Source organism: Malus domestica, chromosome 16, assembly GCF_042453785.1.
Source record: "Malus domestica chromosome 16, GDT2T_hap1".
Lineage (NCBI taxonomy): Eukaryota > Viridiplantae > Streptophyta > Magnoliopsida > Rosales > Rosaceae > Malus > Malus domestica.
The window spans coordinates 8,107,515-8,241,562 of record NC_091676.1 but is presented as its reverse complement, the minus strand read 5'-3'; the positions used below and the strand labels follow the sequence as shown (position 1 = coordinate 8,241,562).

General features: G+C 38.8%; 9 protein-coding genes, 2 long non-coding RNA genes, 1 other non-coding gene and 5 pseudogenes across 20 annotated transcripts; 9 read left to right on the top strand and 8 right to left on the bottom strand.

The window, feature by feature from the left end:
- Nucleotides 1-7,801: 7,801 nt before the first annotated feature.
- On the bottom strand, nucleotides 7,802-12,736 carry LOC103403147 (receptor protein kinase-like protein ZAR1). The gene is made up of 2 exons (XM_008341974.4): nucleotides 10,978-12,736; nucleotides 7,802-8,985 (listed from the first exon to the last, which is right to left on the bottom strand). The coding sequence occupies exons 1-2, from the start codon at nucleotides 12,494-12,496 to the stop codon at nucleotides 8,351-8,353; spliced, it is 2,154 nt and encodes a 717-aa protein (XP_008340196.4). The 5' UTR covers nucleotides 12,497-12,736; the 3' UTR covers nucleotides 7,802-8,350.
- A 7,681-nt stretch (nucleotides 12,737-20,417) lies between these two features.
- Nucleotides 20,418-23,705, bottom strand: LOC103403145 (proteasome subunit beta type-5). Its single transcript, XM_008341972.4, has 8 exons — nucleotides 23,576-23,705; nucleotides 23,304-23,432; nucleotides 22,491-22,620; nucleotides 21,746-21,852; nucleotides 21,355-21,489; nucleotides 21,171-21,274; nucleotides 20,794-20,894; nucleotides 20,418-20,709 (listed from the first exon to the last, which is right to left on the bottom strand). Exons 2-8 carry the CDS (start codon nucleotides 23,415-23,417, stop codon nucleotides 20,582-20,584), a joined length of 819 nt encoding a protein of 272 aa, XP_008340194.3. The 5' UTR covers nucleotides 23,418-23,432; nucleotides 23,576-23,705; the 3' UTR covers nucleotides 20,418-20,581.
- Nucleotides 23,706-24,546: 841 nt separating this feature from the next.
- TRNAL-UAA (transfer RNA leucine (anticodon UAA)) lies at nucleotides 24,547-24,629 on the bottom strand. The gene has a single exon. It is a non-coding gene; the product is annotated as a tRNA-Leu (tRNA).
- Nucleotides 24,630-35,518: 10,889 nt separating this feature from the next.
- Nucleotides 35,519-40,425, top strand: LOC139193225 (U-box domain-containing protein 6-like). Its single transcript, XM_070816250.1, has 6 exons — nucleotides 35,519-36,012; nucleotides 36,591-36,683; nucleotides 36,879-37,064; nucleotides 37,261-37,368; nucleotides 37,507-38,696; nucleotides 39,453-40,425. The coding sequence occupies exons 2-6, from the start codon at nucleotides 36,633-36,635 to the stop codon at nucleotides 40,243-40,245; spliced, it is 2,328 nt and encodes a 775-aa protein (XP_070672351.1). The 5' UTR covers nucleotides 35,519-36,012; nucleotides 36,591-36,632; the 3' UTR covers nucleotides 40,246-40,425.
- Nucleotides 40,426-40,962: 537 nt separating this feature from the next.
- On the bottom strand, nucleotides 40,963-42,932 carry LOC139192816 (uncharacterized). 3 transcript variants are annotated; one of them, XR_011577234.1, is made up of 2 exons: nucleotides 42,729-42,932; nucleotides 40,963-41,410 (listed from the first exon to the last, which is right to left on the bottom strand). It is a non-coding gene; the product is annotated as an uncharacterized lncRNA (long non-coding RNA). The 3 variants fall into 3 exon arrangements; XR_011577236.1 differs by lacking the exon at nucleotides 42,729-42,932 and adding an exon at nucleotides 42,188-42,524; XR_011577235.1 differs by lacking the exon at nucleotides 42,729-42,932 and adding an exon at nucleotides 41,572-41,760.
- A 3,265-nt stretch (nucleotides 42,933-46,197) lies between these two features.
- Nucleotides 46,198-51,099, top strand: LOC103425528 (geraniol 8-hydroxylase-like). The gene is made up of 2 exons (XM_029095915.2): nucleotides 46,198-47,174; nucleotides 50,326-51,099. The coding sequence occupies exons 1-2, from the start codon at nucleotides 46,278-46,280 to the stop codon at nucleotides 50,929-50,931; spliced, it is 1,503 nt and encodes a 500-aa protein (XP_028951748.2). The 5' UTR covers nucleotides 46,198-46,277; the 3' UTR covers nucleotides 50,932-51,099.
- Nucleotides 47,547-51,099, top strand: LOC139192696 (geraniol 8-hydroxylase-like; annotated as a pseudogene).
- A 3,829-nt stretch (nucleotides 51,100-54,928) lies between these two features.
- LOC103416681 (geraniol 8-hydroxylase-like) lies at nucleotides 54,929-57,409 on the top strand. Its single transcript, XM_029095914.2, has 2 exons — nucleotides 54,929-56,118; nucleotides 56,448-57,409. Exons 1-2 carry the CDS (start codon nucleotides 55,210-55,212, stop codon nucleotides 57,045-57,047), a joined length of 1,509 nt encoding a protein of 502 aa, XP_028951747.2. The 5' UTR covers nucleotides 54,929-55,209; the 3' UTR covers nucleotides 57,048-57,409.
- Nucleotides 57,410-60,374: 2,965 nt separating this feature from the next.
- LOC139192982 (geraniol 8-hydroxylase-like) lies at nucleotides 60,375-61,600 on the top strand (annotated as a pseudogene). Its single transcript, XR_011577558.1, has 2 exons — nucleotides 60,375-60,743; nucleotides 61,064-61,600. The product of XR_011577558.1 is annotated as a geraniol 8-hydroxylase-like (transcript).
- A 1,174-nt stretch (nucleotides 61,601-62,774) lies between these two features.
- LOC108170672 (geraniol 8-hydroxylase-like) lies at nucleotides 62,775-70,633 on the top strand (annotated as a pseudogene).
- A 1,673-nt stretch (nucleotides 70,634-72,306) lies between these two features.
- LOC139192694 (geraniol 8-hydroxylase-like) lies at nucleotides 72,307-87,766 on the top strand. Its single transcript, XM_070815098.1, has 2 exons — nucleotides 72,307-73,265; nucleotides 87,071-87,766. Exons 1-2 carry the CDS (start codon nucleotides 72,369-72,371, stop codon nucleotides 87,689-87,691), a joined length of 1,518 nt encoding a protein of 505 aa, XP_070671199.1. The 5' UTR covers nucleotides 72,307-72,368; the 3' UTR covers nucleotides 87,692-87,766.
- Nucleotides 81,229-83,259, bottom strand: LOC139192695 (uncharacterized). The gene is made up of 5 exons (XR_011576976.1): nucleotides 82,317-83,259; nucleotides 82,136-82,233; nucleotides 81,955-82,052; nucleotides 81,774-81,871; nucleotides 81,229-81,598 (listed from the first exon to the last, which is right to left on the bottom strand). It is a non-coding gene; the product is annotated as an uncharacterized lncRNA (long non-coding RNA).
- A 9,829-nt stretch (nucleotides 87,767-97,595) lies between the features above and the next one.
- LOC103431923 (geraniol 8-hydroxylase-like) lies at nucleotides 97,596-108,398 on the top strand (annotated as a pseudogene).
- Nucleotides 108,399-109,106: 708 nt separating this feature from the next.
- On the bottom strand, nucleotides 109,107-110,779 carry LOC103431879 (uncharacterized). The gene is made up of 2 exons (XM_008370052.4): nucleotides 110,656-110,779; nucleotides 109,107-110,326 (listed from the first exon to the last, which is right to left on the bottom strand). Exons 1-2 carry the CDS (start codon nucleotides 110,683-110,685, stop codon nucleotides 109,448-109,450), a joined length of 909 nt encoding a protein of 302 aa, XP_008368274.3. The 5' UTR covers nucleotides 110,686-110,779; the 3' UTR covers nucleotides 109,107-109,447.
- Nucleotides 110,780-111,036: 257 nt separating this feature from the next.
- Nucleotides 111,037-112,815, top strand: LOC103403143 (OVARIAN TUMOR DOMAIN-containing deubiquitinating enzyme 4-like). 4 transcript variants are annotated; one of them, XM_070816251.1, is made up of 6 exons: nucleotides 111,037-111,266; nucleotides 111,732-111,853; nucleotides 111,949-111,989; nucleotides 112,103-112,201; nucleotides 112,301-112,449; nucleotides 112,647-112,815. In XM_070816251.1, exons 1-6 carry the CDS (start codon nucleotides 111,242-111,244, stop codon nucleotides 112,682-112,684), a joined length of 474 nt encoding a protein of 157 aa, XP_070672352.1. In that variant the 5' UTR covers nucleotides 111,037-111,241; the 3' UTR covers nucleotides 112,685-112,815. The 4 variants fall into 4 exon arrangements, with proteins under 4 accessions (XP_070672352.1, XP_008340190.3, XP_070672354.1 ...); XM_008341968.4 differs by having other exon boundaries at nucleotides 112,301-112,465; XM_070816253.1 differs by lacking the exon at nucleotides 111,037-111,266 and adding an exon at nucleotides 111,441-111,598 and having other exon boundaries at nucleotides 112,301-112,465.
- Nucleotides 112,816-112,907: 92 nt separating this feature from the next.
- Nucleotides 112,908-117,294, bottom strand: LOC103425527 (uncharacterized protein YMR317W-like; annotated as a pseudogene). Its single transcript, XR_011577638.1, has 6 exons — nucleotides 116,898-117,294; nucleotides 115,551-116,326; nucleotides 114,170-115,113; nucleotides 113,827-114,024; nucleotides 113,610-113,723; nucleotides 112,908-113,486 (listed from the first exon to the last, which is right to left on the bottom strand). The product of XR_011577638.1 is annotated as an uncharacterized protein YMR317W-like (transcript).
- Nucleotides 117,295-118,822: 1,528 nt separating this feature from the next.
- LOC103403141 (NADH dehydrogenase [ubiquinone] flavoprotein 1, mitochondrial) lies at nucleotides 118,823-121,922 on the bottom strand. 2 transcript variants are annotated; one of them, XM_008341966.4, is made up of 3 exons: nucleotides 121,761-121,915; nucleotides 119,316-120,783; nucleotides 118,823-119,082 (listed from the first exon to the last, which is right to left on the bottom strand). In XM_008341966.4, exons 1-2 carry the CDS (start codon nucleotides 121,761-121,763, stop codon nucleotides 119,329-119,331), a joined length of 1,458 nt encoding a protein of 485 aa, XP_008340188.3. In that variant the 5' UTR covers nucleotides 121,764-121,915; the 3' UTR covers nucleotides 118,823-119,082; nucleotides 119,316-119,328. The 2 variants fall into 2 exon arrangements, with proteins under 2 accessions (XP_008340188.3, XP_008340187.3); XM_008341965.4 differs by having other exon boundaries at nucleotides 118,823-120,783; nucleotides 121,761-121,922.
- Nucleotides 121,923-134,048: the final 12,126 nt, after the last annotated feature.

The following is a 134,048-nucleotide window of genomic DNA, read 5'->3' as shown; positions in this document are numbered from 1 at the left end:
CTTTCAAAAACTTCTTTCCGTAAATTAAATGATTTGTCAAAAAGTAGGGTAAATTACATAATATCTCCTCATGTTTGAGGTCTGTTGATGCATAAAACCGGAGGTCTTGGAACAACGTAAATCCGACCGTGAATCTGCAAGAAATGTAAATAACACAAGATGTATCGTGGTTAACCTCAAGGTTTGGGCTACGGCCACACTGATATTGTATTTATCTGAGGGAGAGAGAGAGAGCTCTGAGAGTGAGAGTTTTGAGAGGGGATGAAAGGGCCTAGGAATTGGCCTCCGAGGGTGAGAATGAGGCTCTCCCTAATTGTGAGGGTGAGAGGTCCTTTTATAGAATAATGGTTCCTCACTTATTACATATTTGCCCATTCCTTTATTACATAATTACATTTGAGTCCCCCGAGTATTTATACGAGATCTAAATACGGAGGCTCTAAGTATGGTATAAACAGTAGTTCCCAAGTCTTCAGTCAAGAGAGTCTTTTTGCTAGAGACTTGAAATTCAGTCCATGTGTGGGCTGAAGTAACTAGATGTCGTCTAGGACTGATACTCGATATGAGGCGGTGCTCAATCTAAAATGATGCTCATCTAGAAGTAGCACATATTGCGAGGCTGCTATGCTTGTGGCGTATGTTGCCTTGGATACCTCGGCTTGTGGCGTTGAAGTTGAATGAGTCCCTTTTATAGAATAAAGACTTACTCCTCAATACATAATTGATGGGCTAGAGTTGATGCTCGCGGTGACGAGGTTGCTCAGTAGGCGGCGATGCTCTGTAATGATGGTGAGGGAGTCCCTTTTATAGAATAAGGGCTCGTTCCTCAATACATAAGTGATAGGTTAGGAGTGATGCTCGCGGTGAGGCGGTTGCTCAGCTGGCGATGATGCTCTCTAATGAAAGTGAATGAGTTTTTTTTATAAAATAAGGGATCGCTCATCAGTACATGAGTAATGGTGCTCTCTAATGAAAGTGAGGGAGTTTCTTTTATAGAATAAGGGCTCGCTCCTTAATACATAAATGATGGGCTAAAGTCCCCCAAGTATTTTTCATGAGGCCCAGTTGAGGCCTAATATATGGTACATAATGTAGTCCCCCAAGTCTTCGGTCAATAGAGTCTGTTGGCTGGAGACTTTAGATTGAATCCATGTATGGGCCGAAGTGGCGGTTGTTCAAAGGCGGTATTTGTTTACCCTGCACTGAAGCTTTGTAGGTGAAGCTTTGCAAGTGAAGCTTTGAAGCTAGAGCTCTGTAAATGAAGCTTTCGAAGCTATAACTTTTGTAAATGAAGCTTTTGAAGTTAGAGCTTTGTAAATGAAACTTTAAAAGCTAGAGCTCTGTAAATGAAGCTTTTGAAGCTAGATTGACATGAGTGATGCTCATGAATGTTTATGTTGATTGACATGAGTGATGCTCATGGATGTTGTCATGAGTGATGCTCATGAATGTTAACATGAGTGATACTCATGAATGTTGACATGAATGATGGTCATGAATGTTTATGTATGATTGTCATGAATAATGCTCATGAATGTTTATGTATGAATGACATAAGTAATGCTCATGTATAATTTGGAGTACTGGGCGTACTTTTGATCACCTGGTTGGTGGCATGAAGGAGAGTACGGGTTGTACATTTCATCACCTGGTTGGTGGCATGAATGGCTAATTGCCAAATGATATTAGAGTACGAGTTGTACATTTCATCACCTGGTTGGTGGTAATAGTGGCAGGTTGCCGAATAATTTTGGAATACTGTACGTACTTTTGGTCACCTGGTTGGTGATAATAGAGGCAGGTTACCGAATAATATTGGATTATTGGGCGTACTTTTGGTCACCTGGTTGATGATAATAGAGGCAGGTTGCCGAATAATTTTGGAGTACTGGGGTACTTTTGATCACCTGGTTGGTGGTAATAGTGGCAGGTTGCCGAATAATTTTGGAATACTGGGCGTACTTTTGATCACCTGGTTAGTGCTATTTTGGGCTTATGGGCCTTCGCTCTCCACACAACATTCCAGCCCATTTATTTTGGGCGTTGCCATTTTTTTAATTTTTTATTAATTAACCTCTGATGGGCTTTATACAGATGTCTCCGAAAGATAAGAAAAATAAATCACATCATTCAAAAATAAATCCAACCCTCTGCTCAATAGGTCACGCCCATAATTCCCTTTTCTGCATGTCATCACCATCGTAATTATGCCTTTTTCTTTTTCTATTCTTTTCCTCCTCCTTTTTCTTTTTCTTTAACATTATGGTGTCGTCTGTAAAGAGTGGGAACATGATGAAAGTTGGTGGGCATCTTCTGTGCTGTCATCGTGCCAAGTTGATTCCCTTAATCAACTTGGAGCTTGGGTTGCTGTGCATTAGTGGGTAGCCATGCTTTCTGCTTTTTTCTTTTTTGGCAGCCTGGTCATTGCTTTTGCTTTTCTCTTTTGGCGGATTCAGCAGTGCATCTCTCAACTCATTTGCATCAATGAAACCACTTCTATCCCGGTCGAACCTCTCAAATATTCCCTTAATCAACTTGGAAGACTGTAGAACAGTGCAGTGAATTCCTTAGGCCAGATCTTCCTGGCGTTGGAGGAACCTTCGACCTCTGCTTCAGGATCCTCTTCCTCCTTTAAATCTGAACCACCTTGGGCCATTTCACGAACCGGATTGGATTATTTTCACCATGTGTGCTCTCATTTATCGCCTTTAATCGATTTGGGAACATTTGGGATGGTAACCCCATCGGGAAGAGCAATCTCGCGACTTCCATCGTGATCGATTTCAATCGATCGAGCAGTGTGAGACTCCCCTTTACAGTATTTGAGCCGTAAATCAGTGGACATATCGTATCCACGCCCAATGAATGCAATTGCAATCTCGGCAGCTTCCGGAGTCTGAGCCTTAAGCGTCATCGCTCAGCACATCGCTCTCGTTCACCAAATCAAGATTGAATGTCAAAAATTGAATTGAATTTGTGAAAGTCGATGAGGATTCAATACACTTTTTTTAGGTGAAACAGAGAGGGAATCGAGCTGCACCGTCGTTGGATTGTGCAAAAACTTGGCTCAAATAGTGGACTGACTGGGTTTTTGAAGGAGAGAGAAACCACGTGTACTTGGCTTGAATAGTGGACCTTTCCGTCAAGACCTTCCCGTCCTCCAATGTGTCCTTGAAACCACAGCATCTCTAGCAATGTAGAGAGGGCGGCCGGAGAAGATGAAGCGGTTCCTGACAAGCGTGAAGGAGTTGTTCCGGGTTGGGTGAGTTAGAACAGAGCCGAGTCCAACTGAGTTGAAGATTTCATATTTACAGGGGAGTGGGTCGGGGAAGATTAAGCCCAGGGTTTAGAACCAACACAGGAAAGTGGGATTAGGGACTCATTGGGAAAGCGTGGAAAGGTCAAGCAGATTTGTGAGGAAAAAATGGGCTCAGAGATAAAGGACGATAAAATTTCAGATTAAACCCAGAAGAGAAAGAAAACTGTTTCAGCTTAAAAAAGTGAGATTTGTAGACTGAAAAGAGGGAGATAGAGTATTTGGTTTCCTAGGTTTTTTTTTTTTTTTTTTTTTTTTTTTGGGAAAGCTTTGGGTTGTTGGGTTTTTGCAGATTCACGGCGGAGGTGAAAAATTGAGAGAGAACCGACATAACTTTTTGTATCATTTCCCACAGACGGCGCCAAATGTTGATGCACAAAATCGAAGGTCTTTGAACAACGTAAATCCGACCGTGAATCTGCAAGAAATGTAAATAACACAAGATGTATCATGGTTCACCCCAAGGTTTGGGCTACGTCCACACTGATATTGTATTTATCTGAGGGAGAGAGAGAGCTCTAAGAGTGAGAGCTTTGAGAGGGGGTGAGAAGGCCTAGGAATTGGCCTCCAAAGGTGAGAATGAGGCTCTCCCTAATTGTGAGGGTGAGAGATCCTTTTATACAATAAGGGTTCCTCACTTATTACTTATTTGCCCCTTCCTTTATTACATAATTACATTTGAGTCCCCCGAGTATTTATACGAGATCTAAATACGGTGACCCTAAGTATGGTATAAACAGTGAAGAGCCCATCATTTATGTATTAAGGAGCGAGCCTTTATTCTATAAAAGGGACTCCCTCACTTTCATTAAAGAGCACCCATTACTCATGTACTGAGGAGCGAGCCCTTATTTTATAAAAGGGACTCCCTCACTTTCATTAAAGAGCATCGCCGCCAGCTGAGCAACCGCCTCGCCGCGAGCATCACTCCTAACCCATCACTTATGTATTGAGGAGCGAGCTTTTATTCTACAAAAGGGACTTCCTCACCATCATTACAGAGCATCGCCGCCTACTGAGCAACCTCATCGCCGCGAGCATCAACTCTAACCCATCATTTATGTATTAAGGAGCGAGCTCTTATTCTATAAAAGAGACTCTCTCAACTTCAATGCCACAAGCCGAGCCAACCAAGGCAACATAAGCCACAAGCATAACAGCCTCGCAATATGTGCTACTTCTAAATGAGCATCATTTCAGATTGAGCACCGCCTCATATCGAGTATCAGTCCTAGACGACATCTAGTTACTTCGGCTCACACATGGACTGAATTTCAAGTCTCCAGCCAAAAGACTATTTTGATTGAAGACTTAGGGGACTACTGTTTATACCATACGTAGGGCCTCCGTATTTAGATCTCGTATAAATACTCGGGGGACTCAAATGTAATTATGTAATAAAGGAATGGGCAAATATGTAATAAGTGAAGAGCCCTTATTCTATAAAATGACTTATCACCCTCACAATTAGGGAGAGCCTCATTCTCACCCTCGGAGGCTAATTCCTAGACCCTCTCTTCCCCTCTCAAAGCTCTCACTCTCAGACCTCTCTCTCTCCCTCAGATAAATACAATATCAGTGTGGATGTAGCCCAAACCTTAGGGTGAACCACGATACATCTTGTGTTATTTACATTTTTGCAGATTCACGGTCGGATTTACATTGTTCCAAGACCTCCGGTTTTGTGCATCAACAAGGTCTATTACAACTCTATACAACATCTTTAAAACATTTCACTTTCATACCTCACATACTATTTTATTTCAATATAGTACCTCTATTACATTTTCCATCCATTGATCTGTTAAGAGCTGATGTGACTGCCACATGTGTGCCACGTGGCAAAAAAAATTTAATTTTTTTTTAAACCTAAATCTTCTCAACAAAAAAAAAAATGAAAAATGCAGAACCCACCCCCCTCACCTTCCCCGCAACCCCTCCCCACCCTTCTTCTCCCTCCCAAGCCGAGCCTCCCAACCACCTATATCTTCTCCACTCTCTTCACTTAATCCCTCGTTATTGTGTCCGCATCCCAACGTAATTTTGATAATCGAGCCCGAGAGCTGGTCGGGTTGAAAACCGAGTCAAATTGCTGGTAGCAATCGGAGTAGGGGCCGCACTGGAGCCAATTGACGTCTATGCCGATGTCGAGCGCCATGTATAACAATTTCGCTAGAGTACCGACGCCAATCCCAGAGAAGTACTCGTCGTTGCCCTGGCTAACGCTGGAGACGACGAAGGTGGAGAAGTCTTGGGGTTGGATCTCGGCGTGCATGGGCTAGAGATCCCTTATTTTTATCCCCTGGAGTGCCAGCTGGAGCTTAGTGTAGAGTGAGTTCACTTAGGCCGAGTCGCGGTCAAGTTTGGTAAGGGTGAGGGATTTATAGTCCTTGTGTTGGGAATTGAAGAGGGAGTCGCAAGGGTGGAGCTGGAGGGAGAAGGCGGAGGAGTTGAGGGGTTGGGATTCCTAGGATTTGGATTCCAATTGTTGGAGAGACTCAGGGTTGAATGAGGGGAGGTGAAGAGAGTGGAGGAGAATGAGATGGTTGCTCGGAAGGGAAGGAGAATAGATGTTGCGGGGAAGGTAGGGTGGGTTCTGTGTTTTTCTTTTTCTTTTTTTTTCTTTTTTTGAAAAGATTCAAGTTTTTAAAAAAAATATTTGCCACGTGGTACAAATGTGGCAGCCACGTTAGCTCTTAATGGATCAATGAATGGAAAATGTGACGGAGGAACTATATTGAAATAAAATAGTAGGTGAGGTATGAAAGTGAAATGTTTTAAAAATGTTGTATGTGGTTATAATAGACCTCAAACATAATAAGATATTATGTAATTTACCCCAAAAAGTACAACTTTCGTCCACTATATATGTCCATGTGACATGGATAAACTAGTGAATTGAAACATACTACTTAGTAGATTAGACACAAATTACTTAATTTTGACAAGCGATGGTCTAAACTTGAACATCTATATATACTATTATTAAGAAAACCCGCATTGTCAACTTTTCTCATTTTTCCCTATTTTGCCCTCACTTTTGATACACACTATTGACAAAAGGAGGGCAAAATAGTAATTTTGTACCTTTTGACAAAATGACAATCATATCCTTATTTTAACCTTTTTTTTTTATATAATGACAATCATATTTTTTCAATTTTATCCTCACTTTTGATACACAATATTTACAAAAGGAGGATAAAATAGTAATTATGTAATATTAAAAAAATATGCACTTATTAAAAGAAAGTATTCACACACACACACAAAGTGTGTGCTCTCTACTAGTAAGAAATTAAGGTTGATGCTTCTATGTAAATGGTGGTTATAAAGACTGGAGTTTGATCGAAATTATTTGCCAAACTGAGCTAAATGTGGCTTCTCCACCGGTGATGTATATAGGGGACTTACTAGTGCCTTCCACCAATCACAGGACCACTAAGAAGAGAAAGGCTCCCCACACAAATGATTGTGTCGAAGAAACGTGGTAGACCTTGATATGCGCCTTCTATCAAGCATATAATTTATGATATTTACAGAAAACACTTTAAACGCTTTTGTAGCTCAAAAATATTTCATGTATAAACGTTTTCAGTTATTTTTAAAGCACTTCCATACGAGTTTTTATTGTTTCATACACTTTGCAATAAGAAAGGGTGCCATGAATGATTTCTTGCAAACATCGACGAACTCACACCATTGAGCGCGTTCAAATCCTTCAAACACATTCTTCATCGTGTAAACCTTTCTCCGCAAGGCTAAAGATGCAGAACCGATCAGTAGTACTACTAGTACCTCTTCGTGGCCACGGTGCTTCAGCCATGGGGATTGAGGAGGCAACGCCAACGCCGCAGCTGCAGAGGTATATAACTTTGCAGGATGTACAAACTGCTTTAAAGCAATGGACATCGACGAAATTAGTTGAATCAAGGATTTTCAAAATCAACTCCGACAGTTCAGGTTGGAGCTCAGACCACTTAATACTGTTTGGTAGAGACGTTCTAGTATTACTAGTCGTCACGTTGGTGCAATGGTACTCGCTTGAAAACCCCCCTCCTTTTGGTGCAAGGATAAAGAGTTTTCTATCAGCCATTACTCCAACATATTATAGTCCACAGGTTTGGATTCAATCGGTTCGGTTTTTCACCAAAATAAAAAATCGAACCTTAAGTATTGTTTGGCTTGTTTTTTTTCAATGTTGGGTTCGATTTTAATGTATTATGAAGCAAAATTCATTTGTACATTAAAACCATAATAAATTAGGAGTTCGAGTTTTTGTAGTTTCCGTATAGAATTAGGAGGAAGTTTGTACCCACAGTGGGTTGGAAGAGGATAACCTACCCTACGAGTAGGAAAATAGTTTGAACTCAAAACACAGTGAGCTGAAAAGAAAAATTCTGGCCACTAAGACAATTCACCGCTTGCTATCTCAATCTAATATTTTAGGTTGAATCAAATCATGTGGTGAACGAGGAAAAAAAATGACGATAGGAAAAATTGAATTAAGAATTTGTGAATGTACATTATGCAACGCATAAATTGAGGGGGGGGGGGGGGGGAATGGAGAAAAGTTACATTATTATTACAAGCAAACTAGAAATTGGCAGAAACTAGACATTTCAAATTACAAAATGTAGCCAATTCTTAATTATCATTTTTACACAAAAAGAAAACAAAATAATGTGTAATAAAATTATGCTATGGGGATTTGCTTGACTTAAAAAAAAATAAATGGGGTTCTTCATCAACAAATTGATTCTTCAAAATAATCCTACCACAACCTATCAAAATCCACCATCTGACAAAACTAAATCTTCAAATTCATTAGGTGAACGTCGAACTTCGTGACTATATTCAGAGAAATGATTTCAGCACTTATGTTTTCACCCTCTGCATTCCTCTTGTTTTTGTCCTTTGATTATCCATTAACTTATATTAAAAAATATAAAAGCTCAAAAAATAGGGAGGAGTTCAGCGGAATGAAAAAGGATGTGCGGAAATTATTTCCCAACTGTGTACACGTATCGATCCTCACGTTCCAATCCTTTCAAGATTTTCAGAGACGGATTTCATCCTTGGCCTAACCTCAGGGTCCGGCTCAGTGCATGCAAGGGCTACATGGAAAGCTGCAAGTACCTCCTTTTTGGCATGCACTTCTTGTAGCAACACAGGGTCTACCATATCCGACAAAGGGTTTTCATCCTCAAATCCTTTCCTCACCCACCTCACCAGGTCTGGGACCTCGACCGAAGTTGACGTGGTCGGAGAGAGCTCCGGGGACTTCCCTGTGAGCAATTCAAGCAACACAACTCCGAATGAGTACACGTCCCATTTTTGGGTGAGTTTGCTTCCCGTGACACGGGCCTCCGGGGCACGGTAATTGTTTGATCGCTCTGTTGGTACTGGTTTCATGTAAGGCAAAGCCCCGCCCATGAAGCCACCCGAGGAGGGGTTGTTTCCTGTGATTTCGATAAGCCTGTTGAGTCCGAAATCTGAAATGTAGGCTTGAGATTCGTTGTCGAGAAGAATGTTGGAGGGTTTAATGTCACCGTGGACAAACTTTCTGGGGCTGCATTCGTGCAGGTAGGCGAGGCCTCGGGCTGTTCCCTTGGCGATCTTTAGCCTCGTTGTCCACGAGAGGCTTGATGATGACTGACCGTTTCTCCCTGCACATTTTTAATTCAAAATTTTCAGTTTCAATAGCTTTTAAGTAAAGGAATTGTATGACAATTGCAGAAAAGGGAAATGCAGAAGAATTGCATTAGAATCCACGTTATCCACTCGAATTATGACATGGTAGTTGTAGTGGTTCCATGCCACCAAGGAAACTTGAAAACAAAGGCAGAGGACAAAGGAATTAAAATCTACGCTTTACGTTTCCCCTGCACAAACAGAGGTTCACTTTTCTGCTTCCAAAGTTCCAATTTCATTAACATCGAACGAATATTTGATCAACCTAGGAAAATGGTTTTTGCACGTTCTTTTTTACTTTTTGTACACCCTGTCTTATTTCGGCCCTTGATTCTCTTTTGACGCTCAATTGAGTAGCTAGAACAGAAGAGTGTCCAGAAAGCTACAAATGGGTGCGGAAATCATTTCCCGTTGAAGTATACTTACAACTAGCGAGGCCATAAAGCTGTGATGGTGTGCACCAAATATGACATGATTATCCTGACCTACCATGTAGTGAATTGTGTTGAGCTCTCGGAAATGCGCAAGCCCCACATCACGAGAGATTTTTCAGTATGACCGACATACTAAGTGGTACATCACGTGTCATTATACAAATGGTGGAATATGTATGTTAAAAAGTTAATAACTTAAAAAATAAAATTTTCCACCACTTACATAAAAAAAAGTAGTGTATCACCCGTGTTCCCGTCACAATAAAAAAAATTTCCCTCATCACAGCCCGATCACAGTCAGAGTCATTTCCCAAACAACATAGGTACAACTATTTGCCCCACATATGAAAAACAATGTGATATCTAAGCATGTCATTTTCTTGCCAAGTTGGCAAATATCCCCACAATTTTCAACATATTTGCTCTTCCCAGAACCTCCGTCTTTATATAAAGAACGGATGTGCATCGAGAACATATGTTTTGCGATAATTTGTAACTGTAAAGAATGAATATCCGTTTCATAATTGAACAACAAATTTAATAAGAATCAGACGTCCGTTTCATAGTTGGATTACAAGTTTTAATGATAAGGGTGGACAAACATAATGCAAAATCATCATTTGTGTACCAGGCAGGATGATAATTTGCTGCCTAATAATTAAAGGGAACTTTAACGAAAAGCTTATGGTACTGTTCACTTCAACGAAAAACCACATTTTTACACTAAAAAGTCAATTATGGTATTATTCACTTTACTCTTTATTTTATCTTTATCGTTAAAACTCAAAAAATTTAAACACTTTTTATTAGTTTTCCTAAAATTTAAAACCTGCAACTTTTAAAGCCTAACCGGTCCAGGCCCCGTACCAATTAAATTAAAACTTCTAAACCACCCCTTAAGCTAATCGTGGCCCAGCTGCCTTGTATGTCCTTCACTACAACAAAGCAGAGCAAGCTTACTTGGCTTAAAGGCCAATTAAAAATAAAACATTTTTATTTTGTTCCAATTAATTATAAGGTAGTGCTATTTATACTTTCTTTTACTTCTTCCGCACTCTTACTAATTTTTATTCATTATTTATCTTTAATTCATTCGATCTGACGATAGAAAATTAAGAGGGTGTGTGAGAGTAAAAATGAGTGTGGGAATAACATCACCCTTAATTATATTGCTATATTTTGCCTAATTTCTTTCGTATGGCTTAAAGATCCCTCATATGATCAATTTCTAGTTCTGTCACTAACAACATCCAAATTATAGTATTTTTTTAAGAAACGATATTATCTACACTAAGGGAGATGAGTTGGACTTAATCTTACCAGGGCTATTAATAATGTGGTTCAAATTTACCTGTGACGATAATCGAATCTAAACTTTTCATTTGCAAGTAAAGAAAAATAACACTAATCAATGAAAAGGCGCAAACCAAAATATGACACATCCACACTCATAAAACGACATAATAACGTAATTCACAACTGCATATTAAAAAAACAAAAAACAAAAAAAAAGAAAAGGGGAAAAAAACTTACCGCGGAGTGCAGAGGCCAAGTTACCGTTAGAAATGAAGTCACTGATGAGAAGCTTCTCGTCGGCCGCCCAATAGTACGCCCTCAGCTTCACCACATTCGGATGCTTCACCCGCCCGATCGCCTGAATCTCCGCCGCGAACTCCTTATACCGCTGATCGCCGCCCTCCCCCAACCTCCTCACCGCCACCGGGATTCCATTCCCGAGCACCACTTTGTACACAATCCCCAACCCGCTCTTCCCCAGCACGTAAGCCGATGCTCTCAACAGCTCGTCGAGCTCGAACGTGAAACCCTTGTCGATCGCAACGAGATCCCCCTCCCCTTTCCCCCTCTCTCCCTTTTCCGGGTCGCCGGAATCCGAATCCTCGTTCCCGAACCCGCCATTGATGCAAGCGCAAGAACAGAGCTGGCAGAGATTACAGAGGTGGCGCTTCTCGTTGCCGCCAAAATTGCTCTTTCCCGTACAACTGCATCCATCCTCGTCGTCCTTCTTTTTCCAGTAAATGTAAACGACGACTAATCCGATAAACGCCACTCCGGCGGCGTCCGCCACCGAGATTAGGACAATCAGACCCGGACTCAATCCCTTTCCCGGATTTTTTTCCGAACCCGGTCCCGAATTCGGACTATCCGCGGAGCTCTGCCCCGGGTTTTTACAAGCTTTCTGAAGCGGAAACCCGCAGAGCAGAGGATTGTTCAGAAACGCGGTGGGACCCTGGTTCGAAAACGAACCCGTTTGAGGAATCTCGCCGCTGAAATTATTGTTTCGGAGATCAAAGCTCACCGTGGCAGGCAATTCGCCGAGGGATTTCGGAATCTTTCCCGATAAGTGATTGAACGATAAGTTGAGCGTGCCGGAGAGAGACTTCAACTTGCCGAAATCGTCCGGCACCGATCCGGTTAACTCGTTGGAGGAGAGGTCCAATTGGATTAGATTCTCCATGTCTGACCAAATTCCCGCCGGAATTTCGCCTTCGAATCGGTTTCTCGCGAGGATCAGCCGCTGCAATTGGCGGCAGTTCTTCAAGTAGTCCTTCTGGAGCGGACCGGAGAGGGAGTTGTTGGAGAGGTCGATGTTCTGGAGGCGCGGGGGGTTGCATATCGACGGCGGGAGAGGACCAGAGAGGTTGTTACCGTAGAGGAAGAGGCTGTGGAGTGAGGTGGCGTTGAAGAGTTGGGAAGGGATTGAGCCACGGAAGTTGTTGCTATGGAGGTTGAGGCGGCGAAGGTATACTAATGTTCCAAGCTCGGAGGGAATGTATCCGCGGAGGTTCTTGCCGGAGAGAGTGATTCCAACAACGCGGGGGTCGGAAAAGCCGGTGATGTTCATGCAGGAAATGCCGGTCCAGCGGCAGGGGGTGGGGTCGGTGTCGAGCCAGTCGGAGAAGGCGGAGCCGTCGGAGGACTGGTCGACGGCGGATTTGAGCGAGAGGAGGGAAAGGCCGTCGGGGGTGAGCGAGAGTGTGGTGTCGACGAGGAAGAGGAGGAAGATGAGGGCGGAGAACATGGAAGGTTCCATAATTTGGGCGGAGAAATGGGAGGAGATGGAGATTTGTGGGTTTAATTGAAGTTCATATTGTTGTTTTAGAGGGAGAGAGAGAGAGAGGGTGGTTGGAGCTGTGGGTGAGGTGGTGCTGCGGGTATTTATGAGAAAGAGACCGGAGGAAGGAGGAGATTTGATTGGCGGGGTCCACTTCCCGCCAAAAGGAGAGAGGGAGGAGGAGGGGAGTAGAAGAGAAGCAAAGGAGAAGGGGGTGGTGGCATTTTACTGTGTTTTTATAATTTTAAGGCACATGATGGTGATGTTGTGGTGTAGGTAGGTCACGTCTAATACGCTTATCATTAACATTTCCTCATTTTCTCGACTCTTATTGTTAGTGATCAAAATGATGAATTACATCAATTTTAAAAATAATTTCAATTAGAAAGCCGAACTATTATTGTTTAGTACTGGTTTAATACTGAAGTGTTTTTATAAAAAGTGGATATCAGAAAAAACTGAGGATAAACACTTAAAAACAAATTATTTTCACAGTTTTGGGTAAAAAAAAAAACTAGAAAAATGAAGCAGTAAAAATGAGCTTATTCTCGCAGTACAACAAAAACAGTTTTTTATTAAAACATAACAATATCAAACCAGACCTGTCATTTGGGAAATGTAGTCCCATTCTTAATTATTTTTTATGGTTAACTTAATAGAGTAGGTGGTGTATTGTATGCTTAATTAGCACATTTGTTTTTGGGATGATCGTCTGCGAAGAATCGTTTGTTTATAAAATCCAATCACTTTGTTTTTTTGTATGAACAACCGAATCAAATCTGTTTGATCATATTTAATATACGTATGGAAATTATTGGAACTTAACTAAATGGATAAGTAAAAATAATATTGTCACACGCAGTCAGTCACAGTCACAGACTCACAGAGTCTTCTGTTGCGGTTTCATTGGTCAAAATACACAGCAAGAGGTAGCTTCAGCAAACAACAAATGAAGCAGGCAAAGGCAGTACTTGCTGATAAGGAAAGGATCTTCAACTCAATGTCTGGTTTATGTTTGACCCAAGAAGAAAAAATCTCGTAGCCCCCTTAAATTGTCGGCTTGTCCAACGTACTACTATGCGTCATTCCAACAGAAGTAGTGTTTGCATTGCCAAAATTACGTGGCGGATATGAGTTCCGAGAATGGTTAAAGTAATGTGCTCGCTCGTGAAATAATGTTTAGCAAAAATTTGTGACTCGAATTAATAATGAATTAAGGGTAATCAAACATATGCGTTGACCACTTTTAAAAGAATCTCCTTTGCATTTCTCTTGATCAAATTAATGAACGAAATTAATCACTTCGTATATTTGAACCCTTTTAGATCAATTCTAATGGTGGGCTAAAAGCCAAATTATTCCCCAAAATTTTCCCCCAAACCCACTCTAACCCAAGGGGAAATTTTGGGCTAAATGCTAAATGCTAAACCAAGGTCAGATTCCCCTCGAAATTTAGCCCAGAAATCGGAATTTAAAATTTTCAATATTTATCGGAATTTAATTTTTTTTAGATTAAAATGTTCATAAAATTAATTTACGATAGTCTACATATTTATTTTGTTTTAATTTAATTTAACAAAAAAAACAGCCTAAGTTAATTCTTTAATAATACCGGGCTGAAATTTTAGACTAGAGCAGTTGGAGCAGAAAAACTGTTTCTGGATTAAAAGCTAAATTTTCCGGACTAAAATATTTGGTTTTTAGCCCAATCATTGAAAATGGTCTTAGGAGTAAGTACGGAGGGAGCAAATTGAATTGGTAATTGGTGAAAAGTAAAAGTAAAATTTAATTATTATTTAGTGGAATTTGCACAACGATATCTCACTAGCAATCATCAAAACATGCTTAGAAGCTAACAAAACAGAGAGAGAGAGAGAGAGAGAGAGAGAGAGAGAGAGAGAGAACGTCCGTCCTGTCTTGGGTGGAAATTGAAATAATAATTGTATTTTTTTATGGGAATAATGATGTATTTATCATATGAATCATTTTACTTTGTTTGAAATGAACAATTAATATACTTATCCACTAATTTATTGGCTATTAAAATGGTAGGATTCTTTATGAAGTTTTGAGAAAAAAATACAATATTTTACTAATTGAACACACGGAGTACTTACAAATTAAATTTAAGTTGTCGCAATAATTATGATAATTCAAGACAATAACTAGAATTCAAACATTTCGTTGAAAGCCGAGCTCACTAACAACCACAACATTACATACAAGGATGTAAAATCTCTTGTCAAGTCATGACTCAAAGCATCTCTAACGGGAGATGCAAAAATGCAATTGGATATACATTGTATATTTCTTTTCAGAAAGTAAATGAAATTTCAAATTTCATTTTTCGCATTAGAATAATACTCCTATTTATTTATTTTTCTAAAATCTAAAATGAGATGTGTTTATACCATATTTAGGGCTTCGTATTTAGACCTCGTATAAATACTCGAGGGACTTAAATGTGATTATGTAATAAAGGAAGGGGCAAATATGTAATTAGGGAAGGAGCCCTTATTCTATAAAAGGGCATCCTCACCCTCACAAACCCTAAGCCTCCTCACATCCCCTAAGCTCTCTCTCCCTCTTCAACAGAGAAATATAATACAATCAGTGTGGACGTAGCCCAAACCTTGGGGTGAACCACGATAACTCTTGTGTCATTTACATTTTATGCAGATTCACGGTCGGATTTACGTTGTACCAAGACCATCCGGTTTTGTGCATCAACATTTGGCGCCGTCTGTGGGAATCGACACAAAAAACTATGTCGGTTCTCTTTCATTTTTTCACCTCCGTCGTGGATCTGCAAAATCTGCAAAAAAAATCCAACAACCCAGAGCTTTCCCAGAAATCTAGACACCCGCAGAAACCAATTTCTCTCTCTCTGTGACAACTGACCCGTGAGGCCACTCCCATTAAACATCTCTGAACTCTGTCTAATTCCCAATACGAAAAGCTACAATATAAATAGCACGCAGAGAGAAATAACAGAGATAGCGAGAGACTTCTACAGGTCATAAAGTTTCATTTTTTATCGAAGAAAAGAGAAAAACGAGAGGAATTATAAGCATTCATATTGGGCAGGCTGGAATTCAGGTGGGCAATTCATGCTGGGAGCTCTACTGCCTCAAGCATGGAATTCAACCTGATAGGCAGATGCCCAGAAACTGAGGGTTCCATATCAGGCGATGAGGCTCTTCTCTGTGTCCGCGTCGCCATGGAGATCCAGCCACCTCTCCCCTCCAGGCCACCCGCTGCAAATCCACCATCTCCTCATCTCCAGCTTCACAGGCCTGGGCTGCGCCGCCTCCGCCTCGCAGCAAGTCTATGTGCCGGAGGAGATTCCCCCATTAGGCTTCAGAGGGAATCCACATCAGGAATTACAACAGCTCGCGCCCTGAGACTTCACCACCACTGACCACCTCTCTCTCTCTATCCAATGCTCTCGCCTCTCGGAATGGCTACCATAAGCCTTGGGTTATTTCTGGTGCTGGTTTTTGCGATTGCGATCTGCCATACTGTTGCTTCTGTCTTCCAACCGATCTCCGACTCTCATCGATCCGCGGCTTCGGAGCTGTTCGCGCCTGCCGATGGATCGTACGGGTCAGAAACCCTGGCTTTGAAGAGGCTCCCCACAGGTTATTCAATTCTTCCCATGGTGTACTCCTCCCTCAAAAACGACTAGATGCGACATCCCCGCTCCCTAGCTAGATCATCGAGTCCCTCAAGGCCATAAAGTTCATCGACGCAAAACACTAAGGCGCAGTCGAGCTTGTTGCGAGGAGAGAAAGTGCCATAGCCCAGGTTCTTAGAACCGTTTCCAACAAGCTCTACAGCCTTTCATTCACTGTCGGTGATGCAAGAAACGGCTACCATGGATCAATGATGGTTGAAGCATTTGCTGGCAAGGAAACGCTCAAAGTTCCCTTCACATTCAAAGGAAAAGACGGGTTCAAGATGGCCAGTTTCAGGTTCAAAGCGGTTTCAATCAGGACCAGAATCACGTTCTTCAGCTCTTTTTACCACACCAAGGACTATGGAGCTCTTTGTGGCCCTATCTGACAACAGATTGGTTTGGAGATTTACAAGAGGTTGGCATACTCAATCAGCCTCCAGTTCATTATCACCAACTCCTCCTTTGAGTCCGCTCTCTCTGCAACCAAATCAAACTGTCGGTGGTGAGATCGGACTGCGATGAAAAATGCCCAACAGGAGCACATAGGGGACAACAGAAAAGCAAAAAGAAAGAGGAAAAAGAGAAGTGAGAATGGATGGGCACGACCAAAGCAAGTGGGTTTGCAAGCAAAAGATACCTTACAAAACAAGGTGGACAGAGAATGAGCGGGGAGATCAAGAAAAGCATAAAAAAAAAACAAAAGCAGACAAGGAAAAGGGAAAAGAAGAAAAACAAAAGATCTTATTATTATGATTCCTTATGTCTGCCAGATAAAGAGACAGAGAGAGTGCAACAGAAAAACACTACAAAAGCAAGGAATAAACACCCCACCAGAATGATGTAATTTGTTATCTTTCGAAGACATCTGTATAAACCCCATCAGAGGGTAATATGTATAAACCCTATCAGAGGGTAAAAAAAAAAAAAAAAAAAAAAAAAAAAGGGCAAAGCCCAAAATAAATGGGTTGGAATGTTGTGTAGAGGGCGAAGGCCCATAAGCCCAAAATAGCTCTAACCAGGCGATCAACAGTACGCCCAGTACTCCACAATTATTCGACAACTTGCCGATATTACCATTAACAAGGTGAACAAAAGTACGTCCAGTACTCCAACATTATTCAGGCAACTTGGCGCTATTACCACCAACCAGGTGATGAAATGTACAACTCGTACTCTAATATCATTTGGCAACTAGCCATTCATGCCACCAACCCGGTGATGAAATGTACAACTCGTACTCTAATATCATTTGGCAACTAGCCATGTATGCCACCAACTCGGTGATGAAATGTATAACCCGTACTCTAATATCATTTGGCAATTAGCCATTCATGCCACCAACCAGGTGATGAAATGTACAACCCGTACTCTAATATCATTTGGCAACTAGCCATTCATGCCACCAATCCAGTGATGAAATGTACAACCCGTACTCTAATATCCTTTGGCACCTTGCCACTTATACCACCAACCAGGTGAAGAAGGAACTTATCTTCATGAGCATGAGCACTACTCATGTCAATCATACATAAACATTCATGAGCATCACTCATATCAATCATACATAAACATTCATGAGCATCACTCATGTCAACATTCATGAGCATCACTCATGACAACATCCATGAGCATCACTCATGTCAATCAACATAAACATTCATGAGCATCACTCATGTCAATCAGCTTCAAAAGCTTCATTTACAGAGCTCCAGCTTCAAAGCTTCACTTGCAAAGTTTCACCTACAAAGCTTCAGTGCAGGGTATACAAATACCACATCCGAACAACCGCCACTTCGGCTCATACATGGATTCAATTTGAAGTCTCCAGCCAACAGACTCTATTGACCGAAGACTTGGGGGACTACATTATGTACCATATATTGGGCCTCAACTGGGCCTCATAAAAAATACTTGGGGGACTTAACCCATTACTTATGTATTGAGGAGCGAGCCTTTATTCTATAAAAGGGACTCCCTCATTTTCATTAGAGAGCACCCATTATTCATGTACTGAGGAGCGAACCCTTATTTTATAAAAGGGACTCCCTCACCATCATTAGAGAGCAACGCCGTCAGCTGAGCAACCGTCTCACCGCGAGCATTACTCCTAACCCATCATTCATGTACTGAGGAGCGAACCCTTATTTTATAAAAGGGACTCCCTCACCATCATTAGAGAGCAACACCGCCAGCTGAGCAACCGTCTCGCCGCGAGCATCACTCCTAACCCATCATTTATGTACTGAGGAGCGAACCCTTATTTTATAAAAGGGACTCCTTCACCATCATTAGAGAGCAGCGCCGCCAGCTGAGCAACCGTCTCTCCGCAAGCATCACTCCTAACCCATCATTTATGTATTAAGGAGCGAGCCCTTATTCTATAAAATGGATTCCCTCACCTTCAAACGCCGCAAGCCGAGCCAACCAAGGCAACATAAGCCACGAGCCGAGCAGCCTCACAGCGTGTGCTACTTCTAGTTGAGCGTCATTTCAGATTGAGCACTGCCTCATATCGAGCATCAGTTCAAGACAACATCTAGTTACTTCGGCCCACACATGGACTGAATTTCAAGTCTCCAGCCAAAAGACTCTCTTGACTGAAGACTTGGGGGACTACTGTTTATACCATATTTAGGGCCTCGTATTTAGACCTCGTATAAATACTTGAGGGACTTAAATGTGATTATGTAATAAAGGAATGGGCAAATATGTAATTAGGGAATGAGCCCTTATTCTATAAAAGGGCATCCTCACCCTCACAAACCCTAAGCCTCCTCACATCCCCTAAGCTCTCTCTCCCTCTTCAATGGAGAAATATAATACAATCAGTGTGGACGTAGCCCAAACCTTGGGGTGAACCACGATAACTCTTGTGTCATTTACATTTTATGCAGATTCACGGTCGGATTTACGTTGTACCAAGACCATCCGGTTTTGTGCATCAACAAGATGTAAAAAGATGCTCAAAACCCAAAACAATAATTAACTTTACATACAAAGAAAAGAAAGCATACATTTTGTATTCGCCTTTTTCTTACTTGGATTCAGATTAGTGATGACATCGTGCAACATTAAAATATACATCCACCTACCACTTAATACTACGGTCTAGTAGTATTTATTTTCACCTGCAAGTGAGAAGTCTTAAGTTCAATTTTCACCAAAAACGAATTTAAATCACATTATTGCTAACATATTATGAGACTAATCATATCCCCCTCCCCCTTAGGGCGCTTTTACTAATCCGTAATCAAATTGAGAGGAATTGAATTGAGGAGGAATTAGATTAAGGAGGAATTGAAATGAGGTGGAATTAGAATCAGATTCTTGTTGAAGTTGTTTACTAAAACTGTCTGGAATCAGAGTATGAATGATGTTGAGTCCATATAAGTTGTTTATTAATTCACTTCAATCGGAATGAAAACTCGATTGATTACTATATTGCCCTTACACAAATAAATTATTTCCATACAAATTAATTAAATTAAATTCTTAATTAAATTTATATAATAAAATTCATCTATATAAAAATATATAAATAAGTTTTATTTATTTATTAAAATATGGCAAGAATGATGTTGAATCCATATAAATTGTTTACTAATTCACTTCAATAGGATTGAAAACTAGGTTGATTACTAAATTGCCCTTACATAAATAAATTATTTTCATACTAATTAATTGAATTAAATTTATATAATATAAAATTCATCTATATAAAAATATATAAATAAGTTTTATTTATTTATTAGAAGATGGCATAATGAGTGTCAAATGAAGGGCAATGTTGGGATAATAAGAAACAAGAAATGGCATAATTGGTAAATAAACTCCATTCCGGATTCCTCAAGTCACAAGGAATTGAAATACTTACCTTATGTAGGGAGTCCAATTCCGCCAAAATTAGGAGTTGGATTCCTTAATGCGTGTGGACCCCACATATATTTCGATTCCCCAAGATTACGTAAACAAAGGTGTATCCCATAATCGGAATCCAATTGCGTGAATTGATTCCGATTACAAGTACTTAAACGTGCCATTAGTATAGATAATATTGTTTGTTAAAAAAAAATTATAAATATATATATATACATACATCCACCCATAGGCAACAATTAAATATATATTCATAATTATTATACTTGCATGCTTTGGGCTTAAGGGATCAGATTGATTCGGCATGAAATGATCAACGTCGGTTGTTCAACATGTTCACGAGAATGGTGAGGGCCCAATCCCCGCAAATAAAATTTGTTCTCGTTGATGCGGGAGAAATTATAGAGTGATACCGTATCACCGGGTCAGGGTTTACTTGAATCCGAAACTTTAAGCATCAGTAACAGCAGATAAAATGAAAATGGAAGGAAATATATCACAAAGTTTCATCAATGTGCAGCTACTTCGACCATCTCCTGCTCCACAGCCCCTGCGACCACAGGGTAGTACGAGTAGTGAAGCTCCCCTACGTCATCTCCCGAAAGCTTCTTCCATCCATTTGCTCCCACATGATATACTGATTAATAAAAATAATTTCATAAAAAATACAAGTCATGTATGTGCAGAAAATAAAACCCTAGTGAGAGAGAGAGATTTTTACCACTCGCAACACCGCCGCTGGCTCCATCCCGGAATGTTGCATGATATATTGCTCTTCTAGCCAACTCAGCAGCTTCTTCTACAGACATATCATATCGGTACCTAACATAAGCAACTTTAGTTAGTAGAATGACGGGTGCAGAAAAAACTGTACAGTAAGATGATGCTTGCATACAAATAAAACTCCGCTACACTGAGTAGCTAGAACTCAGTATACATAATGTAAGATAATGATTGTGATTCTTATGTGTAACTAAATCCTATGCATTATTACTCTCGTGTTCAATCATTAAAGACAACTAGAGAAGACATTGCAGAAACAATGGTTCAACATTATTGCAACGATAGTCGAAAAAAAACTAGAGGGAAAGTACGCACCCATCATCCAGAACACCATAAGCATAAGGCGAGCCCGAACCAACAGAAAACCTCATTCCTTTCAAACGGCCTCCCTCACTGTCGACATAATACAATCCAGGACCCTGCACTCAAACGAGGATACACATTACATGAGTATAAATGACATCAAAAATTAATGGGACAGGATTTGTATCTCATTTACCGTTTCGTCCCAGCCTGCGATCATGGTCCCAACTGAGAGACCCATACCACGATAAGAGTAAAGAATGTTTGCCAGCAGCTTTGATGCTCCTGTAACTGAAATCCTCCGCTTATTTGCCAACTCATGCAACCGACACTGAGCCATAACAAAAGATTGGTTGTTGGTAACCAATAACCATATACTAAGTCAAAATAAATAGCACAATTGTCATTGTGAACGTCAATATGGCACCACTCCTATAAAATTTCATCAGGATAAAGATTCTTAAGCATATTTGTCATCCAAGTATACAGCACCAAAAAATTATAAATCCAGCCCTTCAATTTGAATCATAGCTGACAAGTCTAAAGTTTTTAAACTGCAAATTAACAAAACAGAATAGATGCACTACCTTAATCCCCAGATTCCTATGCCAAAACTGGCAGTCAGCAGCTCCTCCAGCCATTGTACCAAGCATGTAAGGATTGATTTCAATAATCTTCTTCACAGATTGTGATGCTGAAAAGATAAGAAACAAGATGGTAAATGTGAACCCATGTTCTGTATACAACGAAAGTAACATCAGTATGCACATAGCAGATACTCTCTAGGACACCTAAACTATTATGATTAAGAATATGTCAATTCGATGAATAGTGCACTTAATGAAAATCACTCTAAAAAGTGAACAATGTAAACCGGTATGCAGACATAACTGACACGAGGCAGGAAACCTAAACTAATAGAATATGCCAATCCGAATAATTTTCATAAGGATTCGACGTGATCATGGAGTGCCGGCTGTCGACTACCTGACGCCCTCCCCCTCCTCCTTTATCCGGGCTTGGGACCGGCAATGTAAGATAAGGAAATGTAAACGCGGTGAACAGAGCACTTAATCAAAACAACACTAAACTGTGAACAATGTACACCGGTATGTGGACGTAAGAGATACTCTCTAGCACTCCTAAACTAATAGAATATGCCAATATGCCAATACGATTAATGGAGCACTTAATCAAAATCATTCGGAAACGTAAAATAGATACATTTTCACTAAATAGTTTAAAGCATCATTACAAACAAACTTCATGGCATAAAGCATACAACTATCTCATATATGCAAGCAATAGGAAAAAAGTAACAAAACATCTTACAGATATATCCGCCCATGCTGGCCCGAGAATCAGCAGCAACCATGACTCCATCCTTGAAGATGAACGCAAGTGTGGTTGTCCCCTTCGCCGGCTTCACCATCTGAATAGCTTCCTTCTGAAATCCATCAAACTGAAACAGCAGCAAAAAAACATAAAACCATATATTCAGCCAAATTCTACCACACAGAGACTAAAAACTACGGAAAGAGAGAGTAAAATGAACATCTAAGTACCCCATAGCCATACTTAGATCCATCTCGTACTGCAAATTAACCACAAATTTAGATAGATAGACATGTGAGTACAAACATAACTTAACCACAGAGAGTAAGAAGAGGGCCTGAAAATCGAAGTATACTGCGTGAAAACGAGGCAATAACTATGAACCAGGAAGTTCTAAAAATATATTCAGCAACTAATCAACTAATCAAATACAAAAACAGTATAACTTCGATCATTGAACAACAAAAAAACAATAACATCATCGAAAGAAAACGACGGCAGCAAGAAAATGTCCACCACCCACCCAGCACAGTCGTAGAGATCATCATATCGAGTAAATTACCCTTGTCATAAAATTTGGTGAGAAATCATAAATCAAAACCTCCACCAGAAATACCATAATCCACTTCACAAATCAAAAGATCAATTAATTAAATATCAGACACCCCAGTAAATCATAATTAACAAAACAGAAGAAATTTGAACACCCAGTTCATAAAATCAGAGCAAGAAAATAAAATTCCAGATAATCAGGAGAAAAACAGGAAACTAGACAACACCCACTTTGCAAATCTCTCATAAAAAACTCACATCATTCGTCGTCGGAACCTCGAACGACGGAGGAGCCGAAACGCCGTCAAGAAACCCACTGCTCTCGCCGAACAGCGGCGCGTGTGACTCAAGACCGCTAGTGTCAAGCCTCATAGCTCTTAAAATCCTCTGAGACGCACAACATTAGACGAAAAATTAAAATCGCACATAAACCCTAGAAATCGAAAAATGGTGCAATCTGTGTCAAATTTCGAACATTCGGTAATGAACATCGAAAAAAAATTGGGAGAAATTAGGGATTGTGAAAGTACCTTGAGAGGTTGATGATCGTGCAGACGAAGACCAAAGAGGAAGAAGGGATGGTGAGATCGAGCTAAAAAGATACTGGTAGGAATGCTGCCTATTTGTATTGGGTTTTGGTTTTCTTGTGCGGGAGGAAAAGAAAACTAACGATTTGGGGTCGATGATGGGCTTTAAGTTGGGCCGATAAAATAGGCCCATGTCGAATTATTCGTCTCGCGTGACCACCTCAATAAGATTCCTCTTTTTTTTTCTTTCTTCATTTTTTACAGCCACTTAAATTATAACATCTCCAATTTATTAAGACAAAAGAAAAACGTTGAACCTGTAACCTACCATTGCCCTTCACTTATCATATTTATTTTAAATTATAAAAAAAATCTGTAAACGGGTCGAATTCGAATTAGATTAGCCTTGACCTATATCTGGCTTCGTTTATAATTGAATTAACATATTCGATACTTATCTAAATTATCGAATTTGACTTATCAATCTAGATCCAGTTAGCATCAAATTCAGATAGCCTCGTTCATTTATTTTTTTTCTATCTTTAATTAAGAAATTCATATTAAATCATAAGAAAAAAGAATACAAGTGTATTTTTATTGCATGAAGAATTAATCTACCAGCACACAAGTATAAATACTTAAAAAGTTAAATAATATATTAAATTTGGTGAAGCCCGAAAACGTATTTTAGATTAAGTTCGTAACAAGTATTTTAGATCATATGCAACAATTGAAAATGAATCTGAATCGTTTGCTTGTATTAAATAATTTAGAACATTCTAGCCAACACCTTTGTGTCCTTCATGTTGGGCTTTAATTTGGAAAGAAAGTAGAGCCACGTGTTGGGCTTTAATTTGGGTCCAAACGGTAGGCCCAATTGGTTTTTATATAATTAAATTGGGCTTTTTCTAACAAAAAAAAAGGGGATTAAAATAGGATATATCAAGAAAAAAAATTTAAAAATTAAACTTTTTTGCTGGCTATGGGGTTCGAACCCATGCGCACTTATGTGCAGAAGATCTTAAGTCTTCCCCCTTAACCTCTCGGGCAAACCAGCAGATGGGAAGTTTTGTGCACTTTTAAATATATCATTGACTTATTTTTTATGATTTTTGTTTTTCTATATGCTTGTCTAGTAGTTTTCATGCATTGAACGTGGAGAGTACCAACACTTTGAAGATCACATGTAATCTATGACCCACCAATACAACCCCATAAATACAAGTTAGTTCCATATCTAATCGAATCTAATCTAATTGACACAACCAAATGATCAAAAGAAAAATGAACAATACTTAGGTCTTCGTCAATGATATATAGATGATATACAAAGTAATATTCTCTTGTTTGTAAGCCTTAAGAAGAGTCTTTTTACGTGTTTAGTAGATGAAAACTCGAGTTTTAAAAACGCGACAACATTTGTTAAATTATTGTTGGTTCATGTCATTGAATCGTAATATGAAATCCTAAACGATTAAAACCAAGTAAACATATTCTCCTAGAAGTACATAAAAGAAGATTTGGTGCATTTTATTTAGACCTCGATAAAATCTTGTAAGAGATTTCAACATAATCGAAGAGAAACGAGTGTCCCCCACTAATTACATATCAAAAGTATACTCTAATAGAGGGTCAACTATTACATCAAAAGGTTGTTCAACGCAGACTAAATCTTCCTCAACTATATATTGAATCAATTTTTGATGAAGTAGCTCGAAAGTGCAGCACGGAGAGAAACAATATTATCCAACTCCATGGACCAAATTAATTAATGTGAGTAGTCATTTCTTATGCATGCATGTTCAAAGTTCAAGCCCGAAGATAGTCAGATTTTTTAATTAATTTGTACTAAAATAATTAATGGCAAAAATGGAAGTTCAAAACAAAAAGAAAGTGACCGAACGTGGTCAACCCGAGACAGCCAAAAATATGGTTTTAGTTAGGACCACCCCCAATGATGATGTACTACAGATATGCATCGTTGTGATGATTAATTATAATTCGGCTCTTCGTTATTGTAACCTGCATGTCATGCTTCTCAAGTGGCATTTGCCGACAGGCGACATGCATTTTCTCACTTTTCGTTTTTCCTTTTTACCTCTCAAGGTAAAACAACTTCATTTTTTTTCAAAGTTGAACAAGTTGCTCGAAATGCTATTTCAACGATAGCAACCATTCTATCTTGTTAAGTAGAGTTAGCCGTATGAATTTTAAAACGTTACTGTGCTCGATTTTTAAATCAGATTTTTCGTTAACTCTAAGTACTTCGTGTATCTAAGTACTTCGTGTATCTCCAACGTCAAAAATTGATAAGGAATTCTCTATTCAACTTTTTAAGGGAAAAAGTTTACACGTTTTTTTTTTCTTTATGAGCACCATTATTTATTTAAGTTTGTTAATTTTTTTTTTAATTTGTTCAATGAAAATGATGTTCATGTATTATTTTCCTTTCTTTTAAGTGTTGTTTGTTATCATTAGCAATGGTTTCAGGCTTCCAATTTCGGTCATAGCTCAACAGTTTTTGGTCCCACCATTTGATCTTTCTAAATCTCCCCCATACTCTTTGGTCCAATTTGCCTCAGCCTTGTGCATTATTTGACTATTATTTCAATCATTCCTCGAGTATTTTCCTCCTTTTTTTGGTTCTTTATATGATTTAATTATTAGTACAGTATTAATCACTCTACCAAAATAGTCTACATTCTTGTTTTTTTGCTCACAAGTTTGATATTCTTGTTATTATTGGACAATTTTATGGTACCTTATGGTACGTAAGTATGGGGTATCCATTTTCTATTTTAATAAAGACCGCCAATAAGAAAATATCAACAAATGGCAAATAAATCCTAGCTTAATTAATTGCTGCTTTGAAGTTCTGTAGTGTGACAATCGTGTTGTTACTTATTCGTTTGTATTAAAACAAGACGGGTACTTCATTATATTCTATTAGTATTAGTTTACGTATATTATGATATGTGCAGACACTGTCGCCAATATTAATTTATATATGAAGGATGTAGGCTATAATAGTAGTAAATAATGTGAGATGTTTAATAAGAGTGACTCGCTTGGCATGTATGTGATGATCACATTGAAAAACCTATCAACAAATAGTTTACTTTACAACTATATATTTTTGGATAATCCCTATAAAAATGACTCCTTAAACCTCTTAAACATATATGTGGTGGCTATGATATGCCTCGTGATATCGTAAGTTCTGGATTTATAATCGTATAATCTATCTTTTTTATATAGCAATTAGAATGTTCAAACCTAACTGTTTATATTTTAGACAAAACATGTATGTATGTGTATTAATTATATGGCTTCATTAATTATTTAGTTGATCTTTTAAGTGACTACATGCAATTATACAAGAAATGTGAAAACAAAGGGCTTTGAGAACTCTAACGTACTAGTCATGGCATATTTATTCTATATATGTAACCGTGTATTTACTATTTGCTACTCCAAAAAAGCATTATCTAGTTTGGTAATCCAAAATTGTGTTTCATCAATAATAATGTACAGGGGTCTCCAAGTTCATTGACTCTGACGTTGGATCTGCATTCAAATAGACAATAAAAACATGCACATGCAATCGTTTCAAATCTAAACACAATAAAACAAATACATATTTAATATAAGCAAACGCTAAAGAGACTCTCTCAAAGGTGAGACTCTTTTTGAATTTTCTGTCACTTCACAGTTTCATATCAATTCTCATGCCAACATTATGTACTGTGAAGTCTACTTTTAAGTTATTTGGTTTTCCTTGTCAATAGTTATAAATACTACCACATATGCTCTTAAATTGTCTCTGGTTTTTACAACTCAAGTATGGGTTCATCTTGCTGGATATTATGTCCGAAGGCTTTGGTCGAAGACAATTTGTCATCACAAAAGGTTTGATCATTCATATACATTCCATGCATAAACACGAGTTCCTTCTGTCTAGTCTTGTTGTTTAGTCAGAAAGTCACTGTTGTCCAACTGTCTGGACACGTTTTTTAAGTCAACCCACATGGGCTTTCTGATAGCTTTGTTCTACGTTGAAATCTCAACCTTAGATTTGCTTAGATTGAGCTCTGCAATGACAAATGTCTTTTGTCTTTGTTTGGACAAAAATTATGGCAGTTCCCATGTTAAAACCCTAGCTGCCTTCCTTGTCTCTTTGGCTATAACATTTTACAATCTTCAAAAAGTGAGTTTGAGCTTTGTGCCTTCTCGTCTAGTTGCCCAGCCACAAAATTATTCTTATGTATTTAACCTCAATGATGTATTTAACCTCAAGATCATTGTGCATCTAGGTTGCATTAGTTCTTTAGTTTTGTGTTGTGTTCTTGATCTAGTTTGTGAATTGATTTCTCAATCAGATCAAGTTTAGATTATAGTTGGTTCTTCCTTCAAATGTTTGATTGGAGAATCTGATTGGTTTTTAAATCCATCATTATCATATCATTTGCATTAATCGAGTTGGTTGTTAGTGTCACAAGGTGATGAGCTCAGGAGGAGATACCACTTCTTGAAGACCAAATGAGTTTATCTCATGTAAGGCAAGGTTGCATAAATGTAAAGCTGCTCCATAGATAGGGATCTAGGAGTTGAGCTTGTATGGTCTTTGTATGAACTTTTGTTTACACTAGTGGATTGGACACAGCGGTGAGTCCTTGATTTTTTTAACTCAAAGGTGGGTTTTTCCGACCAAAAATATCTTGTGTTGATTATTGTGTTTTTGGGTCTTATACTTCAATAATTGTATATGATATGCTATCACCATAACCTGCCCTTGCAACTAAGTTAATCAACGTTTGAATATGTACTGGAGTATATCTAAGTTAGCTGAGATCTTTTTCAGTAATTCAAGTCCTTAAATTGATTATTTCCGTTATTGTTAATCTAATCATTTCATCTTAGTTGACTGGTGTTGCTGACTAGTCAGACAAGCACACATACATAATTTTTAAGTGCAGGCTAATCCATCTGGTATCAATTTCATGTACATTTTGTAAAAATGAGCCTTGGAAAGTCCTACTTTTGAAAAAGTTCTCTTAGCATTTTCGCTTAATATAAAGCCATAATTTTGGCTTTACATGTTCAGGAATCATGCATGCATGGACGGAGTCACAACTTGAGCCCAAAGGGGGTGGATGCCCCCACTCAAAATTTTGGCTTCACACGTTCAGGAATCGTGCATGCATCCAACTACTTCGTGTATTTTCTTAAATTTGTTTCCAAGTCTTTATAGTTCTTCATCTACCCTTGTACTGAGTCTTTGTCTTTGTGGTGTGCCATTTCATAACAACAACAAAAAAAACACTTAGGTATATTGTTTAAACGTTGGAAATTTTCTTCGAACCTCTTGCTTCTTCAAATTGTTTTTAACATTGAAATTGTTTTGTTTCAATGATATTATAACCACTATTTTTTTTTCTGGACCAAATTAGTGGTGAAGCCACGACAGTCCATTATTTCGAGGCTAGAAGCCTAGAAAGACTCACCGAGACATTTTAGTCTTCCATAACCACCATCGTGTAATTCTTTAACGTCAAGAATTGATAAGGAATTCTCTATTCAACTTTTTAAGGGAAAAAAATTTAAACCTTTTTTTTTTCTTTATGAGCACCATTATTTATTTAAGTTTGTTAATTTTTTTTTTTAATTTGTTCAATGAAAATGATGTTCATGTATTATTTTCCTTTTTAATTGTTGTTCGTTATCATTAGCAATGGTTTCAGGCTTCCAATTTCGGTCATAGCTCAACAGTTTTTGGTCCCACCATTTGATCTTTCTAAATCTCCCCCATATCCTTTGGTCCAATTTGCCTCAACCTTGTGAAATTATTTGACTATTATTTCAATCATTCCTCTAGTATTTTCCTCCATTTTTTGTTCTTTATATGATTTAATTATTTCTATAATATTAAGCACTCTACCAAAATAGTCTACATTCTTGTTTTTTTGCTCACAAGTTTGATATTCTTGTTATTATTGGACAATTTTATAGTACCCTATGGTACGTTAAGTATGGGGTATCCATTTTCTATTTTAATAAAGACCGCCAATAAGAAAATATCAACAAATGGCAAATAAATCCTAACTTAATTGCTGCATTGAAATTCTGTAGTGTGAGATTGTCATGTTGTCGCTTATTCATTTGTATTAAAACAAGACGGGTACTTCATTATATTCTATTAGTATTAGTTTATGTATATTATGATATGCGCAGATGTTGTCGCCAATGTCAATTTATATAGGAAAGACGTAGACAATAATAATAATAAATAGTATGTGTGATGTTTAAGAAGAGTGAATTGCTTGACGTGATGGTCACATTGAAAAACTTATCAACAAATAGTTTACTTTACAACTATATATTTTTGGATAATCCCTATAAAAATGACTCCTTAAACCTCTTAAACATATATGGTGTGGCTATGATGTGCCTCGTGATATTATAAGTTATGGATTTATAAACGTATAATCTATCTTTTTTTATAGCAATTAGAATGGTCAAACCAAACTGTTTATATTTTAGACAAAACATGTATGTAAGTGTATTAATTATATAGCTTCATTAATTTAGTTGATCTTTTAGGTGAATACATGGAATTATACAAGAAATGTGAAAACAAAGGGCTTTGAGAACCCTAACGTACTAGTAATGGCATACTTATTCTATATATGTAACCGTGTACTTACTAATTAGCTAACTCAATAAAATCCTTTATTAGCTAGTCCAAAAAAGCATTATCTAATTTGGTAATCCAAAAATGTGTTTCATCAATTATGTATAGGGGTCTCCAAGTTCATTGACTCTGACGTTGGATCTGCATTCAAATCGACAATAGAAACATGCACATGCAATCATTTCAAATCCAAACATGACAAAACTGACCATAAATACATATTTCATATAAGCGAACGCTAAATGAACTCTCTCAAAAGTGAGACTCTTTTTTAATTCTCTGTCACTTCACAGTTTCACATCAATTGCCATGCCAACGTTATGTACTGTGAAGTCTAGTTTTAAGTTATTTAACTTTCCTTGTCAAAAGTTGCTACCACGCATGCTCTTAGATTGTCTATGGTTTTTACAACTCAAGTATGGGTTCATCTTGTTGGATATTATGTCCGAAGGCTTTGGTCAAAGACAATTTGTGATCACAAAAGGTTTGATCATTCATATACATTTCATGCATAAACCTAAGTTCCTTCTGTCTAGCCTTGTTGTCTAGTCAGAAAGTCATTAATGTTCAACTGTTTGGACACGCTTTTTAAGTCAGCCTACATGGGCTTTCTGATAGCTTTGTTCTAGGTTGAAATCTCAGCCTTATATTTGCTCAGATTGAGCTCTGCATTGATAAGTGTCTTTTGTCTCTATTTGGACAGAAAATATGGCAGTTCCTATGTTAAAACCCTAGCTGCCTTCCTTGTCTCTTTGGCCAGAACATTTTACAATCTTCAAAAAGTGAGTTTGAACTTTGTGCCTTCTCGTCTAGTTGCCTAGCCATAAAATTGTTCTCATGTATTTAACCTCAAGATCATTGTGCATCTAGGTTGCATTTCTTCAGTTTTGTGTTGTGTTCTTGATCTAGTTTGTGAATTGATTTCTTGATCAGATCAAGTTTAGATTATAGTCGATTCTTCCTTCAAATGTTTGATTGGAGAATCTGACTGGTTTTTAAATCCATCATTATCATATTATTTTGCATAAATCGAGTTGGTTGTCGGTGCCACAAGGTGATGAGCTCAGGAGGAGCTACCATTTTCGTGAAGATTGAAGAAGTTCATCTCATGTAAGGCAAGGTTGCACAAAGGTAAAGCTGCTCCATAGATAGAGATCTAAGAGTTGAGCTTGCATGACCTTTGTATGAACTTTTGTTTACACTAGTGGATTGGACACAACAGTGAGTACTTGATTTTTTTAACTCAGATGTGGGTTTTTCTGGCCAAAAATATCTTGTGTTGATTATTGTGTTTTTGAATTTTATACTTCAATAATTGTATATAATATGCTATCACCATAACCTGCCCTTGCAACTAAGTTAATCAGCGTTTGAATCTGTACTGAAGTAGATATAAGTTAGCTAGGATATTTTTAGTAATTCAAGTCCTTAAATTGATTGTTTCCGCTATTGTCAATCTAATCATTTCATCTTAGTTGACTGGTGTTGTTGACTAGTCAGACAAGCACACATACATAATTTTTAAGTGCAGGTTTATCCACCTAGTATCAATTTCATGTAAATTATGTAACAAAAATGAGTCTTGGAGAGTCATACTTTTGAAAGAGTTCTCTTAGCATTTTCGCTTAATACAAAGCCATAATTTTGGCTTTACACATTCAAGAATCATGCATGCATAGACAGAGCCACCTTGAGCCCAGAGGGGGCGGATGCCCCTCACTCAAATTTTGTTTTCCATAGTAATCTTACATGATAGAGCCTTTTCAACTATGATTTTTTTAACACTCAATCGAGAAATTAGGTTATATAGATCAATAGATGCATAATAACATGGTTATTTTCATAGAGAGATATATTTGATGCTATTGGTAATTAAGAAAATACGTTGAGTGATATTGTAATATATTGTATGAAAAACCTTATGAATTAATTTATCAATATTTTAGTAAAATCTTGAGCTTTTTAATTTACAACTTTGTTTGAGGACGCTTCCTTTCATATTGATATCTGGCTTCGTCCTTGCATGCATGCCCAAGTGACTTGGCTGGATTTGGACAAAGTTTTGCGTCGACCGTCCAAAAGATTGAAAAAAAAAAACCTTGGATTTTAGCTCAAAAATCAAACCATGGGACCATCATTGACATAAAGCATAATAGCAAGAGTGTCTAGCAAATTGTCACTACGTATAACTCGCATAAACCATTGAGATACACCTGTTTAGTACTTCTCACGACTCCGTCGATGAAATAAAAAGTAATTGTGAAAAAAAAAAACAATCTAACCCCAATAAACAATCTTACCCAGTATTGAAATTTCTTAAGGTGGTTGATATTTTCGTATGATTATTGTAACAATGGTCCCTCAACTTTAATAAAAAATTTGAGCAAAGAACCCTCAACTAAAAATCTATGGCCAATGACCCTTAACCCCTCAAAACGTGTTGATGTGGTCATTTTCGTCAACTCCGTCAGAACTTTCGTCAAAACGAGTCGTATTGGAAGAATTATTGCTACAATTGGGTTAAAGTTGATGGACCATTGCTCCAATTAGGTTGAAGTTGAGTGACCATTGCTCCAATGAGATTAAAGTTGAGTGACAATTCCTTAAATTTTTTCATTTAGTTTCCCATATTTTCCCCTTGATTGTGACCTCAGGTGCGTGGCATGAGATTCATTTTGACGGAAGTTTTAACATAGTTAATGAAAATGACCATAACTACACATTTTCATGAGTTAAAAGACCAATTGTCATGGATTTTTAGTTGAGGAACAAATGCTCTAATTAAGTTAAAGTTGTGGGATAATTGCGATAATGTTTTCTAAATATAAATATAATAATCTACTAATTAATACATATTTCTTGTTTTGGAGGGTAGTTTCGTCAGACTCGAACTGATTCCATTGGCAGCGGATGTCTCGACTCTCCAGGCAGGAGTACGGGAACTGAAATCCTCAAATCCAAGTGTTATTATTAAAGTGTGAGCTGAGCATTTGTCCACGTGGTAGTGCTCTTCACCACCAATTGTGACAGTCTCTCCACGCTGTTAACTCCTCTGGTAAATCCGTAATTCACGGATTTGTCTGTTGTCTTTCCCCAGTAAATGATTAAAAAGGTTAAAAGTATTTCCTAACTTTGATCATATGATTCACGTGCATTGCACACATTTACTGTCATATTTTTTTTTCTAGGATAGAGGGGATGGAAATTTGGGCAAAAATGTGAAAATTTAAAATAAACTTTATAAAATATAATATGGTATTTTGTAGATATTTAATTGATGAGTTGGAAATATAAATAAAATTTGTTAATATTAATTGAAATTTAAGAACTTTTTCAATATAACGTGACGTTTGAACATCACTTTTTATATATCTTTTTCTAATTTTTTTGATAATCATACGAAAATATCAACCACCTCAAGAAATTTCAATACAGGGTAAGATTGTTTTTTTTTTTTTCACAGTTACTTTTTTTTTCACCGACGGAGTCGTGAGAAGTACTAAACAAGTGTATCTCAATGGTTTATGATAGTTACACGTAGTGACAATTTGCTAGACACTCCTAGTGTACTTTTATTTCTAATTATAGAAAACTTGGAATGTAAATGAGATTTTTGGTGGGTCAATAACAATTTCATAAAAATTAAAATATACTACATAAATTTAAATAAAAAACACATCGAGTAAAAAAAAAACTAATATGTAATATAACCCGAATTTCTAGTTAGATTTCAATTTTCTTCAGCCCATCTCATTGCTAAAAACTAAAAACATTCTCCAGCCTGGAAGCCTCATTGACGAAAGAAATTAGAAGTTTGAATAATCAATCACTTGAAGTATAGAAAGAAAAGATTATCACTTGCATATGACTACACGAAATTTCATTTTGAACTCTTTATCTCAAAGCCGTGGCCGTTTTGTTTGTTTGCACTAGTTGATGCCTGTGTCTCCGCTAAATCTTAATGTTATCCATATCACCTATGTATTATTGGTCTAAAAAATTAGGTATTGCATGTGTAGGTATATATTTGGTTGAATTGAAGTATTGGATATGATTAAGCATTACATTAGATTAGATTATAAAGTGTAACTAACTTTGGTTACGAATATATGCCTAATAATCTAGATTAGATTAGATTAATAAAGTGCAACTAAATTTGATTACGAATATATGCATAATAATCTAGTAACTGGAATGTCACATAAACGCATTAGGGTAGTAGGAACCAATAGTTCCAACTCGGTGTGGCATCAGTGACTCAAGTCCCTCCCCTTTCTATTTGGCCACCAATATTTTCAACTGACCAGGCAATTTGGTCATTCCCCCACATTTACTTATGACAGATCCGAAAACCGACAAACGAGGAGGTCGGCACTGTCCGCCGGTGAACAAGGGAGGCAATGCGGCAAATTGGTAACATTAAAAGCTTATATATTAATATAAAGTTCACACAAATATTTTAAGCTTGTTTGAGAAGTACTTTTAGAATAACTAAAAGTGTTTTTAAACGAAAATAATTTTGATTTTTAAAAACACTTAAAATGTTTCGTGTAAAAAACATTAGTTATGTGTTTATAGCACAAAATACTTTTTCATTTTTCCAGCATTTCACTTGTTTTTTTTACTAACAATTGATTCAATAAATATTTTCACCAGAAACACTTTCAGTCATTTTAAAAGAACTTCTAAACAAGTTGTTAACCTCTTAAGTATTTTCTTATTTCAAGCATAATTAAATTGAATAAACTAAATAGTTTATAACATCTTTCACTAGGTTTGACAATTTTTTGCAAGAACCGCTAACTTGACACGAAATAATAACCTATTAAGGAGTCGGTTTTTTGCAAGAAACGCTTACCTGACACAAAATAAAACCTATTAATAAGTCAGTTTGTTATCGAGTCACCATTAAGAACTCAGTAAGATATTTTTGCTAGATTTGGATATTAGAGACAATTTCTTGGACCCGTTAATGTGCTACGCTATTACACGACCTGTTTACAAAATAAAGTCGTTGTCTTGTTACATGTTAAAGACTCTTTAAAATAAATCTTTAACATGATACAACTATTAAAGTAAAATTTATAACAGAAAAAAAGTACGCGAACATAACAAACACGACTTCGTTTACCATGCCAATCTCCCGCTCCCAAATCTCCACTTATTTTACTTATCCCCTAATAAAACTCCAATTAATTTTTCAAACAATTTATAATTAATTCTTATTTTAAAGTAAATATCTAATTTCTTATAGTATTAGGGAATATCATATTACCCCCGCTCAGAATAACCAAAAAAATCCAAGGAATTCGCTCCTCTATTTTTGAATCTTACAGACCTAAACTAATGAAATGGGAATGTACATATCGTCGACGAAACCCTAATTTCCCATTCGGTTGCTGCAATTTTCCCAAATGCTCGTTTATGAAGCCTCCATAGTTCCTCTCCGCTTTGTTTTTCCGGTACTCAGCTCCCTCCCACAGACCCTAGCTGCTCGAAAAGATTTCCAATTTTTCGATTCTGTCAGCGGCATTGAGCTGTAAATTCCCAATTTGGTATCCTAAATCCCGCCTTTTGGGTGCTTCTGTTCCGCATCTGAATCGTAAGCAATTGGCGCGTTGTGGTTGTAAACTCTTCAAATTTAGTGCACGGAGCTTCTATAATTGCGGGGTTCTCCTCCATTTCTCATCTCTCTCTCTGCGCATCCAAGTTTGGAGTTTTGGGATTGGCCATGGTTGTTTCTGAGAAGGTCGTTCTTCGATTCATTTCTTTATTCGGGGTCTGAAAAGAAATGGAATTTTTGGAGAAATTGGTGAAATGTCCCAATAGATTTGTGTGTTTTTACTAATCGACGTTCGTGTCTGAGATTCTGTGTCTTTTGCCATTGGATGAAATGTCCAAATCAATTCGTTTTTCTTTTGTTTTTGTTCTTCAGAGGAAGATTTATTGTCTGAACCAACTGTGAATTTTTATTTGGCTATTTGATTCTTTTTTTTTTTCCCGGGGTGTGTTGATTTTCGAATGCTCTGTTTGGTTTCCGAGAAAATAAGTGTTTCGAATACGGGTTCATTTGACAAGTATTCCAATGCCAAGGAATGAATGAGTGGGCATGATGTTATGATTGGATTTTCGGTGGAATCATTGGAAACATGGATGTTATATTCATGTGCTTATTTTTCTTTATGCTTAATCCTCAGTTTACAAAGAAACCCAACAGTGCACAAACTATTTAGTCTATATTTCTGTTTTAAGGCTCTAGATGTTTAATTGTGAGGCTTCCTTTATGCCTTGGCTAATTCTGGTTTACTATCTTTTTTAACAATGCAGATGTTTAAAGTTGCACCATAGTTTTTCAAGTGAGTTTGAATCATGGATATTACTGAGGTTGAAGAAAGCTTATTTGCGGCCAGCGATGCCAAGGTATGAATGAAATATGGGCAGCAATCAATACAATTATATTTGCTAACAAACTAGAATTGTATGTTTGCATTATTTTTGAAGTTATCTCTATTTGGATAACTGCCACCAATGGGTCCTCTGAATATCACCTTTAGATTTTGTCTTATGGTTTATCATCGTAGATCATTGGTTGACTGTCTTTGTTTTCTTCTGCAGTTGCATGGAGAGTTGTGCAAGGCACTCTCTGGAATTTATTGCAAAATAATGTCAATATTTCCTTCTTTGGAAGCAGCGCGACCTAGGAGCAAGTCTGGTATCCAAGCTTTATGTTCATTACATGTAGCACTTGAAAAATCTAAGAATGTTCTTCAGCATTGCGCAGAATGTAGTAAACTTTACTTGGTAGGTATTCCCTCAATATTGCATTTGTAGTTTATGTAGTTATTGCCACTCCAACATGTCGACTAAACAATTATTTACCCCCTTCTACTATAGAGGAATAGATTTCTCTTTTGGTGTTTAAATTTGTTTCATTCGTGGTGAGGTTGTGTGTAAATTGTGTTCTTTGTATAATGGCCAAATTGTTTTTATCATTCAGGCTATAACTGGGGATTCTGTGCTCTCAAAATTTGAAAAGGCAAGATGTGCTCTCATGGATAGTCTTAGGCGTGTTGAAGACATTGTTCCACAATCTATTGGTTGTCAGGTAATTATCCTTCAAGGCCCTTTTGCAGTATCTTTTCCTGGTTGGTGGAAATTGCATTCCTTGCCTCCTTGGTCATGATGTTTCCTGTACATCACTTAGATGTGTTCTTAACACAGTTTATTGTTGAACTTGTTTCAGATTGAAGACATTGTTAGTGAACTTGAGGGTACTGTGTTGTCACTTGATCCCTTAGAGAAGCAAGTCGGTGATGAAATAATTGCGCTACTCCAGCAAGGGAAAAAGTTCGACAACTGTAATGACAATAATGAGCTGGAATCTTTTCATCAGGCTGCCACCAAACTTGGTATTACCTCTTCCAGGGCAGCTCTTACTGAGAGAAGAGCTTTAAAGAAAATCATCCAAAGAGCCCGTGCTGAGGAAGATAAGCGGAAAGAGTCAATTGTAGCTTATATATTACATCTTATGCGAAAATATTCCAAGCTGTTTAGAAGTGAAATCTCAGATGACAATGATTCACAAGGTTCTGCACCTTGTTCTCCCACTGTACAGGGTTCTATTGAGGATGCTGGGCCCGGTGGCAATGGTCAAGCATTTGATCGACAAATGTCAAATTTTAGTTCTTTTAATTTCAAAAGTTCTTTTAGTTCCAAGCCAAACAATCGGAAATCAGGTCAGATGCCTCTTCCACCTGAAGAATTGAGGTGTCCGATATCATTGCAACTTATGTATGATCCGGTCATCATCGCTTCTGGTCAGACATATGAAAGGATTTGCATTGAGAAATGGTTCAGTGATGGGCACAATACATGCCCAAAGACTCAACAGAAGCTGTCTCATCTTTCTTTAACCCCCAATTATTGTGTAAAAGGTCTCATTGCTAATTGGTGTGAACAGAATGGAATTTCTGTTCCAGATGGTCCCCCAGAGTCTCTGGACCTCAACTATTGGAGGCTTGCATTTGAGTCTGAGTCCACTGATTCAAAATATATGGGTAGTATTGGCTCTTGCAAGTTGAAGGGTGTCAAGGTGGTTCCTTTAGAGGAGAGTCATACTATAAAGGAGGATGTTGGAAATGAAACAGAAGATGTGTCTCCATTAGAGGAAGAGTCTGAGCTTGATGTTTTTGAAAGTTATCAGGATCTTTTAACCGCCTTGAATGAAGAGGAAGACTTCAGGAAGAGGTGCAAGGTAGTGGAGCAAATAAGGCTCTTGCTGAAGAATGATGAGGAAGCCAGAATGTATATGGGTGCTAATGGATTTGTTGAAGCACTTCTACATTTTCTGAGCTCAGCTTTGCGTGAAGCAAGTTCTTTGGCTCAGGAAAGTGGAGCCATGGCTCTCTTCAATCTTGCTGTCAACAATAACAGGTATAGCTTAACAGATTTTAGAAGAATCAAATGTGATGACTAGTTTTTTGATAATATTTTATTCATTTTAAACTGAAAGTTCAGAGGTTTAAACTGAAAAGTTCAGAGGTCTATTAGTCATCAATGTGTGGCGTCTTTTATAATAAAAAAGCGCCTGGGAAAGGGTGAAGTGTATAATTGTTTACAATGTGTTGATATTCCCTTGAGTCATGGGCGTAGAGAATGATGCATTGGCTTTGAACTCTTATTCCTTGGACTAGTATTCTTCATAACATCCTTCACCAGACACAAGTTTTCTTTCTTTCATATAATCTTCTGTTGGCTGAATATAGTTATAGATTCATATAGTAGCCTGAATGCTTCTTTTATTGCGTTGAGCGTAGCAACTGGCTTGAAGGATTTAAATACAATCAGTTTAATGGTTAGTTTTTTATTTATTGGCAATAGTGAGAAGATTTAAGTCAGGGTTAGCAGTATCTGCTTAGATTTCTTTGTGGAAGAGCGAAAAATTGTAGATTTGTCCCTGCAGTAATGGGGTGCTTGGACTTTTTATTGAGATCAGGGAGATATTGGATGACTTATAATGATATGTGTTAGATGTTGATTCTTCATTTATCACTTGGAATGTGTTGAATGTTCTGCGTCTTCTGTGCCACATTTCTGAGTAACATGTCACAATTTTTGGTTCTCTTTTATGCTTCTCTAAACCTTGGAAACTTAAGAATAATTTCTATTTCGTTGATTTTTCTTTTCCAGAAACAAGGAAACGATGTTAACATCAGGGGTAATTTCGTTGCTGGAGGAAATGATCTCCAATCCCAGTTCTCAAGGACCTGCGGCAGCCCTGTATCTGAATCTCTCCTGCCTTGAAGAAGCCAAGCCTATTATTGGAACAAGTCCGGCTGTCTCTTTCTTAACCCAGCTCCTTCGAGCTGATGTTGAAACCCAATGTAAGCTTGATGCCCTCCACGCCCTGTACAATCTATCGGGTGTCCAGTCAAATATACCGAAACTTATTTCAGCTGGTATTATCAGTGGTCTCCAATCCCTTCTTGCGGACTCTGGTGACCAAATGTGGACAGAAAAATGTATAGCTGTTTTGATAAATTTGGGATCAAGTAGTTCTGCCAGAGATGAAATGATGTCGAATTCAAGTCTTATCAGTGCACTAGCAACAATTTTGGAGGCTGAACAACCCATTGAGCAGGAGCAAGCTGTCTCATGTCTGTATATGTTGTGTAACGGGAGCGAGAAATGCAGTCAGATGGTCCTCAAGGAAGGGGTGATTCCGGCATTGGTGTCTATTTCCGTCAATGGCACATCAAGAGGAAAAGAGAAGGCTCAGAAGCTGTTAATGCTGTTCCGTGAGCAGAGACAAAGAGACCAAGCACCCCCTGAGCCGGAGGTGCATCTGTCGGTCGAAAATAGTGACAAGCCCATGTCTGTTCCGGAAAGCAAGCCGCTATGCAAATCCTTCTCAAGAAGAAAGATGAGCAAACCTTTTAGGTTTTTATGGAAGAGCAAAAGCTATTCTGTTTACCAGTGTTAACTCCCACGGTGCTGTAAATTTCAGTGTTGTATCGTCGTTTTATTCTTTTTGTTTTATTACTTTTGAAAGAGCGGAATGTACAGGCCCCCTGTAATTTATGGATTTTGGTTTCGAATTTACCTTTGAGGTAGGAAATATATGTCTTATGAATATGATTAATTCAAGTGGTTAACTCCCGCATATACTTGTTAATTTTTGTTAATTAATCTTTTTTAACTCATTCGATTCGACGGTCAGAGATTAAGAGAGTCTGTGAATAATACCACTCTTTTTTATTGCATGCTATAAAGCAAGATTGCTCGCTAATTGAACTCAGAATTTGGCCTTGCACCGGTTAAATAACAATTACAATATATACCATGTAATAATACCACAATTATATATCATGTTAGGTGGCATCTGATGTGGCTGTCCACATCATTTCAATTAATCAGAACTTTTATTCAATTAAAATCAGTTTAAAAAACCAATAATTAAAAAAAAAAAAAAAACTGCTTAAATTATGACTGGAGTTTACGATGAGTTTGGTTCCACGACTCCTCTGGGTTTTACGAGGAGTTTGCTTTCAATTCTTCATCACCACAATTGAAATCAACTTGGTTTTTTAAATGATGGAAAATTTCATGTGTAATTTTTCCAGTTGCCTGCACCTCTGAAATTCAACACCAAAACTCTCAGAATTGGTCTGAAAGTTGTAACTTACTACAATCTCTAATATAACAAAATTCCACTTTGTTTCCAATTTTATATTACAATTTGACCGAATATAAGCATGGGTACACTCATATTTTAGAACTTGGGTAATGATAGCAGAAGCTAATTAAAGTAAAGTTAGGGCACGTTTGTTTGGACTCTTTAAGTCTCACTGGACTGGACTGCCTTAGATAGGAGTCCTAGCCCGTGTTTGGCGCAAACAAGGACTATCTTTAATGACGTTAAGTCGGACTCGCTCCGACTAAAACCTTCCCTAGCTGTTCTTAGCGAGGCCGGTCCAAAACTGGAGGATTGCTAATCCCGTCTCTAGCGCCTACGTCGTCTGTGGCGTCGCCCTCATCATCCAGCGAACCCAATCACCAAATCTGGCCTTCTCCTTTGTACATGAGCTGCAACCTCCTTCTCCAGCCACCAAATCAGATTAAATCCCAAATACAGAAAACACCAAAATCTGCGATAAACCCAGAAAATTATTACCTTGGGTTGTAATGCTCTTCTCCATAAATCCGTAGGCATAAACTAAATCGAATTTGGAGATGGAAATCATAAATTCTATTAGAACTTGATTTGGGATTTTTGAGTAAAAGAGATGTGAGAAACAAAAAGAAATACATGTTGATCTTTGGATCCAAATGAAATCAGGTGCAGAATTGGCTTCCTCCTTTGAAGAAGAAAACATGGAGAAATAGGGGAAAAAAAGAGAGACGGGAGAGGGACGGTTGGCCGGAGAAAAAGGGATAGAAAACAAGGGAGAGGGAATGGAAAATGATAGACCTTTCGAGAGAAAGGCAGAAATATCTTAAAAGAAAAAAATAAATTAATGATAAAATATTAATTGATATGAATAAAATAAAATAATATTATAATTTATTAATTATTCTGCTTCTTAGTCCGACACTGCACCAAACGTTTCACTAAATTAGTCCAGCTTAGTCTAGTCTAAGCCAGTCCAGCTTAGTCCCTGCAGCTAGTCCAGTCTGAGACAGTCCGGCGCAACAAACGCCCCCTTACAGTCTTTAAAGTGAAAGATTCATGATTTTTGTGCACAAAACAATTTCAGTAGATGCAGTGCAAATAACAAAATTCTCGCACATTGCAATCGAGGACGTAGAAATTAAATCGAAATAGCTTAATTCTTTCTAGCTAAACAACACTATGCAATTAAATGAACAAAAATATGAGAGAGAGAGAGAGAGAGAGAGAGAGAGAGAGAGAGAGAGAGAGAGACTGATGGAGTTTCTCGGGGCTTCTCAGGTGGATCACAAACTGAACGGAGGAGGACGAGAGGTTCAAAGATCGGAGGAGAAGCACAACCCAGATAGCCCATCGGTTGGAGCTCCAAGGAGTTTGCTTTCAAGTCTGATCCTTCCTTCCCCTTCTCTTTCACTTCCTTCCTTCTCCTTCTCTTTGATTGTTTTTTTAAATTAATCATTTAATTTTTAGTTTTTTAAATTGATTTTAATTGAATAAACTGATTAATTTAAATAATGTGAATGTCCACATCAGATGTCACTCAATAATTAAGAAAGTTGATGTTTCAATTCAAAATTAATTGACCATAAGGGAAATAATATAATCTTTTTAAGCACATATAAAGTCATTTAATTTTTTAATATAAAAAAACACATAACATTTTCACACACCAATTTACGTGATTGGAAACATATCCTTACGTGGTAAATACTTATAAACGATTGTAATTGCTTTTAGAAAAAATATCTAAAAGAAAAATTAAAGTTTAATATCTGAAAGAAAAGTCGAAGTTTTACCCGATGTCGGACAAAACTCCACCATCTGTATTACAAATAATTGTCTGTACCCCTCACCGGCCATCAAGGGCGATAACTCTCACATCTCGAACATGGTAGAAGGCAAGTACAGATACAGCATCCACTTGTTCAATAATACATGCAAATCGGTCAGTTGGCACCCGTCCATTTCTCCATTTCATAAGGAAAGAAACGCGTCTTGTACTATACTTCGATGTACGACATGTATCGAAGTAATAGAGCATTAATATATATTTTTTAATTTTTTTTAGTCAACTGTTCAAACTCTTATACATATCATGTACATAATCTAACAGAAAAACTCAAAATAAATGTGTCTTCATATTCATTATCCTATTCCTAAAATGTGTCTACGTGACTGATAATGTTATAGACATGTTTTAGGCCGGAACCTCAAACTTATTCCTTTTGGTGGCGGGATGAGAATATGTCCTGGGTTGCCATTGGCAATGCGGATGTTAAATTTGATGTTGGGGTCACTTATCAACTCATCTGATTGGAAGCTTGACGATGAAGTTATACCAGAGACCATGAACATGGAGGAGAAGTTTGGGCTCACGTTACAGATGGCTTAACCTCTCAGAGCATCAGACCGTTGAATTTTCCAGTGATTGAAGCAAAAGGAAGAAAAAGTCATTGGCCTTTCTGGTGCGCATGAGCGCTGACATCGCCCATCACCGGCAGGCTCAAGGCTTGAAAAACGTTGGCTGGGTAGTCTAAGACCATCTCCAACTGAACGGTCTAGAGGGCCAGAGGGTCGAAAATGGCCCTAAAACCGTCTCCAACCGAGGGCAGGCCAGAGGGCTCGGGAATCTGGGAGGGCCAGAGGGAAAGTTATTTGAGCAAGTGATACGATATCTTGAGTTGGTGGTCTGTCATTTCTTACATGTAGTTGTTAACTGTATATGATCTACATTATAGACTGACATTTGGTTTAAAATTTAAAAGAGGAAAGCATTGCTACAATAGCTTTGAGGTGATGCAATGCTTTTGGGTAAAAATATGGTGTATGTGAAAGTTTTCCAATTGTCAAATAAGAAATGGTTGCTTGCAACCATGACAGTTTTTTGTGTTTGAAATGACCTAGTTGTTGCAAATTGCAGGGAGTACCTGCACTTCATAATTATTTTGCATAAAAATTGTGTTGATGCCGTTTAATTTGCTATGTTTTTTTTTCTACAGTTGAGTTTGTAAATTGTCTTTGGAAGACATTACTGAAATTAGTCTTTTGAATATTTTTAAGCTGTTAAGTTTTTACGAATAATTTTTTTTTTTTGGGGTCAAAGGTGAATAAATATTTGGAACAAACAACATGGCAATTTTTATTCCTAAAGAATGTTAAACACGACCCGTAAATAAAAAAAGTTAATTGCAGATCTATGGCAGTTATGGTCTAGTGAATGGTTATTTTGTTCTAGCAAACGTGGGTCGCCAGCTTTGGAGCAAATGCTAAAATAAATTATCAAATTGGGAATAAAATTTGTCATGATATGAGTTTTCAATTGGTGGAATGACTGCAACCGTTTCACGAAAAAAAAAAAGTTGAAAATGAATTAGTTTTTGTTTTATTTGACTTTTGGGCTCGATGGCAATTTCATAAATAATATGAAGTTATATTAATAGATTTTGCTTAACATCTGTCAGGGGCAAAGCTGGAAGAAAATTTTGATGTCGCATGTTGGGCTTTGCTTCAGCCCGTGGGACTTTTGTTTTTTTGGGCATGTTGTATGTTCCTTGTGTTATTTTCATTAAACGTCAAGCTCTTTTCATTAAATAAAAGTTGTTAATGGTTTTTTTTGTTAAGAAAAAGTTACCTCAAATCTTTTTCATTAAAACTTCCTATTTTTAAACTATTGAAATTGCTTTTTGAAAAATATCTAAAAGAAAAGTTAAAGTTTAATATCTAAAAGGAAAGTCAAAGTTTTACACGAAGTCGGAGAAAACTCAAGGAAAGTCAAAGTATGACAAATAATTGTCTGTACCCCTCACAGGCCATCGGACTTGGATTGTCTGCTCTTAGTTATGGTGCCCTTCCATGCCCTCCTATTTTGTGTGGTCACGGTTAAACCACGTCAATATTTTATATTAATTTTTTAATAAGATAATAAAATAAAAAATATTAAAAATATAAAATATTAACGTGGCTTAACCGTGACCGCACAAAATAGGAGCGCATGGAAATGCACCACAACTAGGAGGGCAGAGGCCATCAAGGCAATCACTATCGCATTTCGAATATCGTAGAAGGCAAGTACAAAGATACAGCATCCACTTGTTCAATAAAGTATGCAAATTGATCACTTTTGCTTCTTCGATCTGTCAATTGGCACCTGTCCATATCTCCATATTACAAGAAAAGAGACGCACCTTGTATTGTACTTGGGTGTATAATATGTATTGAAATAATAAAACGTTAATATAAATGTTTGTCAATGCATGGGCCATAGTACCTTAGCATTTGGGACAGCCTCAACTCATTTGAGCCGGAGAGGTTTTTGGAGTCGAAAATTGATGTTTTAGGCCAGAACCTCAAGCTTATTCCTTTTGGTGGCGGGAGGAGAATATGTCCTGGTTTGCCATTGGCAATGCGGATGTTAAATTTGATGTTGGGGTCACTTATCAACTTATTTGATTGAAAGCTTGAAGATGAAGTTATACCAGAGACTATGAACATGGAGGAGAAGTTTGGGCTCACGTTACAGATGGCTTAACCTCTCAGAGCATCAGACCGTTGAATTTTCCAACGGCTGAAGCAAAAGGAAGAAAAGTCATTGGCCTCTCTGGTGCGCATGAGCGCTGACATCGCCTATCACCGGCAGGCTCAAGGCTTGAAAAACGTCGGCTGGGTAGTCCAACGGGCTTGGTAAAGCCCACAAATCGACCCTAAAAACAGTGAGCCGCTAGAGCAACATTTTGGAGTTTTGATCAATTTGTCAGCCACCAACCACCGACCTCACCTCTCTTATCTGCAGTTGCTGTTTCTAGACTATTGTACCACATGATCTCCATGTCCTTTATCTTTTGTCTACAATTATTTATTGGAGAACAGTAAGGATTTAAACTATTTTGTTTATATGCATTATTTTGTTAAATGACTTCGTTTTCTAGATGACACACAATTTATCTCTATATAAAGGAGAACGTAAATTTTAATAAATCTTTCATCTGGTAAAAAATGCTTCTCACGTCTTATAACTTTTAAAAAGAAAAAAAAATTAATTAAATAAGTGCAAAATAATAAAATAATTTTCAAATAAAATTCAAAAGAAACAACCTCACCTATGTAAAGAAGTTAGTAGGCTTTTTTATGAATTTATTACAAATTAAAAATAGTAAATAAAATTTTACTGGCGAATTAAAAAATAAAAAATAAATAAAAATACATAAAGTGGTCAGAATAATGAAGTCCACACGCGCCCTATCACAGTATCACTTCCCAATTTGGATATATACGCAAACATTCATCATCTCTTTCAACAATTGCACCAGAGTTAAAGGTTTAGGAGAACGAGGAGACAGAGCTCAGAGATGGACATCTTGAGTTGCATACTACTAGGTCTAATGGTTGCATGGATCTCAATTTATACCCTCTATTATTCACTTGGAAGAAGATCATCAGTTACCACAAGGCTCCCACCTGGACCAAACCGACTTCCCTTCATTGGCAATCTCTTAGAGCTTGGCAACAAACCCCATCTCTCTCTCACCAAGCTTTCACAACGCTACGGCCCCATAATGGCCTTGCAACTCGGCCAAATAACGACGGTGGTAATTTCTTCATCAACCTTCGCCAAAGAAGTCCTCCGAACCCACGACCAACTCTTCTGCAACCGAACCGTCCCAGATGCGCTCCGAGCTTGTCAACATTCCAAGTACGGCATGGCTTGGATACCGGTTTCACCTGCTTGGAGAAACCTTCGCAAAACATGTAACACGCAATTGTTCGCCACCAAAATTCTCGATGCCAACCAAGCCAACCGTCACCTAAAAGTGCAAGAGCTCATATCTGACGTCAATGAAAGCGCTGTAAACAGTGAGGTGGTTGATATCGGAAGGGCTGCTTTCAAAACTTCGCTCAATTTGCTGTCGCGTACAGTCTTCTCTGTGGATTTAGCGGACCCACACAGTGCGATGGCGAGAGAGTTCAAGGACTTGGTGTGGGGTATCTTTGAAGAGGCCGGGAAACCTAACTTGGCTGACTATTTTCCTGTGCTCAAAAAGATCGATCCCCTGGGAATTCGACGCCGTTTGACTGGTCACTTCCGAAAGATGCTTGACCTCTTTGACCGCTTGATGATGCAACGGTTCGAGTCAAGAAAAGTGCTTGATTATATCATGACTAATGATATGTTAGATACCCTGATAAACATTAGTGAGGAGAAAAATGAGGATATGGACATCGATGAAATTCAACATCTGCTCCTGGTTAGTTGTCTACTCTCTACCTTCATTGTTTTTGATCTTGATGAACCGATTCTTTGAATTTGATAATATGTTTATGCTCAAAATTGCTTAGAGGTAATTGATAATTACTCGCGAGTTGTTACTAGGTAATTATTAGGGTGAACAGAATGGAATTTATGTTCCAGATGTCCCCAGAGTTTTTGGACCTCAACTATTGGAGGCTTGCATTTTGAGTCTGAGTCTACTAATTCAAAATATATGGGTAGTATTGGCTCTTGCAAGTTGAAGGGTGTCAAGGTGATTCCTTTAGAGGAGAGTCGTACTATAAAGGAGGATGGTGGAAATGAAATAGAAGATGTGTCTCCATTAGAGGAAGAGTCTGAGATGTTTTCGAAAGTTATCAGAATCTTTTAACCGTCTTGAATAAACAAAAATTAACAAGAATATGCGGAAGTTAACCCCTTAAATTAATCATATTCATAAGACATATGTATTTCGTACCTCAAAGGTAAATTCGAAACCAAAATCCATAATCAACATCATCTAATAACTTTCGAAAACAACATCTTCTGATAACTTTCGAAAAGTCAAAGTCAAATTAAGTTGCTTTTTAAAAAAATATCTAAAAGAAAAGTCAAATTAAGTTTAGTATCTGAAGGAAAGGTCAAAGTTTTACACGATGTCGGACAATACTCCACCGTCCGTGTGACAAATAATTGTCTGTACTCCTCAAGGGCCATCGAGTGCAAACACTATCACATTTCGAACATGGTAGAACGCAAGTACAAAGATACAGAATCCACTTGTTCAATAATATATGCAAATTGATCACCCTTGTCTTTTGGATCAGCCAGTTGGCACCTGTCCATATCTTCTATTTCACAAGAAAACAAACGCATGTTATAATATACTTCGATGTATGACATATACTAAAATAATAGAGCGTTAATATATTTTCTTTATTTTTTTAATGAACTGTCTAAACTCTTATACATACTATGCATCAAAATCTAATAGAAAAACTCAAAATAAAATGTGTCCTCATATTCATTATCCTATTCCTAAAATGTGTCTACGTAACCGATAATGTCATTGACATGTATAGCACCACTCCAACCGGACTATATTAGTCCCATCCTTGCACTTTACGCAAACACCCACACACAGAGAGAGATGGATTTCTATTGTATGGGACTATGTCTTCTCTCTTTCTTCTGGATCACAATCCAAGCTTTCAATTCATTAGCTAAAAGAAGCAAATCCAATCCCAATTCCACAAGGCCTGTTCTTCCACCGGGGCCGAAGCCATTTCCCATCATTGGAAATCTCTTAGAGCTTGGAAACAAACCCCATCTCTCTCTCACTAAGCTCTCCCAAATCTATGGCCCCGTAATCACTTTGCAACTCGGCCAAGTAACAACCGTGGTCGTTTCTTCATCAACCGCGGCGAAAGAAGTTCTACGAACGCACGACCAACTCTTCTGAAACCGAACCGTCCCAGATGCGATCCGAGCTTGTCAACATTCCAAGTACGGCATGGCTTGGATGCCGGTTTCACCTGCTTGGAGAAACCTTCGCAAAACATGTAACACGCAATTGTTCGCCACCAAAATTCTCGATGCCAACCAAGCCAACCGTCACCTAAAAGTGCAAGAGCTCATATCTTACGTCAATGAAAGCGCTGTAAACGGTGAGGTGGTTGATATCGGAAAGGCTGCTTTCAAAACTTCACTCAATTTGCTGTCGCGTACAGTCTTCTCTGTGGATTTAGCGGACCCACACAGTGCGATGGCGAGAGAATTCAAGGACTTGGTGTGGGGTATCTTTGAAGAGGCCGGGAAACCTAACTTGGCTCACTATTTTCCTGTGCTCAAAAAGATCGATCCCCTGGGAATTCGACGCCGTTTGACTGGTCACATCCGAAAGATGCTTGACCTCTTTGACCGCTTGATGATGCAACGGTTCGAGTCAAGAAAAGCGCATGATTATATCATGACTAATGATATGTTAGATACCCTAATAAACATTAGTGAGGAGAAAAATGAGGATATGGAGATGAAATTCAACATCTGCTCCTGGTTAGTTGTCTACTCTCTACCTTCATTGTTCTTGATCTTGATGAACTGATTCTTTGAATTTGATAATATGTTTATGCTCAAAATTGCTTAGAGGTAATTGATAATTACTCGCGAGTTGTTACTAGGTAATTATTAGGGTTGTGCATAGTCTGAAATTGGTCATCTAGTGTATTAGATAGACCAACTTTTTAAATTAAATTTGCAAACGGTATGATATGCTACCAATAGGAAATAAACGCGTTAACCAACACATAAATAATAGTCCAATCCTCAATAACCACATTATATGATTTATAAAATTTAGTTTAAAAAATTGGTCTTCCTAACATTAACCTTTCTCTAATAGACACACGAATTTCATCAAGAAAGATACATGTGAGCTGATATAAGTAGTTTTTTTTAAAAATTTTTAACTTGTCTGTCGTCAACACTAGTGTATTAGATAGACCAACTTTTAAAATTAAATTTGCAAACGGTATGATATGCTACCAATAGGAAATAAACGCGTTAACCAACACATAAATAATAGTCAATGTTGTATTATAACTTTATCATTAATGCAAAAAAATAATTTAATTTTAAAGATCTAGAATTTTAAAGATTTGAGTTTTATATATGCCTAGACAAAGCTTAAGTTTTTCTTTTTCAGTGGCCAAATCTCATTATTAAAAAAATATATATATAAAATGACTTGGTTTTCTTGCGTGCAAAGCTGCAAATCAGCAACAAAAGAGTTGAACACAACATGTCCTACCCAAAGTTCATCGAGCATTTCATCAAGCAGTTGGAGGACAATGTCTTAATGGCAACTCTAAGCTTTAAAGCGGTAACACTTAGGACTTCGACAGCGATTTGTCATAGTTAAGAGGGTCTAACCCCCTCTGCCCCTTAATGGATCCACCCTGATGGAGATCTTGTGAATATCTCTATGTGCTGATCATACTGTGTACAATGTCATGATTTTGATTTTGTTACATACAAATTAAGTGATCTTTAGGCTTGTAACTTGTCACATACTCGTTTTTCTTGTAGTGCTTCTTCAATATGTATGTGGGACAAATGACGTTCCACTTCTCTTTAATCGTTCATTACAGGAATTATTTGCTGCCGGAACAGATACAACATCATCCACACTGGAATGGGCAATGGCTGAGCTACTCCGCAACCCGGAAAAACTGTCAAAAGCTCAAGCGGAGCTGAAGCAGATCATCGGAAAAGGAAAACTGGTTGAGGAATCTGACGTTGCTCGACTTCCTTACTTACAAGCAATAATAAAAGAGACATTCCGTCTGTACCCAGCAGCGCCTTTACTACTTCCCCGAAAAGCCGAAACAGACGTTGAAATCGGCGGGTACGTTATACCAAAGGGTGCACAAGTGTTTGTCAATGCATGGGCCATAGGAAGAGATCCTGGAATTTGGGACAACCCGGACTCGTTCGTGCCAGAGAGGTTTCTAGGATCGGAAATTGATGTAACCGGCCAGAACTTTGAGCTTATTCCTTTTGGTGGTGGGAGGAGAATGTGTCCTGGCTGGCCATTGGCAATGAGAATGGTGAACTTGATGTTGGGTTCGCTTATTAACTGCTTCGATAAATGGAAGCTTGAAGATGGAGTTACACCAAAGACCATGAACATGGATCAGAAGTTTGGCCTCACTTTACAAAAAGCTCAACCTCTCAGAGTTGTTCCTATGTTATAGAAATATAGAAGAACCCAGCTTGATATCTACTTTCATGTTTCTACCATATAAGTTTTGGGGCGAACTGCAAATTTCGTCCCTAATTTATCACGTCAATTAAAGTTAAGTGCCTAAACTATTTCAAAAAATTAGTCCTTGAATTATAAAAATCTGCCAACTACATCCTCATATTAGATTCAAAGTTATTATATTCAAATTTCAGGCATTTGATTGACAAATGTCAAATTTTAGTTCTTGTAACTTCAAAAGTTCTTTTAGTTCCAAGCCAAACAATCGGAGATCAGGTCAGATGCCTCTTCCACCTGAAGAATTGAGGTGTCCGATATCGTTGCAACTATTAACCATAGTCATTAGTGATGACATGGTTACTTAGTAATGAAGAATATAGTTAGTTGAAATGTGTTGGTAAGTTCTCATAAGGATAATATTGGTTAGTATAGTTAGAAGGGTATTATTGTAATTAGGTTATATAGCTATATAAGGGATTGTGTAGCTATCATTTCCTTAAGTTCTTTTGTATACATTTTCTCCATTTTTAATCAATACAATCTTTCTGGTTTTTCTCTCTATCATCTTCATCTTCCTTTTACCAATTCTCCATCTTTTACAATGTAGTTAATATGCTATCAGAGCTACCAGGCTCACGCCATGAATTCTGGTGGTTCCGCTTCTCAGTTGTTTTCATTTTTTTTCCCAGTTTAGCTTTCCTTCAAATTTTCATTAGATATTTCGATAAGTTTTTCGGTGGGCATTCTCCTCGTTGTTGTGTTCTTGGACGGCGAAGCGAGCGAGGTCTTCAACTTGGGCGCTGTTCTGGGTGCCGCGGGATTCTTGGATTCCACCGAGTGTGGTCATTAGAAGTCGCCATTGAAGACAACAAAGCTGAAATCTTGAAGAATGGAAGTGGGTTGTTTGGATTTCTGGGAAACAGGGTTTCTGCAGGCTCTGTTCAATTTGTACAACGAGCTTCTGAGATGGGTTTTGGTCTTAAACGCCGCAAGAGAGCCGCAAGCGGAGAACCAATCGAAGTGCAGACATTTTCCGGGAAATTTGGTGGTCTTCTCAGATCACTTTCTGAATTCTTTGGTGGTGTTTGATTGTTCAAGATTGCAAATCTTGGAAGTTCTTCAGTTTTTGATTCTCCCTCTGTTCTTTGGTATGGAAGAAAGATCAGACATGGGTGCAGTCCAGGTGTTTGTCGAATTACCCAACTCAAAAGTTTCATGTGAAGAGTATCGCGTTCGAAATTTGGTCTGGGTCGATGCCATGTTTTGGAATTTTGGTGTTTTTTTTCACTCGATTGGAGCTTCTTCCTCTTTGATCTTCGTGTTATTCACCCTAATGGACGACCAGGAGGTGTTCTGGGTGCAAATACGGGCGTCGTCGGTGTTGCTTATTACTGTCGTAATCGGATCTGCGTTTGGTTTCTCAGTCAAACATTCTCTTTCCTATCATTTGGAATCTTTGTTCATCTGTATGGTTGCCAAGAAATTACGGACAAGAAAAGATCAGTTGTTGTTGCTTGTGAAAGATTCGATTTTTTTTCTTTGTTAGGATTGGATTTTTTTTTTCAAATCGAAGTTGTTCGAGATGGTGGTGTTTGTCGGTGCTGGAGATTCTTTCCTCTTTGCTGGTTAACTCGGTCTCCATGAACCAATATGCCCTCGCTCGATGCAAGGTTAACAGCACACATGAATAGCCCAGATGTTGTCGATTGTGGTGTGCACTCATCGCTGCCCAACCTTTCAGCAACCATAGCAGACATTCGTGAAATCAGGTCATTTCCAGTCTCTTTAGTTGTTGAAAAGTGTTGAAGTGTTTGGAATATTTTTGAGATACAAAGCCATATGTGTTTCTTGCCTATGCAAATTGTTGATATGTGGAGTCGTTCAGTTGATATGGAGTGTCATTCTCCTTGGTTAATTTTGGTGTTCGGAAGATTTCAGGAGTGTCATTCTCCTTGGTTAATTTTGGTGTTCGGAAGATCTTGGAGTGTCATTCTCCTTCGTAGATTTCGTTTCTTGGAGTGTCATTCTTCTTGGTAGATTTAGTTTCTTGGAGTGTCATTCTCCTTGGTAGATTTAATTTCTTGGCAGTGTCAACTATGGCTTCAGTTCACAGTCGGCAGTGTTAACTATGGCTTCTCAGTTCACAGTCGAAAAGTTGGGTATGTTCAGACCAAGACCACGTAGCACAGCTCCCTATTTGTGGTACCATTAAGTGGCGTTTGAGTAACAAGAGTGCAAAAGTCAGACATCAAGCTGCAGATCTTATTTCAAGAATTGATGTTGTCATGAAGCAGTGCCAAGAGGAGCAACTAATGGGTCATCTTGGTGTTGTCTTGTATGAGTATTTGGGAGAAGAGTATCCAGAAGTTTTGGGATCAATTCTGGGAGCGCTGAAGGCAATTGTGAATGTTATTGGTATGACAAAGCTGACTCCTCCTATAAAGGATTTGCTTCCCAGGTTGACTCAAATTTTGAAGAATAGGCACGAGACAGTCCAGGAGAACTGGATTGACCTTGTTGGTCGTATTGCTGATCGCGGTGTTGAGTTTGTTCCAGCAAGGGATTGGATGAGGATTTGTTTTAAGCTTCTTGCGATGCTCAAGGCTCATAATCTTCCACCACAACATGGCCTGAGGGGAAAGGCAGTAATTGGCACCTGATGGTATTCATTTGTTTGGGGTTGTCTACAGTGTTCTTGAAGCATTGCAAACATCTTGGTCTTGCAGTTCCAGATCAGTTTCAGCGTTCTAGCTCATTCAACCTTCACTTGGCTACACTAAGTTCAGTTTGAGGGGGGAGTGTTAACCATAGTCATTAGTGATGACATGGTTACTTAGTAATGAAGAATATAGTTAGTTGAAATGTGTTGGTAAGTTGTCATAAGGATAATATTGGTTAGTATAGTTAGAAGGGTATTATTGTAATTAGGTTATATAGCTATACAAGGGATTGTGTAGCTATCATTTCCTTAAGTTCTTTTGTATACATTTTCTCCATTTTTAATCAATACAATCTTTCTGGTTTTTCTCTCTATCATCTTCATCTTCCTTTTACCAATTCTCCATCTTTTGCAATGTAGTTAATAGCAACTTATGTATGATCCGGTCATCATCGCTTCTGGTAAGACATATGAAAGGATTTGCATTGAGAAATGGTTCGGTGATGGGCACAATACCTGCCCAAAGACTCAACAGAAGATGTCTCATTATTGTTTAACCCCCAATTATTCTGTAAAATGTCTCATTGCTAATTAGTGTGAACAGAATGGAATTTATGTTCCAGATGTCCCCAGAGTTTTTGGACCTCAACTATTGGAGGCTTGCATTTTGAGTCTGAGTCTACTAATTCAAAATATATGGGTAGTATTGGCTCTTGCAAGTTGAAGGGTGTCAAGGTGGTTCCTTTAGAGGAGAGTCGTACTATAAAGGAGGATGGTGGAAATGAAACAGAAGATGTGTCTCCATTAGCGGAAGAGTCTGAGATGTTTTCGAAAGTTATCAGAATCTTTTAACCGTCTTGAATAAACAAAAATTAACAAGAATATGCGGAAGTTAACCACTTAAATTAATCATATTCATAACACATATATTTCGTACCTCAAAGGTAAATTCGAAACCAAAATCTATAATCAACATCATCTAATAACTTTCGAAAACAACATCTTCTGATAACTTTCGAAAAGTCAAAATCAAATTAAGTTGCTTTTTAAAAAAATATCTAAAAGAAAAGTCAAATTAAGTTTAGTATCTGAAGGAAAGGTCAAAGTTTTACACGATGTCGGACAATACTCCACCGTCCGTGTGACAAATAATTGTCTGTACTCCTCAAGGGCCATCAAGTGCAAACACTATCACATTTCGAACATGGTAGAACGCAAGTACAAAGATACAGAATCCACTTGTTCAATAATATATGCAAATTGATCACCCTTGTCTTTTGGATCAGCCAGTTGGCACCTGTCCATATCTTCTATTTCACAAGAAAATAAACGCAAGTTGTACTATATTTCGATGTATGACATATATTGAAATAATAGAGCGTTAATATATTTTTTTTATTTTTTTAATGAACTGTCTAAACTCTTATACATACTATGCATCAAAATCTAATAGAAAAACTCAAAATAAAATATGTCCTCATATTCATTATCCTATTCCTAAAATGTGTCTACGTAACCGATAATGTCATTGACATGTATAGCACCACTCCAACCGGACTATATTAGTCCCATCCTTGCACTTTACGCAAACACCCACACAGAGAGAGAGAGATGGATTTCTATTGTATGGGACTATGTCTTCTCTCTTTCTTCTGGATCACAATCCAAGCTTTCAATTCATTAGCTAAAAGAAGCAAATCCAATCCCAATTCCACAAGGCCTGTTCTTCCACCGGGGCCGAAGCCATTTCCCATCATTGGAAATCTCTTAGAGCTTGGAAACAAACCCCATCTCTCTCTCACTAAGCTCTCCCAAATCTATGGCCCCGTAATCACTTTGCAACTCGGCCAAGTAACAACCGTGGTCGTTTCTTCATCAACCGCGGCGAAAGAAGTTCTACGAACGCACGACCAATTCTTATGCAATCGAACGGTCCCCAGTGCAGTCCGAGCCTGCAACATGGGAGAGCACAGCTTGCCCTGGATACCAGCTTCAGCCAAATGGAGAAGCCTCCGAAAAATATGCAACTCCCAATTGTTCGCAGTAAAAGTTCTCGACGCAAGCAAAGCCATCCGGCACAAAAAAGTCCAGGAGCTCATAGCTGATGTCAATGCAAGTAAGGTAAAGGGCAATGCAATAGAGATTGGCAGGGCTGCTTTTAGTACGACACTGAATTTGTTAGCGCGTACGATGTTCTCTATGGATTTAGCAGATCCGAAGAGTGAGACAACTAAAGAGTTTAAGGAGACTGTGTGGGGTTTGATGGAGGAGGCCGGGAAGCCAAATTTGGGGGACTACTTTCCTGTGCTTGGAAAACTTGACCCCCAAGGCATTCAGCGGCGGATGACTAATCACTTCCTCAAGATGGAACAACTCTTCGACCAAATCATTGCACAAAGGTTGGAATCGAGGAAAGCTCATGATTATATCACAAGGGATGACATGTTGGATGCCCTTTTAAGCATCAGTGAAGTGAATTGTGAGGAAATGGACAAGAACAAAATGGAACACCTGTTTCTGGTTAGTCCCCCTCCCTAGCTACTCTATATTATTTACCGTAAAATGTTTTCTACTAGTGTAGTTTCTTTCATTTATTCAACATCACAACAATATTTTCGATCATGAAATTTGAACTCAGAACCATCTAATCTCACAAAATAGCTAGCTAGCATGCACTACCAAGTGTTCCAAGCCAACCCTCACTGACTAACGAGTGTCACTAGACCAAATGGTTATTGACGTTGTGAAGGAGAGTTCGTTATGACTAGTGGCATGTAAATTACGCTAGTAACCATTTGTTTTTGGTTGTTCATTACAATGATGTGTAGCTATAACTTGTGAAAATATAGGTTATATTTGCTGCGGGCACAGATACAACTTCATCTACACTGGAATGGGCAATGGCTGAGCTACTACGCAACCCAAAAAAACTATTGAAAGCTCAAGAAGAGCTGGATCAAGTCATTGGCAAAGGAAAACTTGTTGAAGAATCAGGCATTGCTGGACTCCCTTACTTGCAAGCAATAATCAAAGAAACCTTTCGGTTGCACCCACCAGTGCCGTTACTACTTCCTCGGAAGGCCGAAGAAGACGTAGAGATCTGCGGGTACATTGTACCAAAGGGTGCACAAGTGTTTGTTAATGCATGGGCCATAGGCAGAGACCCCAGCATTTGGGACAATCCCAAATCATTTGAGCCGGAGAGGTTCTTGGGGTCGGAAATTGATGTTTTAGGCCGGAACCTCGAGCTTATTCCTTTTGGTGGCGGGAGGAGAATATGTCCCGGGCTGCCGTTGGCAATGCGGATGTTACACTTGATGTTGGGGTCACTTATTAACTCATTTGATTGGAAGCTTGAAGATGAAGTTGTACCAGAGACCATGAACATGGAGGAAAAGTTTGGGCTGACCTTACAGATGGCTCAGCCTCTAAGAGCTGTTCCCAACTAAGTGATTAGTATTGTTGAAACTTATAGATATAAGTCTCACATCGAGGAAGAGTGGGTTTGTTTGTTTGTTTTTTTTTTCGGGGGGGGGGGGGGGGGGGGGGTGTTTATATAATTGAAACGTGTGGGATCCTACAAATAATTACCTTGATGGGCTGAATGAACGATCAAGAAGGCCAAACGTGTGGGATCCTACAAATAATTACCTTGATGGGCTGAATGAACGATCAAGAAGGCTCATGGCCTAGGTTAGCGACCTCCATTGCACACTAGGACGGGTGCTCACCTAAGGCCTGCCCCAGTGGTAATGTCCTAATAACGACATTGGATTGTAACGTGAGAAAATTGAGGCATCCTGTTCTTCTAGTCTCATTTGTTTCTAACATGTGTTCATTTTTTTTTTCTTAACAAACGATACTATCTACATGAAGGGGAGAGGGTGGGTTTTGCCTCATGATGAACTAGCAATAATGAGATTCAAACTTGCCTTTGGAGAGAATCGAATCTAAGACCTCTAACTTATAAGTGAAGAGGAATACCACTAGACCGTAAGTGGCTTTAACATGTGTTCGTTAAAGTCATAAAAATATGATTTCTTTCGACCTAAACCAAAAACATAGAAGTCTCTATTTTCATTTTCTGGGCTCCAGATAGCTCTATTTTCATCGTCGTACCCAGTGCACAAGGCTCCCGCTTTACGCAGGGTCTGGGAGAGGTGAATGTCGGCTAGCCTTACCCCCATTTATGGAGAGGCTGCTCCCAACAGATAGCTCTATTTTCATAATAAATAAAAAGTGAAAGAGGTTCAAGTTCGAATTTTCTTTTTTCGAATTTTCTTTTTCTTTGTTAACACAAAAGTATTTTGCTAGTTTTACATATCTTACTTATATATAGTCTATGTATTAGCCTATTCTATAAGGGATATAATATAATCTTTACAAGCACATATAAAATCACTTAATTTTTTTTATGTCGGAAAACACTTAACATTCTCACATGCCAATTAACGTGACCGGGAATGCATGCTCGTTTGACAAGTGTTTTTAAACGATTGAAAGTGATTTTTGGGAAAATATCTGAAAGAAAAATCAAAGTTTAATATCTGGAAGAAAAGTTAAAGTTTTACCCTAAATATAAATATCCCGGAGTCGGACAACACTCCACCAATAGTTGTATGTACCCCTCGCGGGCCATCAAGTTTTCTCCTCATTACGGTTGGCGCCAGCTGGGGCAATAACTCTCATATTTCGAACATGGTAGAAGGCAATTCCAAAGATACAGCATCCACTTAATAATATATGCAAATTGATCACTGTAAGTACGATAAAATGGGTGGCCCTTGCCTCTTGGATTGGTCAGTTGGCACTGTCCATATCTCCACTTCACAAGAAAAGAAATGCATCTTGTATTATACTTCAATGTATGACATGTACTAAAACAATAGAGCGTTAAAATATTTTTTTTTTTAAACAATAGAGCGTCAAGATATTTTTTTTGAGACAATAAAGCATCGAGATATTTTCTTTCTTTCTTCAATCAACCGTCTAAACTCTGATACATGTATCAAAATCTAATAGAAAGACTCAAAAATAAAATGTGACCTCATATTCATTATCTTATTCCTAAAATGTCACTACAAGACATCAACTTATCCACCACAACAATTTTACCACGAACTTTATAAGCTCGTTATAAAAAGTACAAATTTACCACAAGTATAATAAGCATGTGGTGAATAACATTTTTTACCACGAACAAATCTTAGTCTGTTATAAATTAAAAGTAATGACCACGTGCAAAGTTCCACGTTGTTAATATAATAAGCCACCACAGGCAAAGCTCGTGGTCAATATTGTTAATATCCATATCGTAATTAAAATAAAATTGGAGGGACACCAAAATGTTTCAAAATTTCAAACATATATGCAATTTGGAATTTTGACAGCACTACTCAAAATCTGTAAATATTAGTTGAAAAAAAAAATCTGTAAATATTATTAATGAAACACTACTTATCAACTAAAATCCCATAAATTTACGGTTATAACTCTCTACAAATAACAAATAAAAATATAAATTATTAAAACCCGGATAAACATGTCAAACACTAAAAAGTGAAAAACACAAATTTAAAAAAAGAAAAAAAAAGAAAGAAAAGATAAACACAAAAAAGTTGAAAAACACAAATTAAAAAAAAAAGAAAGAAAGAAAAGATAAACACAAACCCACGTTTATCCTCTTAATATTCTCTTTGCAGTAGACGTGGGATTCAAATTCAAACCTAAAATCTACACATTTCTACGGTGTTTTCCCTTGCCCAGTAACTTCCCACTCAATAAACCCAAGTCAGTTGTGATTATTTGCATATGAAAAAGAAAACTAAAATCTCCAAGCTCCAACCATTCCAAAAGTTTAAAAAGTCGACAATATGAAGTGAAGAACCGAGGTGATTTTTTCTCTAATTTCTTTTCATTTTATTGATGAATGTTCTGTATGAATTTTTTTTTGCGCTTTGTTGTTTTTTTTTCTTTTTATCATAATTTTGCACTATCATAATTTTGTGTATATTTGAGTGTATCCACTTGGTTTGTACCACATGATTATCTTTTCTTTTCGTATTTACTTCTCTTACTTGAGATCAAATTAGTATATTCCCACCCAAGAAGTACAAGATTTTATTTTATTTTTCTTTGTGCTTATGTCTATGCAGATAGAAGTAGACATATAGAAGATGCAGTTAGTGAGGTTCGAGCATTAAGGGCAGGATGTCACTCGTGAAGGACTTTCTTTTGGAGGTGTTCAAGGAAAAGTAAACTTCTAAGCTGACTATTTCCCAGTAAATGGAGGTGTACTTCATACTTGATACATAGTTTCGTGTTTCTTTTTTTCTTTCTTTTTTTGTCAAAATAGTTTCATATTTCTTACTATAGGACATTGGCTTTATACCTGATTTTGTTGTAGTTTAGTGTAATGCTTGTAATTTTTTTTAATAATTGATTAATTAATAAATTATTGTATTACAGTAAATTTGCAATTGTGTGATTATATATTTATTTTTTATTTTTTTAATTAAATATTTTTTATTTTATTTTTTGAAAATCTTATTACAACGGGCATTGATCGTGGTCAATTAGTGATCCACAATGGTCATAGCGCGTGATGCTAGATTCCAATTTACCACGGGTTAGATCTGTGATTATTATTTAATTGATAACGCGCTTTGACCGTGGTAGAAGTTCAAACTTTCCATCATGTCCAGATTACTAACGGACACAATGTCCGTGGTAATTGCAATCAACCACGAACATTTACCGTGATAGATGTTGGTTTTTCTTCTAGTGTGTGTCCACATGGCGGACTGTTATCGCATACGATGTTCTCTATGGATTTAGCAGATCCGAGGAGTGAGACAGCTAAAGAATTTAAGGACATTGTGTTGGGTTTGATGGAGGAGGCCGGGAAGCCGAATTTGGGGGACTACTTTCCTGGGCTTGGAAGACTTGACCCCCAAGGCATTCAGCGGCGGATGATTAATCATTTCCTCAAGATGGAACAACTCTTCGACCAAATCATTGCATAAAGGTTGGAATCGAGGAAAGCTCATGATTATGTCAAAGGGGATGACATGTTGTATACCCTTTTAATTAAGCATCAGTGAAGTGAGTTGTGAGGAAATGGACAAGAACAAAATGGAACACCTGTTTCTGGTTAGTCCCCATCCCTAGCTACTCTATATTATATACTGTAAAATGTTCTCTAATAGTGTAGATTCTTTCATTTATTCAACATCACAACAATATTTTTGTTCATGAAACTTAAACTCAGAACTTTCTAATCTCACAAAATACACTAAGTATTCCGAGCCAACGCTCGCTGACTTACGAATGTCACTGGAGCAAATGGTTATTGACGTCGTGTAGGAGAGTTCATTATGACTAATGGCATCCAAACTACGCCAATAAGCATTTGTGTTTGGTTGTTCATTACAATGGTGTGTTGCTACAACTTGTGAATATATAGGTTGTATTTGCTGCGCGCAGACACATATACAACTGCAGCTATACTGGAATGGGCAATCTCTGAGCTACTACGCAACCCAAAAAAAACTATCGAAAGTTCAAGAAGAGCTGGATCAAGTCATTGGCAAAGGAAAACCAGTTGAACAATCAGACATTGTTGGACTCCCTTACTTACAAGCAATAATCAAAGAAACCTTTCGGTTGCACCTAGCAATGCAGTTACTACTTCCTCGAAAGGCCGAAGAAGACATAGAGATCTGCGGGTACATTGTACCAAAGGGTGCACAAGTGTTTGTCAATGCATGGGCTATAGGCAGAGACCCTAGCATTTGGGACAGTCCCAACTCATTTGAGCTAGAGAGGTTCTTGGGGGTCGGAAATTGATGTTTTAGGCTTGAACCTCGAGCTTATTCCTTTTGGTGGCGGGAGGAGAATATGTCCCGGGCTGCCGTTGGCAATGCAGATGTTACACTTGATGTTGGGGTCACTTATCAACACTTTTGATTGGAAGCTTGAAGATGAAGTTGTTTCCAACTAAGTGATTAATATTGTTGAAATGTGTGTATTACAAATGAGATGTTTTATATTTGTATTTAGATATAATTCCCACATTGGAAAAGAGTAAGAAGGGGCATGTTTCAGTAAGTTATATAGTTCAGACATGTGGGCCCTTACAATATTGTTCAGACATGTAGGAAATTTTATTTTTTAAATTTTAGTACACACAACTTATTATTTGTATAATGACATGCGATGTTCGGTTACTCTGTGAAAAATCTCTCATGCCTCTGTGGTATAATCTACATCATAATTTGATCCTTTGAGGGCTTTCATTCGCGCTGCCCTTGTCCAAATAATAATTCGAAAATGTAACTTTCTAATAAATTTAGAAGACAATTAAAAACTTTACCAAACTTTTGTGTTAACTTTTAGTGCGCTTCTTCTTGTTAATTGTTATTGTTTTCTACTACATTATTTTTAACGACAGAAAATGAGAGAAATGTGAAAAGTAAAGTATGTGTTTATCACTCTCATGTTTGAACTTAAATGTTGTAACACTAAGTTTATGTTTAAACCTAAATGATGTCAAACAGATTTTGAGTACTGCACCAAATGTTTAGCCTAACAAAAATGTAAAACTGATCAAATGTCCTAATAACGACATTGAATTGTAAAGTGAGAAAATTGAGGTATCCTTAATTCTTCTCGTTAAAAAACAAATGTTATGACCCTTGATAGTTGGGTATTTATAGAAAAAAAAAATTAATTTTTTACCATTGGATTAATCATGACCCTTGATTTTCACATTTAGCAATCAACTGCACTAGGTTGTGCCAGGTTGTGCCAGTGGCACAACGGTCAAAGTTCATATTTTTTTACTGTTGCAAAACCAATAGTCGAGAGCATCAAACTGCAACAGCTGAAGCACGAGGAAAAAAAGTCATTGGGCTCAGTGGTGCGCATGGGGCTCCCTCCGTCTGCTCAGTGATGCCAGCGCTGACATCGCCCATATCGGCAGGCTCAAGGCCTGAAAAACGTTTGCTGGGTAGTCTAACGGGCTTGGTAAAGCCCACAAATTGGCCCTCAAAAAATGAGCCGCAACTTTCTAAAGTTTTGATCAATTTGTCGGTCCTCGCCTCTGCCTCTGCCAACTCTTATTAGCCACCACCGACCACACCTCTCTTATCTGCAATTGCTGTTTCTAGACTTTTGTGCCACATGATCTCCATGGCCTTTATCTTTTGTCCACAATTATTTAAGGGGATAAAAATATTTCGTTTATATGCGTCCTTTTCTTAAATGGCTTTGTTTTCTAGACAATGCACAATTTTTATCTATACTAAAACTCGGTTTCCCCGGTACTGTTTTTCACTGTTTGTAAACAGTGTTTGGTCGGAAATGCCCTCTGTTTTTTCATGGCTCAAAGCATTGATTCCTTTTTTGTGCAGTGGAAAGTCTCTTTTGCCCATGTTAGCCACGCGTCTTTCATCGTTGATCTATTCGCTTCGAGAGTATTCTACTCAGCTTCCGCCTTTTTTTTCTTTGTGGTGGTTTTCTGATCTGGGCATTTCCATTTCCTCTTCTTTTCTCCTCTCTCTCCATCTGTGTTTGCCTTTGTTTAGATCTCTCTATCTCTTTCGTTTCGATTCCGATCCGATCGTTTGCAGATGGGTTTTGTGTTTATGTTTTTTTTTTTGTGATTCTGTTTGTAGGCTTAGATCCTCCTCTTATTCTTCACCCAAACTAGCTACCCCACCTTCGATTGTTATCGACGGAAACACCACGAATTGAGGCGCCACACCAATACTATAATATTTATAAGAAAAAAGCTCCAAACCCGCAAAGGTACTGTTTTTTTTTTTTTTTTTGTTCTCGGCCTTTAGCTATTTGGGTACTGAAAGCTTTTCATTTTTTTAAGTGAATGTCCCGCGCATGCTTTTGCTTCAAGGAATACTCTGTAAACATTCTGATTTTTTGGTTTCATGATTTCGGCTGACTCTTTTTTTCAGGATTCGTCAGATATCAAATGGTTCGAGACGCATATGATGGTAAGATTTGTCACAAATAACTTTATGTTGTTGTGCCATTAGATACAGTTTTCATCCCCCCTGCAACTGTTGGATGACTTCATATGTTATCTGGGTTAAGTTGGTTGGAGTATAAAGTGTTTTCATTCCGTGGTATACATGTAGAGTTTTTGGAAGGTGATGTGTTAAAGTGTTGCTGATTGGGATAAACTCACTAAAGAGTTGACAACTAGGCAGTGATTTCAATTGAGCATCACTTATTTGCACCCCCTTTCCCTTCTTACATAATTGAAGTGCTTTTGACTCTCTGTGGTTATGAGTTACAAGTTCAAATTGTGGAATTTTTTCTTCCATTTGTGTTTTCTTTTTCAAAAATAAAGATAGAAAGGGAATGCTATGATAATTGGAGGTTTTTGTTTTGATATTCATATGTGTACTTTAGTAGGTACATAAAAAAGAAGATTTAGCGTTGAGTGGTCAAAATTTGGTAATTATACTGAAATTATTCAACTATTTTATTTGTTGTAGGCGTGTGAAATTAACTAGACAAAGAATGGGAAACTTAGTACTCGAGAAACCAAGTGTTAAATAGACTATGAAGTCCTAATAAAAATATAGCATTTGAACATTTTGACTCTTTGAATCCCACTTTTGAGCTTTTGGTACATAGTTTTGGAAATTTTTATTTAGCTAGAGAAAGGGGAAGAATATAGGAAGAGGAGAATTACATGCTTTAATAGAAATGCTGCATTCTTATTTGTGTAACTGGTTACAGGGTTGCAAAAACAGTTGAGTGCTGTTGTTTGTCTCTTCATGGTTTCGTCAAGCTCTAAAAAACACTGAAAAGAAATCAAACTTATGGAGGTAAAGCAAATACAATTTTGACAAAAAATGCGACTGTTTATAAACGTTGGGTTTTAGATTGTATATGCTTTGAAAAAAAAAGTTTAATCTTTTTTACAATTATGCTTTTTTCAGTTATGCATTGCTTTGAATGGAAAGAAAAATACTTTACTTTTACTGTTTTGTGTGTGTTTAATTTGTAATTTCACTTTTTGTTGCAGATTGGTATGGAAGCACTTTATATGAGCTGCAAAGTGCTCTTGGTCAAATTGAGAAAAAAAAGGGAAAAGGTGAGTCGGGCTGTTAAATAGTGCAAAATTTTTAATTTACAAATGTTTGTTAGTTGTGTTAATAATTGCTTTTACATGTGTATGCTGATATTTGTATCATTCCTTTTCCATATATATTTGTGTCAATTTCAATCCGAAAAATTTGTTTCTACCCTTTTTCAATTCTATTTGAATCCATTATTATCCACGTAACCTAATGTCTTATGGTTAGCATTCCAACTATGTCAATATACTTGGCTTTTTTTAGTGGTTTATGCATAGCTACAATTGGAAAACCTTTTGTTATATTTCTCTGCTTCAAAGATTTCTCTGACTTATCTTTGAAATTTTATTTTTTTTGCAATTAATTGTTTTAAATATGCTTACTTTATATGAAAATATTTACATAATACACTCTATATAAACTTTTTCTGGCCTAGATTAACATTTTTACAGTGTTTTTTTAGCTTTGTACACAATGAACAACATGTCATTTACAAGGGCCAAAAGGAGATCCAGTATCTTCCATATACCAAACACAGGTTATCTTGATTTCTATTACTTTTTTTAGTTTATTTCAATAAAAATTTCATAAATTTGAATCCACTTTGATAATTTCTTGGAGATTCTTCAATGACTAATTTTCTTAATCCAGATGATACCTATCACTGCTATTTAATTGTCAAATAACATAACTATTTTAACTATAGTGAGGACTAAAACCTGTTTGTTTTGTCCCTCCACTTTTTTAATGTTTGGTTGAGAGTGTGATATTGACCTCTGTCAAAATTTTTGGTAAAAAATTACAATTCATGGAATTTCAGAAAGATCAGTCATATTCTAATGAATGAAGTTTGTATGATTGGTGTCTACGTATGGAATAAGATGTTACAAGCTTTGTCTAACAATTACACACTAAAAAAAGAGAGAAGAAATCACAAAGTCAACAACCAAGCTGCAGCTTCAACAAATAGGTTTCGCAAGGATCCAATGGTATGTGAAATTTTTTAGATTTTCTTGGTTTTCTTTCGTTGGCATTTTGCGTTTAAATTCAATGTTTGCTATTGTTTCTCTTTGGGGGAGTTAACTACTACCAATATATGTACACACACACACACACACACACACATGCATACTATCCTATTTTCACCTGGTCTCAATACATGGCTAATTGCTTGCCTGCACACTAAGGGGTTAAGTTGGACATCCAAAAGTATGACTATAGATGTCCCCACCAGAGATATACCCTCTCCACAATCTTTAATTAAGCCAAAGAACACCTTAGTAATGGTGGAATTGTTAAATCTATCCATAAACCATTCCCATCACTCATTAATTAGATTTAATGGTACCCCTACTCCTAACGTGTTATTTGGCTAAAGCATGTGGAGAGGGTGCATCTTTGTTTATACTTTTGGATGTCCATCTTAAACCACTCAGTGTATCGTCAAGTGATTAATCATGCATTTAGAATAGGTCAAAAGAAGAAAGTCTGTGTATAAGTTAGTAACAGTTGAAAGATGGAAGTGATGTTATTCCTCCAAATGATGAAGACTGAAATAACTTGGAAAATTACCAAACCAACAAATCTGATCCATCTTTTTACACCCTTATATTTAATTTTTACAATGAAAATGCTAAGAAGTTAACTACTAATCAGTAATGTTAATTGTTTAGATTACTTTTCCATGCTCCTTACAGTCTCACGGTAATTTTCCTTGCATGATCATTCAGTTATAAGATAGTATATTCAATTTCTAATCCCACACAATTGTACTACACATAAATACAAACTTAATACTTATTTAAAGCATATTCTCATCTTTTTAATCCACTTTGAATGTTAGTATTCAATTTGCTCTAGTTGGGCTCATCAAATTTGATTATAATGTTAACTCTCTATCATACTTATTTAAAATGAGCGTACAATTTAGGTTGCTGATAGGTTTCCTCATTTCTTCATTGGTAATCTGTATTTTTGCTTATTTTTCATTCTTGGGAGTTTTGTGAAGACTTAATGTGTTCAACTTCTTTTTTTTTTCAATTTCTATCAACTTTTTTTTTCAATTTCTATTCGTTGTGGTTTTCTATCATGTGATTCGAGTGTCATGTAATTACAGGTTCTAATATAATTTTTCCAGTGCCTTAACAACAAATTATGTCACTGTTGATATTGCAGATGATCAACTTGCACAAATTACAAGGTTTGCCACCACTTCCCTTAATCTGCATATGTAAAATGTAGGTAATTTTAACCCATGTTGTGCTAAAAAATTAACCTGTTTTGTTTCATCATTCTGTTACAGTATTATATGTCATCGCACATTTTAAAAAAACAAAATATGTCTATTGTCTGCTAAAAAAAAAGGAAAAATGTGGGCAGACAGATCACTTACATAAACAAATTAGCATAGTTAATCCTAAAGCTATATAAGTGAGGTTATTGATTTGTTACCACATTTCATCGTTGGTGATTTTCCATTCTTGGCTAATACATTTTTGTGAACAGTAGTTGTGTTTTGTGTCATGTGATTGAAGAGTCGTGTGATTACAAGTTTTAACTTAGTTTTTCCGATGTCTTAAGAAAAAATTATGTCACTATTGATATTCCATGTGTCCAGCTTGCACAAATTCTTTGTACATCTCATTCAAATTGGTAACAGTTGTAAATAGATTTGAACATCTACAATTTTAAACCCGCAGCATCGCGTGGGCACCGTTGCTAGTTATCTCTATATAAAGGAGAACGTAAATTTTAATAATCTTTCATATTGTAAAAAATGCTTCTCACTTCTTATAACTTTTAAAAAGAAAAAAAATTAATTAAATAAGTGCAAAATAGTAAAATAATTTTCAAATAAAAAAAAAAAAAAAACAACCTCACCCATGTAAAGAAGTTAGTGGGCTTTTTTTTTTATGAATTTATTACAAATTAAAAATAGTATATAAAATTTACTTGCGAATTAAAAATAAATAAATAAACAAAAATACAAAAGGTGGTAAGAATAATGAAGTCCACATGCGCTTTGACAAAAAAAAAAGAAAAAGAAAAAAGAAGTCCGCATGCGCCCTATCACTTTTCGATTTGGATATATACGCAACTTTTATCGTCTCTTTCAACAATTGCAACAAAGTTAAAGGTTTAGGAGAACAGAGCTCAGAGATGGACATCTTGAGTTGCATACTACTAGGTCTAATGGTTGCATGGATCTCGATTTATACCTTCTATTATTCACCTGGAAGAAGATCATCAGTTACCACAAGGCTCCCACCTGGACCAAACCCACTTCCTTTCATTGGCAATCTCCTAGAGCTTGGCAACAAACCCCATCTCTCTCTCACCAAGCTTTCACAACGCTACGGCCGCATAATGGCCTTGCAACTCGGCCAAATAACGACGGTGGTAATTTCTTCATCAACCGTCGCCAAAGAAGTCCTCCGAAACCACGACCAACTCTTCTGCAACCGAAGCGTCCCAGATGCGCTCCAAGCTTGTCAACATTCCAAGTACGGCATGGGTTGGATACCGGTTTCACCAGCTTGGAGAAACCTTCGCAAAACATGTAACACGCAATTGTTCGCCACCAAAATTCTCGATGCAAACCAAGCCAACCGTCACCTAAAAGTGCAAGAGCTCATATCTGACGTAACGGTGAGGTGGTTGATATCGGAAGGGCTGCTTTCAAAACTTCGCTCAATTTGCTATCGCGTACAGTCTTCTCTGTGGATTTAGCGGACCCACACAGTGCGAGGGCGAGAGAGTTCAAGGACTTGGTGTGGAGTATCTGTGAAACATAACTTGGCTTACTATTTTCCTTTGCCCAAAAAGATTGATCCCCTGGGGATACGACGCCGTTTGACGGGTCACTTCCGAAAGATCCTTGACCTCTTTGACCGCTTGATGATGCAACGGTTTGAGTCAAGAAAAGTGCTTGATTATATCATGACTAATGATATGTTAGATACCCTGATTAACATTAGTGAGGAGAAAAATGAGGATATGGACATGGATGAAATTCAACATCTGCTTCTGTTTTGTCTACTCTCTACCTTCATTGTTCTTGATCTTGATGAACTGATTCTTTGAATTGATAATATGTTTATATTCAAAATTGCTTAGAGGTAATTGATAATTACTTGCGAGTTGTTACTAGGTAATTATTAGGGCTGTGCATCGTCTAAAATTGGTCATTGAGTAATTAGAGGGATCAATTTTTTAAATTAAATTTGCAAATTGTATGATATGTCATTAATAGGAAATAAACGCGTTAACTAGCACATAAGTAATAGTCCAATCCTCAATAATCACATTATATGATTTATAAAATTAGTTTAAAAAATTGGTCTTCCTAACATTAACCTTTCTCTAATAGACACGAATTTCATCAAGATGATACAAGTAGTTTTTTATTTTTTAACTTGTCCATCGTCAACACTACTATTCATCACATCAATTTCAGCTGAGATCAAGGGCAGATTCAAGAAAAATTGTTTGGCGGGTCACCTGTAAAAATTTACAAATACTTCTTTGGAAAATAAATAGCTTTAACAATTAAATTATAAGTTCATCATTAATAATTCATGAAATAAATAACATTACAAACTACAATTATTCATTACAAGTGATAATCGTTCACGATGCAATTCATATTTAAAAATGTTGTATTATAAGTCTATCATCAATACAAAAAAAGAAAAATTGAAATTTTAAAGATCTAGAATTTTAAAGATTTGAGTTTTATATATACCTAGACTAAAAGCTTAAGTTTTTGTTTTTCAGTGGCCAAATCTTATTAGTAAAAAATATATATAAAATGACTTGGTTTTCTTGCGTGAAAAGCTGCGAATCAGCAACAAAAGAGTTAAGCACAACATGTTCTACCCAAAGTTCATCGAGCATTTCCTCAAGCAGTTGGAGGACAATGTCTCAATGGCAACTCTAAGCTTTAAAAGGATAGCACTTAGGGCTTCAACGGCGATTTGTCATATATGTTAAGAGGGTCTAACACCCTATGCTCCTTAGTGGATCCACTCTGATGGAGATCTTGTGAATATCTCTACGTGCTAATCATACCGTGTACAATGTCACGATTTTGATTTTGTTACATACAAATTAAGTGATCTTTAGGCTTGTCACTTGTCACATGCTTGTTTTTCTTGTAGTGCTTCTTCAATATGTATGTGGGACAAATGACTTTCCACTTCTCTTTAATCGTTCATTACAGGAATTATTTACTGCCGGAACAGATACAACATCATCCACATTGGAATGGGCAATGGCTGAGTTACTCCGCAACCTGGAAAAACTGTCAAAAGCTCAAGCGGAGCTGAAGCAGATCATCGGAAAAGGAAAACCGGTTGAGGAATCCTACGTTGCTCGACTTCCTTACTTACAAGCAATAATAAAAGAGACATTCCGTCTGTACCCAGCAGCACCTTTATTACTTCCCCGAAAAGCTGAAACAGACGTTGAAATCGACGGGTACAACGTACCAAAGGGTGCACAAGTGTTTGTCAATGCATGGGCCATAGGAAGAGATCCTGAAATTTGGGACAAACCTGATTCATTCGTGCTAGAGAGATTTCTAGGATCGAAAATTTATGTAACCGGCCAGAACTTTGAGCTTATTCCGTTTGGTGGTGGGAGGAGAATGTGTCCTGGCTGGCCATTGGCAATGAGAATGGTGAACTTGATGTTGGGTTCGCTTATTAACTGCTTCGATAAATGGAAGCTTGAAGATGGAGTTACACCAAAGACCATGAACATGGATCAGAAGTTTGGCCTCACTTTACAGAAAGCTCAAACTCTCAGAGTTGTTCCCATGTTATAGAAATATAAAAGAACCCAGCTTGATATCTACCTTCATGTTTCTACCATATAATTTTGGGGTTTATTGCCAATTTAGTCCCTAATTTATCTCATGAGTAAAATTTGGTCCCTAAATTATTTTTTCAGAAAAATTAGTCCTTGAATTATAAAAATATGCCAACTACATCCCTCATATTAGATTCAAAGCTACTATATTCAAATTTCCGTCAATTTAAGTCATGTTACTTGTATGTGATACAAATTGGAAGGTAGATTGGTAATTTTTCATAAAGAAATAGTGTATGGAGTTAACTTTAGAGGGTAAATTAGACGTTAGATTCGCAACCTATATGAAATGTCAGGCAAGAAAATGACGGTATTACCCTCTACGGTGTGTCAATAAGTGACTTAAGTTTACGAAAAATTAGATAAAATATCTTTGAATACAATAGTAGGGATGAAATTAGCAATTTTTAATGAATCATGCTTGTAGAGACATGGGTGTAGTTAAATTGGTTACATAAATTTAGAATAGAGATCTTGATATTTTGCAATCAACTGATCATCTTTTAGGTATTTCTCAAATATTATCTCTACCAAAAATCAACAAAATCCGATAATTTGACCCTTAGATTAAATAATAGTCATATTAGTGTTTCTTTGAAAAACTGTATTCATCTATTTTATTCACTACAATTGAATGTCTTAATGAATTTTTATTTGTCTAATTCTATGCAAAGATGATCTTTGAAAAGGAAATATACATGTATGTATGTATGTATGTATGTATATAACCATGCTTGTGTGCTTCAACATTGATATTTTGTAAAAAAAATTTGTATGTATGTGCTCAAACACCCTACTTGTATACACCCTTGTTGTATAGGACAAGGCGCGCCGTATGCACTGTAGCCCTAGGATTCCAACCGGAGTTTAAAGCCGAGTCCACAAAAGCGATTCCTACAGGTAAGTTGACTGGCAGCTCAACAACTCCTTTAATTTGTTGACTGAAGCCTTGCCTTCCCTTCTATTACTAGTTTCTACTTAATGAGAGACTGGACATTCAGGTTTTCAACAAAAAAAACAGACAAAGTAAAAAGTTTGGTGATGGATGTTCACAGTAATTTAAATTATCTCTTTATAAAGAAAAACAAAAATTTCTCTCTTTGTCCACATTTATGACTTTTAAATGTTTTTAAAAGAATGAGGAGGTCACATTTTATACCATGTAATTTGCTTGATGTGGCTATGAAAGAATGACGTTTTACCAGTTTGTAAATTATGTGATATGTTATTAATAATAAAAAGTAAACACATTAATTAATATTTAAGTAATAATTAAATCATTAACAATTACGTTATATATAATTTATTAAATATGATTTAAAGTAATGATCATCCTTACATTAACGGCATAATAATAGTTAACATGTTTGACTTCTTAAACTATATCTTGAAGGAAATATACCAAGCAGATTTTGCGTGGGACAATCACATGAGTGCATGTGTAACTAGCGTAAATCGGGGGGACACTGCTAGGTTTATATGGAACCAGGATCCTCTCCTGAGCAATTCCCTAGGGATCCCGCAATCATGTCCGTTCATTGTATATCGTGCGGTCAAAAATTATTTAAAATTTAAATTTTAAAATTTAAATATGAATAGTATCTAACGAAAACTGACCGCACAATATAAAATGAACGGACATGATTGCGGGATCCCTAGGGAATTGCTCAGGAGAGGATCCTGGTTCGTTTATATGCACACACATCTATATTTATTTATTTTATTTTTTTGGTCAACAATCGTAACAAATTAAGATATAGGGTTTGGAGAAGAAAGAGCGAGTAAGATCAAATGGACTTTTTGAGTTGCATGGGATTGTCCCTCGTAATCATCTGGATCTCGGTTCATACTATCTATTATTCGTTTGCGGGAAGAAGATCAAGTCCCACTAGGCTTCCACCAGGACCAAACCCACTTCCCTTCATTGGCAATCTTTTGGAGCTTGGTAGCAAACCCCACATCTCTCTCACTAAGCTCTCACAACGCCATGGCCCCATTTTGTCTTTACGACTTGGACATGTTACAACGGTTGTAGTTTCTTCATCAATCGTAGCTAAAGAAGTCCTCCGGACCCGTGATCAGTTCTTTTGCAACCGGACCATCCCAGATGCCATCCAGGCCTGTGACCATGCTAAGTACGGCATGCCCTGGATACCGGTTTCAGCGGCATGGAGAAACCTTCGAAAAATATGCAACTCGCATTTGTTTGCCACCAAAGTTCTCGACGCCAACCAAGCCAACCGTCACCTAAAAGTTCAAGAGCTCATATCCGAGGTCAACGAAAGCGTTTTAAAAGGTGAAGCCGTTGATGTTGGAAGTGCAGCTTTCAAAACTACGCTCAACTTGATGTCGCGTACCGTATTCTCTGTGGATTTGGCGGACCCGAATAGTGAGACGGCTAGTGAGTATAAGGAGTTGGTGTGGGGTATTATGGAAGAGATTGGGAAGCCAAACTTGGCTGACTATTTTCCTGTACTTAAGAAGATCGATCCCATGGGAATACGGCGTCGTCTGGCCAAACACTTCCAGAAGATGATCGGCCTCTTTGACCGCATGATCACACAAAGGTTGGAGTCAAGAAAATCACGTGATTATGTCACAACTAAAGATATGTTGGATACGCTTATAAACTTCAGTGAAGAGAAAAGCGAGGACATGGACATGGCTGAAACTGAGCATTTGTTTCTGGTTAGTTCCTACTATATATTGTTCTTGATTTGATGAATTAAAAAGTAACTAGGTTTTCTTCGATCATTTAATTTTTGTGTTAATTATGAGTAGTGTCGCCATATGTACCTTCTAAACTGGCCATCATGTACATCACTTGAGGTGTACATAAACAATTGACGCTTCACGAAGGCTATCAATTATTGCCTACAATTCTTGAGGGGGTGAAGAACTATACGCTTTGTTGGGGCCTTTCGTATTCAAGGATTATTGGGAGCACTAAAATTTAGTGAATGAATTATATCTTTCAATATTATAATATGACAAGTGGATATTTTTATAGGATAACACCATCCTTGAACCCGAAACTTTATTTTTTTTTACAATTGTGCCCTCATTGACTTCGGCTTATCCGGATTTGTAAAGGTCCATGTCAAAGATAATCTAATAAAAATGGGGAAGGTGGAGGGGATTATTTTTGCTCATTACTATTTAGTGTAGTAGTGTATGCTCACCATTCTATTTATTACCGTTAGATGAGTTTAAATTTCGAGATTCATGTAATGGATATTGTTTGTACCATACTTGACCAATCCCGAAACTACCGAGCACCGGCCAACGCTATACTGTCAAGGACCCAGAAGAGTTCCCCTCCGACCAGGAGGCCAATCACTACTCGACACGTGTCAAGATTAGAAGCCAATCAGAGCGCAGCACGTGTCAACATCAAGAACCAATCATAACATGACACATGTCAATGTGACAAAGCTACAAGTTTTTCTATAAATAGGGGTCATTCCCCCACAATATTGCCTAATGCCATTTTGTGTTAAATCATTCACAAGAACTCACTAAATTGAGAGCTTGATCCTTTGTACTTGTGTAAGCCCTTCACTACTAATAAGAACTCCTCTACTCCGTGGACGTAGCCAATCTGGGTGAACCACGTACATCCTGTGTTTGCTTCTCTGTCTCTATTCATTTACGTACTTATCCTCACTAGTGACCGAAGCAACCAAGCGAAGGTCACAAAACCTGACACTTTCTGTTGTACCAAAGTCTTCGCTGATTTTGTGCATCAACATTTGGCGCCGTCTGTGGGAAACGACACTTATTCCTACTCTCTTCAGCTGTGTCAAGCTGGTTTCTATCATTCGTACACTTTCTTTTGATCAGGCATCCCTCTCCAACATGGGAAGCGAAGGAAGCCACAGCACACAGAATGACACCCCCCTTGCACATAGTGCGAAACAACGAAAGAAGGAAGGAAAACGAGTTCTTCTTCAAGCTAAAGTCGATGAGTTGGAAGCTCAGAACAACAAGATAGCAATGAGGAATGAGGTCCTCCAGGAGCAATATGAGAAGCTCTTCGAGACACTCCACGAAGCTAGGCAAGCTCAGACACGCGAGCTTGTTGCCCCCGTGGAAGTCAACCATCAACTGGGTGCCCTCCAACATGGAGGGTCACATGCATTCGACATAGATATCCCTGATAGGGAACAGATTACCCCTCGACTTGATAATCAACATGAGGCTTCTCTTAACCCAGTTGCTTCGACCCGAACCATGAGAAGTGGAGGGAGACACCTCTTTGCTGAAGGGGCAGAAGGATCGAAAGCCGTCTTTCGCGATTGTCGGGATTTCCTGAAGCAACGTCGAGAGAATTCCATCCATATAAGCTCAAAGATCAATGACCCAAGGATTTCTGAGAGACTCGGTCCCCTGCCACGGCCCGAGCCGGCCACCAATTTGGGGAAGGGGCAACAAGTCCTAGAGAGACATGAGGGTACAGGGGACTCAGAGGTGTTCCGACAGACATACCCTGGAAGCCAGTACAACGAGTCCAGGGAAAAATCACATGCCCTTGATCAAACCTTCCTAATTCCAAGAGGAGATGGAGATTTACGAAAGAAAGCTCCAGTGGCACATAACTCCGCTCAGGACCCCCTTGTCCTACAACTTATTGAGGAAGTAAACAAGTTGAAGGCTGAACGTCAGGCTGAAATACCTGACTGGAACCAACCCAGGCCTGGCCCTCTTACAAGGAGGATCCTCAACACCCCCCTTCAAGCAAAGACAAAGCAAAAGCTTGGCTTGCAACTTTATACTGGAAAAGAGGACCCGATTGAGCACCTTAACCTCTTTGAGTCCACCATGGCATACCGGATGCACACCGACGAAGAGCGATATCTTCTCTTCCCCTCCACCCTCTCTGGCGGAGCTCTAAATTGGTATTGTCGTCTTACACCTGAGACGGTAGACTCATTTGAGGAATTGAGGAAACTATTTGTTTCCCAACACATTTTCCAAACCGATCGCTTGCACTCTGCAGATGACCTGTACACTATCCGCCAGAAGCCAGACGAGTCATTACGTATGTATGCTGGCCGCTTCAGCCATGAATACTCCCGGTGTGCCGAGGCAGACGACAAGACTGCCCTCAAAGCCTTCACGGCAGGCCTACGTGATTGTTTCTTTAAATACATGATCAATGCCAATACTTGGAAGACTTACTCTGAGGTGATGGCGCATGCTTATAACCATGCCTCCGCCGAGGCAAAGACATATCAGGAGAAACCCCCTACAACCATCCTTTATCAACAAGTGGGAGGTGGAAGCCAGACTCACCTAAATGAGAAGACCTCGACTTTCCAAACAGCAGTGGCACCTCCCCATGCCTTGCATAATGCTTCGCCGAATCAACAGACATATCAATTTCAAGGCAAGAGGAAGGATTTCCATCCTCACCACTCTCATTTCAGTAAAAAGAGTAAGGGACACTATCCCGATAACCAAGGGTATCGCCACAATAACGCTCGCCCCCAGGCAGTCAATGCAGTGGGTCAAACCCGCGTCAAGATACCCCCTACCCCAAGGTATGAGACATACACGCCCTTGAATGCCACATGCGCGGCCATTTACCCCAGCATAGCTCACCTGATACCAAAGCCAAAGCCGAGGCACCCAGATTACACGCCCCCGAATAACGCGGGCATGTTTTGTTGCTACCATGAGCATAACGGCCATGATAGCGAGAAATGTATCATCCTCCGTGATCGTATTGAAGCTTTGGCACGAGAAGGAAAAATTGATCAATTCCTCCTTCACCCTCAAAGGGATAACCGTAACCAACGCCAGGTGAATGTCATATATTCCATAAGCGGCGGCACACCCATATCTGAATCTTCCAATAGGGCCATGAAAAACAGTGAACGAATTCTGAGGCCTGGTCACCAAGTGTTTCACGTGGAAGACATCAGGGGAGGGAAGTATCAAAAGCCTAACTGGGATCCGATATGTTTCTACCCTGAGGAAGAAAGAGGCATCATCTACCCTCATAACGACCCATTGATCGTGGAGGCTCACATAGCCAACTTTGATGTTCGACGAATCCTCGTAGACACAGGGGCTTCGGTCAATATCATGTTTGCCGAAGCTTTCAGGGCACTCAGTGTAGCTGAACACTTGCTCGATCGCTCGATTTCTCCTCTGATAAGCTTCTCCGGTGATATCGTGCAACCCTTAGGGAGCATACATTTACCCTTTACTATTGGTACAGGCCCTTACACGGCTACCATTACCACTAACTTCCTAGTGGTTGACTGCCCAACGGCATACAATGTCATCTTTGGGCGCACAGGCATCAATGATCTCAAGGCTATGGTATCCACGCATATGCTGTTGATGAAATTTCCAACCCCCCATGGCAACGGCTACATCAGAGGAGATCAGCTTAGTGCACGATCATGTTACAACACTTCAGTTAAGCAACAACACTTGCCCGGACCCAAGGAAACCCTGTCTGTACATGACCAAGTCACAAAGACCAGCCTAGATGAAGCGAACTTGGATCTTCCTGATAGCAACAATCAACCCGATGATCCTCGAGATGACTCTTTCACCCAGCAAGCCCAACCTGCTGAAGAGTTGGAGAAGGTACCTATCTCAAGAGATTATCCAGATCGCATGGTGAAGATTGGCACCACATTGTCACCACCCCTTCGGTTAGCATTAATATCTTTTTTGAAAGAGAACACTGAAGTCTTCGCCTGGTCATACGAGGACATGCCAGGCATCTCTCCCGATGTCATCTGTCATCGTTTGAGTATTGACCCCAAGATCAAGCCGGTGAGACAGAAGCGAAGATCTTATGACGCTGAACGATACGAGGCAATGAAAGCAGAAGTTGAAAAACTCAAAGGCATAGGCTTTGTCCGCGAAGTCAATTACCCGACATGGGTAGCAAATGTGGTCCTTGTTAAGAAAAATCCGACCAAAGAAAGTCTTTTGCTTCAAAAGGTCTTGTGGAGAATGTGTGTTGACTACACCGACCTAAACAAAGGGTGTCCGAAAGATAGCTTCCCTCTTCCTCTTATTGACAGACTTATAGACTCTACGGCCGGGTGTGAACTCCTGAGCTTCATGGATGCTTACTCAGGATACAACCAAATCCTCATGAACCCTTCGGATCAAGAACACACAGCCTTCACTACCGACAGAGGACTATACTGCTACAAAGTCATGCCTTTCGGCCTAAAGAATGCAGGAGCGACTTATCAGAGACTAGTCAACTCAATGTTCGCCGAGCAGATTGGGAAGAGCATGGAAGTTTACGTTGATGATATGTTAGTCAAGAGCAAACATGCTGACCAACACATCACCAACCTATATGAAACTTTCACTATTTTGAAGAGGTATCGAATGAGGTTAAACCCCAACAAATGTGCCTTCGGCGTAGGCTCTGGCAAATTCTTAGGTTTCATGATTAGCCAACGAGGCATTGAAGCTAATCCCGAGAAGATCAAAGCAATCCTCGACATGAAGGAACCGGTAACTTCAAAGGACATCCAGAGCCTTACTGGCAAGGTGGCAGCCTTAACCAGGTTCATTTCTAAGGCCACAGACAAATGTGCTCCCTTTTTTAAAGCACTTAAGGGAAGTAGGAAGTACATTACATGGACTGATGAATGTGCCGAGGCATTCAAAAACCTCAAGGAGTACATGAGTAAAGCCCCTCTACTCTCCAAGCCCGAGGTAGGAGACATTCTCATTATCTACCTATCGGTATCAGCTTCAGCCGTAAGTTCCGTTCTCATTCGAAAGGATGGGAATATTGAGCGACCTGTCTACTACGCTAGCAAAGCCTTACAAGATGCGGAGACACGGTACTCTAACATTGAGAAATTGGCTCTGGCATTGGTCATGTCTGCTCGAAAACTCTGCCCTTACTTCCAAGCGCACTCCATCATCGTGCTTACCAATTATCCTCTTCGACAGATACTCCAAAGTCCTGACACTTCAGGGCGAATGATCAAATGGGCAATAGCGTTGGGTGAGTTTGACATCTCCTACCAACCAAAGCCAGCTGAGAAGGGCCAAGCAGTAGCAGATTTCATCGCCGACTTCACATATCCTGTTGACATTGCTTCTACACCTGAAGCAGTAGCTTCATTACCATCGGAAGCTCAGAAAGTAGAATCAACGACCTCAGCATGGAGTCTGTATGTTGATGGCTCATCCAACCAACAGGGCTGTGGAGCGGGACTAGTCTTGACTACGCCCGACAAAGTAGCAATGGAGTATGCTCTTCGTTTCAAATTCAAGGCATCAAACAATGAGGCCGAGTATGAAGCCCTTCTAGCAGGATTACGTTTGGCCAAACACCTCGGGGTTAAACAAATTGATATTTTCAGTGACTCCCAATTAGTGGTCAACCAGGTTACCAACAACTTTGATGCTAAGGACAGCTCCATGGCATCATATCTTGCGCAAACACAACTTTTGCTCAAGCACTTCCACTACTAGATCACCCAAGTTCCTCGAGCGGCAAACAGTCATGCAGACGCCCTGGCTCGCCTTGCCTCAGCTGTGGAAGACAAGATTGGAAGAAAAATTCATGTCGAACTGTTGGCAACACCAAGCACCATGGCCGCAGAAGTATGCAACTTACAACGGGGGGATAGTTGGATCACCCCGATCTATAATTTCCTTGCTCATGGCACCCTCCCAAATGATAAAGTCCAGGCTAAGCAAATTCGATACAAGTCTACCCGCTACCTGATCATCAATGATCAACTCTATAAGCGAGGTTTTAGCCTGCCATACTTAAGGTGTCTTACGCCTGCCGAGGCGGAAATCGTCCTTCGGGAAATACATGAGGGAGTCTGTGGAGATCATGCTGGATCTCGGTCCCTAGCACACAAGACTTTTCGCCAAGGATATTACTGGCCAACACTCCACCAGGATGCCATCAAAGTATCCCGCTCATGTGACAAATGTCAACGATATGCGGCTATTCCTCATTCCCCTCCAGAGCCTCTTACTCCTATGATCAGCCCTTGGCCCTTGGCCCAGTGGGGACTTGATTTGATCGGCCCAATGCCGGCAGGGAAGGGCAAAGTCTGTTACGCAGTCGTTGCAGTGGACTACTTCACAAAGTGGGCCGAAGTAGAACCCTTGGCAACCATTACTGAGGCAAAGATAGAAGACTTCGTGTGGAAGAACATCCTTTGTAGATTCGGCATTCCCAATGCGATAGTCACTGACAATGGGCGACAGTTTGACAACAAGAAGTTCAGGTTGTTCTGCTCTAAGTTCAACATCAACTTATGCTTTGCCTCTCCAGCTCATCCCCAGTCTAATGGACAAGTTGAGGCCATCAACAAAATAATCAAGCGCACTTTGAAAACCAGCTTGGACAAAGCTAAAGGCTGTTGGCCAGAATTTGTACCCCAAGTTCTTTGGTCATATCGCACTTCATATCGGACTTCAACAGGAGAAACTCCATTCTCACTTGCCTTTGGCACAGAGGCGGTTGTCCCTGTTGAGCTCGAGCAAGCAACATTCCGAGTCCAGAACTACATTCAAAGTGAAAATGACAAACAACTCACCCTCAACTTGGATTTAGTCGAGGAACACAGAAACCAAGCTCACTTGAGGAATGTCGCCTACAAGCAGCGCATCTCCAACTATTATGACTCTAGGGTCAAGCCTCGTTCTTTCAAAATAGGAGACTGGGTCTTAAAGAAAAGATTACTCTGCGACAGAGTCCCGAGTGAAGGCACACTTAGTCCAAACTGGGATGGACCGTATGAAGTCATTGGCATCAGTCGCCTTGGCTCTTACACACTTAGAAGCTCCGATGGCAAGACCCTTGGCCATCCATGGAACGCTGATCACTTGAAGTACTACTACAAATAGACTCACGATGTACAAGTGTTGAGCTATAGCCGTTCGGCATCCTATGTAATGAAGGCCATTTGGCAATGAATTCAATAAAGAGGTAATTTAGCCAACTCAGCCCTCACTCTTTTACATTCATAGCAAGCGATGCCGGAACCCTTCTCAATCAGAAAGCAATCTGTCTTCCACAGTCACTACAAAACAAGCAAATGAAGACCGTGTCAAGCGCCAAAAAAAAAAAAAAAAAAAAAAAAAAAAAAAAAAAAACAACTTCATCCAAAAAGCTTCACCCGAAAAGCTTCACCTCCAAAGCTTCACCCACAAAGCTTCACCTAAAAAGCTTCACCCAAAAAGCTTCACCATCAAAGCTTCACCTAAAAAGCTTCACCCAAAAAGCTTCACCTAAAAAGCTTCACCCACAAAGCTTCACCATCAAAGCTTCACCTAAAAAAGCTTCACCCAAAAAGCTTCACCCGAAAAGCTTCACCTAAAAAGCTTCACCCAAAAAGCTTCACCCGAAAAGCTTCACCTAAAAAGCTTCACCCACAAAGCTTCACCTAAAAAGCTTCACCCAACAAGCTTCACCCGAAAAGCTTCACCTCCAAAGCTTCACCCACAATGCTTCAACACCAAAGCTTCACCTACAAAGCTTCAACACAAAACCTTGCTCCAAATAAACAAATTTTGTTCACAAAACCCAAGATGCCCTTGAACTTGTACAAAAACACTTGGGTAAACATAAACATTTTTTGTTTTACACCCACAAGGGCCCAAAATTTTCCTTCTTATTTATTCACTTATATATGTTCCCAAACATATTATAATAGATCCAACAACAAGCCAAAGTCCCAAATTTCATAATGGACAAAAGTACAAGCAATTCATCAATAATGAAGGTGCTACAAAAATTGGAATCTGCCCCAAAATAGAAATCCAACCCAAGAGACTTTTTCTCTCTCTCCCTCTTCCGCCTCCTTTCATCTATCAAATTTCTGCAACCTCTGCTCTTCTCCAATGGAGCTGAATTTTGGACACCCTATAGTTCTTGAGCATATGAACAACTTTCAAGAAGGAACCATTTCTGTTTGAGCGACGGAAATTAAAGTGTTGAAGCTCCAAACATGATAGTCGGCTTCTTGCAGATTTCGAAGCTGTTGTGATGTTTCGAAGATCTGGAAATATTTAACCGTTAGTTCATCCTGAATTTTTGATATGTTATGAAAGAGTCGATGAGGAACAACTTCAATGAAGAAAGCATACCGATCTGAACAAGAGAAAATGGAGTTTCGAAGCTCACAACAAATCTGACGGGTTGACAGACAAATAATAACCAGTCATTCATCATACCTGAATTTCTTGAGTTATACAGCTCCGAGGGATCTCAAATTTGGATATGTTGTAGTTCACAAGCTGAGGAACAACTTCAATGAAGAAAGCATACCGATCTGAACAAGAGAAAATGGAGTTTCGAAGCTCACAACAAATCTGACGGGTTGACAGAAAAATAATAACCAGTCATTCATCATACCTGAGTTTCTTGAGTTATACAGCTCCGAGGGATCTCAAATTTGGATATGTTGTAGTTCACAAGCTGAGGAACAACTTCAATGAAGAAAGCATACCGATCTGAACAAGAGAAAATGGAGTTTCGAAGCTCACAACAAATCTGACGGGTTGACAGAAAAATAATAACCAGTCATTCATCATACCTGAGTTTCTTGAGTTATACAGCTCCGAGGGATCTCAAATTTGGATATGTTGTAGTTCACAAGCTGAGGAACAACTTCAATGAAGAAAGCATGCTGATCTGAGCAAGAGAAAATAGAGTTTCAAAGCTCACAACAAATCTGACGGGTTGACAGACAAATGATAAACAGTCACTCATCATACCTGGATTTCTGGAGTTGTACTGCTCCGATGGCTCTCCAATTTGGATATGTTGTAGTTAAGGAATTAACGAACAACTTTCATGAAGACAACTTTGTGATTCGACCTACAGATGATGGTGTTATGTTGAAAAACAATTCCGGTTGTTAGGGGAAATGAAAAACAATTCCACCAAAGAAACATCATTATGATGTTTCATCATTATGGTGTTTTCATCATTATGATGCTTTCATCATTGTGATGCTTCCATCATTGTGATGCTTCCATTATGATGTTAATGCACCAACGGTTACACCTTCTGCAATTCCACTTATTCGGGCCTAGCAACCTTCATCAACAAAATCTATGAAGAAAAAGTCCGGGGCTACCACTTAGAAAACAAAAGAATGAAGTTTTGGTACTTACGACATGGACTATTAGCAAGACACCTCATTCGTCAACTCCCTCGACTAGAGACTTGGGGGACTCCCACCATATGCTACTACGCCTTGGTACTCAAAAGTTCGTGACTACTCAGTGACTTGGATTTTTCAAGTCTCCAACCGAGAAGTTTTCCTCACTCGGGAAATTAAGGGAACACTACCTCAAACTACATGCTTCACTCACAAAGCTTCAACAATACAGGTTTCAACAAAAGCAAAAATTCGAAGAACTTTATGAAGAAGGCTTTGGTGTATTTAACACAATATGTTGAAATGAAGCAAAGCTTATTTATTAATATTTTCGATAAGCCACAAATATGTACATATACATGAGTCAAAATAAACAAACAAAAGGGAGCCTTCACAAAGGTTGCTTAGGGGAAGTCTCAGCAGTCGGTAGAGCCCCAGAAAGAGAAAGCACCGGAGGGTGGTTATCCGGAGCCTCAGTACTTGACAAAACCCCAGAAGGAGGAGGCATTGGAGGTTCATCATTTGAAGCTTCATTACCAGGTACAACCCCAGAGGACGAAGGCAATAAATGCCTTTGGAACAAACCCACAAACCGCTGATGATCAAGTAAAACCTTACCATCAGATTCCTTCATCTGGTCAAGCTTCCTCTTCATGTTTGTAGCATAGTCATGGGCGAGCCGGTGCAACTGCTTATTCTCATGCTTGAGCCCTCTAATCTCCTGTTTGAGACTCATCACTTCAGCAGCCAATGATTCAACTTGGCGGGTTCTAGCAAATAGGCGTTGGGCCATATTAGACACAGAACCTGCACACTGAACACTAAGAGCCAGAGAGTCCTTAACAGCCAACTCATCAGACCGTTTGGAAAGTAGTCTGTTATCTTTGGGAGTGAGAAGGTTCCTGGCCACCACTGCAGCGGTCATATCATTCTTCATCACAGAATCCCCAACGGTAAGAGGACCAGTAGGGGATATGAAGGATGGGCGCCATATGTTGTCTGGAGAAGGCGTGGCTGTCTCTTCTCCAAGGTTCAAGTCAAAACGACGGTCGGAGGGTCCAGACATTTTCAAATGTGTTGAAGAAGGAAGAGGTCAGACAAATCAAGATCTTAGAAGTGCAAGAAATGAGCTTCTACTGGTAGAGATTCAAGTATGCTGTGGAACTTAATGCCAGCCTCTATAAAAATCTGCACTCGACGGAGCTTCAGAAATCGAAGAGGCGTTTGCTTTCTCAAAAGCTGGGCTGCTCAGAGACCACGAGGGCCGATCTCAGAAATCGAAGAGGCGAATGCTTTCTCAAAAGCTGGGCTGCTCAGAGACCACGAGGGCCGATCTCAGAAATCGAAGAAGCACCTGCTTTTGCAGCCTCGTCAGCACCTGTCACATGCACAATCAGCTTTGCGGAAATTACGGGCAATCTGTCGAAGATTTCTGGTGAAGTAGAAAGCACGTGAATCTTACTGATCAATCACCGCTCTCCATATGCACCATCAACTCCTCGGGTACCACATATAACTTTGTCAAAGATCTTTGACAAAGTTTAGGCACGAGAATTTCGAAGTGCCAGCTACCCTACTATTACCCATAAGGGTAAAGGAACAGCACCACTGCTTGACAACTGGAAAGTCCCTATGTGTGTCGACCTCCGTGTTTTGTGGCAAGACAGGTTGGCAAGAACGACCAACCTTTACTCACATTCGAGAAAAGACTCCCAACATAATTACTTTCTCAAAAACCGGAGTAGCACCGCTTTCCGAATCTCGAGAGTCAGATCCTCGACGGGATTGCTTGTTCGAAAACCGAAGAGGCACAACTCTCAGAACTTCGAGAGCCAGATTTCCTTAGATAAAGCTTGTCTGTAATCTCCACACGTAATATCAGCTTTCCAGATACCACATACCACTTTTTCAAAGTGCTCTGACAAAATTAAAACACGTGAAGCTGGCAGCTCCCACTACATTGCTGTGACCAAGAAGGGTAAAGGAATAGCATTACTACTTGTTATTGGGAAATCCCTATATACATTGACCTCCCTCCTCAACGGACAGGCAAACCTACAAAAATGCTCAACCCTTTCTCACATTCGAAAAGGCACCCTCAACATAACCTCTCGAAATACTCAGCTTTATTTCCCCCCGATAATACCTCAGCAAATAAGCCACACCAAGAACAAGAGTATCTCATATCATCAGGGTCGAAAGCAAGAGTATCCCATATCATGCTTTCTCCCTGTCTTTGTCTTTGTCCTTGTCCACACCTGCAGGACAAGGAGAAAGAGAGCAGTCAGTCGGAACCTGAAATCAAACCTCCAATTTGGAACTGACTGCCTGGAGCCTTTGCCTGGTTGCTTACTTAGCATTGCTCTCGAGTACTCATCCTCAACTGCTGTCAAGGTCACGAATTCCACCGGCAAATACCTCATGACAGTTGATCAGATATTGGCTCTTTACACTGAAGCTGCCAAGCGTGGATGAGTCACTATGAAGGAATGTTCTGAATGACCATTTAAATGCAAAGGTTGCACACCACTTCTGCCATGCAAAAGATTGAAGCAGAAGGTTCAACGGTGAGCTGAAACAGATCACTACAGCACGACACCTTTCCATACCACATTCATTATTCCGTCAACAGCAAAAGTATCCCATATCATCAAGGTCGAACGTACTCTAGATTTGATGGACTTGTTTTGACCCTCAAATTTTTGAGTCGGCCTTATACTCTGAAGGGCACCAGAAAACCCTCAAGCACAGTTCAAGAATAAGCCTGTGGAAAGTTACTTCTTCAAAAGCAAAAGTATCTCATATCATCTCTTATCCATTTGCTTCTCCTTATCCTGGCAGTTGAATGAGAGACAAGGAGAATGAGAACAATCAACCGGAAGCCGACGTCAAACCTCTGATCCTGGGTTGCTTACTTGGAAGTTTGACTGCTTACCTTGTCTGTCACCTCTTTCGGCAGATCTCCTAGCTCGGCGACTTGGGGGACTCCTACTATAGGGTTTGTATCACACTTGACTAAGCCCGAAACTACAACTAAGCTTCAAGTGAAATTGATACATTACCTTGTGCGTCAACATCAGCTAAGTACACCATTCCCGGATGGAGGAAAGGTACTTCCAGAGAAAGGCAGATGAAGATCAGACCACACTTCGGTACTTAGAAGTTTCGTGATTACTCAAGGGATTGGATCTTGCAAGTCCCCAACCGAGGAGTTTCCCTCACTCGGGAACTTAGGGGAGCACTGTTTGTACCATACTTGACCAATCCCGAAACTACCGAGCACCGGCCAACGCTATACTGTCAAGGACCCAGAAGAGTTCCCCTCCGACCAGGAGGCCAATCACTACTCGACACGTGTCAAGATTAGAAGCCAATCAGAGCGCAGCACGTGTCAACATCAAGAACCAATCATAACATGACACATGTCAATGTGACAAAGCTACAAGTTTTTCTATAAATAGGGGTCATTCCCCCACAATATTGCCTAATGCCATTTTGTGTTAAATCATTCACAAGAACTCACTAAATTGAGAGCTTGATCCTTTGTACTTGTGTAAGCCCTTCACTACTAATAAGAACTCCTCTACTCCGTGGACGTAGCCAATCTGGGTGAACCACGTACATCCTGTGTTTGCTTCTCTGTCTCTATTCATTTACGTACTTATCCTCACTAGTGACTGAAGCAACCAAGCGAAGGTCACAAAACCTGACACTTTCTGTTGTACCAATGTCTTCGCTGATTTTGTGCATCAACAGATATGAACAAATATAAAAATTCAAACTCATCTAACGGTGATAAATAGGATGGTGAACATACACTACACTAAATGGTGGTAAACAAAAATTCACTCAAAGTGGAGGGTGGGTGTTTAAGGGCCCCAATAAATCATATGGTCACTTGAGTTAGTATAAGTAGTTTTTTTCATTCATTATATTAGCTTCATTTATATTTTTATGGAATATAATAATGATTAAAATTGCCTTCATGTCCCGTTTGTTTCAAGATTAGATCTTTATGAATACACCTACGGTAACCTTGTGGGAATGAAGTCTTGACAAAATGTAGTCCTTTTGCTATGTAGCGTCTTATCAAATTTTTAAAATTTTCCTTTCTTTTAGTGAATAGAATAAGAATAATACTTTTTATGTAATGATATATTTATACTATGAGAAATGAGGAATAAATTAGTAATGAATTCGTTATTTCTAAAATTTAAACTTAAGACCTCTCATTTACAAATGAAGAGAATGTCACTACTAATTAATGGTGAATAAAATAATAGTTTATAATCAGTTTTTCTCCTATTCTCGTCATTTTGATATATTAAAATTTCAGACTAATTAGCCATTTGGTCTTTTAAATAGGATCTGTTTAGTGCAGCCACAGATACAACTTCAGGCACATTGGAATGGGCAGTGGCTGAGCTACTCCGCAATCCGGAAAAACTATCACAAGCACAAGCAGAGCTGAAGCAAATCATCGGCAAAGGAAAGCCAGTTGAGGAGTCACACATTGCTCGACTCCCTTACTTACAAGCCATAATCAAGGAAACCTTCAGATTGCACCCAGTCGTTCCATTTTTACTTCCCCGAAAAGCCGAAATAGATGTTGAAATCTGCGGGTATATTGTACCAAAAGGTGCACAAGTATTGGTCAATGCATGGGCCATAGGGAGAGACCCCAACATTTGGGACGATCCTAACTCGTTTATACCGGAGAGGTTTTTGGATTCGGAAATTGATGTTTTAGGAGGAAACTTTGAGCTTATTCCGTTTGGTGGTGGGAGGAGAATATGTCCTGGATTGCCATTGGCAATGAGAATGTTGAATTTGATGTTGGGCTCGCTTATTAACTCGTTTGACGATTGGAAACTTGAAGATGGAGTTGTACCAGAGACCTTGAACATGGAAGAGAAGTTTGGCATTACCTTAGCAAAAGCTCAGCCTCTCATAGCTGTGCCCATGCTATACAAAAACCTAGCATGATTTCTACTTTTCTATAATATTGTTTTAGAAACATAAATTAATATAAGATGAAATGCCGATTTAATTTCTGAATTATCACTTTAGTTTCATACATTTACTTATCATTTTATTTCAACTTCATACATGCGTTAAAAAATCCGTTAAGCAAATTGTTAAATGATAACGTGGTACATATAAGATTCACATTTGTGTTGTGGCTATCAAATTTGTGCCACGTGACAAAAGAATTAATTTTTTATGCATTCAAAATATAATAAGTTACCTATTTTTAAAATATTAAAAAAAATAAAAAAAAATCTGAAACCTATCTTCCCCGACCCACCTTCTCCCTCTCCTCCACCCTCTTCACCTCCCCTCCCATCCAAAAAACCCACACGCAACCGACCCCTTCCCCTTCCCCGCAACCCAAACCCCACCCCCCAACCCTGCATCTTCTCGAGCAACCTCGCCACCTTTCTTTCTCCAAACTCGTTTTCCTCCTCTTCATCCATTAACAACTTCAAAAGCTCCAAATTGATGAAATTGTGTTCATTGTATGAATTCCTTTTGTTTATACCATATTTAGGGCCTCGTATTTAGATCTCGTACAAATACTCAGGGGACTTAAATGTAATTATGGGATAAAAGAAGGGGCAAATATGTAATAAGTGAGGAGTCCTTATTCTATAAAAGGACCCCTCACCCTCACAATTGGAGGGACTCATTCTCACCCTCAGAGGCCATTTCTGAAGCCTCTCACCCCCTCTCAAAGCCTCCTCACATCCCCTAAGCTCTAAGCTCTCTCTCCCTCTTCAGCAGAGAAATACAATACAATCAGTGTGGACGTAGCCCAAACCTTGGGGTGAACCACGATAACTCTTGTGTCATTTACATTTCATGCAGATTCACGGTCGGATTTACGTTGTACCAAGACCATCCGGTTTTGTGCATCAACATTTGGCGCCGTCTGTGGGAATCGACACAAAAAATCATGTCGGTTCTCTATCATTTTTATCATCTTACCACCGTAGATCTGCAAAACCACAGAGACACAGACACAGAGTTCTCCCTGCTCTCTGTGCAACATCGAGAGTACCACCTCAGGTAAATTGTTGAAAAATCAAAAGCATTTTTCTCCTTTTTCTACTTGTTATGGGAATGAGGGATTGGTATTGGGGCTCTGGAAAATCCTCCAAGAGAGGTAGAGGCAGTGGAGGACCACCAGACGAAGACAACCAAATGGATCCACCGCCACTATTCCTCTGCTGCAGTTTCGTCCCTACCAAAAGAAACCTTCCAGGTCAACCGCAACAGCTCCAACAGGCTCCACCCAAGCCCAAATTTCCCCATTCGCAATTCCTAAATTTCCAGCCAGCAAAGATATGGCGTGACGATCTGGGTCATCCTTGTCAAGGTTTCTGATCTTAACCGCAACAGCTTTAACATTACGGTCATCTCCATCGATCTCATCCCTCCCTCGCACCCCGCTTCGTAATCTCCTCGGCAGCATGCCATTGCACAGCATCCTGGCTTCGGCTCGTCTCACAAGCCACATCTCCGTCGAAGCGCGCCATTGCCGCGAGCTGTCTCAGGGTACTTAAACAAGCATCTGTTGGATCAACACAGTAGCAGTTGTTGCTACATTTCTTGATCTAGGAAATTCTGCCACTGGTGAAGTTCTCGGACCGTACGCCATTCATATCAGAGAATATGCAGGGCGATTTCAATGAGAGGCTTTAGGCCGCTACTGGGATCCCTGATTTTTTTTGTGGGATGGACCTCGCTGTCATGGTCGGTGAAAAGAAAGATGAAGATGTTCCTCAAATCCCAGATTAGGGAACTGCAAATTATGTTGCTCCTGGTATTGTCGGGGCTGATCAATGGCCTCCTTGAAGATTATCACGGGCTGAGCACCACCAGCGAGACCCGGGCTGAGATGGTGGAGCTTATTACCTAGTTGGAGGCCAAAAACCCGACATGGAGTCGGTGAAGTTGCTGAGATCGGATCTGAAGAAGCAGAACGAGGTGGCGCTGAAGCTGCAGATAGACACCAAAGTGAAGGTGTCGATTGGGAAGCTGAGTAGCAAGAAAGTGGGGATTAGAGTCACGGGTCAAGGAATCAAGGGGTTGTACCAAAAGGTAAGTGACCGTCGGTGGCTGCCGTTTCCAACTCCAAGTGCAAGGTTGATCTTCGGATCAGGATCTGGAAATAGACCTTTTAATTAATTTCCTATTTTGACCGTGGAGAAGAAGATCGGTTTAGATTCCCTGGTGTCGGGACCATGTTTCCTCGCGGTGCAGATGCGTATATTGATGATATCAGAAAGTTGATTAATCTCAGAGATGGGTCTATACGGACCGCCATCGATACCTGTTGCGGGGATCCCACCTCCTGCGAATACCTACCATCCACCAGTGGAAACACTCATGAAGAAGATAAGCTTTCTCAATAATAAGTCTATTACTATTCCTTTTGTCTGCCATATGCCAAAAGGAAAAGAAAAACAGAAAAGAGGGATCCACTAGTCCTACTCCCTGGTCACTTGATTACAATATATTTCAAGCTGTCAGGTACTTGATCAGAAAATCAAAAAACAAAAGAGAAAGCAAAAAAACAAAAGCAGAAAGCAAAAGAGAAAAGCAAAAGATTTTTCTATTATTATGATTTCTTCTGTCTACCAGGTGAAGATATAGAGAGAGGGCGCGATGTCGACCACCCACATGCAAAAACAAAGAAAAAATGGAAGCTTTGCTCTGCGATAGCACATGGGAAAGCAAAAGCGAAGCAGAAAAGAGAAAGCAAAAAGAAATTAAAAGTGAGGAATAAACATCCCATCAAAATAATGTGATTTACTTTTGATGATGTAATTTATTATCTTTCGGAGACATCTGTATAAACCCCATCAGAGGGTAATATATATAAACCCCATCAGAGGGTAAAAAAAAAAAAAAAAAAAAAAAAAAAAAAAAAAAAAAAATGGCAAAGCCTAAAGTAAATGGGCTGGAATGTGATGTGGAGGGCGAAGCCCCATAAAGGCCAAAATAGCTCCAACCAGACGATCAAAAGTACGCCTAGTACTCCAAATTATACATGAACACTACTCATGTCATTCATACATAAACATTCATGAGCATCACTCATGACAATCATACATAAACATTCATGACCATCATTCATGTCAACATTCATGAGCATCACTCATGACAACATCCATGAGCATCACTCATGTCAATCAATATAAACATTCATGAGCATCACTCATGTCAATCAGCTTCAAAAGCTTCATTTACAAGAGCTCTAGCTTCAAAGACTTCATTTACAGAGCTCTAGCTTCAAAAGCTTCATTTACAAAAGCTCTAGCTTTAAAAGCTTCATTTACAGAGCTCTAGCTTCAAAGACTTCATTTACAGAGCTCTAGCTTCAAAGAACTTCATTTACAGAGCTCTAGCTTCAAAAGCTTCATTTACAAAAGCTCTAGCTTTAAAAGCTTCATTTACAGAGCTCTAGCTTCAAAGACTTCATTTACAGAGCTCTAGCTTCAAAGCTTCACTTGCAAAGCTTCACTTACAAAGCTTCAGTGCAGGGTATATAAATACCACCTCCGAACAACCGCCACTTCGGCCCATACATGGATTCAATTTGAAGTCTCCAGCCAACAGACTATATTGACCGAAGACTTGGGGGACTACATTATGTACCATATATTGGGCCTCAACTGGGCCTCATAAAAAATACTTCGGAGACTCTAGCCCATCACTTATGTATTGAGGAGCGAGCCCTTATTCTATAAAAGGGACTCCTTCACTTTTAGAGAGCACTCATGAAAAATACTTGGGGGACTCTAGCCCATCACTTATGTATTGAGGAGTGAGCCCTTATCCTATAAAAGGGACTCCTTCACCTTCAACACCACAAGCCGAGCCAACCAAGGCAACACAAGCTACAAGCAAAGCGGCCTCACAACATGTGCTACTTCTAGTTGAACATCATTTCAGATTGGGCACCGCCTCATATCGAGCATCAGTTCTAGACGACATCTAGTTACTTCGGCCCACACATGGACTGAATTTCAAGTCTCCAGCCAAAAGACTCTCTTGACTGAAGACTTGGGGGACTACTGTTTATACCATATTTAGGGCCTCGTATTTAGATCTCGTACAAATACTCAGGGGACTTAAATGTAATTATGGGATAAAAGAAGGGGCAAATATGTAATAAGTGAGGAGTCCTTATTCTATAAAAGGACCCCTCACCCTCACAATTGGAGGGACTCATTCTCACCCTCAGAGGCCATTTCTGAAGCCTCTCACCCCCTCTCAAAGCCTCCTCACATCCCCTAAGCTCTAAGCTCTCTCTCCCTCTTCAGCAGAGAAATACAATACAATCAGTGTGGACGTAGCCCAAACCTTGGGGTGAACCACGATAACTCTTGTGTCATTTACATTTCATGCAGATTCACGGTCGGATTTACGTTGTACCAAGACCATCCGGTTTTGTGCATCAACACCTTTGATTTGCAAATTTAAAAAATTGAAAAGATTTTGAAAATTTCATTTCAACTCCTTTAAAATTGATGAAATAGGATCTGGACTTGAAGCCCCATTTCACTACTAAAATAGAAAATAAATGAGGATTTGGCTTGAGACAGGCGCTAGATGGTGGTAGTGGATGCAGGTGCAGTACAAATATGGTAAGGGTACCGGCTTTTTGGTCACATATGCTCGAGGCAAGCAGGTCGGGCTTGTGGATGCAAGGGTCTGGGCGCGGTGGTTCAAACAAATTGCAGCAGAGGTCATCGCGATAATCAAATGGCAGGTCTTTGTGATACAACCCAATTCTCAATTCCCTTAATCAACCTGCAAGTAGCACAAGAAAGCTATGGAAGAAGAGGGAAGGAGAGATGAAGGAGCAGAGCTCCAAATATTTTTGTATTTAATTTCTTTGTTGTAAATTATGATCTGATACATTTGGGGGAGCTGGGACTCCTTTTATAAAACCTCTACACTTTTAAATGCCAGCTGGCATATTAACAATTCCTCACAGTAATAAAGCATAAAACCTCAGTAATAATTTGGGTCATAACAATACTTCCCCCTTGAAAATTAGCCTTGTCCTCAAGGCTTAAAAATGGAATTGTAGAACTTGACTTTGAAATCATTATAATCCTTCCAGGTATGGCAGCTCGCTTGAACTGAGTGAGTGAGTTCTTGTTTCCTGTAGCCTCTCCATAATTTTCTTGTGACATCTCCTCAAAATTTTCAACCCGAGAGAGATATGAAGATTCATCAAAACCAGAACTGAAATTAACCACCATGAACTTTCTTGTGACAGCTCCCATTTGCAGCCTTTGCAGTTGCTTTTCCCAGAAAAGATTTCTGCCCATAATGTCAAATGGAGACACACCATGGACTTGCAACCCATCTTTTGATGCTGCATCACCAATAATGGAAGTGGAGTCCTTAAAGATTGTCACCTTTCTGACGAAACCAAGCTGCTCAACTGAAGTGTTCTCAACTAGTAGACTCGGATCACCGGTTCCCAAAACAGCATCCACATTTGCTTCCTGAGTTTTGTTTGAACTAGATAGGATGGATTTACCAATCATCAGCAGTTGAGATATAGCAGAACATCACCAATCATCGGAGTGAAGTCTCTCCAATCTTACAGTAGTACTACAAATTATATTGTTAACATGTCCTACCAATGCACTTTCGAACCTAGTCGCCATATCCACAGCCTTGTTCACGCTTAAATCATGCAATCTCTTCATCTCATCACCATATCCACCATCTCCAGTTTTTTGCTTTTTTCCCTTATTCAAAGCTTCAACACTTCTATCCAATTGTACCATAAAACTACCAAACTTGGTTATTTTTGTAACCCTGTTAAGCCACTCTGCCTTGACATTTTTAAAATAGAGTATCATCTTAACAGTTTTAGCCATTGCATCTCCTGGATCCCATAAAAGCCGACAGTCAGGGTTACAAGTGAAAAACAGAGAGAACTCAACATGTAAATCAATAACTAAGGCACCACCAAAATTGCTTTCCAGGTGACTAAGAGAGCATACTAAATCTAAATAGGTGCCCATAGCGCATTCACTCATCTTCAATGTATTTGTTGTTCCGTTCCCAGCAAAGTTATTGCTCTTGCTAGCTACCTCTCTAATTAGAGCTTCAACAACATTTGCCATATTATGCCTTGTCACATACATCACATCTGAAAATGACCAATCTCTCCACCACATGTAACAATAGCCCATTGCAGCAAGTGCAGCAAGTGGAACTAAATATGAAGCATAATTCCCACTAGAGGAAGAATTCTCATTGTAGATGGTTACAGGTCGAGATGAGGTTAACTCCCTGATTTCTCGAGCCAATTGTGGAATCTGAGCTTTAATAACTGCATTATCAAACTTCTCCGGCAAGATATCAGCTTCATTTACACCCTCCAATATATCCTGCAGCTGTGCAATAAGATCAGACAATCGCCTATTTCCCAAAACTATCAAACTGGTCAAGCCTTGTTCCATCTCCTTTAGCTGTTTGGCACTAGCAGTAACATCATTCATGTTCCCAACAACCTTCTTAGCCTCTTTTGGTGACCCAAGTTTAGTAAACCCAAGACTTTTTGCCTTGACAGCTTGGAAATAGAGCAACAGCTTAAAAGTGAGCTCCTCACCATATTTGATACAATAAAAAAAACCTTCATAGTTTGCTTGTCCTTCGGTATTGATCATAACAAAAATCTCATTCTCATTCAGCCATTTGATCTTCCTAATAGCATCGCAGTGCCACTCCCTCATGTTATGACACATATTGAGCCTTGCCATATTCATCAAATAAAGTTCTCTCAAATTGTTTTGTGAACTAAGAAGTGACTCAAATGCATTGACACCATAGTTGCCCATGGCGTTGTCTGAAAGATTAAGATACCTCAGAACACATTTTTCATCGGAGCTATGGTATTCAGTAATCTTAATCTCAATGTGAGACACATTATCTTTTTCTTTAGAAGACACTTCTTTAACCCTTGGCTTGCTGCTACTACCATCCAGTTTAGGGCTAGCTTCTAAATCATGCATATCTAAAGAGGCCACATAAAGCACATGTACATTTGCACTCCCTCTCTTAGACAGACGATCAAACAGTTGCAGTGCATAAAAATTCTTCTTCACAAATTGTCCCACAAGGTACCAATTACCCCATCCACATTTATCAGTTAAGAAGTCGTCATACATTATCACAATAACACCAGTATAATATGCCAGAATAACCTGCAAAGCCCAATACCATTTGTCCTTCCGATTTGTAGAATTGGAAAGCAAGGATGTCAATACCTCGTGTCGACGCTTCGTGGTGTTTGTATGCGTTAATGGCAACATATAGAGACATATAGTATGTGGGTTGAAGCTCCAGGAGAATGGATCATCGTTGAGTCGAGGAAATTCAATTCGTTGCGGACACTGAATTCGCTGTGGGCTGCCGTCCCCGTCGTGGATCCCAAAACCCTGCACAGTTGTTGGAGCTTCCTGGTTGCGCGAAAATGGTGTGCTATTGTTGGTGTGAGCTGCCATTGAAGCGTTCGAGTTCAACTGTGGTTTGACGGACGGAACTGCGATTTCTCGCAACAATGGTGATGACGAAAACAACGGCGGAACGGAATGGACTTCGATTGGAGATGGAAGTCTCGGCGGATTATCGTCTCCTTGAAGTCCGGGATGACCGAGATCGATTGATTGCGTGTGATCGGAAATCGTCGGGACTGGATCAGCAACTCCCGCAGCTCTGAGAGCCGAGTCGCGGCGGAGCAAGGCCCAATCACGGCTGAAATTCGTCGTGAGATTTGCGAATGCAGAATCCAAAGCTTCGCGAATTGCATCACGGAGCGCAGCACGCATCGAAGCTTCAAATGAGTCGATTGCAGCGGAGAGACGTGCATCCATGGCAGGAAGACGGGTCGGGTGGGCGTCCACAGGAGGGAAACCAGGATTCGAGAAGGATGATACCATTGATACAACCCAATTCTCAATTCCCTTAATCAACCTGCAAGTAGCACAAGAAAGCTATGGAAGAAGAGGGAAGGAGAGATGAATGAGCAGAGCTCCAAATATTTTTGTATTTAATTTCTTTGTTGTAAATTATGATCTGATACATTTGGGGGAGCTGGGGCTCCTTTTATAAAACCTCTACACTTTTAAATGCCAGCTGGCATATTAACAATTCCTCACAGTAATAAAGCATAAAACCTCAGTAATAATTTGGGTCATAACACTTTGTGGTTCATCGGGTCTAATATCGTGGCGGTGGTTCAGAATCGATCAGGTGCGGCGGTGGTTTGGGTTTCAATCAGATATATGGTCTGGGTTTCAGTAGCGGGTCGAGATCTGGTTGCAGGTCCTTGCGTGAAGGGATGAAGGCATGTGCGAACGATCCTTGAAATTTTCCCATGGCTGATCGTAGATAGGGCTATGCCGATAGAGAGATGGAAGCTGTGCGCGTTTCTCTTTACGACTAGGGTTTCGTAGGTGGGTCGGTGCTGGTGCTGGAGGAGGAAGAGGGTGATTGACGACGCAAGAGGGTGATTGCCCAGATCTCCTTTTCAATTTTTGTTTTGTTTTTAATTATAATATAAATTTATTTTTTATTAAATAATCCATTTTTTATTATTTTTTATTCACATGATGCAAAGTTGACAACCATGACAGCATAAATATAAACCTTATATTTGCCACGTCATCGCTTAACGGTTAACTTAATAGATTTTTTAACAGATGTATAAAACTGAAAAGAAAATATAACTAAATGTATTAAATTAAAATATTTTAAAGATGTACGAGGTTGTAATTGATTTCATACTTGATGGGGTAAAATGTAATTTACTAATTATTTTTTCAGCAAAATAAGTCTTTAAATTCATTAAAAATTATTAATTTCATCCATACTTTTATATTTAAAGCTATTTATCCAATTTTTCAACAACTTAAGTCAATTAACACACTTTATGGTGTAATACCATCATATTCTCGCTATAAGCCTTTAACATTTCATGCCTAATTTACCCTTCAAAGTTAACTCCATATACAATATTTCTTTTTGAAAAAAATACCAATCTAGCCTTCAATATGTATCACATGCGAGTAACGTGACTTAAATTGACGAAAAATTAAATATTGTAGCTTTGAATTTAATATTAAGGATGTAATTGATAGATTTTTATAAATCAATGACTGATTTTTTCTAAATAATAGTCTAGGGATCTAAATTTCACTCAAGTAGTAATTCAAGAACTAAATTAGCAATTCACACATTAATATATAGTCTTCACCCGGTTGGAGGAGATCTGTAAATCAAATCTCACCTAAACGAGTCTTTGATTTGTTGTCTGAATGGGAGTGGGCCTATAGGAGAACCAGACGTAGTTATGGCTTCTACAAAAAATGACTGTTGTGAACTCTAATAAATTAAAGAGTGCGTTTGTTGCACTGGACTAGTTTTAGAAATTAAAGTGGACTAGCTTAGACTATATTAAATTGGACTAAAAAACTGGACAATAACAAATTCTATTATTGTATTTTTTTAATTCACATTTTATTAATATTTTATATTATTTAATCCATATTTTGTAATATTTTATTACTACCACTGTCTTTTTTTTTTTCATTCTAGAAACCACCCATCTCCATTCCTATTTCTTTTCCTCTAATCTTCATTTTTCTTCCTAATTTTGCTCCGTCCCTCTTCCTCAGGTTCTTTGTAATTTTTCTTCATCTCTCTCCATCTTTTTTCTTCGACCCTCTTCCTTTTCATCCCCATCCTTTTGTTCCTATTTCTCTCCGTTCATCTCTCTATTTTCTTCCTAATTTGTCTAGGACCCAATTGGCAAATCAAAATCCAAATCAGAGTCTGGGTCATCTGGGTATTCATGGGTTTGCTTCTCAAGCTTCAATGGAGAAGGTTTGCGATCAGCGAGTCTAGACTAGGTGCAGTGTGATTAGAGCGACTGTTGTGCGTTTCAAACGCACATCGATTTTTTTTTTTTTTTTTTTTTTTTGCTTTTTTTGTTTATAATTTTTTTTTTTTTTGGATCTAGTTTTGAAAATGAAAATATTGCAGAATTTTTTGCCTCTTTGTTTCGAATTTTGCGGGATCTGGGTTTGAAAATGGTAGATGAGAGGGGCGAAGCAGAGCAGAGTTTGTGTATGGAACCTGGGTTTCGAATCTTGCGAGGAACAAGTTGATGGCAGGGCAAAGCGAGGAGGGACGAAGCAGGGAGGAGTTGGGCTTTGCAGTCCGCCCAATTTCAGGGGGTCTTGCTAAGACCTTTAGGGGGCCTTTGTTTGCCCTCACTAAGTGGGATTAGACTGGACAGGACTAGCTGTTAGTCCAATACCGTGTTTGTTCCATGCTGGGACTAACATTAATGAAACTAAAGGGGATTAGCATGGACAAAATCCTTCACTAAGAGGTCTTAGCGAGACCCCCCAATAACCATGGGACTAGCTAAGACTATCCTCTCTCATCCTCGTCATGCTCAGCAACCACTCCCGATAGACTCCTCGTCATCTCCGGTCACTTAGATCATAATAAAATATTAATAATTTATATATTAAATAATATAATATTAGAATTTATTATTATCCAGCTTCTTAGTCCAACACTGCACCAAACGCTTCACTAAGTTAGTCCAACTTAGTCTAGTCTAAGCCAGTCCAACTTAGTCCTTGAAGCTAGTCCAGTCCGAGATAGTCCGGCGCAACAAACGCCCCCTTAGTGAAGTGCTTAGTCTCGTTTAGTCGGGGTGAATCTCATTAAAACTTGTCTCAGTTTGTATCAAATGCGGGACTAAACTGCCACTTAGTCCAGTCCAATCTAATGAATGCTAGTGACTGCAAACAAAGGCACCCTGAGTGTCTTAGAGATAGTGTTTGAAAGATCAGAGCAAAGCATTTCAATTACATATATATATGCATGAGAATTTAAAAAAAAAAATTGGTGGGACTCTTTTTTCCTTTTTACTAATGATATAATCCAGACTAAACAAACAAAAGGAAGAGTCAAGTAATATGTTTAAAAAAATATTGCTTGACATAAGCCAGAGTTTTTTCATTTCGGGCATATTAATGCTATGAAATTATGCAGCAGTTGATTACTTAATTGATTATAAATAATTTATGTAAAGAAAGATGATCTCTCTAGCTGAAGTCTTTTGTTTTTCCATTCCAAAGAGGATCTCAATTTATACCCTCTATTATTCACTAGGTCTAATGGTTGCATGGACATCTTGAGTCACAACTAAAGATATGTTGGATACACTTATAAACTTCAATGAAGAGAAAAGCGAGGACATGGACATGGCTGAAACTGAGCATTTGTTTCTGGTTGGTTCCTACTATTTATTGTTCTTGATTTGATGAATTAAAAAGTAGCTAGGTTTTCTTCGATCATTAATTTTTTTTGTTGCTGGTCTTTTACTTGTTTGTTAATTATGAGTTGTGTCGCTATATGTACCTTCTAAACTGGCCATCATGTGCATCACTTGAGGTGTACATAAACAATTGACACTTCACGAGGGCTCTCTGTTATTGCCTATTATTCTTGAGAGGGTGAAGGACTTTATAAAACGCTTTGTTGGGAACCTTTCGTATTTAAAAGGAAGGATAATTGAGAGCACTAAAATTTAATGAATGAATTATATCTTTCAATATTATAATAGTTATATAACAAGTGAAGTTTTTCTAGGATAACCCTATCCTTGAGCTCGGGATTTTAATTTTTTCGCAATTGTTTAATTTTTTAACAATTGTGCCCTCGTTGACTTTAGCTTTAGCCAGATTTGTAATGATTCATGTCAAAGATAATCTAATAAAAGGGGGGCAGGTGGAGGGTGGGTGTTTAAGGGCCCCAATAATCATATGGTCACTTGAGTTAGTATAAGTAGTTTTTTTTCATTCATCATATTAGCTTCGTTTAATTTTTTGTTGGAGTATAATAATGATTAAAATTGCTTTCATGTCCCTTTGTAGCGTCTTATCAAAATTTTTAAAAACTCCTTTCTTTTAGTCAGTGGAATAAGAAAATATTTTTATGCAATCATATATTTACACTATGCGAAAGAATGAATAAATTGGTAACTGTGGATGCAAATTTCTTCCTCCTCGATCTTGGACGATTTTGCACCTACAAAACAATTAACACCTTAGGTTAAGGCCAAGAGTCTCACGTGCCCACGATGAATGGGGGGGCTTTGGCCGAAGAATCTCCGATGACAAAGTTAGAATTTAGAGAGAAAGAGTGTTTAGAGAATTTTGGGATTTTTGCCAAAGTGTTGGAATTGATTTTTTGGTGAGAATAGGTGCCTATTTATAGAGTTAGGAGGTGGCTAGGGTTTTTAGGTTTAATTAGCCAATTTATTATGATTAATTGGCTAATTTAAACATAAAGGAATGTTTTGATGGTTATGGGTTTAATTGGCTAGCTAATTAGTGTAATTAAAAAGGGAAAATGGTGGAAAATGTGGAGAATATGATAGGCTCTTTTTGGATGGGAATGGCCGGCCCTTGGTGTGATTTTCGGTTGATTTGGTGATGTAATTAGCCTTTAATATATTGATTATATTAATTGGTTGATGATGTTATGGAATGTTTGAAATAAATGGCTAATTGAATAAGGAAAAAATGAGGTAAAAACATATATGAAATAGGTTTTGAATTGTTACCCATTTTGGGTACTTCTGACTTGGTTGATGGATGATTCTCCACTGCTCGCGTGTAGGAGACCCGGTATGCCTCGAGGGTATTTTTGTCCTTTTTGTCCAAAAAACCCACGTGTCGCCTTGTGAATATTTTTGGCTCCACAAATGCCCCCACACCTGTTGGGCTGCTCGCAGAAAAGGGCGGCAGGTGTAGAGATTTTCTTGCTTTAGGAAACTTAGGACTGCTTCCTATTTTGATGTAGATTCTATCTTTAATAGGAAATTAGATCCTTCTAGGAAAGGGAAATAAATTTCTCTCAAAGCCTATTTAAGTCCACCTTAAGTGGGTTATTAAATCAACTTTGGAGAGCGATTTATTCTACCCTACAAGAGAGAGATAGCTTAGAGGATATTTGTTCCCCCTCCTCTAGCAATCTTATACATCTTGCCCGTGCAAAGGACCGTCTTTCGTTGCTTTCTTCATCTTCCTAGTGCCGCACCAATGTAAGAAAAATTTAATTTTTCTTGCCTTATTCTTGGATAGTGCTATTGCGGGGTAGTCGTCGGGGTGGTGCGGCACGTCGGCTGGCAGGGGCCAGGAGCTGGCTCGGCATGAGCTGAGGAGATGTCGTGGCAGGGACCACTGCTTGGGCAGCTTGGCTTGGCTTGAGCCAAGGGCAGCTTGTGCAGCTGGGGTCGAGGATTGTGGCGCTAGGGCACAGTGTTAGGCGAGCCGCATGGCTCATGTCCTTTGGGCTCTTGGACCTGACTCGGGCCAGGCTGGCGATTGAGAGAAATAAGGAGATTGCGGGTCTCATGGGCTGCTGGAATGTTGGGCATGCAGGCCTTCTGCCTGCTGGAATGCTGGGTTGAGCTCCCTTGCTGAGTACCATGAATGTCGTTGGCTGCTTAGTCTTCTTTGTTGAAAGAAAGGTGGGCTGCTCCAGAAAGATGAGGTAAAGAGGATCAAGGCGGATGCATTGGCTCGTCTGATCGCTGTCGTGGAGCTTACTATGAATGAAGATGGAAAGAAGAGATCTTCCCCGCCTGCTCATGAGATGCCTAGTTAAGAAAAAACTGAAGACTTCTTCTGCTGCTCATGAAGGTCCGCTTGCTACCGAGAGGTATGTGATTGACATGACTTCTTCTAATGGGAAGAAAAATAAGGCTGCTAGATCTGAGCATGTGGCGTCTTCCATGTTGAGAATGGCTAGTACAATTGTGGATAAGATTGCTCAGCGTAAAGGTTTTATCATGCCCCCAGTGCCGAAGTCTGTACCAGGACGTTCTTTGGGAGCCAAGTCCGGTTCATCTTTGTAGAGACTTGCTATTATGAAGAGTGGTAAGGTGGACTCTGCTGCTAAAGTGGCGCCAAAGCCTGCTCCCTTTGCTGTTGAGATTGATTCGCCTCATATTCAAGATCTTAAGCTTGCAATTTCTGAGCTTCGTTTCGCTGCTTATGCTAAGAAGGGAGTGGATGAGCTGCAGCGCGTCTGTGTTAGTCTGCTTAAGAAGAATGAGCAGCTGAAGGGTGAGAATGATGGGTTTGAGGTTTTAAGACCTTCTCTATTTCTCCGAAAGACTTGCTTGCTTTTACTTTTAAGGCTTCCATTGGTGAAGTAGTTGGAGAAGTTAGTGCCCAGACTGGGGCAGCCGGGGGTGAAGCGCCGGATGATGCCGTTGCTAAGAGTGTTACGGCTGTTGAAGGTGTGGCGACCGAGTAGTCGTGGGATGTCCAAGCTGCTGTAGTGTAGTATTTTAGGTAGCCTTTAGGATTTTCTTTGTTTTTCCTTGTAAATCTTGTTTTGCTTGAACTCATTCAGCCTTTGCTAGTTGTTTATAAACATGTTTTCCTTCGTTTTTCTTCATCTTCACTTCTTTTGTTCATGCCCTAACCTTTAGACTTGATAGACCAGTGGCAGGCATGCTACTTTTTTATAAGCAGACAAGCTCGCGTAGCCTATGCAGCTGTATGTGTTGGTGTAGAACTTTGCAAAGTTGTTAGCCATAGGGTTGGCAGCCGAATGCCTTACTTACAGAAGAAGACAAGTCCGCGTAACCACTAGGCTGTTAACCTTGACTTTCTTCAATTCCGTAGGTTGCGTAGCAAGTATCACAACACTTTAGGACTTGGTGTAGGTTGTTCCGCGCTTAGCAGAGGTGAAGCTTATCGACTACGTAGCATGTCGGCAGTGGATAAAACTTCGTATATGCGCGCTAGCTTGTTTAACCTTTCACAAGAATGTGCGGTTGTATAAGTCTAGCGTGGCTTTACTGCTCGAAGGGCAAGCCGTAGGCAGTCTTCCGGAATCCGTAGGCTACCTTAGTGCACTCGGTAGCAGCTTTAGGATTCCAGGGCAGCCGTCCATCGGATGTACTGCGTAATGTGCCATCTCCGTCTCTAGGGCCCGGTTCCCCACGGATTAGGCCAAGAGACCCAAAATCCTTCAGTTAGCTAAGCCTTGAAAAAGACCATTGCGGCTACTTCTAGGAATCCCGGCGCAAGCCATCGTGCATCTAGTTATACTAGGGCAGCCAGGCTCATCCACGTCTGGATATTCGGAGTGTAAAGTTTATCCTCCCGTCTTGGAGAGCTGACCCATATGGGTGTCGGGGAATTGGTTTACCCTCTCGCACTGGAGAGCAATTAGTTTACCCTCTCGCACTGGAGAGCATGGTTGGTCCCTCGGGGGGCGCAATTCCTGCGATGGGTCCCTAAGAAGGGCACAGTCTTCTTTTGAAGTGCTGGAGTGATCACTTGTTGTAAGCATGCAGCCGAGCCAAGTTGTGATTACTTCTGAATTCCTCATTGAAAAACGAGTGAAACGAACGAGAACTTAGCTGTAAGGTAGGAACTGCATAACAACTGGATAGTCCTCGACTTGTGAGGTGGTGCCCGTCGAGCTTCTTAAGTCTTCGGGCTTTGATGTAGTCGGAGGTCACACATGGTACTTCTTCAGATTGTAGGCGCTCTACTACTTTTCGATCTTTTTATCGTTTCATGGTAGCGGGGGTATAATTACTTTTGCCGCCTATTCTGCTGAGCTTGTACAGACCTTCCTAGATGAGATCCATCTTTTTTGATGTTTCGGCTTGCCTATTGCCTTAAGGATATCTCGACATGGACATATGCTGCTTGATGCCATATTTTTGGAATAACTTCGTCAAATCTTTGCCCACGAATTACAGGCCGTTGTTGGTGACGATGGATTAAGGGATGCCAAATCAGTACATGATGTTCCTCCATATGAAGCGCTATATGTCCGTCTGAATCGTGGTCGTCATGGGCTCTGCTTCCACCTATTTGGTGAAGTAGTCGGTTGCCACGAACCACGGCTGCTCGCGAGCCTTTGTAGTTGGATGCGCCGTTGACATGCGAATTCCAGAAATCTTCATTGAGGGAATATGTACGGCTAAAGTGTGATCGACTGCCTTCGGGGCATCGTTGGGCCGAGTTGTTACGTTCGTAAAAAAACTTTGCATCTGCCAGGGTCTACGCCTTTATCGTCGCCGGTTTGGATTCGGCGAAATAGTGCGTCATGATGATGACTGCAGGTAACTGTAGAATACAGGTAGTCGGGCCCCCAGCTCTTCTCGCATGATGGTAGAGCTTATTGCTACTTTAGATACCGTCAAACATGCGAATAAGTCCTCCGCTGCTTCTAGGGAGGTGATGTCGGGTACTTCTTCAAGTCCTTGAATGTGCATTGGCGAGCCTCATCCCAAAGTGCATGCTTCTCTGCTAAAGCAAAAGAGTCTGCCAGAGTTAGATCTTCTTTCATGATCAATTTTCCGAATAGCGGGTGATCTGCTGGAAGTCCTTTTTGGAAGGCTGCTCTAGTTATCGAGTTGTTGCATCCGACTATTTTTGCCTTCTCTACTTTGAACCTCCTCACATAGTCGCGAAGCGACTCCTTTGGGTTCTTCTTGACGTCGAACAAATGGTCAGACTTCTTTTTGATCGAGCGATAGGATGAATATTCTTTGGTGAAAACCAAAGAAAGTTCGTAGAAATTCCGGATGGATTGTGGCGGCAGGGTGTAGAACCAATCTTGTGCCTCGCCTTGTAGAGTGGTGGCGAATATCTTGCACATGAGATCATCGTTGTTTCGATAAAGGATCATTGCACTTTGGTAACGTTTTAAGTGTCTCTCCGGGTCTTCATCCCCTTTGAAAGATGTGAAATGTGGCATGCTGAACTCGCGTAGAGGCTCTGCCTGCTCAATATCCTCCGTGAAGGGTGACCTGTTTATGTTGGTTATGTTCCGTCGTAGTGCCTCGTCGGTGACCTCGTTGCGTTGGAAATCATGCAATCGCTTGGTCAAGAGTCTCTCTACTTCTTCCTGAATTTGCCTTTGTTGGGGTAGCGGAGCTCTCGGCTGCCCCCAGTCATGACTTGCTGGTCTAGGCTGCTTTTCCATGTGTTTGGCTCGTCTATGACGCGGATGCAGTGCATGTGATGCGTTCCTAGTAGGCGAGCGAGTTCTTCGCATGCTGCTGGTTGAACTTGAGCTGGATTGAGTGACTGCTTCTCTCCGTCCGTCGTGCTGCCTACTCTGATGTGAGGTGGATGACGCTCATTGTGGGCTTAGCTGCGAATAGACATTTTGCCCGGAAGGTTGTTCATGTTGACTATCGGAGTATAACCCCAACCGTGAATGTATGCTCCTCCGTGGGCCTAGTCGAGAGTGCATGCTCCTTCGCGCTCTAAGACGGGAATGTACACTGCCCAAACGTTCGGCTCGTGGCTGCTTGCCGGGACGCTGCTGGAAATGTCCGTCTGCCCTTGTCCTACTTCGGGATACCTCGTCCGGGGCACGTTAGATCCCAATGTGTTGCAAAAGTTGATTCACCAAGGTTGTCTGTTGTGCAAGGGCGCTCGTCAACTCTATGACTTGTCGAGACAAGTGTTGTTCGCCATTTGGATTGGAAGAGCTTGGAATGAATGCGCCTCCTTGGGCAGTGAAAGGGTGGTAGACTTCGGGCGCGAGATTTGAGTTGGGAAATGTCAAACCCGCGAAAAAATGTGGTGAGAATGCCCCCGGTTCGATGGTAGGTCCGGATGGTTGAGATAGTCTTGGGCCGACTTGGGCTGCTTGGAAAGCCACTGGAGCAGGATAGGCAGTGAGAGTGGGCTGCTCGTCGGGAGCAGGCTGGGTCATGAAAGCAGGCTGCTTGGCAGGAGCAGGCTGGGCCACGGGAATGGGCTGCTCGACGGAAGCAGGTTGGGCCATGGGAGTCGGCTGCTTGACGGAAGCAGGCTGGACCACGAGAGTGGGCTGCTCGTCGGGAGCAGGTTGGGTCACGAGAACAGGCTGCTTGGCAGGAGCAGGCTGGGCCACGGGAATGGGCTGCTTGATGGAAACAAGCTGGACCACGGGAGTGGGCTGCTCGTCGGGAGCAGGCTGGGTCACGAGAGCAAGCTGCTTGGCAGGAGCAGGCTGGGCCACGGGAGTGGGCTGCTTGATGGAAACAGGCTGGACCACGGGAGTGGGCTGCTCGTCGGGAGCAGGCTGGGTCACGAGAGCAAGCTGCTTGGCAGGAGCAGGCTGGGCTGCGAGAGCAAGTTGCTTGGCGGGAGCAGGCTGGGCCGCGAGAGCAAGTTGCTTGGCGGGAGCAGGCTGGGCCACGGGATTGGGCTGCTCGACGGAAGCAGGCTGGACCACGAGAGTGGGCTGCTCGTCGGGAGCAGGCTGGACCACGGGAGTGGGCTGCTCGTCAGGAGCAGGCTGGGTCACGAGAGCAGGCTGGGCCACGGGAGTGGGCTGCTCAATGCGCGGTGCATGTGAATGCGAGGCTTGGGCTTGGGTCCACGTAAACTTGGATGGCACGGTTTGGATTGTGGTCTTGGCACCGTGAGCCTTGGATGGCACGGCTCGGGCCGTGGTGAAGGCTCCATGGACCTCGCCACGAGTGGCTACCGAAGTAGCCACCGCGGTGGTTCCCATGGTGGCCGTGGTGAAGGCACCATGGACCTCGCCGTGGGTGGCTACCGAGGTAGCCACCGCGGTGGTTCCCATGGTGGAAACTCGTGGTGGTGATGCCGCTCCCCTTATTGTCGCATTTTGCCTCACGGATCTCCGGGCCGTGGTGAAGGCTCCATGGACCTTGCCACGAGTGGCTACCGAAGTAGCCACCGCGGTGGTTCCCATGGTGGCCGTGGTGAAGGCACCATGGACCTCGCCGCGGGTGGCTACCGAGGTAGCCACCACGGTGGTTCCCATGGTGGAAGCTCGTGATGATGATGCCGCTCCCCTTATTGTCGCATTTAACCTCACGGATCTCCGCAATCCCATTTCTTGAACATTAGAATTTTCACTTGTGGAATTTTCTAAATTTCTAGCCATTATATTTTGCTTATACGTTTTATCAAAGAACCTTTGCAAGTAAAAAATTCTAATAATAAGAACGTATGAAAAATATTCAAATGGACTAGAAAATAAAGAAAAAACCTTTTTGTGCGAGAGTCTTCTACGAGTATGGATTTCAGCTCTCAATAAAAGCACCAATTTGTGGATGCAAATTTCTTCCTCCTCGATCTTGGACGATTTTGCACCTACAAAACAATTAACACCTTAGGTTAAGGCCAAGAGCCTCACGCGCCCACGATGAATGGGGGGGGCTTTGGCCGAAGAACCTCCGATGCCAAAGTTAGAATTTAGAGAGAAATAGTGTTTAGAGAATTTTGGGATTTTTGCCAAAGTGTTGGAATTGATTTTTTGGTGAGAATAGGTGCCTATTTATAGAGTTAGGAGGTGGTTAGGGTTTTTAGGTTTAATTAGCCAATTTATTATGATTAATTGGCTAATTTAAACATAAAGGAATGTTTTGATGGTTATGGGTTTAATTGGCTAGCTAATTAGTGTAATTAAAAAGGGAAAATGGTGGAAAAGGTAGAGAATATGATAGGCTCTTTTTGGATGGGAATGGCCGGCCCTTGGTGTGATTTTGGGGTGATTTGGTGATGTAATTAGCCTTTAATATATTGATTATATTAATTGGTTGAGGATGTTATGGAATGTTTGAAATAAATGGCTAATTGAATAAGGAAAAAATGAGGTAAAACATATATGAAATAGGTTTTGAATTGTTACCCATTTTGGGTACTTCTGACTTGGTCGATGGATGATTCTCCACTGCTCGCGTGTAGGAGACCCGGTATGCCTCGAGGGTATTTTTGTCCTTTTTGTCCAAAAAACCCACGTGTCGCCTTGTGAATATTTTTGGCTCCACAGTAACAAATTCGCTATTTTTGATATTTAAACTTAAGACATTTCACTTACAAGTGAAGAAGAACGTCACTACTAATTAGTGGTGAATAAGAATAATAGTTTGTAATCAACTTTTCTTCTACTCTTGTCATTTTGATATATTAAAATTTCAGACTAATTAGTCATTTGGTCTTTTAAATAGGATATGTTTAGTGCAGCCACAAATACAACTTCAGGCACATTGGAATGGGCAATGGCTGAGCTACTCCGCAATCCGGAAAAACTATCACAAGCACAAGCAGAGCTGAAGCAAATCATCGGCAAAGGAAAGCCAGTTGAGGAATCACACATTGCTTGACTCCCTTACTTACAAGCTGTAATCAAAGAAACCTTCAGATTGCACCCAGTGGTTCCATTTCTACTTCCTCGAAAAGCTGAAATCGATGTTGAAATCTGCAGGTACATTGTACCAAAGGATGCACAAGTATTGGTCAATGCATGGGCCATAGGGAGAGACCCCAACATTTGGGACGATCCAAACTCGTTTATGCCGGAGAGGTTTTTGGATTCGGAAATTGATGTTTTAGGGAAAAATTTTGAGCTTATGCCGTTTGGTGGTGGGAGGATAATATGTCCTGGATTGCCATTGGCAATGAGAATGTTGAATTTGATGTTGGGCTCGCTTATTAAGTCGTTTGATGATTGGAAGCTTGAAAATGGAATTGTTCCAGAGACCTTGAATATGGAAGAGAAGTTTGGCATCACCTTAGAGAAAGCTCACCCTCTCATAGCTGGGCCCATGCTATATAAAAACCTAGCATGATTTTTACGTTATAAAATTTTGCATGTATGGGAGTGCGCCTATAGAACCGTACGTAGTTATGGTTTCTACACAAATGGCTATGTTGTGAACTTTAATCAATTGAAGACCCTGAGTGTCTTAGTGATAGTGTTTGAAAGATCTCAAAGCAAGCATTTTAATTACAAAAAAAAAAATGCATGAGAAATTAAAAAAAAATGTTGGACTCTTTTTCCCTTTTTACTAATGATATAATCCAGACTAAATAAACGAAAAAGAGGAGTCTAGCAATATTTTTTAAAGAATGTTGCTTGACATAAGCCAGGGTTTTTTTCATTTCGGGCATATTAATGCTGTGAAATTATGCAGCGTTTGATCACTTGATTATGAATAATTTATGTAAAAGAAAGATCATCTCTCAAGCTGACGTCTTTTTTTACATTCCAAGGAGTGACAAGCAACATGCATGATCTTTTAAACAGTCACTTCCAAAAGCATTGCTCCAAGTACCTCAACAGCACGCTTAAGCCACTCCTCGCAGTTAGAGAGCCGATTAGAGCCGTTTTCATTCGCAAAAATAAAACTCCAACCTTGCTCGTTGTTGATATGTAACCCCTGTTTGTCGCGTCTGACAAAATTGATATCGTTTGAGAGTGAAGAAACGATAAGTACTAATGAGAATGATGCAAGAGAAAGTTTTGCTTCGCAAATTTTGAGAGCACACTCGGTGGATTTTGTAAATTCCACAAACCACAAACAATATAACATTTTATTTACAGCCATTGCATTTCTTGATGATGCCAAAACTGAAGTACAGAACCAACTGATGCTCGGTTCTCTATCATAACACAAAGAATCCTACTCGCTCCCAAGGTTTATGGAATTGGACAGCCAAGTAACACTGTCATTTTTGTATCTACATATATTGACCAAGTTCTAAAACTTCAAAAATTACCTTAATGTTTCATATTAACAAAACTAGCTAAATATATAACCTTATCTCAAGAATAGCCTTCTTTTTGCACAATTTTTTGTTATTCGTGAAAAGAGTGGTTAAAACCGTGCTACTTTTGTCAAAAAATGAATGAAACCGAACGTGGCGCGTATTTTCCCTTATTTTTTCCGGGCGATGTCATAAGCCACGCTGATTCAAACAATTCAAGGAGGTCATCATCTTTAGAGTTGGTTTCACTATCATCATCAGCAACACTACTCTCCACTTCTTCCTTGTTATTAACCTTGTTCTCTTCTTTTTTTCCAATCCCTCCATTATTTGTTCCCTTCTGCAGAAGCACTTCCTTGTAAGTAACACCTCTACGAGGAGAAGAATAGGTATTACCCTTATTAATCTGATCACCACTTGCTGCAGCATTATTCTTATTACCATGTGGGGTAGACCAGTCAGCTTCATGAACCGAACACGGTCCACGGTTGCGATCAATATTGCTGCTTGTTTCAACCTTAATCTCCTTCTCCCTTGTACCGTTTGACATTCTCCAATAGTTCAATGTAGCCGCAACAAAATTCAGCAGCGAAATGGCACGCACCAACGTCCAATCCAAAAACGAAACGTGATGGAAATGTGCCGGGATTTTGCCTACGGCATTGTCAAATTTTCCAGGAAGGGATTCGGTGACTTGGACAAGGTCGTCAATCTTGTCGAACACAAAGTGTGAAGGAGGGTAAAATCTCTCGATCATGTCTTCAAGGGCTAAAATTCGACCATCGATGAATGAGAGGATTGCCAGTGTGAGCCATTGGTATTGCAAGGCATAAGCCAAGGTTCCGGCCAACGTGACTAGTCTGGCTGCAATTTTTATTATGAACCCTAGTGGTCCATTGAGACCTTGGGCTATGGTGAAGCCTCTATGAGCTACCAGTAAAATTGAAACCGCACAAGTGTGCAACGGGCGTTTTCTGGGACTGATCATGTTGATTTGTGTTGTTGATTCCTGGGAAATTCCAAATTTAATCAGACATGCACATTAAATATGGTACTTCATATAACAATGTGAAAGCAAATTTGACTTATATGAAAATAATAGTTCAGCTCTGGAACAGACTATCTACATGTTATTGATAATGTGTCAATATCATTTATCGTCATAAAACAACCGCCATGTTACTAGTATATTTTCAACATTGTTGATACAATAACAATACATGTTCCTTTTTTAATAAAGAACATATGTTTTCCGAAGAGAATGTAAATGAAAACGAACATAAAATTAGATTCCTACTTAAATCATGGAGTTTTGAGATTGGAAAGAGATGTTGTTACCTGGGACGCCAAGGATGCCCGGGAATCCATATCATGGAAATTGGTTAAGGATTTTGGCCCTTTATTTATTCCAAAATGAAGTCTTCTACCCTATATTTGAAAGCAACTGTAAATAGTAAAAAAAAAAAAAAAAACCAAAATCAATTGTTTGGAAGGGCGAAGTTTCATTTTTGGCGCCCAGCCAGTTGGATACGAGCGGGTCCTATTGATTTTAGCGGGGGAGTTCTATGTGTTATTGACACGTGTTACATGCATGAATACACCTTACGTCGTCGTTTGAGTGAGCTTGGAAAAGGACGCACGTAACGGATCCTAGCCGTTGGTAGTTGGTTGAAACTTGAGAGTTTGAAAAGCAAAATTAAAAGCATCGAATTCGATTCTTTGAAAGCAAAAAGCTGTGAAATGTGGAGGAGCTCAGCTGTCGTCTCATCAGTCGATGTCGAGCTCATTCAACGGCTGAGATTCAATTGCAGTTTTGCACATCGAAATCAAGAAGCAAAAAGATGAAGATTCAACATTCATATAAGTTGGCATTTTTACTGATTTTTTTGTTTGTTTTGTCAACTGCTTAATCTGAATTCAACCGATGCCGAAACGGGAAAATCTTCTCGGTAACAAAAGTTTCATTTGTTAACTTTGTTTTTGGTTATGAAAGTTTTGATTTTTTCTTCTTATTTAGAATGGAAGTTTTTTATTTTCTTGAATGCATGTTAATTTGTTATTCCTAACTTCAGTAATTAGACGAATTGCTTGTGCTTTTCGTATAAGTGCTTTTCTTCATATATCTGGTGTGCTTTCGTATAAGTGCTTTTCTTCATGTATCTGGTGTTATAATAGATTCGTTTCCTGAATCCATGCACTTTGCCTGCCATTTGGTTACTAAAATTTCCTCCCAATTTGTTCTCCTTAATTAGGGAATTTTGGTAAATTGTTATGGATCAAGGTATTGGTTTGTTTGTTTTTTTTATTTTTTTTCGCTTTATTTTATTTTTACAATATATTTTCATGTTTTAAATACTCAATGCAAATGTGTTTTGCGATCATCAACTGTTAATTTATGTGTGTGTTTCGTGCAGGCATACGTGGAGACGGAAGATGTTTGTTCCGGTCTGTGGTTCACGGCGCTTCTCTAAGGGCAGGGAAACCATCTCCAAGTGACAGCCTTCAGAGAGAACTTGCCGACGAGCTCAGATCAAAGGTACACGGTGAACTCAAATTTACTGAATTCAGAAGGATACTGATGCTATTTTGTCATACGATTTCCTACGTAAAATGGTGATATGATTTGGACAGGTGGTCGATGAATTCATCAGACGGAGGTCAGACACCGAATGGTAAATTTCGCAAAGATCTCACCAACCGATCACTTCTGCCTCGATGCAGATTTAAACTGCTTTGAAAATCATTTTCAATCGCTTGTCGAAATTTGTTTTGAATTTATTTGCAGGTTTCTTGAAGATGATTTTGAAACGTACGTTGTACAGATGCGACAGCCCCACATTTGGGGAGGAGAACCTGAGTTGCTTATGTCCTCACATGTCCTACGGTAAGTCCTATATACTCCTATGCTAAGAAAGTTTCTATATACTTCAGAAGGTACATAGGTTCGTCGATCTTACAGTTAATGATACAATTTCATTCCTAGGATGCCGATTACAGTTTATATGCGGGACAAGGATTCCGGTGACCTCAAGATCATAGCCGAATATGGTCAAGAGTACGGAAGGGACAACCCTATCCGCGTACTTTATCATGGTTATGGACACTACGACGCACTGCCTGCTGCAACTACTGGTACACAGTCCAAGTTGTAAGATTTCTTCATTCGCTACTCATCTGTTTCCTGGAAAAACTATATGCACCAGAAGGCGCAATAGGCTGTGGTTGTTTGCTTGGTTTCCTTGGGTTTTGGCTTATATCTTTCATAATTTTTTGTCTCTGCCGCTCGAATCAGCCAGTTGTTCATGAATTTTCGTCGTGGGTGTTTGCAGGTGCAAACAAAGATAGCCAGAGATGCGTGGTACTGTAGCCTGTATTCATTCAAAATCTTGAACTGTATTCCTGCTGTTATGTTTATAAGTATTTGATTCGAGGAATGGGTACTTTCTCATACAACATCCTCGAAATTTCAGTTCAAATGAATCGTTCAACAGTTCAACATTTGCATAACTCAATTTCATGGACAAGTATCGGCTAACGCCTGCCTGCTCCTGTAGTTCAAGTCCATAAACAACGAGACAAGGAAACCGAGATTAAGCTTAGGTATATGTATAAACTTATTCTACATGATATCATTATTCAAAAAAATTATAGGCTTCCATGAAAGCTTAGAATACAGCCGCTAACCGGATAACCACTGCTGTGGAACAAACTGCTTCAATATTCATATGGTTGTAACGTTGTATAAATACTCATCTATGTACAAGCGAGAAGCAAGGGGAGCCCCCAAATTGAACAACCTGCCCCGGGTATATCAGATACATACATGAAAGGGAAGATCAGTCGCTATCCTTCCAAACTTCACGGAGGAGTTGATACCTGACAGAATTCCGACCACCCTTCCACTTCGGTGTTGAGTTGGCTGCCAATGGACTGGGAGAAAAGGGGGAATTGTCTATGATGATTGATGTCATCGGTGAATCCAACTCATCGAGCTCATCATCACTTGTATACGATTTCTTAAGCACTGATGACCCACTCCTCGAGAGAGTTAGACTTCCTACCTCTCCTATAATGCTTAATAGTGAAGCAGCTGGAGGTGGTGAATAGATTGTAGGATTTGCGTTGCATGGGAAACTTCCAGCAGAGTCAGTTTTAGCTTCTGAATTCTCCTAAATAAACAAAAAAAAACAAAATGGATAACAAATCAGTCCTACACCATTCGAACAGGAATGAAGTTCAGTAAATAAGCTGAATTGTTATGTGCGGAGATTATTAGAGGGCCTCTTAGGTACCTCATAATCAAGAGCCTCAAAAACTGCTGGGGGAATTGGGTCTGGGCAAAACTCATCTGGAACAAAATTGTATATAACCCTCTTGATCAATGATGCACCAAATGTAGGGCATACCTTCAGAAATCAATACAGTGATTATTACAAAAAGGCAGGGAATTATTATAAACTCGGTGTTCTTTTATTAAGTGTGGGGCATGGACACAAACCCGGTCTTTACCTCTTTCCGGGTGGATTTATCTGCCAGCATATCAAATGGAAGCATCATAAGGTCACTCAAAGCATTAAGAAGACGGAAAGCTTTAAAGGATGTTGGGCACTCTTGTCCCTTGTGATCACTGAGTTCAGTATTATCATCAGGGGCATCAGTATCATCGATGCCAAATAGATCAGTAAGCCATCTAGACCAGCTTCCAATCTGCGGTCATGAAGACAAGCACAATCCTTCCATCAATGAAATGCAAGACTATTTTTTTTTCAAAAATAAAAGATTGTGTGACTTTTCACCGGCAACCGAAAAAACAATGTGACTAATAACCTCACACGATGAGGTCCACACTCACCGCATTTTTTAGCTGTGCACCAGCCCCAAAGCTCGACTTTCCAGCTGGAATAGGGAGAACCTTAGAATCACTTATGGGGTCGGACACAGGATCTGTGGGCATCTCTTCAGCATTTTCACGAAGAATAGCATTGAACATAGCCACATCCAATCTGTGGGCATCTCTTCAGCAGTTTCAGCTTCCTTTGACTTTTCGAGAAGCTCATTATTGCTTGACTGTCTATTGTTCTGAGCTGATACTAAAGGTAACTGCACAGACTTTACATGTTTTAGTTCATTACTTTTAACCTTACTTTCCTGCGCTCCAACAACTCTCCTGCTGGGTGTAAAAGTTTCACTCTTTAACCTGACTTGTTTTCTGGTAGCATCTTGTGAAAATCGAGAAGCTAATTTGTCATCAAAAGTATACTGATTGGCCTTTAAGAGATGACCATCCTCTCGAAAGGCTTGTGAATCTGCATTGCTTGCAAATGTGGAGTTTGTGTCCTCCTGAATAGACATGCTTGAGGATGAACCTTCAGCAGCATGGTTACGGACAATATTGTCTTTGATAAGATCTTGAGCATTTTCATGCACTCTGGCACTTCTGTTAGAACGAGTTATGTGAATTCTGTTGTCCTTAAAATTATGGTAACCAGATTCCTGATGGCTGTCTTGATAGCCAAAGGGTGAAGACGCTGAATGAACAGAGTGGGTGATTGATTTTTTCAGGATTGGCATTGAAGCACTCTCCTTTGAACTGTTAGGCAAAGAAGCACGATCATTTGCAGAATTCAGCAGAATGGAGGAAGAGCCTATTGACGACAGTGGAGATGAACTTCCATTTTGGTGCTCTAATGCTTTAACCACTGGAGTCACCCCTGTGCTTGCAGGTGCTGCTATTGACTGTGCAGCAGGCTCCCCATAAGTCCTCCTAGTGCCATTGGCTGTTGATTCTAATACATTCTGAAATTAATTATATATGGAGGTTAAACAAGCTGACAATAGACAAATGAATTGAATCAGATAAAGAGAAGCAACCATCAGGACGAACACTATCAGGGAAGTTATGGTCCACTATTTGATTGGTGCAAAAGTAACTGACAAACAAAAGTAAATCGGAATTCTTTGGACATACACATGAGAATGATTATGAAAGGGATGGTGGTGCTGGTACTTATGTCACACTATTTGGGTTCTCAGAATTTGTATTTGAAGACCTTAATATCAGCGATGCGGTTATTCATTTTACAACCATGGATCTGAAACTAAGTTAAATTCCATAAACCTAATTCTACATATATTTTAGATGCAACTGGAGATATCATATTTTTAAATTATAAGAGCAGCTAAGCAAAGAAACTGATCTGAAGGGGAGAACTTTTAAAAATGACTTCACATACCTTTTCACCGCTAGGTGATGAACTGACTGTTGTCTCAACAGCCGAGGAGTTTACAGTGTGTGATGGATGCGAGGAAACATCATCATCAACGTCATCATCGGTAAAAGAGGCAATCTCGTCAGTGCCATCATTCACAGACCCTGGAACAGATTCAGTTCCCTCATTTTCCAGAGACTCTTCTCTGGACAAGCTGCTCTTTGGTGTCAAGCTGGAGCTCGGTTTACCACACGGCTGAATACTAACAGAAAGAACAGTTTGCGCTGAACTCTTAAAACTCTTCTTCCAGTTCAGCGGAGTGCTCACATTTCTGGTTTCCACAACGATCCCATAGTCTGCAAGATTGATCTCAGCCGACCCCAAGAGTTGACCTTTCACTCCCTTGTCCTTTCGAGGTTCATACAAGTAAAACTCCAAGTTGTTCTTCTGGTAAGTGTCGCGAACTGCGTTTTTTCTTGATTTCTCCTTGTATAAAGTGACTGGAAGCGTGAAAGACTCGCCAAATTCGATCTTTCCATCACCAACATTGCAAATACACGATCCAGAAACCTGATCACCGTTTTCCCACTGAAGCATAACGGACTGAACGGATCTCAAAGCCTGAGACGAGGGCCATGGCTTTAGTTCCTGCACATGGATGAGGTAATCAACCTCAACGGCCGCGCTCTTCCTGCTCTTTGATCTTATCCCAAGAACCATTGTCACGAAAAGCGCCCGGATAGCTCCTGATGGGTAGAACCAGTTACAAACTTACAATGCTTCTACATCCATCAAACCTCCTTACATATAAAAATACATCACAAAATCAGATACGAACAAATGGGATGTAAAAAATATCCAAGCTCCCGACTTTTGAATGTAATTTAATACCAGCAATCTAAGATGCAATTCAACCCTCATGAATTTCAATAGAAAAAAATAATGGGCAGTTTAAGCTTTGACCATCAAAGACAAAACAAGTACGAACGCCGAGAGGGGTTTAATTTAATAAACTTTGGGTATCACCCACCCCACTCATCCAGCTTAATTTTCATATTTTTATATAAAAAATGGTGTCAAAATCTCTGTCCTCCCTCCGCGTTACATAAAAATGCGAATGAAATTAGCAAAATTTGAAACAGGCAGACAGGGGTGATGAGAATAGCAGCAGTGAATCAATTAACAACAAACAAAAACAAAACAAAAAATTGACTTCTAATCCAAGCATTGATGCGTAGAAATGCTACTTCGTACTACTACATCGGAAGAACAGTAAAATTGAGAGGGCAATCGGAAGTAAAGTTGGGAATTGCAGAGAGTTTGATGGAGATGGGAGCTGTGAACAAATGAAGGAGATGTGAGTGAACTTACAATGCAGAAGAAACTGAAGAAAAGCGAGCTGCTTCTCTGTTTTCTCTCTTCTTCTCTTCTTTCTGTGAGTGCGTGGGTGGATATTTACAGAATGTGGAAGAATGAATTGGAAGGGAAAGGGTGGGTGAGAATACGGAAGAGGAAGGAAAAGGTCGTTGGATAAAAAGGAACAAGAGGAAGGAAGCAACCGTCTCTCTCCTGTCGCTCTCTGGCCCTCGCCTGATCCGATCGATCTGGGCTCATACGATCAGTTCATTGGGCTCTCTATCTTCTTAAACAAAAAGTTGGACCATTTCCTACCTCTCTTTCACATATTTCGTCATCTCAATCAAGAGGAACTAAAGCAAGCTCAGTCTACAATTACAGTCCTACCAAAAATTACTTTTAAATAAACAGTATCATGCCATACTCATCTATTATCTTTAACTAAATGGGTTTAACATAGCCAATTGATATTTTATTAGTTTTTTTTTTTTGTGTTGAATTTTTTTGTTAGTTTTAGGTTTATACTTTAAATTTATTTGTTAATTTAATTAAACTACTAAAGTTTTCAAATCTAGACGTTGAATTTAAATCAATTATTGCAATTGAGGAGTTGGATCCAAAAAATAAGCTAAGAGGGCGGCTATATTTGGCCACCTGATGCCTCATTGACCAAATAATAACATTAGTTGTAGATGAGTTTTTAAGCAAATTAGACCATTTTTTGCTATTAGACATTTAGCCAACCTTAATTAGAGATGGCCTTAGCAGTTAGAGTTGGTTGGATAATTATTTCGTTTTTATTTTTATTTTTTTATGATAAACTAGAGAGAGAAAGAAAAATTATTTGAAACGTCAGGAGAAATGTAAAAGAAATGCATATTAAATTATACAAAATTTGAAAAACAATTGTACTAAAAGGACATGGATCCTCTCTGGATCTATTGGTCTTAATTCATTAAGTCTCATCATTCGAGCAATTGAAATTTAATTAAACAGCTATAAATAGAGATCTACTTTAAAAGTTATAATAACTTTAGTCGTTGGATGAAATTTCAATTACCTGGATGATAGCACTTGATGAATTAAGACCAATGTATCCGGAAAGGATCCGTTCCGTACTAAAAATGATTATAATAAACAGAATTATGCAAAAAGAGAATGAGACTGTTAAATTCACTTCCAAAATAAAATGGTTATTAGACAATTATTCTCGCTTAAATTTGTTAGTAGAATCGGTGATTTGATGGGGGTCCAGCAATGCTGTCCCTTGGTCGTGACACAAAGCTAATAATTAATAATTATTTGGATGGCTTTAAGCGATGTTGGTCGACGAGAGAGGTTGAAACATCCACGTCAAGTTTTTCTTTCTTTATCAAACGGTGGGAAACCATCCCCTTCAACTTTATTGAAATGGAAGTTGGTATAGATGCCAGAGATTCTTGCCAATGGAGATTGGATGCTTTATGTATTCAATTAAACCATAATTAAGGGATTTGATCCAGTAGGGTTTATTTGGTTTTTCAACTTAGTTTGATTTATTTGATGAAGATTTCATATGTTACACTTTTCACTCTCAATAATTTATCCGGCTTTGATGAGTTACATGTAATGTATGCAATCTGGCAAGTCTCATGATGTGTACCACATAAGTCATTGCCATACCAAGTACCGAGGGATCAAGGCTACATTAGTAACAAATGCTCTCCGATCCATTATATAGATGGATTTAAAATTACTAGAACGCCCTAACAAGGATTTCTAAAAATTATTTGTTTAGCGCCTCTGTAATGCCCATGAAGTGCATTTTTGACCCCTCGGTTGAATATTTCGTAGTGCATTTCTTACCAACGCAGCATAGATCCCTTGGAGTTTAGGAACTTGGTAATCTCTTAGTTTTGAGATTTAAAGTTGAATTCGTGAAGGATATCTATCAAAGCAGGGAAGCGAAAAACGAAAATTTATTAACAAAACTCCGACTGTGTAAGGGAAAACAAGATCCGGAAACACAACACAAATATCCTGCCCAGACGCATCCACAATGAATCAGATTGTCTCTGGGACAGTGAGGTCATATAGTCGAGATACAGTTTAAAAACAAACAATAGCAGCTGGACCACCAGCTGCCTCCCGATTCACATATCCTCCCGAAATCTGGGGCAACTTCATTTTATTCCATGATTTCCACTAATACAAGCATAACCTACACAGCAGAAGAACCCTCTATTAGACCAAGCGACAATTTTTTTAGCCCATTGATGTCTAGATTCAGCCAACCGGACCAGGCCACCTGTTGCGTGGCCTTACAACAAGACAACAACAAACACATTCCAATGCGTACCCAAGTTCAAGTTACTAGTACTGTTTTTCTCCCTTATTTACTTCTTTTTAGAAGTCGAATGAAGAAATGAATGCAGAATAGATACAAGAAGCAACCTGAGAGAAGCACCTAAGCAGCTGCCTCCAGCAATTCCCTCTCTGCACGCTCCCTGATCCTCCTCTCAAGCTCTGGCCTGAAATGCCTTATTAGACCTTGCACGGGCCAAGCAGCAGCATCACCCAACGCACAGATTGTGTGCCCCTCAATCTGCTTGGTCACCTCCTGAAGCATGTCAATCTCTTCCAGCTTTGCGTTCCCAACTTTCATTCTTTCCATGATCATCCATAGCCATCCTGTCCCCTCCCTACACGGTGTGCACTGCCCACAACTCTCATGCTTGTAGAAGTAAGAAAGCCTTGCAATTGCATCGACAATGTCCGTCGATTTATCCATCACAATAACAGCTGCAGTTCCCAATCCTGACTGCACAGCCTTCAGTGCGTCAAAATCCATCAAAACATCATTGCATATATCCTTGGTAAGCAATGGAACAGATGAACCACCTGGAATTACTGCAAGTAAGTTGTCCCATCCGCCCCTCACACCTCCACAGTGCCTCTCTAGTAACTCTTTCAAGGGTATGCTCATTTCCTCTTCAACAGTGCAAGGCTTGTTCACATGTCCCGAGATACAAAACAATTTTGTCCCTGAATTGTTCTTTCTCCCAAAACTGGCAAACCACTCTGGTCCACGCCTTAAAATGGTGGGAGAAACAGCCACCGTTTCCACATTTGTAACAGTGGTGGGACAGCCATATAATCCTGCATTAGCAGGGAAAGGAGGCTTCAATCTTGGCTTCCCCTGTTTCCCTTCAAGGCTCTCCAGAAGCGCTGTTTCTTCACCACAAATATAGGCACCAGCACCAAAGTGGATATGAACATCAAAATCATAACCAGATCCACAAGCATTTTTTCCTAGTAATCCAGCTGCATAGGCTTCATTTCTAGCCTTTACAAGGTTTAAGCGTTCATTCACATATTCACCTCTTATATAGATGTAAGCAGCACTGGCCCTCATCCCAACACCAGCAATCAAGCAACCCTCTAAAAGTTTGTGCGGGTCATGGCGCATAATTTCCCTGTCCTTACAGGTTCCAGGTTCACTTTCATCAGCATTGACGACAAGATAGGAAGGACGGCCATCAGATACTTTTGGCATAAAAGACCATTTGAGACCAGATGGGAAACCAGCACCACCACGTCCACGTAGGCCAGACTTCTTCATTTCATTGACAATCCAATCAGCACCTTTAATAACTAGATCTTTGGTTCGGTACCAGTCACCTCGTTTCATGGCACCTTTGAGAAATGGGTCGTGCAACCCATATAAGTTGGTAAAAATCCGGTCCTCATCTTTCAAACCACCAAAATGAGTTTTTTCGGGAGGTGGTGGAGGTGGAGGTTGAGCAGTAGTAGAGGGTGCTGCTCCCTGAGTGCTGAATGATCTAAACGCTAGGCCCCACTTCGAACCATGATGACGAGCTAAAGCTGCTCTCTGCAGAGAAAGTATACCCTTGATGGGTGCCTACGAATTAACAAGAAGTCAGACTTAGTTTATTTCTCCAAAGTGACCTATGCCTATAACATCTACTCTTCAGAGCTAACAAGAAAAACAAAATACAGTTGACATGAAACAACTTCACAGAAACATGCATGAAAAATCCAACATCAAATTACACAACCAGAACCATGGTGTAACGTTGGTACTATAACAAGCAGTGGCATATCCGCAACATTCATTTCTTAAAGATTCTACATTTCATGAAGAAGGCAATACGAGTACACGTGCTATAAGATTGAAATGCAGCTTGTACAACCTCAATTCATCATTTCTAGAACATCTTAACCATATATGTGTTCCCTTTTAATTTGCCTACACCAAGCTACACGTGTTTGACCTGGAAGATAGTCTCACACAAAATTGAACCTAGACCCACATTGAATTAACCCAATAAACCTAAGAGGACTCCCCGATAGTCCCCACGCGGCTTTTATCCGAACAAAAATGTTAACGATGGAGGTGGTAAATAATGTAGACCGAAATACTCGCAATCCATTTGAAGCCTAAAGTCAGAACCTTTCTCCAATCAAGCCTAAGAAAAGACGGGCTTAGCGAATGATAACTCCAATACGTATCAAAGCTAGCTCTGCGTATCATTGGCATTGGGCAGGTGAACCTGACTTCTGTCTGAGGGCATCCGGAATTGTCTGTTTCGGTGAAAACCTAACTAGCTATTCAAAATTCGATTTTCTATCCCTTTCCAGCTATCTTCCTCAATTTTTCCACCAAACAAACAGATAACAGAAACAGAAAATGCAGAAAACCCCATATCAGATCTACTAAAACCAAACATTTCAGAGAAAATTAACATACAAAACGATCACGGACTGACACAACATGAAAGCGAAGTTAAATCAGAGTTAAACCTAGGGAGGTGAATAATAAGCCTGAAAAAAAAAATCATCAAAAAATGTGGACGAATTGAGATGTCGGTTGCGTACCATGGTGGAGCCGCGGCGGACGAAACGCGATGCGTCGCCGAATCAGGTAATCGACGAGAACGAGATTGGGGGAGAAGAAGCGAGAATGCTCAGGTGGGAAATGGAGAGCTCCAGTAAGCGGACCTCATCTCATATGCTGAGAAGGGTAAAATGGACCATCCAGTTAATAATGATCGAGATGATTTAATGAGGTCTGTGATGAACGGTTGAGATTGAGCGAGTGCTTGTGTTGGATCTTATATCACACATATGCTATGCTGTTTCTATTTGGTCCATGGATCAACGCTTGCGATGCGGACCTAGTTCTACATCTTTTTCATATCTTGGAATTTTTGGTTAAATTGGGTTGGGCTTTTAATTTTATATGAATCATGGGTTTATTCGTGGGCTTTAGGTTGAACGCTTGGGGTTTTATAAAGAATGTTATTATGTCCACTCGCTTGTTTAATTTTCCACCTCAGTTTAATTTTTTGACTTGAGATTCACATTCTCAAGTTTCAACACGTTTTTCACATGTGACATCGTTTAGCCTACCATGTGAATAACACATATTAAATGATATGGAAGTACGTGTCGTTGAGCTCAAGACTCAGGTTTAATCTCTCATACCAAAAAATAAGTTGAGGTTCCGAAGCAAATTTACATCCTTATAAGTACATTTAAGGTCCCTTTAAGTTCCATGTGCAATTCACACTCTCAACACTATAACGAAAGTTTTAATGAAAATGGCTTGGACTAAGACTATTTTAACCAAAAACTATTCTATACTTTTTTTAACTAAAATCACCTCAAAATCAACCGTAAGGACAGAGACTCCTAATTTTACATGAGCTGAATTACAGAGCCCAACATGGACAAAAATAAATTTCCAAAATTATCCCAATAGAAAGAAAACCTAGCCCATATTGAATTAAATGGAGGATTAACAACCCTCGAGGTTTGAGCCCGCTGTCAAATGTATGTGAGCTTTGAGCTTTGAGTCAATCCAGCCCGAGCTTTGATATACCCCAAACCTTTTTCTAGTATTCCAATATACCCCTGAAAGTTGTGATATTTACTACTGCGTTTTAGTATTACATGATGCCCTTTTGTTTGGCACTTTCCAAATCACAAGGAATTATTTGAGCTCCCCTTCCCTGCCACCTCTCCAGCTTCATCCCATATCGATTAACAGAATTTCAGCATTAATATGTTGACTGATTCCTTTGTTTGTTATTTTGTTATTTTCTATTTGGAATGTATAATTCTCTTGTGATACGTTAAAACTGTTGTCTTGCTAGTGCTGTCATATTAATGCTTTTTTATTCCTTATCGAAAAGATTAGATCACTTCTATTATTTGTTGGAAATTATATATTAAACTAATCATGTGTTTAGTGTTTCCAGTACTAATAAACATTTGTTTTTGCAGTATTTTCAGTATACTCGTGTTATAGTAGGTGGTTCGTTTATTAAGACTACCATAAGTTTGCAACACATTGGGATTGACTATATCATCCATAGTATTGTAATTAAATTAGTGGTAATCTATAGTATTCTGGTTCAATTTTAGAAATACTGTGTTAGTTTGCTATAATTTTATGAATAGTGTGTATTATTTTGGTTCAGTTTCAGAAATAGTGTGGGTTAATTTGATGTAGTGCCATAAATAATGTAGGTTATTTTGGTTAAGTTTCAGAAATATTGTAGGTTATTTAGCTATAGTTTCAGAAATAGGGTGGGTTATTTTGCTATAGTTTCATAAATAATGTGGGTTATTTTGGTTCACTTTCATAAATAATGTGGTTATTTTGCTATCGTTTCAGAAATAGTGTGGGTTATAACTTATTTTGTTGTAGTTCCAGAAATAGTATGGGTTATTTGGTTCAGTTCCAGAAATAGTGAGTTATTTTGCTATAGTTCCAGAAATAATGTGTGTTATTTTGGTTAATTTTTAGAAATAGTGTGGGTTATTTTGTTGTAGTTCCAGAAATAATGTGTATTCTTTTGGTTCAATTTCAAAAATAGTTGGGTTATTTTGCTGTAGTTTAAAAAATAGTGTGAGTTATTTTACTGTAGTTCCAGAAATAGCTTCGGTTATTTTGGTTTAGTCTCAGAAATATGATGGGTTATTTTGGTTTAGCTGTTCAGGTTCGTAATTTCCTTTTCCTCAATTGTGTTTGGTTACCGAGAAATAAATGCGATGTATATTATGTAAGCCACTGTTCAAACACAAAAATCATTTATTTTTATTTGATTAGAAATGATTTGGTTGGTCCATAGTTACTAGATATGGAGTACAGTTCAAGTTCGCAGTTCGGTTTGGTTACGGGATTCGCTAGTAACTTATGGTATCATTCGCAAGAGAGGAGACATAGATAGTACGATATTTGATTCGTTCTAAATTTGTTAAAGAATGTAAATTGATTTGTATATAAAAATGTTTATAATTATACATTTAAAATTCATTTAATGTTATTTTAACATTTTTAAAATTTATTTAATGTTTAGTTTTTTCAATTTTGCTGGTTTAGCTTTTTAATCATTATTTTATTTAATATTCTTATTAATAAAATAATTAATTCACTTATGGACATTTTATTTCCTTCGGTAAATGCATTCCATGTTCTCTCTTTCACCCTTTTCTTTCTCTCTCTCTCCCTTTTCTCGCTTTCCCCAACCTCTCATTTCCTCTCCTTCATGAAGCTCTTCTCAAAGTGAGCGAGTAAGTCACCTCTGCTCTTGCAAAGATAATCGTACTTGTAAGTCTCTCTGTAATTTGGTAGTTGAGAAAGTATCCCCAACAACCACAAGGACAACATCAATGAATTTTATAGTGACCCGTGTGCGTTTTTCATTTCTTTCTTCAACTTTTGTGTAATCAGATTAGAGATGCACCTAACTCACCACAGAATCGCCTGATTTCGTGAAATCATTGATTTTCCAAAATTTATTGCATTGTAAGAGCAACTCCAGCGTGGGAGTCCTCCCCCCAGGTTATTCACTATTCAATCCACCCCGTAAACAGTAACTGCCATTAATAAACAGTAACTACCTTTTGCATCTCTACCCCTACACTAAATAGCCCTGGTAATTGACAATAAAGTATTAGTATTTTTTTATTTATAAAATAATACAAAATAAATTTTAATTTTTTTCCTTTTTCCTTGTTCCTACTCTTCCTTTTCAATTTTTTTTTTCCAGAACACACACACTCTCTCTCCCTCTCTCTCTCTCTCTCTCTCTCTCTCTCTCTCTCTCTCTCTCTCTCTCTCTCTCTCTCTCTCTCTCTCTCTCTCCAACCCAGAGAGCCGTTGAAAAGATGAAATCCGAGAATCCCACATCGGCCAGCAACGAAAAGGTCCGACCTTTCAACAAAAACAGAACTCCAAAAAGTCATCTAGATCACTGCATGCCTCTTTCTCCCTCTCCCCCTCCTCAAAACCCACTCTCTACATGCTTTGTTCTCTCTTTCTCTTCTGTTTCTGCAAAGCAGAGCAATTCCTTCTGTGATTTTACACATGGGTTCTGAATTTTTGCAAATTTACAGAGGAAAGAGAAGCTTGGAGAACGAATCACAGCGCTGCAGTAGCTCATTTCACCATACGGCAAGGTGAAATTGCAAAACCCCAAATCAACCAACCCCAGTTACATTTTTTTCAACCATATTTTTGGAAAATTCACCCAAAAAATCTGATTTTTTTTTTGGGTGTTCTTCTGGGGTTTTGCAGACAGACACGGCATCGGTGCTTCAAGAAGTGATGGGATACATTAGATTTATGCAGGAGCAAGTTCAGGTGATGTGCTCGCCTTACCTTCAACGCATGCCTCCGAGTTGAAACCCTTGGGTTTAGTCTCTGCCATTTGTCTTTGGGTGTATCATCAACATCGGCGACGAACTCCGGCGAGAGCCGTTGAGTTCGAAGCTTGGGTTTTCATTTTTTTTCATTTATTTAATTTTTTATTAATATTTTTTATTATTATTAATTTATATTGTGGTTGACGTCGTCTTGACGTCAGCCCACATCACATTCCCTTCGAGCTCTCGAGCTGGCAATCCCTGCCGAGCCTGTTGCTCGGGCCTGGCCTGTCCCTCGAGCTGGCATACGCTGTACCTTATCCCCCAGCCTATTTGGCCCTATTCCATCCCCAATCCACCGGGTAATACACCACGGTGGAACTGCTCTAAGAGTGAGGATTCACGAAGAAATGGGGAAGACAGAGTGGAAGAGAGAAGGAAGAAAGATATTAAATGGAAAAGGTAGGGGCAAAATTGAAAAATTAGTGTTTGGACCATTTTAATTGGATTGGTTTAGTGTTGGGTTTTGTCCTAACCATTAAATAAAGTTAGTACCTAGTTTTTGGTTAACATTCAAACTTTTCAAACTTTTTTCATTAGTTTTCTTTACTACTAGTCTCTCTGCAAACGCTCACGCGCATGAGAGGCCTTTTTTAATCATGGGTGCTACGCACCCCTTAAATGTGTTGTGGTAGTTGTTTTCCTTCTTATATGGCGTCCTAAAAATAAAATACATACAATTACAAATAAAAGTTATTGGAATATAATTAAGTTGATTAAGTTGGGTGTAAAATGCGTGATAAAATAAAGGCTCCTTGTACGCGCTGAAGCACATTCAAAGAGATTAGGAAAAAATAAAGGTAAAAATACTTCAAGGAATCAAATAATAATGTAAGAGAATAAATTAAACAATCAATCTATGGCATTAAGTTGAAGAGTAAGAATTCATATATATATATATATATATATATATATATATATATATATATATATATATTTATTTTTTTTCCTTACAGTACCACGAAGTACACTGACTTTTATTACATTTGTTTGAACAATTTATCTTATTAAAAATTGCTAAAGATGGAGTTGATAGGGTTTCTGGCTTCATAGTATGTTATCTATTATTTCTTGATATATATCTTACCCTTTCCCATTCCGCTTGCAAACTGCTTTGTCAATTTTATGCTACCACAATTGTAAGAACTCAATATAAAAACAAACTCCATTTGAATGAAGCCACATATTAAGAAATCAAATATTATTCTGATACACATAAACTATGGACTAATTAACTGGGAGCGAAGATTATCAGGTTTATCCATCAATAGCTCAATCTTCTCACCGCGATCAAGAACCTGCAAAACATATGAATGTCGATGACTAAAAATCGATCCATATTTACGTACATGTAATCAGAATGGAAAATGAATATGAATAGTAAAAAGGAATTAGAATGAGAAAAGTCAGAATGACTATTCTCCAAATGAAACAGGCATCAAGTTCAACAATAATCGTTCCATAGATTTCCCTATAAGAAGAAGGAGAGGGAGAAATAAACCATTCAATAATTGAAAAGCATATTACGAACTTAAATGAAAACCCTAAATACTGTATAGCCATTCTACCAATGAAAACTCACTGCTCTTATCTTGTCTTCTCCCACGTTCAAAACTCTATAGCCATTCTACCAAATTAAAAATAAAAATTAAAAAATAAAAAATAAAAACTCTATACCCATGTTTTTATCTTTTTATCCCTCTACGTGGTAGTTTTGTTTTGCTAGAAGACTACAAATTGAAATATTTTTTTCTTAAAAATCTGAATCAAATAAGAGTATTTTTGGATTGAGGTCCTTTTAAAGTTTTTGTCTTCTGGATTTTTTTATATATAGAAGAAGAAAATATAATAATAGTAAATAATATTATAAAAAAATCTAGGCAAAGAACTATTGCATACCAAGAAATTGAAAGAAAGCTGGATAAAGAGGGAGATCGAGAGAGTTGGCCTTAATTTATCAAAAGCTTGGAACTGCAAGAAAAATAATAATCAATTTAAATGGTTGTTATAAGCACATGAATAAGAATGCAGAGATTGTAAATAATTGATAGAATCTCACACAAAAAGGATAAAACAATAAAGAATTAAAGCCAGAGAGATTTAGTGAAATCGTTACTATTTGTAATCCTATCATACGGTTACAAACTACAAATATATAAAAAATGCTAATATACAAACTAATGAAGTGAAACACCTCTTCCTTATGGATTTTCAACATTTGAAGTAAGGGGAGAATTAAAAATTACCATCTTCCGATCCCTCATCAAAACCAAATCCTTACCAAATGGCAAGAACCTCCACGTTGTCGCCTTCACCGCCCCTTTCTATGTACTGCGGTAAAATGCCCCAAGCGCATCATATTTTTTATGGGATTTTACTTAAAAACTTGTTGGGATTTTACTGAAAAACTTGTTCCTGTGGAATTTCATAATCAAGGAATATGCCTGTAATGGATATATGTTTAAGTCTCTGGTTTTGTACCGTGAAATACTTAGTTTTGGACAGAAAGCAGACAATTTTACGTACCCTTTTGTTCTCAAGGTGTGCGGTGAGATGTTGGTTGTAGAAATTGGGAGGAATGTTTCAGTTCATCATAAGTTATTTGCAAACCGAGTTGCTCCATCGCAGAGATTATTCAATTTAAGTCGGAGTCGCATGCTCAACTCCACCAAATAAGGTTGTTGCTGCTCCGAAAATCGGGGTTTCACTGCCCACTGCAGCATGCTTCTGATCTAACCTCGATCGCTGCCGTTTTAGAGTCGAGCCTGAATCCACCAATGGATTCCTTCCAGATTTTCTCCTCTATAATTTAGCCGTAATTTAGACTTCAAATTCATTCTTGATAAGACATGATGGAGAAAGAAATCAACGCCAAAAAGAGCAAGCGAAGAGAAGAAGAGAAGAAAATAAAGAAAAATACCTGAGAGATTGAGACGATTGAGTTTTTGCATGGTGGATGGTGGAAGAAAGAGAGAAACCGAACGCAACTGCTCATAGCAGTTCCTAACCAAACCACGTTCATCTTCTCTCCTGTGTAGTAATACTGGTTTTACCATTTTATCCTCATTTTCTAAACTTGTTTGGATTTTGATTGTGAAGGAAACAAAGGACAATATTGAGTTTATTGAATGTTTCACCTATTTGGCCTTCTCACTTTATCTCACTTTATATCTCACTTTATATATAGATAAACTGTTTACATAATTATTGAATTTGTACATCAATTAACATGGAACAAGATGATTCCACATATTGAGGTTGCAATTGGTTCGTGTGTTTTCACGTTTAAACGTGGTCCACCATTTGTCCTAATTTTTATTTAATGAACAAGAAAATAATATACTTATTTGAATAAGGTAAAATGTAAGGTATACATTTTTTATCAGTTTTTAGTATTGGTTTTCAGTTTTTTTTTTTTTTAAGCTAAAATCTTTTTTGTCAGTTTTCAAAAAAATGAAAATTAAAAACCAAAAAGTGAAAATTCAATGCCATATTTTAAAAACTCAAGAATGGTTGAGTTTTGGTTTTTAGTTTTATTTTTGTTAAAGATGAAAACTAAAAGTAGTTACCAAATAAGATTTCAATTTTTAGGTTTTCATAAACTAAACGAAATAATTATCAAACGACCCATTAAAAAAAAGGAGATACTTTGGGCTCCCATTGAAGTTGAGTTTTGTGAGCTAAAGTAGTCCACCATTTGTTTGAATCTTTTGTAAGTTCAAAAAGTCTATTGAGTTGGCAAGGCTCAAGAATGTTCTTATGAGTCGTTTGATAACCATTTCATTTTCAGTTTTTAGTAGGGGTGTGCAGATTCGGCTCGGTGCGATTTTGAGTGAAACTGCAACTGAAATCAAAACTTTTGGCGGTGCGGTTTTGAAGCCAAAATCAAAATGAAACCAAATCGTTTGGTTTGGTTTGGTGCGGTTTCAAACGGTTTTGATTTGGTTTTGAGAAGAAAAAAAAAAGTACAGTTTAAAATTTACACCTATCTACACATAAGATGGTCTCATTTTCCAAACAATACATGTTTATACCTATCTAATGCAAGTGTTAATTTATGCTGAAAATTAATAAAATAGGATTGTCTGCATGTTTTTGCCACGAGGGAGATTTGTATTTTGCAACAGAGGCTAATTAGCATAATAAAGCCTACATTGAACATATAAATGAGGAGGATGGGATAATTGTTTATAAGTCAACACACTATATTTGCTTGTAACAGTTGACATATATTCCAACTCCATATATATATAGACACACACACACACACACACACACACACACACACACACACACACACACACACACACACACACACACACTTGTTTTTGCACCTTTAAATGTTAATTACTAACATGGTAAAATACCAAAAACGTTGTATGTAAATTTGCACCAATAAAATTACATGTTAATTCTAATGCAAGTGTTAATTTGCACCATCTACTAATAAGCCTATGGTTATCAAATCTAGGAACATGGTTTGTTATGGAGAAGTTGGGGATGATTTTGTTAATCTACTATTTAGTTTCCTAAAGAAATGCAAGATAGCTCTTCCTCTTTGAAGGGCTGCATTGATAAGTGATAATTGTCGAATAGAATAAGGGTGGAAAGGAATGACATTCTAGTGTGGTTGAGTCCAATACTAACTATATGGACTCTAACAAACAACCATATAAGATTTCGGTGCGGTTTTCAAAAGCCAAAACTAAAACCAAACCGTTTCCTACTTTGCTGTTCGATTTCAAAACCGCAAAACCTAATCGTTTGATGCGATTCGATTTGATTCGTGTTTCAGTTTCGGTTTTTAGTTTCAAGTGCCCATCCCTAGTTTTTAGTTCAATTTAAAAAAAAAAAAAACTGAAATCTTATTTGGTAAGTATTTTCAATTTTCAATTTTCATTTAAAAGCTGAAAATTTGAAGGAAATTACCAAATAAGATTTGAAGTATAAAAACTAAAAGTTGAAAACGAAATAGTTATCAGACATCCTCTTAAAAAATTTATTAGAGGGAGGGTAAAATGATGATATAAATATGGGGTAAGTGTAGTATTATTCTTTAATAAGACACAAGGACGTTTAAGTGTGAGGGGATTAGTGTTATGATTTTTGATGATTTTTTTATACAACAATATTTCTATATTTAATGAGAGGAGGGATAATCGACAATAACACAAATATTCAATAAACATTACACTTACACAAATATTAAAAACCAAATTACACACTTGACCGAATAAATATAGCAGCTCATATATAGAGATCCAAAATATTAAAATTACACACCACAGAATAAATATGGGCTTGTCTGAAAGTACAATTAAAATGACTAGAAATTCTTTTAGTGAAAATATTTTTGAATTCTAGAAGCACTTAAAGTGCTTCATGGAAGAAGCACTTAACTGGGTGCTTCTTACATGAAGTACTTTAATACTTTTCTAGGATTCACTTGCATTTTTATTAAGGATCTGTTAAAAAAAAAACATTTTCATCAAAAGCTCTTTTAGCTATTTTCAAAGTACTTCGAAACGAGTTCTATAACAAGTCTTACATGAAGAGATCCAAAATATTCTAAAATTACATACCACCGAATAAATATAACAAGTATCTTTCATGGAGAGATCCAAATATTAAAAACTTAGCTAGTAGGAAAAGACAACTATTACATTCAAAAGAAGAGGAATGGACAGGGAATTTTGCTGATAATTGGCTCTCTCTCCATCTTTCTTCTGATCTGAAAATAACATTGGAAATAATTAAAAAATAATATAAGTAAGATACTCATACAAAAACAAAAGAAAGAAGTAACGTAACAAACATTGTTTGCCTGTAGCTTGTCTAATTTTTTGTTCCCAATTAAAGCATTTGTAATTTTTCAGTGTATTTTGTATTTGAGCGACATCAACAACTCATATATTATATATACACAAATCATAGTTTGTAAAATATGAAACATGTGTGGTGTACATGTATTATTCGAGAGTATTTTTTTTTAAATGTGTATACATGTAAAATATGTATACGTATTTTAGGTTTTAAACTAAGTCAATCAAATTCTAATGATTGGGTAAAATAAGGTTTAGCTTAAAACCTAAAATTTGGATAATTTAAAAAACATTAAATATAACAGCTGAGATAGAATACGATCAATCTAAAGGTTAAAAAAATCTAACGGTTAAAACAATTAAAAAATATTTAAATTAAAATTCACCTAAAAACTATATAATACATGTTTCATAAGGTCCGTTTAGTGAATTTTTAACTTTTCTCGGAATTTAAATATTTTTAGGTTAAAATGTTTATAAAAATAAATTATGATAATCTACATAAATTTTATTTTGAAAAAAGTTATTGAATTAAAAGTACTGTAAATTCATCATTTAATAATCTCGGCTTAAAATTTGTACTCAAAATCATTAGAACAAAAAAATTGTTTATGGGTGAAAATTTAAATTTTTTGGGTTAAAAATTTAAAATTTTAACTTAAAAATTGAAGATGACTTTAAAATAATTTTTCATAAAAATGTTAACATGTCACACACACATAAATCAAGAAACGGTAATTTCGAAAAAAAAATTATAAAGAAAAAAGCAAAAAAGTAAGAACAGACTTTAAATACCCAAATATTAGAAGTTTCCTGTGACATAGTTCCAAAACAGAACATAGATGTTAGCTATGATATGGATCGAGCGGTCCCAGTTATCAGATATGAAATGGATCACGCAGTCCCAGTTGTCAGATATGACATGGATCACGTTGTTCCAGTTGTCAGATAGGACATGCATCGCACGTTTCGAGACCTTTTGAAATCTTAGGTGAAGCAACAATAGGACTGCCATAACAGGATTGAAGGAATAAAGCATAGGATTATAAAACTGGGGTGGAAGGCTGCAAATCACCGCGAGCCAGTAGGTAGCCCACACTAAGCCAAGCCCTACCCAGATAACGAAGCGGTATTCAAATCGGGCAGAGAGGATAAAAAGTCCAAGCCAAACAACAGACATCGCGGCCGTGGCAACGACAAAGAAAATGTAGAAGGGAGGAAGGCATGAACAGTTCTTCAGGTTGCATTCGCAACTAGCCGCATCGGCGGAGACAAAGTCAAACTGGCTCACCATGACGACAAACAGAATGGTACCTAAGGCCAAGAGGATGCTCAGAGTCTCGGTTAGACGTGGTTGCGGATTTGAAGGAGGGTTTTGATTTTCAACGTCTGCCATAATGGTGGTCAAAAGAGGCAGCTAGGAGCAGAAGGAGAGAATGAGAAATGAGAGTTGAGAGTTGAGGTGGCGGTGGCGGTGAGGAGGGGTTGATTGGTGTAGGGGCCGGGGGCTGTTTTATACTACTGGGAAGAAAGTGTGTGGAAGCTTTTGTACTATGGTATGGTCTGTTTTATACCACTGGGTAGTGGGGTTGTTTTATTTATTTTATTATTGGGTCAGAAGCAAGGTGGGTTGGGGTGGTGTAATCATCCTGAGAGTTGAAATTTGATATTAATACTTTACTAATATATATCACTTACTATGTGATGATGATGATAGAAAAAAAAAAAAAAAAATTAACGAAAAGCTCCTGCTATTTATTTTAATGAAAAATCATATTTTGACATTAAAAAGTCAATTTTGATACTATTCACTTTACCATTTATTTTGTCATCATCGTTAAAACTCAAAGTTTTCAAGTCATTTTCATTAGTTTTCCTAAAAAAAAACCCTTAACATCAAGAGTAAGTCTAACATATATCAAATCTAATATTAATACTAAAATTTTAAACCAAATTTACAAACTAAATAATATACTGTCAATAAAAAATAAATACGTTAATCAATAGTTAAGTAATAATTTAATAATTAACAACCACATATTTAGTTTACAAAAATTAATTTAAAATTTTAATCCCTAACATTAAACCTTCTCTTTTAAAACTAAAAGAAAATTTAGTTGCAAACGGTCATTTACTATAGTGGTGGAAAGATGTTGTGCCCTTGCATGATGGCATGGATTCGAACTCCGTTGATGGCTAATCTAACATTTAACTTACTAACGCTATCGTTTCACTCAAAAAAAAAAAAGAAAAAAAAGAAAAAAAAAGTCTACCTTGATTTTTTTTCTTTCACGTGCTGCATGTTTAAAAGAAAAAAGTCTACCTTGATTTTCTCTTTCACATAGCAGGAATTCAGAATGGACTTAGATTGTCTACCCTCCCATTTCGGTGTCCTCCTCGTGCTCTCCTGTTTTGTGTGGTCACGGTTAAGCCACGTCAACATTTTATATTATTTTTTTATAAAAATAATAAAACAAAAAGAAATAGTAATATAAAATGTTGACGTGGTTTAATCGTGACCACACAAACAAGAAGGCACGAGAATGGCATCGAAATGGGAGGACAGACAATCCAAGTCCATTCAGAATTGTTGTATTATTGACTGATAAGTGGAATTCAGAATTGTTGT

Coding starts and splice junctions, on each gene's coding strand:
- LOC103425528 (XM_029095915.2), top strand. CDS start 46,278: ATGGACATCTTGAGTTGCATACTACTAGGTCTAATGGTTGCATGGATC. Junction 47,175..50,325: donor AAATTCAACATCTGCTCCTG/GTTAGTTGTCTA, acceptor CGTTCATTACAG/GAATTATTTGCTGCCGGAAC.
- LOC139193225 (XM_070816250.1), top strand. CDS start 36,633: ATGGATATTACTGAGGTTGAAGAAAGCTTATTTGCGGCCAGCGATGCC. Junction 36,684..36,878: donor TTGCGGCCAGCGATGCCAAG/GTATGAATGAAA, acceptor TTTCTTCTGCAG/TTGCATGGAGAGTTGTGCAA. Junction 37,369..37,506: donor CACAATCTATTGGTTGTCAG/GTAATTATCCTT, acceptor AACTTGTTTCAG/ATTGAAGACATTGTTAGTGA.
- LOC139192694 (XM_070815098.1), top strand. CDS start 72,369: ATGGACTTTTTGAGTTGCATGGGATTGTCCCTCGTAATCATCTGGATC. Junction 73,266..87,070: donor AAACTGAGCATTTGTTTCTG/GTTAGTTCCTAC, acceptor TCTTTTAAATAG/GATCTGTTTAGTGCAGCCAC.
- LOC103431879 (XM_008370052.4), bottom strand. CDS start 110,685: ATGGATTCCCGGGCATCCTTGGCGTCCCAG. Junction 110,327..110,655: donor GGGCATCCTTGGCGTCCCAG/GTAACAACATCT, acceptor GGAATTTCCCAG/GAATCAACAACACAAATCAA.
- LOC103403143 (XM_070816251.1), top strand. CDS start 111,242: ATGCCGAAACGGGAAAATCTTCTCG. Junction 111,854..111,948: donor CCGACGAGCTCAGATCAAAG/GTACACGGTGAA, acceptor TGATTTGGACAG/GTGGTCGATGAATTCATCAG. Junction 111,990..112,102: donor CGGAGGTCAGACACCGAATG/GTAAATTTCGCA, acceptor ATTTATTTGCAG/GTTTCTTGAAGATGATTTTG.
- LOC103416681 (XM_029095914.2), top strand. CDS start 55,210: ATGGATTTCTATTGTATGGGACTATGTCTTCTCTCTTTCTTCTGGATC. Junction 56,119..56,447: donor AAATGGAACACCTGTTTCTG/GTTAGTCCCCCT, acceptor GTGAAAATATAG/GTTATATTTGCTGCGGGCAC.
- LOC103403145 (XM_008341972.4), bottom strand. CDS start 23,417: ATGAGGCTTGACACTAGCGGTCTTGAGTCACACGCGCCGCTGTTCGGC. Junction 21,275..21,354: donor TCGCAGGCTGGGACGAAACG/GTAAATGAGATA, acceptor GTTTGAGTGCAG/GGTCCTGGATTGTATTATGT. Junction 20,710..20,793: donor CAGCGGCGGTGTTGCGAGTG/GTAAAAATCTCT, acceptor TTTATTAATCAG/TATATCATGTGGGAGCAAAT.
- LOC103403147 (XM_008341974.4), bottom strand. CDS start 12,496: ATGGAACCTTCCATGTTCTCCGCCCTCATCTTCCTCCTCTTCCTCGTC. Junction 8,986..10,977: donor CTTGGCCTCTGCACTCCGCG/GTAAGTTTTTTT, acceptor AAAAATGTGCAG/GGAGAAACGGTCAGTCATCA.